At 43.8% G+C, this 144,179-nt stretch overlaps 1 protein-coding gene across 2 annotated transcripts; it reads right to left on the bottom strand.

Annotated features, from left to right (window-relative positions):
* Positions 1 to 50,505: 50,505 nt before the first annotated feature.
* On the bottom strand, positions 50,506 to 139,268 carry LOC147436388 (putative potassium transporter 12). Of its 2 annotated transcripts, none has more exons than XM_086489297.1 (9): positions 138,819 to 139,268; positions 137,352 to 137,589; positions 136,654 to 136,902; positions 128,695 to 128,745; positions 128,342 to 128,602; positions 94,171 to 94,223; positions 70,691 to 70,805; positions 70,264 to 70,518; positions 50,506 to 51,841 (listed from the first exon to the last, which is right to left on the bottom strand). In XM_086489297.1, the coding sequence occupies exons 1-9, from the start codon at positions 139,062 to 139,064 to the stop codon at positions 50,769 to 50,771; spliced, it is 2,541 nt and encodes an 846-aa protein (XP_086345423.1). In that variant the 5' UTR covers positions 139,065 to 139,268; the 3' UTR covers positions 50,506 to 50,768. The 2 variants fall into 2 exon arrangements, with proteins under 2 accessions (XP_086345423.1, XP_086345424.1); XM_086489298.1 differs by having other exon boundaries at positions 128,342 to 128,581.
* Positions 139,269 to 144,179: the final 4,911 nt, after the last annotated feature.

Raw genomic sequence — 144,179 nt, 5'->3', positions numbered from 1 at the left:
ACTACTGGCATGCCAGTTTGAGTTCCCACTTCTAGTGTTCATTTCAATTGTTAGAGAATAAGACGTAGCTAAAAAGATTTTTGAGTAGATTACTTAATGGAGAGAGATAGATTTCACACACAAGAGATTATAGAGTAGAGAGAGAGAGAGAGAGAGAGAGAGAGAGAGAGAGAGAGAGAGAACACACGATATACGTGGTTCACCCAATGTGGGCTACGTCCACGGGAAAGCAGCCACTCAATGGCTTTAGCACTTCAAAAGAAGAAGTAGTTTACAAAGGGATAAAACCCTTGATAGAGCTCCCGCCTTGCTTCACTCTCACCACCTCACACTCACCTTGTTGCATCAACTTCACACTATGAAATGTGTGTAGAAATGGCCTCCTTTTATAGGCCAAAAGGGCTGCCCTCTCTAATGAGAGACAACCATGTGTAGCCGCCCTTGTGCGAATAAGTCCAAATCGGACCCTCCAATCCGCCCATGTGTGGCCGCCCTTGAGAAGCCAAGTCCGCCATTGACTTTGGCCACCGGCCACCGGCCATTGACTTCCGACCACCGGCCATCGGCCATTGACTACCGGCCACCGACCAACCGACCGATTTTTTTTTGACCACTTTCCGGCCGCCGTCTGGCCATAATATTCCAACGAAAAGGAATATTCCGGTGAAAAAAAGTCTCGGGGGCCTCCGGCCCCGAGGCCTCTAAAGTTGCCCCTGATTCTTGTCCGTGAAAATTTTGGTTTTCGGTGAGTGATTTTCCTTCACGCACGATGGCTTCTCCTCATAATGGGGGCCTTACAAATGTGCGCTTTTACCACAGAAAATTACAAGGGTAAATCAGGCTCCATACTTAACAATCTCCCACTTGGAGACTGATCTCCAAACCAAACCTGTGACTGCTTTCCATTCTGGCTTCTTATCCTTGAATGCCGATTGAAGATGAGCAAAAGCTCAACTTCTCCTTGTTGACCACCTTTGTAAACATGTCTGCAGGATTTTCACTTGTATGCACCTTTCCTAGCTTTAGTTGTCCCTCTTCCAAAAGAGTGCGTATGAAGTGATATCTCACCTCAATGTGCTTTGTCCTTGAATGAAAGGCTGAGTTCTTCGCAAGATGGATAGTGCTTTGGCTATCACTATACAAGACACAATTGTCTTGTTTGAATCCAAGCTCTTCTAAGAATCTGTGAAGCCACATAATTTCTTTGCTTGCCTCCGTCATTGCTACATACTCTGCTTCCGTGGTAGAAAGTGAAACCACTTTCTGCAGCTTTGAAGCCCAGCTTACTGCTGTGCCTCCAACCGTGAACACATAGCCAGTAGTGCTCCTTTGAGTATCTTTGTCACCTGCCATATCTGCATCAGCATACCCTTCTAGAAAAATATCAGTTCCTCCAAAATACAAAGCATTTGTTGTTGTCCCTTTTAGATACCTAAGTATCCACTTCACAGCTTGCCAATGCTCTTTACCTGGGTTGTCCATGAACCTACTCACAACTCCCATTGCATGTGCAATGTCTGGCCTTGTCCGGACCATAGCATACATTAGAGAACCTATTGCTGCAGCATATGGAACTTTAGACATATAGGCTATCTCCTCTTGTGTCTTTGGACACATATCCTTCGTTAGTTTAAAATGACCAGCCAAAGGTGTAGAAACTGGTTTTGCATTTTGCATTGCAAACCTTTCTAGTACCTTCTTGATGTAATCTTCTTGAGATAGCTTTATTGTCTTCTTCGTCCTGTCCCTTGATATTTTCATACCAAGTAACCTCTTTGCAGCACCTAAATCTTTCATTGAAAAAGATTTGGACAGCTCCTCTTTTAGGTCTTTGATGTCCTGCATGTTAGCACTTGCAATAAACATGTCATCAACATACAACATTAGGATGATGAATTTCCCATCTCCCAAATTCTTCGTGTAGACGTAGTGATCCGAGTTGCATCTTGTGAATCCATGATCCAACATCCATCGATCAAACTTCAAGTACCATTGTCTTGATGCTTGCTTTAAACCATACAAGCTCTTCTTTAATCTGCAAACCATTTTCTCCTTACCTTTTACTTCATACCCCTTTGGTTGAAGCATGTAGGTTTCCTCCTCTAAGTCACCGTGAGGGAATGCCGTATTTACATCCATTTGCTCGAGATTTAGATCATGAGCAGCCACAAGGCTTAAGACAAGCCTAATTGAGTTCATTTTTACAACAGGAGAAAATATTTCATTGAAGTCAATACCTTTCTTTTGAGAAAAACCTTTTACCACAAGCCTAGACTTGTACCTTTTCTTCCCACCTTCTTCTTCCTTCAGCTTGTACACCCATTTGTTTTGAAGTGCCTGCTTACCTTTAGGCAACTCAACCAACTCCCATGTTTGGTTGCGATGTAGTGAGTCCATCTCCACTTGCATGCTCTTCGTCCATTGTTCTTTGGATTCATGTTGCATAGCTTCTTCGTATGATTCCGGCTCTCCAGAATCTGAGATCAAGAGATGGTTGAAGGAAGGAACAAACCTTTCTAGAGGTCTACTTGCTCTTGTAGATCTTCGGGGAATAGGTTGAGGCTCCTCATTTGGTTGATGTTGTTGCACATTGTCACCGTTTGCAGTCCTTGAGTCTTCACCGTCCTCAAGCTCCATGTACTCATCACCTGTTTCTTTTGTTTGTTTTCTTTCCAAGTAATCTTTGTACATATTTTGTTCGTTAAAAATTACATCCCTACTCCTTAAGATTTTACCATCTTCAGGATTCCATAGGCGATACCCAAAGTCTCCTTCTCCATAGCCAATGAAGAAACACTTTTTGGACTTTGCATCTAGCTTTGATCTTAGGCTTCTATCTATGTGCATGAAAGCCTCACACCCAAACACTTTGAGAAATGCATAATTCACCGGTTTACCTGTCCATGCCTCTTCTGGAACTCCCCCATCCAATGCCGTTGAGGGTGACCGATTGATTAAGTACACAGACGTACTTACAGCTTCCGCCCAAAGCTCAAGCGGTAGGCCTGCATGTAGCCGCATGCTTCGTGCTCGTTCCATGATTGTCCTGTTCATCCTTTCCGAAATCCCATTTTGTTGAGGTGTCCTTGGGGTTGTCCCCTGCCTCCGAATGCCATTGCTAGCACAAAAGCTTTCAAAAGCTTGGCTGCAATATTCGCCTCCATTGTCGGATCTGAGGCATTTAACCTTGGTACCTGTTTCATTTTCCACAAAGGCTTTCCACCTTTGAAATATGGAAAATACATCGGATTTATTCTTCATGACATAAACCCATGTTTTTCTACTCGCATCGTCTATGAATGTTACATAGTATAATGAGCCACCAAGTGATGGTGTACTTGCAGGACCCCAAACATCAGAATGAACCAACTCAAGTTTTTTATTTTTTCTTTCATTTCCTGATTTTTGAAATTTTACCCTCTTTTGTTTACCATAAACACAATCTTCACAGAACTCTAAGTCCACTTCTTTCAAACCTGGTAGAAGCTTCTTTGTTTGAAGGATTTGCATTCCTTTGGCACTCATATGCCCAAGTCGGTAGTGCCACACCGCACTGTCAACTTCTGTAGTTGCTGCACAAGCTGAAGGTTGCGTGCTAACAGTACACAAGTAAAGTGTACCGACTTTTTCTCCCTTGGCAACCACCAAAGATCCCTTTGAGATCTTCCACCGTTTGTTTCCGAATGCAATGCTGTGACCTTCATCGTCCAATTGTCCTGTAGAGATCAAATTTTTGTGAAGAGAAGGAACATGCCTAACATCTTTAGGCTTCCATTCATTTCTGTTAGCAGTTTTGACAGAAACTGTACCTTTGCCGACAATCTCACAAGCTTCATCATCTCCCAAGTATACATACCCAAAATTACCTTTGGTGTAGTCTTGGAAATGTTGCTTGTGTGGTGTCGCATGGAATGAAGCCTCGGAATCTACTATCCAGGAATTAGACACATTGTCTAATGAGAGAATTAGAGCATCTTGCTCTACTTTACCTGCCACATTGGCCTCCGATGTTGGCTTGTTGTCTTGAAACTCTGTCTCCTTCTTCTTCTTGGATCAGCAATCCTTCTTGACGTGGCCCTTCTTGCCGCAGTTCCAACATTAAAGAATTGACTTTGTGCGTGACTTGCTCTGCCTTGAGCGATCACGACCCTTTTGGTTTTTGAACCTCTCCTTAGGCCTTCCTCTTGTTTCTACTGGTAGTGCAGCACTTGATGATTCTCCTGTGCTTCTCCTTCGCATTTCCTCGCTTAGGAGAACACCCACAACATCATCAAACTTAAGAGTATTTGTGCCAGAGATAGAATTACTTACAGCCATCACAAGGCTGTCCCAACTATCCGGTAGAGATGATAGTATAAGGAGAGCTCGCACTTCGTCATCGAAATTGATTTTCACTGATCGAAGTTGACTTATGTTTGTGTTAAAGTCATTTAGGTGTTCTGCAACTGAACCATTCTCTGCCATCTTTAGATTGAACAAGCGCTTCATAAGAAATACCTTATTGGATGCCGATGGTTTCTCATAGAAGTCGTCAAGTGACTTCATCAAGTCCTCCGTGGTCTTCATCTCCGAAACATTGAAGGCCACCGTTGACGCCAAGCTTAACCGGATTGTTCCCAGTGCCTTTCGATCAAGGACAATCCATGCTTCATCTGCCATTGTTGCGGGCTTCTTCACAAGACCGCCTAGTGGCAAATAGAGGTCCTTCTGGTAGAGTTAGTCTTCAATCTACATCTTCCAATGTTGGTAGGTTTTGCCGTTGAACTTCTCAATCTTGAGCTTCCCTTCCTCCGCCATAACTCCCACTCAATTCAAGGAATCCTTTCCTTGAGATAATTTAGCTACGAGCAAACCTTGCTCTAATACCAGTTGTTAGAAAATAAGACGTAGCTAAATAGATTTTTGAGTAGATTACTTAATGGAGAGAGATAGATTTCACACACAAGAGATTATAGAGTAGAGAGAGAGAGAGAGAGAGAGAGAGAGAGAGAGAGAGAGAGAGAGAGAGAGAGAGTACACACGATATACGTGGTTCACCCAATGTGGGCTACGTCCACGGGAAAGCAGCCACTCAATGGCTTTAGCACTTCAAAAGAAGAAGTAGTTTACAAAGGGATTAAACCCTTGATAGAGCTCCCGCCTTGCTTCACTCTCACCACCTCACACTCACCTTGTTGCATCAACTTCACACTATAAAATGTGTGTAGAAATGGCCTCCTTTTATAGGCCAAAAGGGCTGCCCTCTCTAATGAGAGATAGCCATGTGTAGCCGCCCTTGTGCGAATAAGTCCAAATCGGACCCTCCAATCCGCCCATGTGTGGCCGCCCTTGAGAAGACAAGTCCGCTTTTGAATTCGGCCACCAGCCATTGAATTCGGCCACCGGCCACCGGCCATTGACTTCCGACCACCGGCCATCGGCCATTGACTACCGGCCACCGGCCAACCGACCGGTTGTTTTCCGACCACTTTCCGGCCGCCGTCTGGCCATAATATTCCGGCGAAAAAAGTCTCGGGGGCCTCCGGCCCCGAGGCCTCTAAAGTTGCGCCTGATTCTTGTCCGTGAAAATTTTGGCTTCCGGTGAGTGATTTTCCTTCACGCACGATGGCTTCTCCTCATAATGGGGGCCTTACAAATGTGCGCTTTTACCACAGAAAATTACAAGGGTAAATCAGGCTCTATACTTAACATCAATTTCTAGTTCTAGTGTTCAATATCATTTCCACCTTCACTCTTGTCTTTCAGTTTGCCTTGTCTAATATGAAGTCTTGTGCTGATCTATTCTAACTCTAACTACCAGCGTGGAATAGCTGACTGAAAGTGTCCCTCGTATTCCACCATTCAAGGCCGATATGCACCTGAGACTTGTTTAGCACTCTAGATTAGATCTCAATTACCTTCTTGTTGAGACTCCATCCACTCACTCCACACTTGTCTGTTGTAAAACAAAAGTACAATTGCAATGACACACAAGGTCTCCGTGCTACATGATTCTATTCCACCACAAAAAATCCGCTTTGATCTTTGCAGAACCTTGGGCTAACCATCGTGTCAATGGGTCTCCCATTGACTATTGTACCAATGCTAGCCAATAGTCATCACTACACATGTCACAATGAACATTTAGTGAGTTTGTGCTTTTGGTTTTTGTGGGTTTTTTCTTTGGGGCGGGGGTGGGGTGTGCGTGTCCTCGATCAGAATTTAGTACATTACATCGTTTGTTGCCAATATTGTTGACTAATGAAGGCTTGCTTTTGCTCCTTTTTGTGGATTCATCACAATCCTAAGGCTTGACACTTCCTTATAATTTAGGTGCTAGCTCTCATTCACGCCATCATTATGAAGGGATATTTTTTACCATATTCGTACAGTGATGTTGATGAGCACACTTAGGACTTTAGAGGCACCTTTTTCCCACATTGGGAAGTCATCTTCTCTTTGTTGTGCATTGTAGTATGCAAATCGTTATTGGGCTAGCTTATCTATCACTGCCATATTACATCATATTGTTTGCCCTTGATCTTCTCCTTCGTATGCAAAAGCTATGTTTATGGGTTCTTGCAACCAGTGTCCTAGAAGTAAACCCTTTTAATTTTTCAAGAATTAACATCAAACAAGACAATACACACAATACTGCCAAGTTTTCCTTTGCTAATTAAGGTCTTAGTGAGCTTTGGCATGGAAAAAGATCCATGGAAACATCCTCACAAAACAAGAGCATCGAAACTTCTTATGCCATTGAATTTTTTTCTCATCACTTATTGATGACCAAACTACTTTCCACATTTCCACTAATCAAACCACTAACTAGTGTGTGTTATGGCCATATAACAATACAAATTGAATGGGTCTAGGAGGGTAGGGTTGGCCTCTTTATTTGGTGGTTTAAGGAAATGCTTAATGCTTAAGCATGCTTTGACCAAGCCTAGCGTGATGGAGGCAAAGGCCTAGGATGAGCCTAGAGAAAACAAGCTTTTTTTTTTTGTTGCTTCTTTAAATAGGAAATTTCTACCCCAAAAGTGAGATGGATAATTAATATTTATATATAAATTTTTTAATTTTGTATTGTCCTCTCTCTCTCTCTCTCTCTCTCTCTCTCTCTCTCAAATCAAGTTAGTTCCCTCTCCCAATCATTGAAAGAATATTCAACCTACCAAGTCTAGCAAAAGTTTAGATCTTTCAACATTGTAGAGATGTGCTCTCATACATATTCTCTCCCTTTGCCTTTTTCTTCTTTCTCTTCCTTTTTTTTTGCTCCTCCATCACCATTGCTAGAAAAAACCCCTATCTTGTTGTGTGCAACAACATTAACAAATGTTATATTTTCTCCCTACATTTTCTTTCTAGATACAAAAAAAAATCCAATAAAATTGAAATGTGTATTCCTAGCATTGAGTTAGCATTACCTTCCTTTCTTTCCTCCATAACCTCACTCAAATCTTGCTTGTTTGTGTTCCGTCTATGTATCTTCCCTCCATAGTCCCCAACCTCTATATGGCATGCTTGAATTAACTGCTATCATCATCAATATGCTCCATCTGTAGGAGGTTGCAAGCGTTCCATTAAGAATTGATTCCATGCTGATTTAGAGCCCTATTATTCAACCTTGTGGGTTGACGCATCCCATAGGTGTGGGGAGCTCTGAAGTTGGTAGGAGTAATGATCAAAGTGTACCCCCAACCGAGCCATAGAAGAACCAAATTGGAGTTCAAAGATCCCCTCCTCAGGAGTTTATGAAAAAGTTCTATCATTTTACAATTCATATTACATTTTAGTATGGAAGCAAAAGCATACGGGATGAAATTCTCAAGCTTGCCATATTAAGCCATGAGCCAAACTACACCGAGAGGTAACTCGTAACTAGTGCTAACCGTGAGTGTTTATGTGAATGAGCGGACTCAAAAATGATCAAGCGGAGGGTGAATATATGTGTACTTTGCTTTTGCAAGAAATATGAGAGAGAGAGAGAGAGAGAGAGAGAGAGAGAGAGAGAGAGAGAGAGAGAGAGAGAGAGAATAGTGGAGGGTGAAATAGAGTGCAAAGAGGAACACAAGAGAATATATGAGAGAACTTTTAATGTCCCAACTAAAATGAAACACACATGAAATATGAATTCATAAAAAATGAGTACATTATAACCTTAAACCAAAATTGATTTGTAAAAGCACGAAACCGTGTGTGAGATCAACTAGCCCACCTATCCACATTCTTCTACTATAGATAGAGAGAATCTCAGTTTGGTGGAGCAAGCCATACCACCTCCATTCAGTGCCACACTATGAATGAGGCCGCTTTGCCTCCCTCCATGAGTGCAAGTTCTAAAAGTGTTCCTACTGATAGTAGGGATATCAACACCAAGTGAAGAAGTTTAGGTGCCATACTTCTTTGGTGACCACATTGAGTGTTTAGATAGAGCAAAGCAAACCCCCCCTAATGCACTAGCCATGTAGGTTGTTCAGCCCCTGATACCCTAGCCATGTAGGTGAGACCTTATTCATGGACACAAAGAATTAGGTGAGACCCTCGATACACTAGCCATGTAGGTCCATGACACCTGGCACACTAGTCATGTAGGTCATCTTGTCCTCAAAGAGATTAGTAGTCATTTAGGTAGAGCCATGGAAAAATCCTTGATGCCCTATCCATGTAGGTAAGCCCTTGTTCATGGACATAAAGAACTAAGCGAGACCCATGATGCTCTAAGTATGTAGGTTCATGATCGTTGATGCACTAGTTGTGCATGACACCTTATCCTAGAAGAGATATCTCCAACATAACATAAATGTGAATTCTCATCATACAACCAACAAATGCATCAACCAAGTCTTTCCAAGGCAAACCAATCATGCAGAGCATCTACCCTTGAGCATAATCATAGACAATAAACCATATTCCATCAATCCACATGACATAAGTGAGCACTCGACTCCTCTTTGGGTTATGCACAAGATCCTACCAAAGTGCTTGAGTACATCACGTGGCTATATAAACTTAAGCATCACAAATAAATTTAGAAAAAATAATCCAAGAGCCGTACCAGCTACTATCACAACCAAAACCATAACCATAATAATACGTTAGTACTTAATCATGAAGCCATAATCATCTCTAAACATGAGTCCGATACTTGGAGTTGAGATAAAACCACTATTAGCCAATCACAACATAAATATGATTCATAAGACCAAATGTTTATGCATAAATTTTTGTTGACCAAAGAGTAAAAATATTCTCTAAAAACCAATTTAAATGCCCTTAATCAGGTGCAAATGACACACCCTTATTGCACGTCATCCTTCTTCTACACAGAGTTAGTTTTGATCGAGGGATAGAAACTCATACATACATGCACTTGACACATACACATTTTGATAAGTTACACGAGGTTCTGTACACAATATAATATCACCATATTCATAACCATGATATAAAACATCCCCATCATTTTGGGTAAGCATATACCACCATAAATTCCTTTCTATATTTAAAACACATATTTTTACTTTTGAAAATGTGCATAACACACAAGAGAGAGTGTATGAGCTCATACCAATGCATCAAGATTAGACCTATAACATTGGCTAACTCCTTATCACATTACTTCACTCATACTCGACCCGTGCCAACTTCTATAATGTAAAGAGAAAGTCATTTTATGCAAAACTGATGACTTGTGTAGGTAACCAGACATCAACAAACACCCATTTGGGAATCAAAAAAGTGGAATAAATGTACCAAAACAAGTCATTAAACATATATGAACTTTTCATCAAACTTGTGACTCCATATGGTACCCCTCTTTGGTAGCACCCTTACGTGTGTAAGTAATCTTGTAACTACATCAATTAATAGGCCCACTCATGAAATGGTAATGACTATCTAAATACATTTTGTAGCATGTTCAATCAAGGTTTTGACTTGGTTAAGTGGGCTTCTCTATCCGATGACTACATATGGTAGCCCTCCAAGGAGTCTAAGGTCCAAAATTTTTACTAAGTGCAAAAATTGACAAGCTATATATTGACCATAACTCTTACACAAGTGGAGTTTAGATATGAACCATATAAGTAAAAACACTCTAAATGGTGGGATTGATAATCCATTCAAAGGGTTTAACCTATTTCATAGCGGTTCAAGAGATATGACCAAAGGATTGGCTCTATTGCATACATGGCATTCGCGTTTTTGTGTGTTTGAGCATATATACTTCATACACATACATCAACATGCTAAACATGATTAGAAAAGTACAAATCAACAAACCCATACATGCTTCTATACATGCAAAAACACCAAACACGAGCGTACTTTGCATGCACAAAGCGGTAACAAAAGTAGAGAGAGAAGAGATGGTGGCTATGAAGTTTAGGGCTAGTTTCAATTGTCAATATGCCTTTCACATTTTTACAAAAGAGCCGTGATGATAGTTACATGGAGATTTATGCCATGGGGTCTATAATGTAGAGCATAATCACCGTGGAAGGAGAAGAAAAGTAGTAGTAGTAGGAAGGAGAGGGGGGGGGGGGGGAGAGAGAGAGAGAGAGAGAGAGAGAGAGAGAGAGAGACAAGCTCTATAATGATCACTATCTGAGAGTTACGGAGAGGTTTATGCCACGAGGTTGCCGATGTAGAGTGCAGTCTCACTGCGAAAGGAGAAGAAAAGTAGTAGAGAGTAGATAGAGATAGAGCTTCTTCTCACGTATAATGAGTGAGAGCTTGTACATAGAATATGGAGATGAGAGCTTGGTTCACCTCTGATAAGTAGTTATATAGAGTTTTTCTTTGCATGTAAGTCACCGTATGTGCCTTGAGTATGAGCATACATGCTCGTTATATTGGTTTTCGATAGGAGGAGTGAGCCCCAAACAAAAAATTGAGGGCTTCGTTTCCCCCCCAAAGCTAGCCTAAATTTGTGAAAAGTCTTCCGCTTTCTCTAAAAACAAGACCCACTTTGCTTTTGCTTTAATTAGTCAACTCTTACCCCTTGACCATCCAATTCAAAGCCTTTTTGAATCAATAAAAAGGAATCTCTCCAGCAAATACGACCATGAGTGATGTAAACCTCACTGTACCACCTTAGCATAATCACAATACTCACCATACTGTCCAACATAATTTGGTGTTGCTTTTCATAAAAGCTATTTTTGTAAAAACCCTTTAAATCTCATTGCTCAGTAGACTGTCCATTCCTTACACAGTTCGTGGTCAAAAATAATGTTTCTAGGGTTAGATGGTATTAAAAGGCATGTTGCTTTTGGAAGTGTCAAGTAGCACAAAAAGCCTGAAAAGCAAAAAAATAAAAGTTTTTTCTAAACTTGAACCACAATTTCACTCGGTTTGAGAATTAGGGAGTTACTCTATTTTTTAATTAAACATCGAAAAGCACATTTTTTTAATATAAAATTGAACCAAAGCATCATGGGAGCTACTGGTAATAGGATTTGGCCCTACTTTTTGCTAACTGCCCTGCACATAGGTTGTGTGTTTGCAACCTTAGTGGCTCACACATGGTGCACATCAAGTCCCCTCCGATCCGACACATACCAACCACAAACCTTACCTTACTTGATCACTAGTATGAAGCCCACAAGCCTTATTTCTCTCATCTCGAGTACGGGTCATGGATCACGAACTGCAGAACACCGTCCCAAATGCAAAGAAATGACTCCATTAGCTACAGGCTACAACCAGTCTTAAAAAAACGTCAAAAAGCATAAAAACAAGAAAAAGAAAAAATTTCTAGCTTTGAACCAAGTGTTTGCATGACCTAGTAGAGCCTAGAAATTGCTTCGCTTTGCATTTTATAACATTACAACATTGTACAACAAGCATTGCATATCAAAAATTATGGAAAAGAATTTATATTCATTTGGAAAACTATTTATCTTATTTTTCAAAGACACACAAAAATTGGGGATCTTAGAGAAATCCTATTGTGACTCATATATTGATTATGAGATCTATGATATGTGTAACATTTTCAGTCAGTGCAAAACATTGGTGCTCTAATGCATCAGTGCAAACATCCAAAATAGGATTAGCTCACTCTAAACTAGGCGAGCCTTGCTAAAAGTTGAAGTGATGTGTAGTTAAAATGTCTGAAGCCACATTAATGCATTTTGTGCATTGCATGCTGCAAAATTAAAAAGAGACACTTCTAAAATTTTCTCAATGAGAAATTTAAAATGACCACAGGTTGGGGTGAAACAAGCATGTTGGCTTCAACCATGCTTCAATAAATGTGTTGCGACTGCCAACAAGCACAAAAGATTCGTGAATCCATGCCAAGAAGGAAAATCAACTAGGCTTGTTGTGTAAACGTACTTTGTAATTGTGTTCTATCTTTACAATAAAGATTCGATCTTTTATTCAAATGCATGCACTCGCATGCAACATCTTCTTTGAGGAAAAACCATGTTTTCCACTTGTTGAATTGTTGTGAGTTTCAAGAGATTGCTTTTCCATAAAGATCGTGGCCCACTTTAACATTAATCTCCCTTGGAGATTAACTCTCCATCTTAAGTTTGATGAAGCTTGCAAAGAAACTTTGTGCACCCTTAGGGTGGGCACCTTAGTGTAAATGGTGGGTGCCCAAAATAAAACAATGTATGAATGTTTTGAGCTTCTCTAAGTAGCGTTGGTGGATGACTAATGGAGAGAGGACGGCCTTGCCTCCTCATTGGATGAGAATTGACATGCATGACTAACATGCTTTCTCCTACCCACATCCTCGCACTCCACAGCCTCGCACTCTCATTGAGAAGGTAAGGAGGCACCAAGACATGCTAACTTAAGGGGGGATGAGATTTAGGCAAAGAAAGTTTAAATAAGTGCCTACAATCACATGATTTTTTTTTGTGTGTTTTAATATAAAATTATATTATCCATTATATATACATAATCATACATGGTTTATATACTAGGAAAAAACAAAAATAATTAGGTGAAAGGTGAAAACAAAATAAATGGAGAAGGAAATAAACTAAAGACATATATTATATTATCCATTATACATACATAATCACGAATGGTATATATATTAAAAAAAGCTCCACTTAAATGACAAGGTGAAAGGTGCACATTATACATTATCATTTGAAAACAAAACGAAATAAAAAAATAAGAATAAAAGATATATTAAAAATTTAAACAGAAGAACTTTTTAATGATTTCATAAAAAATGATAGATTTAATAAGCACAGCTTGGCGAAGACAAAGAAAGCTCAAGGCACATAATAGAGAGTATATTACTTAGTGTGCAATGGAAAGATAAGTTAGCCCTAGAGTGATGGGTGTATATATAATGCACGTGGGAAAAAACCTTCTAGTGAGGGGAAAAATGCCCCGAAGGTCCTAAGCGTGTTCACAAAAGTCACTACCATATGTATATGGTAATAAATCCCCCTCTGGGAGTGATGCGGTGAACAAGAGCTGGCACCTAGAGTATAGAGAAGTGCAATGCCCTAAGGACATGATCAATCCACAAAGGGGAGTAAGCCCAAAGCTTTGCGGAAAGCTTCAAACTTCTCATGAGACAATGCCTTTGTGAAAATATCTGCGAGGTTGTCCTATGTTGGCACATAAGCCAAGTTGATCTCTCCTACTGAGAGCCTCTCCTTGACATAGGGGAATGCACCTCAATGTGCTTTGTGGGATCATGAAAAATTGGGTTCCTCGCAACTGCCAATGCGCTCTCGCTGTCAGTGTAGATAGTGTTGGCAATGTCTTGTCCAACACCGAAATCACTCATAAGGCATCTAAGCCATACACACTCAACCATAGCTGTGAAGACTGCCCTGTACTCAGCCTCATAGTTGGAAGTGGCCACCGTAGCTTGCTTCTTGCTCAACCATGATATACATGAGCTGCCAAGCATGAAACAAAAACTAGTTGTGGACACTCGTGTGTCAAAACAACCAGCCCAATCTGAGTCCAAAAAAGCATGTAAATCTAGTAGCAATGATCCTCCCTTGGATAAAACAAGACAAGATGTAAAGTGCCACTCAAGTAGCGAAAAATCCTCTTGACAGCCTGCCAATGCTTAGACACTGGGCTATGCATGAATCTGATAACATCTGAGACTGCAAACTGAATATCCGGCCTTGAGTTGCATACGTAAATGAGGCAGCCAATAGCAGTTTGGTAAAGAGTGACATCGACAAGATCACCAGCATCATGAAGACTCATTTTCAAACATGTTTCCATATGGGAGTGGCAATAGGTTTGCAATCATCAAGTCCAAACTTACATAGCAATGTCTCCATGTAACTTTTTTGACACAAGGCAATACCACCATCACATTGCTTGAACTGTATATCCAAGTAATGATGCAAAACCCCCAAATCTTTCATATTGAAAGTAGCATTCAAATCAGCCTTAAATTCAGCAATATGTCTCTCATTTGGTCTAGTGATCATCAAATTATCTACATAGAGAACCATAATGAGAAGTACATCACCTCATGCGACAATGTGCTTTCTGTTGGAATGTTATGAAAGCCTCGTTTGACATCGTTTGACCAAATGAGTGTTAGCTTTCTCATACCAAGCATGAGGAGATTGCGTCAACCCATACACAGCTTTCTTACATTTGTACACTTTATTCTCTTGTCTTTTGTTGACAAAACCGCGAGGCTATGTTACATAAACTTCCTCAAATATGTCACCATTCAAGAAAGCATGTACATCCCAAACAAAATGAGATGCCAATGCACATAGAAAACGTAGAATAGTCATATAACAAGTGGGAGCTAAAGTCTCTTCATAATCTATGCCTTTTTGCTGTGCAACCTTTTGCAACAAGTCAAGCTTTATAGCGATCAATCTCACCATCCGGCTTGTGTTTCAACTTGTAAACCCACTTCATACCAATGGTCTTTTTGCAAGGAGGAAAATCACATAAAGTCCATGTGTCATTTTGTATAAGTGCATCATATTTTGATTGCATGGCAGCCATCAAATTTTTTGAATTTTGTGCTTCATTAAAAGACAGAGGTTCCTCAACATCATGTAAGCTAGAGTTACGCAAAGTATGCACCAACCATTTAGGCATACCTCTAGCCTGCTCATTATCAACCCTTTCCTCATCAAGTACATCATGTACATCTGCATCACTAATAGGCCGATCTGTAACATTTTTAGAAACCCCCATAGACTGTACATTTGCCTCATTGGAATTTACATTCGAACTTCCACAACTAAAAAGAGGCAACAAAGTGTTATAAATGTCCCGTGAGCTTACATTACTATGTCTAGTACATGACAGGAAGGGATGAACAAAGTCTTCCACAAACACAACATCCCGTGAAACCAAGATACACTTTGTTTGCGGATGATACGACATGTAACCTTTGCTTTTAGCACTATAACCAAAAAAAAAACATTTGATAGCCTTATCATCCAATTTTTCCCGCTGTGTTTGTGGCGCCAAAGCATATGCCAAACAACCAAAAACACGCATGTGCTCAATAAAAGGCTTTCTATCATGCCATGCTTCATAATGAAAAATAGATTGTAAAGATTTCATAGGACACCTATTAAGTACATAAGTGGCACACATGATGGCCTCAAAGATATCTTCAAGAGCACCTCTTGTATTCATTCAAGTTAAAACGTTTCTAATTTGTGCTTGATTATCTCTCATTGTTAGCAGCAAACTAGCTCGGATAACATTTTTCAGACCTCTTAATGTAAAAACACTTGTTATTTTGATGAATTGGGAATGTTGTAACTCCTACTTTTCAGATAAATAGTGTAATTAATGAGCCTGGTCTACAAGCTTCCAGATTGTATCAACCTATCTTTAGTTAGAGCTCTTGGCTAAGGTATAAAAACCAATTTTTGTAAGTATTTTACAAGTTTTTGGATAATAGAAACACAGCGTGAGCTAACGACGCTCACTTCTCTCCTTCTCGCGCTTCCTTCTCCCTTTTCAGTTGTCACATTGCAGTGTCGTCTCTTGCGTTGCAATCGCAAGTAAGAGCTCTACACATTCATGTAAGCATTTCAAAATAATCCATAGCTTTTAGCGTCGCTGACCCGCGGCCTAATTTCATCATAAGTAGGAATTTAACCTTCAAAATTGTAAACTAAGTATAGGTGGGGTATTGGGACATCATTGTAAGCATTTAGATGCATTCTGGGTCGAAAACGACTAAGTCAAAAACTCACTGCTGTTAATAATCGTGATTTTTGCACTTGACCTAAAGTGAGATTTGAGACCATAAGCATGTGTGCTTAGGTCTTATAAACATTTCCTAGAAGTTTCGTGATGTTTGGATGTCATTTGATGCTATAACGGTTGTGATTTGTTTGCCGATGAGTGATTAGCTTTTGGTGATTTCTATTATTTGAGTGTAGCTTGAGATAGATGCGAGTTGTTTGTTGTTTTCCAAGAGATTGAAAACCTCTTGTAGCCTTTATGCACTAGTCGAGTCAGCTTCGTCCCATGGATTGACAATTATATTCGTGGTTCTCGCTATGTCTGCAATAAGATAGGAGTGAGGTTAGACACCCGTCCCACATTTGGCGCCGCTGCTTGGGATCGAAGAGACCTAAACTAGGGAAAAACACGAGCGTCTTGTGAAGTTATCCTTTAACTTCCTCTATGATCACCTAAAGTCAAAACTTTCTTTTTAAAACCTCATAGCTTAAGATTGTCGTCTTTTGCTGTGTAGAGGTAGCTTGGAAGTAGGTTGTACTTGCTAAGTACTTTTTAGGATTTTGAGAATGATTGATGGACGAGACAAGTCTTAAGATCAAGGCTCATAAAACCATAAAAAACAAGAAAACGAGTATTTGTAGACACTTTCCACAACCCCGTTGCAGTAGAACCTAGGAGTAGGGTAAGTAGAATCCTTGGTGGGATTTCAGAACATTGCTCTTTTCAAAAGAATCAATTGTGAGTTGTTTATGTGAAGTTGCAAAATTTCAGGTCTACGACTAGAAAGAGCACCAGAAGACTGTCCACCATTGAATCCAACTCGAGAGTATGCTTTAAGGACACATTCGAGGTAAAATTTCAAGAGTTTGCAAAAACTCAGATTATTTACTTTTTCTTGACATTTTAAGCCAAATTAAGTTTTGACTTGATTCAAAGGCTTAAAATAGATCATAAAAAGATTGTCCACTGAAAAAGTTGAAAAAAGTGCTCATTTTAAGCTTAAAGTAAATAATCACGATTATTTACTTTTAGCTCAAAAGTGACCAAGGTTGATACCAGAGACTCTATGCATGTGTACAAACATCTTTTGTAAAGGCCCATAGAATTTGGATCACCAAACTGACCAAAAACTTGGTAGAAACTGAATTCTGTACTGATTGTCGAGAACTTGAGTGTAAATTGAAAAAAATTTATTCAAACTCAGTGAAACTTGACTCATAGGATTATATTAATGTGTTAAACAAGTGTACATGCTGAGTTGATAAAAAAAGATGCAAAAATTTTCCAGAAGTAAATAATCGTGATTATTTACTTTTGTCCCATTTCTCAACTTTTTGACCATGGGGTAAGTGACCTATTTTTCCTCTCAGCAACACCACTTTGTTGAGGCATATAAGGCAATTTACATTGGTGTTTTATCCCAAGACTAGCCATAAATGCATAAGACATATATTCCCCCCCTCGATCAGAACGGAGGGTGTCCATAGTATATTTCAAGACATTTTCAGCCATAGCCAAAAATTGCTTGAAGCACAAAAATACTTCAGACTTAGCTTTAAGCGGATATACCCATCATTCCTTGAGTAATCATCAATGAAAGCCACAAATTACAGGTAATTTTCCAAGGACGGAGTTTGCATGGGCCCACAAACATCACTATGCACAAGCTACAACCTACATGTGGCCTTTATTGAACCATCCTTTGGAAACTTTGAACACTGCATCTTATCCAAAATACAGCCTTCACAAACATGTTTGACAAGTGCTTCAAGAGGAGGCAAAGAAGCAACCATATCAGATTTTTGCAAACGCAACAAACTGACAAAATTCAGATGCCCAAACCATGCATGCCAAAGTTTGGCATCTGAAATAGCCTTAGAATCCACAATTGCATTTGCAAAATTTTGCCCACACTTGTCATGTAAAGTGAGCTTATACAGCCCATGAAATAAAATGCCAGATACAACAATTTCATCACCCAAACTGAGATCATGTACTGTACATCTGTCATCCACAAATTTGACTACAAGACCAAGTCTAGCAAGTGCAGATACAAACAAAAGATTCTTCTTGATCCCAGGTACATACAATGCATCAACAAGTGTGAAAGAACTATCATTTGTACTAGTATGCACAATCTTTGCAACTCACTTGCCGAATAAGACGCATTGTTGGCACAAGTGACTGAATTCCCACGGGGGACATCCTCGAGAGAGGTAAACAAGTCACAATGAGAGGTAATGTTCTTTGTAGCACCACTATCAAAGTACCACACTTGAGCATCTGTAGCAAATTGACAAACATGCATCATGGACATTAGGATAGTAAGTGCACTAGGCACGCACTAGAAACTAAAAGCCCATTCTGCATCAACATCAACATCAGAATCACAGTCTCCTTTCACAGAAGACTCAACAATAGCTGCATTTGTAGTGGAACCAACCTCTTTCTTCTTAGCCTCTTTGGCCTTCAACTTAGGACACTGCTTGATCAAATGATCATTAGCTTTACAATAATGCCAACACATCTTCTTTTTGCCATTATCACCAGAATTCCTAGACGAATTGCTGCCAGCAGAAGCATTATGAACATGTGATTATCACTCGCAGAAGAACCATGAGAAGTGGCTACATTACTGTTACCACCTTTTCTTTGAGCAGCAATAAAGGCCTGCTCAATTGCATGCTCTCTAGTCCTGTTTTTTTTGGAAAGCGACTCTTGCAACAGCAATGTGCATAATGCATCAAATTTGGTAACTTCAAGATTTCCTTGCATCAGAAGTCTCCAGGTACTAGCAAAAGTCTGGTAAGAATTTGGCAGAGCATCAAGAACAGTCTGCACAAGGGAACTTTCAAAAATGACTTCACCAGCAAAAATAAGTTTCTCATTGATATCCTTGATACCAGCAAGGAAAGTTTCTATGTCATCTTCCTCATGCGTAATCTTCGACTCTAGCTCTTTACACAGCAATGAAATTTTTGCCTCATTGCGACTTGCATAAAGACCAACTAGAATATTCCAAGCCTGTTTTGAAGATTTCGCTGAACGAATGTACGGAGTAATAATGCACTTCATAGACAATGCAATCAATGCATGAACCTGCACATCTTTAACATCTCAACGAGCTTGCTCAGCCGTAGGCAAAACAACTCTAACATTAGCAATCCTTGCAGCAAGACCTGCAACATCCTCAATATTGCATGTATCCTTAGAACCAAGATGTACATCAATGCCCTGCACAATGTTCCAAACACCCTTCAACACAAGAACATGGTGCATCATATAAGAAGACATAGGGTAATTGTCCCCATCCAACCTGTCCTCAATAGCAAACATCTTGAACACATCTGTTTTGTTGTCAATCATGGTATATGATGGCGCACCTGATGTGACAACTTCCTGAAAAGAGCAGAAGCAAAGTGGGAATAGCACGTGATATATAGCACAAACCGTAGAAGACCGTAAGGGACCTGTTATGAAACAAATGGCACTAACATAATTTTTGCATAAAATGACAAAATAGCCTGTGCAGTATTGTCTGTAGTGGAAAACAGAGGCCAAAATGAGCCCGAATTTGAGCCTGGGATAGCCCAAATATGAGTAGACTAAGGTCTTTGAGCTATCCCAGGATATTTGTTGATCTGCATGAACGCTCGCCAAAGCTCACAGAAATCAGAGAAAGTGAGCAAGCGCATGGTGGAGATGCTGGTGACTAAGCCCAGGAGGACGCAACCTGCTCTGATACCAATTGTTGGAATTAGGGCTGCATGAAAACACACACAACTTGGAGAAGCCAAAGGAAGCTCAAGGCACACAACAGAGAGTATATTACTTAGTGTGCAATGTAAAGATAAGTTAGCCCTAGAGTGATGTGCGTATATACAATGCACGGGGAAAGAACCTCCTCGTGAGGGAAAAAATGCCCTGACGGTCCTAAGTGCGTTACACATCACTACCACATGTATTTGGTAACATCTTCTACACACAAAATGCATTGTGAAGAGGTCATTATCGCTCAAGGTGGTGCAAATCACGCACAAAGTAAGTTCTTGAATGTTGGAACTACGGCAAGAAGGGCCACATCAAGAAGGATTGTTGGTCTAAGAAGAAGAAGGAGTCCGAGTCTCAAGACAACAAGTCAACATCGGAGGCCAATGTGGCAGGTAAAGTAGAGCAAGATGCTCTTATTCTCTCATTAAAAAATGTGTTTAATTCTTGGATAGTAGATTCTAAGCTTCATTCCATGTGACACTGCACAAGCAACATTTCCAAGATTACACCAAAGGTAATTTTGGGTATGTATACTTGGGAGATGATGGAGCTTGTGAAATTTTCAACAAAGGTACAATTTTGTGTCAAAACTACTAATGAAAATGAATGGAAGCTTAGAGATGTTAGGCATGTTCCTTCTCTTCACAAAAAATTGATCTCTACAAGACAATTGGATGATGAAGGTCACAACATTGCATTCAAAAACAAATGTTGGAAGATCTCAAACGGAGCTTTGGTGGTTGCCAAAGGAGAGAAGGTTGGTACACTTTACTTGTGTACTATTAGCACACACTCTTCAACTTGTGCAACAACTACAGAAGTCGACAATGTGGTGTGGCACTACCGGCTTGGGTATATGAGTGCCAAAGAAATGCAAATCCTTCAATCGAAGAAGCTTCTACCAGGTTTGAAAGAAGTGGACTTAGAGTTTTGTGAAGATTGTGTTTACAGAAACCAAAAGAGGATAAAATTCCAAAAAGCAAGAATTAAAAGAAAAAATAAAAAACTTGAATAGGTTTATTCTGATGTTTGGGGTCCTGCAAGTACACTATCCCTTGATGGCTCGTTGTACTATGTAACATTCATAAATGATGCAACTAGGAAAACATGGGTTTATGTAATGAAGAATAAATCTAATGTATTTTCCATATTTCAAAGGTGGAAAACCTTCGTGGAGAATGAAGCAGGTACCAAGATTAAATGCCTCAGATCCGACAATGGAGGTGAATATTGCAGCCAAGCTTTTGAAAGATTTTGTGCTAGCAATAATGGCATTGCGAGGCAAAGAACAATCCCAAGGACACCTCAACAAAATGGCATTTCAAAAAAGGATGAACAAAATAATCATGGAGCGAACACGAAGCATGCAGCTACATGCAGGCCTACCGCTTGAGCTTTGGGTGGAAGCAGTAAGTACGTCTATGTACTTAATCAACCTGTCACCCTCAATGGCATTGTATGGGGGAGTTCTAGAAGAGGCATGGACAGGTAAACCGATGAATTACGCATTTCTCAAAGTGTTCGAGTGCGAGGCTTTTATGCACATAGATAGAAGCCTAAGGTCAAAGCTAAATGCAAAGTCCAAAAAGTGTTTCTTCATTGGCTATAGAGAAGCGGACTTTGGGTATCGCCTATGGAATCCTGAAGATGGTATAATCTTTAGAAGTAGGGATGTAATTTTTAATGCACAAAATATGTACAAAGATTACTTGGAAAGAAAACAAATAAAAGATACAGGTCATGAGTACATGGAACTCCAGGACGGTAAAGAATCAAGGAGTGCAGTGGTGACAATGTGCAACAATGCCAACCAAATGAGGAGCCTCAACCTATGCCCCAAATATCTACAAGCGCAAGTAGACCTCCAGAAAGGTTCGTTCCTTTCTTCAACCATGTTTTGGTCTCATATTCTAGAGAGCCAGTATCATATGAAGAAGCTATGCAACATGAATCCAAATAAGAATGGATGAAGAGCATGCAAGTGGAGATGGACTCATTACATCACAATAAAACATGGGAGTTGGTTGAGTTGCCTAAAGGTAAGAGGGCATTGTAGAACAAATGGGTGTACAAGCTGAAGGAAGAAGAAGGTGGGAAGAAAAGGTACAAGTCCAGGCTTGTGGTAAAAGGGTTTTCTCAAAAGAAAGGCATTGATTTCAATGAAAGATTTTCTCTTGCTGTAAAAATGAACTCAATTAGGCTTGTCCTACGTCTTGTGGCTGCTCATGACTTAAATCTCGAGCAAATGGATGTAAATACGGCGTTCCCTCATGGTGACTTACACTATAAGAGGATAGTCTATAACCACTAACATTGTCGCGAAAAAACAAAGGAAAATAGAGAGAGAAAAAATTGCGTGCACGGCAATACCGCGGCTCATAATGCGGTCGGTAGTGGTTTGAAAGTAATAATTGTAGTAATATTTGCGGTAATATACCCGCTGATATTACCATGTTTGCTACCACTGATATTACCGTGCTAATTACCGCTAAACGGCCATTCAAAAATAAAGGTGCTCATCTGGGCCACCCAAAATTGGGTGGCCCAAATGAGCACCTTTATTTTTGACCTGCATAAAACAATGAAACATCAATTGTTTTTTGAAAGAGTATACAAAAAAATCAAAGAATTGAAACTGAATTTACTTTACTTTGACAATTTAATCTGCAGAAGATCAACTATTTAAAAAAGTTACAAATAAAATGTAAATAGCTGTGTATATATAGTGCCACATTGGGACTTTACGAAACTTTAGACAAATATTTTTCTATCTAATCCTCCTTGTTCTTGTTGTCCTCCAGAGGCACGTATATTTGATCACCTTGACTCTACATAGACCCAAACCAAATCAACAGCTCAAAACAATTGATACAAAATTACTTGTTTAAACTTACCGCTTGTAGTGATCCAACAGTTGTGTCGAATTGCTCGCGAGAGATGTGGTTGTTCTTGAACAACCATCGCCAAGTATCAAACTTTGTATGGCGCTCCCGATACTTGACCATCTCTCTGGTTGGTCGAGTAAGAGTGATATTTTCCTAAGTTAGCAATAACAATAACAAATCATCAACTACAATCTTTATAATCACCGATTTATGTTATAATTTAATCAATCTTATATATTTGTCCTTCCAAGCTGCCTTGCTCTTGAGCCATAGTGCGTGGGAGTTTGCCTGGCATGAGCTTTGCGTTGTTGTCTATAGGATGAGCCCGTTGAAGTGTGATCTCTCTTTTCTTGCCATTGCCCACTCCCACTCTGGTCTGCCATGTTGCCACCGCGATAGATCCTCTGTGGATCTCTAACCTGGTTGGCTGCCATCGTTTTGAGTATAGATAAATAGTTATGGTTGTAAATGTAGCCATCGTTTTGTGTTGTGAGCAGTGTGAGAGTGCCTGCTGCTTTTGTAGAGTGCTATGAAGAAGAGCTTCTTTATTATTCTTCTTGCACAACATCTCTTCACAGTAGCTCCTTGTTCGAGGGATTATTTTTCACATTGCATGTCTGCCTCCATTCTGAGGTATGGTATCGTTAAAAGCTATCCAACTTAATGCGTATTTGGTGGGGAGAAAGAGATAGGAGAAGAGAGAGAGAGAGAGAGAGAGAGAGAGAGAGAGAGAGAGAGAGAGAGAGAGAGAGAGAGAGAGAGAGAGAGAGAGAGAGAGAGAGAGAGAGAGAGAGAGAGCCGCATGTCCAAGGCGTTAGGGTTTGTGTGCAGCTACACCATAAATTTGGCATATGCATCGCCCTCCGACTACGCCAGCTTCAAGACAGAGATCATCAGCAACGAGGATGATGGCATGTACAAACTCCCAGGCCATGCTCGATGGCTCATCTGCCGAGGTGGCTATCCTAGCATGTTAAATATTATAAGCTTCTCCTTGAATATCAAAACTCTCTATAAGGTGTAGCACTACACGCCTGTGCTACAGAGAGATTACATAGAGGAAGCTATATTAAATTTTGTTACCATATACATGTGGTAGTGATGTGTGTGAACACACTAGGACCGCCGGGCATTTTTTCCCTTTTTAGGAGGTTTTTTCCCCCGTGCATTGTATATACTCCCATCACTCTAGGGCTATCTATCTTTCCATTGCACACTAAGTAATACACTCTCTATTGTGTGCCTTGAGCTTCCTTCGTCTTCTCCAAGCTGTGTGTGTCTCTCTACAACCCTAATTCCAACAATTGGTATCAAAGCAGGTTGCGTCCTCCCGTGCTTAGTCGCCAGCTGCTCCAGTACACGCCTGCTCACTTTCTTCGATTTCAGTGAGCTTTGTCGAGCATTCGCAGGTCGACAAATATTTCGAGGAAGCTCGCAGAGCTGGGTCTGCTCAGATTTTTGATTTGGGCTCATTTCGTCCTCCGTTTCCACTACAGGCAATACTGCACAGGCTATTTCGTCATTTTGTACATAATTTCTGTCAGTGCCGTTTTTTGCATAACAGGTGCCTTATAGTCTTCTACGGTTTGTGCTATATAGCACGTGTTGTTCCCGCTCCGTTTATCCTATTTTCAGGCAGTTTTCACATCAGGTGCAACATTTACCATGGCTGACAACAACACAGATGTGTTCAAGATGTTTGCTGCTGAGGATAGGTTGGATGGGGACAACTACCAATTGTGGGCTTATATGATGCAACATGTTCTTGTGTCAAAGGGCGTTTGGAACATTGTGCAGGGCATTGATGTACGTCCTGGTTCTGAGGATGTAGGCGATGTTGAGGATGTTGCGGGTCTTGCTGCAAGGATTGCTGCTGTTAGAGTTGTTTTGCCTACAACAGAACAAGCTCGTTGGGATGTTAAGGATGCGCAGGCTCATGCATTGATTGCGTTGTCTGTGAAGCGCACCATTGTTCCTCACATACGTTCAGCAGAATCTGCAAAACAGGCTTGGGATATTCTAGCAGGTCTTTATGCAAGCCGCAATGAGGCTAAAATTGCTTTGCTGCGTAAAGAGCTGGAGTCGAAGATTATGCATGAGGAAGATGATATGGACACTTTCCTTGCTAGCATCAAGGATATCAATGAGCAGCTTATTTTTGCAGGTGAAGTCATTTTAGACAGTTCCCTTGTGCAGACTGTTCTTGATGCCTTACCAGATTCTTACCAGACTTTTGCTAGTACTTGGAGACTTATGACCCAAAGAAATCCAGAAGTTGTCGAGTTTGATGCATTATGCACATTGCTGTTGCAAGAGTCACTTTCCAGAAAAAACAAGACTAGGCAACTTGCAGTTGAACAGGCTTTTATTGCTTCTCAAAGAAAGGGTGGTAACAGTAATGCAGCCACTTGTTATGGTTCTGCTGCGAGTGGCAGAACTTCTGTTCCTAATGCTTCTGCTGGCAGCACTTCGTCTAGCAATTCTGGTGATAAGGGCAAAAAGAAGATGCGTTGCCATTATTGTAAAGCTAATGACCACTTGATCAAGTCGTGTCCTAAGTTGAAGGCCAAAGAGGCTAAGAAGAAAGAGGGTGGTTCCACTGCAAATGTTGGTTCCACTACAAATGCAGCCATTGTTGAGTCTTCTGTGAAAGGAGACTGTAATGCTGATGTTGATGCAGAATGGGCTTTTAGCCCAGAGTGCACTTACAATCCTGCTGGCCATGATGCATGCTTGTCAATTGCAGAAGATTCACATGTGTGGTATTTTGACAGTGGTGCTACAAAGCACATTACCTCACATCGTGAATTGTTTACCTCTCTCGAGTCTGTCCCTCATGGGAATTCAGTCACTTGTGCCAACAACACCTCTTATCCGGTTCAGGGAGTTGGAAAGATTGTGCTTACTACTGCAAATGGCAGTTTCTTCACACTTGTTGATGCACTTTATGTACCTGGGATCAAGAAGAATCTCTTGTCTGTATCCCCACTTGCTAGACTTGGACTTGTAGTCAAATTTCTGGATGACAGATGTACAGTTCACGATCTCAGTTTTGGTGATGAAATTGTTGCATCTGGCCTTTTGTGCCATGGGCTGTATAAGCTCATTTTGTATGACAGTGTGGACAAAATTTTGCAAATGCTGTTGCAGATTCAAGGGTTATTTCAGATGCAAAACTTTGGCATGCATGTTTTGGTCATCTGAATTTTGCCAGTTTGCTGCGTTTGCAAAAATCTGATATGGTTGCTTCTTTGCCGCCTCTTGAAGCACCTGTCAAACATGTTTGTGAAGGCTATATTTTGGGTAAGATGCAGCATTCTAAGTTTCCAAAGGATGGTTCAGTTCGGGCCACATGCAGGTTGCAGCTTGTGCATAGTGATGTTTGTCGGCCCATGCAAAATCCATCCTTGGGCAATTACCTGTACTTCGTGACTTTCACTGATGATTACTCCAGGCGTGCATGGGTATTTCCACTTAAAGCGAAGTCCGAAGTTTTTATGTGCTTCAAACAATTTTTGGCTATGGTTGAAAATGTCTCGAAATGTACTATGGGCACCCTCCGTTCCGATCAAGGGGGGGAGTATATGTCTCATGAATTTAATGAATTTCTCGCTAGTCATGGGATAAAACACCAATGTACAGTGCCTTATACACCTCAGCAAAATGGTGTTGCTGAGAGGAAAAACAAGTCACTTACGGAAATGGCATGATGTATGGTCAAAATTCAAGCTTTGCCGCATTCTTTTTGGCTTGAGGCCATCATGTGTGCCACTTATGTACTTAACAGGTGTCCTACGAAAGCTTTGCAGCCTATTACTCCATATGAAGCATGGCATGATAGAAAGCCTTCTATTGAGCACAAGCATGTTTTTGGCTGCTTGGCATATGCTTTGGTGCCACAAGTGCAGCGCAGAAAATTGGATGATAAGGCTGTCAAATGTATTTTTGTTGGTTATAGTGCTGAAAGCAAAGGTTACAGGTTGTATCATCCGCAAACAAAACGTATTGTGGTTTCACGGGATATAGTGTTTGTGGAAGATTCTGTTCAGCCCTTGCTGTCATGTACTAGAGACAATAATGTAAGCTCACATGACATTTATGACACTTTGTTGCCTCTTTTCAGTGGTGGAAATACGAATGTAAGTTCCAATGAGGCAAATGTACAGCCTATGGGGATTTCTGAAAATGTTTTAGATTAGCCTATTACTGATGCAGTTGTACATGATGTACTTGATGAGGAAAGGGCTGAAAATGAGCAGGCTAGAGGTATGCCAAAATGGCTGGTGCACACTTTGTGTGACAGTAAATTGGATGCACCTTTGTCTAGTCCTACTCGTTCAGGCTCTCGCCATGCATCTTATGCATCAGATTGTTATGCTTTGGTTGTGTCTAGCTTACATGATGTTGAGGAGCCTCTGACTTTTGATGAATCAGAATTCAGAAAATTGGATGGCTTCCATGCAATCAGAATATGATGCACTTATAGAAAATGACACATGGACTTTATGTGATTTGCCTCCTGGCAAAAAGGCCATTGGGACAAAGTGGGTTTACAAGTTGAAACGCAAGGCGGATGGTGAGATCGATCGCCATAAGGCTCGACTTGTTGCAAAGGGTTATGCACAACAAAAAGGCATTGATTATGAAGAGACTTTTGCTCCCACTTGTCGTATGACTACTGTGTGTTTTCTATGTGCATTGGCAGCTCATTTTGGTTGGGATGTACATCAATTAGACATTATTACTGCTTTCTTGAATGGTGACATATTTGAGGAAGTTTATGTAACGTAGCCTCGTGGTTTTGTCATAAAAGGACAAGAGGATAAAGTGTGCAGATGTAAGAAGGCTTTGTATGGGTTGAAGCAATCTCCTCGTGCTTGGTATGAGAAAGCTGACACTCATTTGGTTAAACGAGGATTTGGTAACAGTCCAACAGAAAGCACATTGTATGTAAAGCGTGAGGGTGATGTACTTCTCATTGTGGTTCTTTATGTCGATGATTTGCTGATCACTGGACCAAATGAGAGACATATTGCTGAATTTAAGGCTGATTTGAATGCTACTTTCAAGATGAAAGATTTGGGGCTGTTGCATCATTACTTGGGTATACAGTTTAAGCAGTGTGATGGTGGTATTGCCTTGTGTCAAAGAAGTTACATAGAGACATTGCTATGTAAGTTTGGACTTTAGGATTGCAAACCTATTCCCACTCCCATGGAAACAGGTTTGAAGTTGAGTCTACATGATGCTGGCGATCCTGCTGATGTCACTCTTTACCAAACTGCTGTTTGCTGCCTCATTTATGTATGCAACACGAGGCCGGATATTCAGTTTGCAGTCTCACAGGTTAGCAGATTTATGCATAGCCCAGGTTCTAAGCATTGGTAGACTGTCAAGAGGATTTTTCGCTACCTTAGTGGCACTTTACATCTTGGCTTGTTTTATCCCAAAGGGGGATCATTTCCGCGAGACTTACATGCTTTTTCGGACTCAGATTGGGCTGGTTGTTTTGACACGTGAGTGTCCACAAGTGGTTTTTGTTTCATGCTTGACAGTTCATGTATATCATGGTTGAGCAAGAAGCAACCTATTGTGGCCACTTTGAGTTGTGAGGCTGAGTACAGGGCAGTCTTCACAGCTACGGTTGAGTGTGTATGGCTTAGACGCCTTATGGCTGATTTGGGTGTTGGACAGGACACTTCCAACACTATCTACACTGACAGTCAGAGCGCATTGGCAGTTGCAAGGAACCCAGTTTTTCATGCTCGCACAAAGCACATTGAGGTGCATTACCACTATGTCAGGGAGAGGCTCTCAACAGGAGAGATCAGCTTGGCTTCTGTGCCAACACAGGACAACCTTGCAGATCTTTTCACAAAGGCATTGTCTCGTGAGAAGCTTGAAGCTTTCCGCAAAGCTTTGGGCTTACTCCCCTTTGTGGATTGATCCTGTCCTCAGGGCATGGCACTTCCCTTTACTCATGTGCTAGCTCTCGTTCACCGCATCACTCCAAGGGGGATTTGTTACCATATACATGTAGTAGTGATGTGTGTGAACACACTAGGACCGCCGGGGCATTTTTTCACTCTTTAGGAGGTTTTTCCCCCCGTGCATTGTATATATGCCCATCACTCTAGGGCTATCTGTCTTTCCATTGCACACTAAGTAATACACTCTCTATTGTGTGCCTTGAGATTCCTTCGTCTTCTCCAAGCTGTGTGTGTCTCTCTGGAACCCTAATTCCAACAAATTTGCATGCTTTTGGTCATCATATGAGCACATTCAGTTGCGGGCCTGACCTATACATTGATGGGGTTCAACAAAGAGGGAGAAGACTGTATGGCTGCGTTCAAGGCATGGTCACGCGAGGCTTAGTTATTAGTTATTGATAACTATGCCAACTATGCCAAGACAAAGCATTAAATGAATAACTAAGCCTGTTGCATGGTCACACGAGGCTTAGTTATTCATTCATCCTCCCAACTATTCCTTGAACTTCACAACTATGCCAAAATCGGCATAGTTACAAAGGGTAGGATTAGTAACTCATGTAATGCTCCTTTTTGCGTTTGACCAAGAACGAGGCTTAGTTATTTGTTCAAATAATTGATAACTAAGCCTCGCGTGACCATTGCCTAAGAGGGTTATACAAATTTGGAGAATTATTTAAGGCATGCAAGTGTGCAGGTGGAGGGTCTACAAATTTGTTGAGCTACCATTGCCTAGCATCCCATTTCCTAGCACTAGCCGACAACACGGGTCTGTAGCAAGTGTTAGAGGTCGCCGCAACTTGTGTATTGGTGCAAGCCATTCGGGTAAACGGGTCTATAGCAAGTGTTAAGAGTTGTATGGTGAATGTGTTGAAGGATACGACCTCATAACAACCACCAACCTACCCTAGAAACGCACTGTCTGCCATTTGGCCAACTGTCACGGCCTGTCAGGGTTGCCTCTCAAGGCCACAAAATTCTTTGCCCTCAGGTGCAAACAAAAGAGAGTGTGAAGAAGGGACATGGTTGCTGCAAGGGCTGTGGCAGTAAAAGGGCAATCATATGCAGGTAAGAGTTGCACCCTTTGGATTTCCATGTGCTAGCAGGCTACAAACTACGGGCTTCCATCTACCATTTTCTGGGAGGCCAAGGCATGTATGTGCTGCAGGTTGCGGGTTGCCATTTTTTGGCAAGGCAAGGCGTTTATGTGATGGCAAGGTGGGGAGGCATGCTTGCAAGGGAAGGAAGGTGGGGATGGGGGGGGGGGGGGGGGGGGGGGGTGATACTCAACCTCCAAGCAAAATATTCCATAGTAATAAGTTGTTTCTAAGAGTTTTCTCACCTTTAAATCTAAAATTTAGGGGCATATTTCAAAAATTCTAGGTGAGATTACACTAAACCTAGGTCTTTTTCAAGCAAAAAAGACTAGCTAGAGCTCTGGCTTGTTGTCATCATGATCTACCTATGAAAGCAACTTTTGTTCTTGATGCATTCCATCCATTTGCCTTACATACACATCTAGGAGGCACCTTTTGAGTACACAGAACCCGTGATTGGATGGCAGAAAACAAAAGTGAGCCAATGATTGCGATAATAAGATAATCAACACTATTATTTTGCATACATGGGCCTTGGGAAGAATATCTAGAGAATATCACCTTGCAAACCATGAATAATGGAGACCCGGTCACAATGCATGCAAATGTAGCATTGTACTTTGAGACCTAGGACTTGGAATCCATGACGTAAGCACTATACATGCAACCAAATTTTCAAGACATGAACTCAAAAACTTGTAGCTAGTTATTATTTAGTTGCCATTTTATGAATCTTGCTTAGTTCTTTATTTCCTTAGTGTTTGGTAGGACTCCTCTTCGTGTATAGTTTTACTCAGGTTTGGTTCCACAAAATAGACAGGACAATGCAGACATGGCTAAGAATGAAGGCAACGTCAATGGGAGTCATTATAGGGTTGTGAATTACCAAATGTGCCTTAGGGTGCACTCCCTAAATGTGCGCACACACATGTTTACGTGCAATAAATGACTTCTCTACCATTCTTTTCTCGAAATCAAGAAGTGCAACTTTGCTCTTCTTTAATGTGGATAATATAAATGCTCTCGATGCATATACAAACCACAACATGATGCTTAGGAGTCTTGATAACCTTCTCCAAGGAGGTTGCAACCATCTCACTAACGCCCTCAAACCTTTGTTGTGCATCTTTTGAAATACCATGTCTCCACTTCCGTCATTTACTAAATTACTACTAGAAATACCTATTTTAGAATGCACTAGATCCATTTGTGCATGTTGCAATGATGGAAACTTGAAACTCCATTAGTCTAAGAATAAAAAAGTCTTCCATATAGCACTACAAAGGTTCTTCATAGTAGCGACGGTAGCAGTACGACACTCAAATGTGAAAATTCAAGGCGTCGCTATGCAACAAATACTTTAGCAACGCTCATAGCGACGCCGACCTTGTAAAAAAATAATCCACGAGTGCCAAAAACTCAGATCTCAGATCTCGACGCTCTTGCAAAACAGGTATACGTGCACCTCTCTCTCTCTCTCTCTCACACACACACACACACACACACACACACACACACAAGGAGAGGAAAAAGAGCCAGGTATGCTCCTTCCCTCTCCTCCCTCATGTTCCCTTCCCCTCATACACACACACACACACACACACACACATTGTGTGTGAGGAAGGAGATCTAGGTATGCTCCTTCCCTCTCCTCCCTCCTGTTCCCTTCCCCTCACACACACACACACACACACACACACACACACACACACACACACACACACACACATTGTGTGTGTGTGTGTGTGTGTGTGAGAGAGAGAGAGAGAGAGAGAGAGAGAGAGAGAGAGAGAGAGAGAGAATGTACACACATGCATAAACAAAGAACACACACACACACATTGTGTGTGTATGTGTGTGTGTGTGTGTGAGAGAGAGAGAGAGAGAGAGAGAGAGAGAGAGAGAATGTACACACACATGCATAAACAAAGAACACATACACACACATTGTGTGTGTGTGTGTGTGAGAGAGAGAGAGAGAGAGAGAGAGAGAGAGAGAGAGAAATAAAGAAATAGAAAAAGAGAGAGAATATGAAATGAAATGTTATCTTAAACGTCTTCAAAATGTCAAAATGATTTATGAGACCAATCCGATAAACTCCTTGTGGATCTAATCTAATGTCTATGTTGTCCAAAAAAGTAGTGCATTGGTCGGTGAAGTGATTCGTCAATGTCCGTCTTTGTAAATAGATGTACTATGACTTATATATATATATATATATATATATATAATATTATATATATATATATATATATATATATATAGAGAGAGAGAGAGAGAGAGGACATAGGTTTATGATTTACTTTTTATATTTAAGTTAGAGTTTAGGTTTATATTTAATATTAGAGCTTTGGGGTTAGGTTTAGGATTTAACTCTATATTTTAGGTTTAAAGCTTAACAAGAGGCCCAACCATCTCTCTCTTTTTTGTAGAGCTTGAAGGTGTTTGAAGCTAGTTAGCTTTGGAATGTTCAAAGGGTAGACAATAACACTAGCTGCTGAAAACGTTCTCCTTCTGTTGAGCTTGAGTGATGGAAGAGGAAAGTGAAAAACTCGTGACTTTTACAAAGTATCAAGTTGGCGTGCGCGCGCGTGCGTGTGTGTGTGTGTGTGTGTGTGTGTGTGTGTGTGTGTGTGTGTGTGTGTGTGTGTGTGAGAGAGAGAGAGAGAGAGAGAGAGAGAGAGAGAGAGAGAGAGAGAGCACTCACGGTGCTGAGCAAGAATTAGAGCAGCTGAAGCGAACAATGTAGCAGGAGCAGTTTCCATTTGAAAAATCTGCATTTTTATTATGTGTATGTGCATGCATGTTTGTGTGTGTGTGTGTGTGTGTGTGTGAGAGAGAGAGAGAGAGAGAGAGAGAGAGAGAGAGATTAGTTAGATTTAAGATTAGATTTTACATTTAGTTTTTATATTAAAGTTTAGCTTCATGATTATGGTTTAAATTTAGAGTTAGGTTTATGGTTATGTTTTTCAGTAGTTTACATGTAGCTCATATGAGTTTAGGTATGTAGTTGTTTGTTGCAAGCTCACATGTGCAACCAACTCTCTCTCTTTCTCCCTCTCTTTCTCTCCGTGAATGCAGCATTAGGTTGGAAAATTTTCAACGGCATGGTACTCAGAATGGAGACAAACATGTAATCTACACAGTAATCCCTTGAATAAGGAACTGTTGTGAAGAGATGTTAAGAAAGAAGCATAATAAAGAAGCTCTTCGTCAAAGCACTCTAGAGAAGCAGGAGCACTCTCGCACTGCACACACCATAAAGCGGTGGCTTCACTTACAACCATAGCTCTTCAAGTATTTTACACTAGGGAATGGCTACAACTGAATAAGAGGCAAAGGGTTTTGTCCACTACATGCATTGTCATGTAGACGTGGATGTGTAGATTTCTCATATCCACAAATATAGGCATTGATTAATAAAGACGAGGTTATAACCCGGTGGTTCTGATCTCCGTGCACCTCTAGATTGAGGTGTGTGGGGATCAAACATGGCTAGAGAATTTGAGGTAGTTTACAGTGTGATCTATGGTTTCTTGATTGTGTGTGTGTGTGTGTGTGTGTGTGAGAGAGAGAGAGAGAGAGAGAGAGAGAGAGAGAGAGAGAGAGAGAGAGAAAGAGAGAAAGAGAGAGATAAGAGACAAAGGATGCCAATAGAATATTAAATTTATGTTCAAGTTATAAGGTTTTTACATTCATTAAAAGTAGTGACAAAGATGTGGGGCCGTCTAATTGAAACGCCTATCTCTCAACAAGGATCTTATGTCCTTGTAATCAATGCAAACATGCTGTGCGACGAACAAGACGTGTTTCTTTGCAGCATGTTGGCGAATTTGGCGAGTTTGACCCATCTATTATAGATTGAGTTGTTGCCAATTACAACTTGTCAGACTCTGACGCTGGCTAACATGCACTAATCTTACAACTCAATAGACGTGTTCGCAGGTGCTTTACTCAACCACCATATGTGAGGCCACAAGATACAACCTCTAACAGCTCGGAGGGTGATCATGTAGAGCACACTCCCAACGAGGCTATGTTTGAGCCCAAGATCGATGAAATGATTGAGATGATCATGGATTCAGAAAGGATTATCTATGATAACATGAAAAGTGAAGCCGATACACCATTGTATGGTGGAGCATTTGTGTTTAGATTGAAGGCGCTCTTGGTTCTTCTCAACATGCAGGCAAAGTTTGGATAGAGTGACACAAGCGCCATAACACTTTTCAAGTGATCTATTAAAATGTGTCTACTTCAATAAAAAACTCTAAATGTATAATATACCAAATTACTTACACAAGTGTTTGCATATTTTTGCTGTGTAGATTGTTTAAAGAGCACATACTGGCAGCTGATAATGTGATGTCAGATTCCAGAGAGGAAGCAAGAAAGATCTTACGAAACTTGGGGATGGATTGCAATTCTATTCACGCTTGTCCTAACGACTGCATTCTATTGAGAGGGGAATACATAGACATGGAGAATTGCCCGAAATGTGATTCCAAGAGATATCGAGTAGATCTCCACGGACAAAAAGTTCCGCAAAAGGTGTTGCGATACTTTCCTCTGCTGCCTTGCATCAAGCATTTTCTAGAATGTAAGTCCATGGCTGCTCTAGCATCATGACAAGAGGAGAATAGATCTTCAGACGGTGTGCTACAGATTTCTGCAGATTGCACTGCATAAAAGCATATAGATGACACATGGCCGGATTTTGCCAAGGAAGCTTGAAATTTGCACCTCGGTCTGGCTATGGATGGCGTAAATCCATTTGGTCAGAGGTCAACATCTTACAATGTATGGCCAGTTGTCATTGTCAATTACAACATTCCCCCGTGGTTGACAATCAAGAAGGGTCACCTATTTCTAAGCTTGATTGTGCCGAGGCCTCGCCAGGGCTATATAAAGTGAATACTATGGATGTGTATCTTCGTCCACTATTGGAAGAGCTGCAACAATTGTGGATTGGCATAGAAGTGGTGGATATGAGCTGACACACAAGTCGACGCAATGTTTTGACCAGAGGCATTTTGATGTGGACCATGCATGACTATCCCGGACTAACAGAATGCTCAGGTGATATATACTCAAACTCAAATACTATAAACCTTTGTTTTTCTCATGCTTATCTATTGTCATGTGTATACATGCAGGGCTCCAAACAAGCGGATACAGAGCATGCGTCACATGTGGACCTAGACTTAATGCACGTTGGGCAACCTCACTCAAGAAGAAAAGCTAAGAAGGTCATCAAGCGCATCTTCCAGAGGATCACGAGTTACACGATGATTTTTTGAGAAGTGTGCCACTGAGGATGTTTGCTTGAGCATGGTTAGAGCAGAAGGAGATGTGTGATGACGATTTTCCCCCAAGGATGAAGAGATTCTCTCTATGGTACGAGTTACCATATTGGCCCAGACTCATGATCAATCACTTGCTCGATCCAATGCACATATTCAAGAATGTGGGTAATCTACTGTGGGACCATCTCATCGTAAGAAAGATACTTTGGGAGCCATAATTGACCTTAGAAATGCACATCGTATGGATCAACCCAGACAGCATCCGATGGATCGATAAAACTCCTTAAAGCACCATGGATTTTGACAGGAGGCCAATAAGCAAAGTAAAAAAGACCATTTGATCCTTGCGAATGCCCATTGGCGTAATGCACTGGCTCCGTACAAAATTCACTAAGGAAGGGAAGCTTATTGGGTTGAAGTCACACGAGACTGGCCTAAAATGTGTCAGGTATGTTTGAAGTGAAATAGATCATAGTGAAAATTGCGTAGCATATCCATGTGTGGACTTTAATACCATTGCTAGACGTGTTTTGAAGTTTATTTTATCGGTGGCCATTGAGGGTTGTTTGTCTCCTAGTGTCCGTACCATAATCTAAAAACTAGCAAAGTTGGTGCAATGGATCTCCCAAAAGGAGATCCATGTAGATTTCATACCATCCGTCAAACATTTTCCTACTACCATGCTAACCATTCAAGTGCATCTTCTTGTTTACACAGTTGATGAGGTGGAAATAGCAGGCACAATGCATTCCAGATGGATGTTCTTTTTAGAATGTTTTATGAAAACGCTCAAGGAATATGTTGCGTGAGAAGGCACGTCCGAAGGGTAGCATGTCAGAGGGTTGGCTAGTATCAGAGTCCCTAGTTTACATTGGACAGTGGCTAGATGGATTTGATCATGCCCGAGATACGCTTTGGTGCACCATAGATGATGAGCACATATATGGGATTGTGATGTGCAATCTCGATATTGAAAAGAAAATGACGGAAGATCTAGAGGCTAAGATCAATCGATTTTGCATGCTTCACAATCGAGTAATGCAAAAGTGGATTTCACAATACGAGGATGCAAAGCAAGAGCGACAAAGGGCATGAATCGAGTGGAGATGGGAAAGACGACCACCGATGCATTATCCAGCGGGTCTTGAGAGCCTACCAACATTCATGAGCTTAAGATGGTTGCACAACCAATTGAAAAGCGCACAACAGTGTGACGAACAGGTGACTGAGGAGGAGTGGGAGTACTCGCGAGGTTGCAGCACCAAGGTATGTTTGCAATGTACGACTCGTGGATTTCTAGAGGTTTGGACGGCCACTCATAATCTTTGTTGGTTGTAGTATAAGTCATACAAAAATGCATGGTGTAAAGGCCTTGATCTACGTAGAGACATTGACGGTCAAGGGGGCATGTAGATCAAGGGCTCTCTCTATAGACATCGTTATCAAAGATCTGAGCCACTTTTCTCTATAGACATTGTTATCAAATATATGAGCCACTTTTCACATGAATTTGCATTGATCTCACTCATTCTATCTAAATCTAGACTATAATCAAGCCCTACAGATAGATTTGTGCTATTATGGTTGTAGCTATTTAAAGACGAATGAGTTTAGATTATAGCTATCATCCTGAACTCTCTATGTGAAGCATTGCATGCCAACGTGCGCTCCTACGAAGAATTCTCTCTCTCTCTCTCTCTCCCCCCCCCCCCCGCCCCAAAAGCCTAATAGTCCATGCATGCGTGCAATGAGAGGAGGAGCAACAATACTTAGCGCATAGGGGATATACTCGGAGCACGTCACTAAAGCCGTATAAGAAGAAAAAGTACGTTGTTGTATTACGTGCAGGCGATGAGGGGGCATCCAAATATGGCATTCCGCTATAGCCATTGAACACCAGCAGTGCTCACATAGAGAGTTTAGATTAGATATTCCAGAACAGCCATTTGAATATAAATTCCAATTCTTTTGGGGGAGAGAGAGAGAGAGAGAGAGAGAGAGAGAGAGAGAGAGAGAGAGAGAGAGAGAGAGAGAGAGAGAGAGAGAGAGAGGGAGAATTCTTTGTAGGAGTGCACGTTAGACATAGAGAGTTTAGCTTTAGATATTGCAAAACAACCATTTGAATTAATATTCAAATTCAATTAAAATTGAAGCACACTTTAGTCGTCACATGCTTGCATGACAGCTCGAGAATGAATAGCGAAATAGTAATAGAGGGAGCTTTTGGATGGATGGATGGATGGATGAGAGAGAGAGAGAGAGAGAGAGAGAGAGAGAGAGAGAGAGAGAGAGAGAGAGAGAGAGAGAGAGAGAGAGAGAGAGAGAGAATTAGAGAGAATTCTCTCTAGCATTCCAAGCCGACGTGGAGTGCTACAAAGAGTTCACATTAATAGTAATGGGCACTATTCTTGAATTTGCACTCTCTCTAACACCCCAAGCTAGCACAAACCGCTAGAGAGAGAGAGAGAGAGAGAGAGAGAGAGAGAGAGAGAGAGAGAGAGAGAGAGAGAGATAAGAGAGAGATAAGAGACAGAGGATACCAATAGAAGATTAAATTTATGTTCAAGTTATAAGGTTTTTACATTCATTAAAAGTAGTGACAATGATGTGGGGCCGTCCAATTGAAATGCATATCTCTCAACAAGGATCTTATGTCCTTGTAATCAATGCAAACATGCTGTGCGACGGACAAGACGTGTTTCTTTGCAGCATGTTGGCGAATTTGGCGAGTTTGACCCATCTATTATAGATTGTGTTGTTGCCAATTACAACTCGTCGGACTTTGACGCTGGCTAACATGCACTAATCTTGCAACCCAATAAACGTGTTCGCAGGCGCTTTATTCAAGCAGCATACGTGAGGCCACAAGATACAACTTCTAACAGCTCGGAGGGTGATCATGGAGAGCACACTCCCAACGAGGCTATGTTCAAATTCAATTAAAATGGAAGCACACTTTAGTCATCGCATGCTTGCATGACAGCTCGAGAATGAATAGCGAAATAGTAATAGAGGGAGCTTTTGGATGGATGGATGGATGAGAGAGAGAGAGAGAGAGAGAGAGAGAGAGAGAGAGAGAGAGAGAGAGAGTATTCTCTCTAGCATTCCAAGCCGACGTGGAGTGCTACAAAGAGTTCACATTAGTAGTAACGGGCACTATTCTTGAATTTGCACTCTCTCTAACACCCCAAGCTAGCACAAACCGCTAGAGAGAGAGAGAGAGAGAGAGAGAGAGAGAGAGAGAGAGAGAGAGAGAGAGAGAGAGAGAGAGAGAGAGATAAGAGACAGAGGATGCCAATAGAAGATTAAATTTATGTTCAAGTTATAAGGTTTTTACATTCATTAAAAGTAGTGACAATGATGTGGGGCCGTCCAATTGAAATGCCTATCTCTCAACAAGGATTTTATGTCCTTTAATCAATGCAAACATGCTGTGCGATGGACAAGACGTGTTTCTTTGCAGCATGTTGGCGAATTTGACCCATCTATTATAGATTGAGTTGTTGCCAATTACAACTCGTCGGACTCTGACGTTGGCTAACATGCACTAATCTTGCAACCTAATAGACGTGTTCGTAGGCGCTTCATTCAAGCAGCATACGTGAGGCCACAAGATATAGCTTCTAATAGCTTGGAGGGTGATCATGTAGAGCACACTCCCAATGAGGCTATGTTCAAATTCAATTAAAATTGAAGCACACTTTAGTCATCGCATGCTTGCATGACAGCTCGAGAATGAATAGCAAAATAGTAATAGAGGGAGCTTTTGGATGGATGGATGGATGAGAGAGAGAGAGAGAGAGAGAGAGAGAGAGAGAGAGAGAGAGAGAGAGAGAGAGAGAGAGAGAGAGAGAGAGAATTCTCTCTAGCATTCCAAGCCGACGTGGAGTGCTACAAAGAGTTCACATTAATAGTAACGGGCACTATTATTGAATTTTCACTCTCTCTAACACCCCAAGCTAGCACAAACCGCTAAAGAGAGAGAGAGAGAGAGAGAGAGAGAGAGAGAGAGAGAGACTAAGGCAGCATCTCAAGCATGGTGAAACGTCTTCCATCAGAGTGCAACCTTGATGAACAAGCTTCACAAGGTTTGGCTCCAGGGCTCGAGAAAATGTTTATATAGGGCCGGCCTTGGATCCTCTTCACCACTTGATGAGAAGATGTAAAGCATATTTGAGAAGGAAAATTATATATGAATTTGAACTTTTCAACTTAAAAAATTGAAATTTGAGCCGGCTTCAAATCTATCTTGCAAAAATGTGAGGCAATCATTTTTTGATTTGAACAAGTTTTGGATAAAGCGAACCTACCTTTTTTCGAGCCTTGCAAGTCGGCTCTCTTTTAAGAGCACAACCCATAATACTTGACCACGCTTATTAACAAAAAGTAGAAAAAGATGTGTTGTTTGTACTATGCCTAGTAACACCTATTTATATGAACACAAACGATCTTTTGACTTTCCAGCTTGATTCGCCTTTTGACTTTCTACTTTCATATGTCTCTTGACTTTCCACTTTCATCTATCTTTTCATTTCCCAAACTCACCCTTAACGTATACACGATATGTTTTGAAAGAATTTTTAGTTTCAGAGATTGGGGACACCTAATGGGTTATCTCAAAATCCAAAGCACATGAACTCAAAGTGTAGAAAAGTACGAAGCAAAAAGCATCAATAAAACTTCTTCAACACCTTTATCTTTTCAAGTACTAATCTCTAGTACTCTTTGTGCAAGCAAAAAGCTCTAAAAGGTATTCCTAATGGCTTCAAAAAAAGGATTCCTAATCCCTACTTAGATTTTGAGGAAAATAGTATAAAATATGAAAGAATAACCAAAAATCTCAATTTTTTATTTGTAAAACTAATGAAAAAGGTTCTAAAGATTATTTGTCCCAAAGATAGCTTTGAAATAGAGGTCCGGGGGGAAAAATATCCCCGTGTATTTTTGTCGCTACAGTCATCACAAGTGTGAAGAACCTCTTGTAGTGTAAACTTTTGTTCTCTTTGCAGCAAGCCACAACTTAGGGGTCACATGTATCTCTTTCACTTGCTTCTTCACTACCTTCGCCATGTGCATGCTATGGTTTTGTCTTCATAGGATCATCCATGAAAAAATCAAGGTGCAACCATACTTGTTGCATGGTTTTGAAGAGTATCATATTTTTTTCTATCCACCATACCAAAACGCCTCCTCACAATGAGTAGGCAATCTTTGCAAGGCTAATGTTCTCGAGGAACATCAACATCATCTATGTATGATGATCTCTTCATTCCCTACCAAAGCTTCATTGCCCATGCGGGGACTCTTTCCATTTTCCATTTGAACATCACTAATTCAAATCTGTTAAGTCTTGCATAGACTCATAGTATGTGTTTCCTTGACACATTTATATATATTTTGGCCGATGAGAACTAATAACATTGGCGTTGCCCCTCCTTTTTTGGTTCATGGTTTCCTCGTCTCCATGCAGTTTCGTCTTTTCACACATTGGGATACTTACCACCACCCCTGAACCACCTTGGCAATAAGAGTGGGACTTGTAATTTGCTACTTACCACCCTTTATAGCAAAGACCCCAAAGTGGATCGAGAGCTTATGAATCGACTTGTCAAAAATCCCAACTGCTTTGCTTATTGAATATTGGAGTTCGTGATATCTCTGACACATGCATTATAAAAGGAGATCTTTCCTCTTCCTTGTTTAGCTAGCATAGAAACTCTTAGTGAGTTACTGCTCAAAATTTGAGGCCGCTCCATGGACATTTATTGGCCTGACCAATTTTAAATAAATGTGAGAGCTGAGAGAAATACAAACTACATGGACAATAAGAATTTTTTTAAAAAAACTCACATCTTTGTGAGTTGAGGTTTGGAGCGAGCTTTTGAATGAGTTTTTTCAGACATTGCTCAATTGACCAAATCTAGACAAAAAAACTCGCTTTGAAAGCTCGCTCCAAAGACTCATTTTGGGGCGAGTTTTTTTTATCTCTCCCTCTCTCTCTCTCTCAGCCATCTTCTATCACATAAAAAGTTTTACGCTTGGCCAATGGACCCCAGAATTAGACCATCAGACCTTATATATTGAACCTACATATGGAGACACAACTAAGTATGATAATCCTAGCCAAAGGGAAGAGAAGATATCTCTTTGTATGGATGTATATTGAAATGGTTGAGCAAAAGTTATGGATGACTAAGCTTCAATATCGAAAACTAAACGGGAAGCTTTCAAGAAAGATATTTGTTCTTGTGCCGAAGAATACTTTTCCATATAGCACGTCCATGGTATCAACAAAGACAGATCACACAAAAGGTGTTTTGATAAAGAATATCAAGATGATCGAAAGTCCTTGATAAATCTAGATGCAACTACGGACAAGACAACTATCAAAGTCATTTGCATACATTGATTCAAAAGAAGAGAAGAAGATGGAAAGTAGAGCATCAATTTTTTCAAGTCCAAGAAACAACATGCGCATGTGGAAGATTTTGGAGAAACTTGAGGAACAAGCGGGGTGACACTTTTGTTAATTTGAGTCTTGTGGATATGTACACACTTTGTAGATAACTATATGAGCAATCAAATATTGGAAAGATGTCATTTTATGGTTCACTCCCATATATGTCCTCTTTTTTTACCATTGAGGATGCGTCCGACGGGTTCAAAAAGTTGACCACTTGCGTAAAGCCAGAGATCTTTAAGGTATCAATCCAAAAATTATTAAATAGACGGGAGATTTTGCACATGAGTGCATGTGTGATACGTTCACCCTTGTACTTCAACATGGTATGCCTTGTGATTGGAGTATTAATTGGATCAAGCCTTTGCATAAAGGAGGGGATGTAAAGAATGTAAATAAGTACCAAACTATAATGATTGGGTTTCTTATAAAAAAGTTATTTGGTTACATAATGGAGATGAAATTGAGTTATTGGTCTGAAGAGAATGGCAAGTGTGCAAAAGAACGAGTGGGTTTTTATCGATTCCATAGCACCATTGATCATCTTGTCACTCTTCGTGTTCTCATGGAGGAAAGTCGGTTGAAAGGCAAGCAGTTGTATTGTTGCTTTGTGGACTTTAAGAAAGCCTTTGATATAATTCCACGTAACAATTTGTGGAGAAGGATGGAAGAACTCCAAGTGCCAAGTGAGTTATGCTTGTGATTTCTCAAATCTACAAGAAGGTAATGTGTTATGTGTGCATGGGAGGAGAAATTTCAAAAAAAAATTGCAAGCACTATTGGGGCTAAACAAGGATGTCCATTGTCACCAACTCTCTTTGGTCTATGCATCGATTGATTGGAACAAATGGTACTTGACTTTATACAAAAAGAAGGCATTGAAGAGGTCACTATTTGCAATGCGGTAATCATGCTTTTGTTGTTAATGGATGATGTAGTGGTTGTAGCACACACTTTAGAGGATGCACAAAAGTTTATAATTGTCCACGAGAACTTTTGCTTGCATAGTGGGCTGATTGTGAATGAATTCAAAACAAAGGCTACGCTTGTTAAAACCATAAGGAGAAGTCATGCATTGTATATAACAATGAGACACTTAAGTTGTTGACAGCTTTAAGTCTTTGCCTTGAGGTTCTAGCCAATCACAAGTCACATGAATATGCTATGCCTTGTTTGGAAGCCGGCAAAAGAGCATACTATGCATTTGAGAATATGTTCTTGCCATATACATGTGGTAGTGATGTGTGTGAACAAACTAAGACCACCGGGGCATTTTTTTCCTATTTAGGAGGTTTTTTCCCCCGACCATTGTACATATGCCATCACTCTAGGGCTATCCATCTTTCTTGCATACTAAGTAACACACTCTTAATTGTGTGCCTTGAGCTTCCTTCGTCTTCTCCAAGTTGTGTGCGTTTCTCTGCAACCCTAATTCCAACAATTGGTATCAGAGCAAGTTACGTCCTCCCAGGCTTAGTCGCCAGTTGCTCCAGCACACGCCTGCTCACTTTCTTCGATTACAATGACGTTTGGCGAGCGTTTCCACTACAGGCAAGGCTGCACAGGCTATTTCATCATTCTATGCAGAATTTCTGTCAGTGCCGTTTTCTGCATAACAGGTGTCTCATAGTCTTCTATGGTTTGTGCTATATAGCACGTGTTGTTCCCACTCCATTTCTCCTATTTTCATGCAGTTTTCACATCAGGTGCAGAATTTACCATGGCTGACAACAACAACACAGATGTGCTCAAGATGTTTGCTGCTGAGGACAGGTTGGATGGGGACAATTACCCTATGTGGGCTTATATGATGCAACACGTTCTTGTGTCAAAGGGCGTCTGGAATATTGTGCAGGGCATTGATGTACATCCTAGTTCTAAGGATGTAGGCGATGTTGAGGATGTTGTAGGACTTGCTGCAAGGATTGCTGCTATTAGAGTTGTTTTGCCTACGACAGAACAAGCTCATTGGGATCTAAAGGATACGCAGGCTCATGCATTGATTGCGTTGTCTGTGAAGCGCACCATTGTTCCTCACATCCGTTCAGCAAAATCTGCAAAACAGGCTTGGGATATTTTGGATGGTCTTTATGCAAGCCGCAATGAGGCTAAAATTGCTTTGCTGCGTAAAGAGCTGGAGTCGAAGATTATGCATGAGGAAGATGATATGGACACTTTTCTTGCTGGTGTCAAGGATATCAATGAGCAACTTATTTCTGCAGGTGAAGTCATTTCAGACAGTTCCCTTGTGCAGACTGTTCTTGATGCCTTACCAGATTCTTACCAGACTTTTGCTAGTACTTGGAGACTTATGACCCAAGGAAATTCAGAAGTTGTCAAGTTTGATGCATTATGCACATTGCTGTTGCAAGAGTCACTTTCCACAAAAAACAGGACTAGGCAGCGTGCAGTTGAACAGGATTTTATTGCTTCTCAAAGAAGGGTGGTAACAGTAATGCAACCACTTCTTATGGTTCTGCTGCGACGAGTGGCAAAACTTCTGTTCCTAATACTTTTGGTGGCAACACTTCGTCTGGCAATTCTGGTGATAAGGGAAAAAGAAGATGCGTTGCCATTATTGTAAAGCTAATGATCACTTGATCAAGTCGTGTCCTAAGTTGAAGGCCAAAGAGGCTAAGAAGAAAGAGGGTGGTTCCACTCCAAATGTTGGTTCCACTACAAATGCAGCCATTGTTGAGTCTTCTGTGAAAGGAGACTGTAATGCTGATGTTGATGTAGAATGGGCTTTTAGCGCAGAGTGCACTTACAATCCTGCTGTCCATGATGCATGCTTGTCAGTTGCAGTAGATTCACATGTGTGGTATTTTGACAGTGGTGCTACAAAGCACATTACCTCACATCGTGAATTGTTTACCTCTCTCGAGTCTGTCCCTCATGGGAATTCAGTCACTTGTGCCAACAATGCCTCTTATCCGGTTCAGGGAGTTGGAAAGATTGTGCTTACTGTTGCAAATGGCAGTTCCTTCACACTTGTTGATGCACTTTATGTACCTGGGATCAAGAAGAATCTCTTGTCTGTATCCGCACTTGCTAGACATGGACTTGTAGTCAAATTTGTGGATGACAGATGTACAGTTCATGATCTCAGTTTTGGTGATGAAATTGTTGCATCTGGGCTTTTGTGTCGTGGGCTGTATAAGCTCACTTTGTATGACAAGTGTGGATAAAATTTTGCAAATGTTGTTGCAGATTCCAGGGTTATTTCAGATGCAAAACTTTGGCATGCACGTTTTGGTCATCTGAATTTTGCCAGTTTGCTGCGTTTGCAGAAATCTGATATGGTTGCTTCTTTACCGCCTCTTGAAGCACCTGTCAAACATGTTTGTGAAGGCTGTATTTTTGGTAAGATGCAGGGTTCTAAATTTCCAAAGGATGGTTCAGTTCGGGCCACATGCAGGTTGCAGCTTGTGCATAGTGATGTTTGTGGGCCCATGCAAACTCCGTCCTTGGGCAATTACCTGTACTTCGTGACTTTCATTGATGATTACTCCAGGCATGCTTGGGTATTTCTGCTTAAAGCGAAGTCCGAAGTTTTTATGTGCTTCAAACAATTTCTGGCTATGGCTGAAAATGTCTCGAAATGTACTATGGGCACCCTCCGTTCCGATCGAGGGGGGGAGTACATGTCTCATGAATTTAATGCATTTCTGGCTAGTCGTGGGATAAAACACCAATGTACAGTGCCTTATACACCTCAGCAAAATGGTTTTGCTGAGAGGAAAAACAGGTCACTGACGGAAATGGCACGATGTATGGTCAAAAGTCAAGCTTTGCCGCATTCTTTTTGGCTTGAGGCCATTATGTGTGCCACTTATGTACTTAACAGGTGTCCTACGAAAGCTTTGCAGTCTATTACTCCATATGAAGCATGGCATGATAGAAAACCTTCTATTGAGCACATGCGTGTTTTTCGCTGTTTGGCATATGCTTTGGTGCCACAAGTGTAGCGCAGAAAATTGGATGATAAGGCTGTCAAATGTATTTTTGTTGGTTATAGTGCTGAAAGCAAAGGTTACAGGTTGTATCATCCGCAAACAAAACGTTTTCTGGTTTCTCGGGATGTAGTGTTTGTGGAAGATTCTGTTCAGCCCTTGCTGTCATGTACTAGAGACAGTAATGTAAGCTCGCAGGACATTTATGACACTTTGTTGCCTCTTTTCAGTGGTGGAAATACGAATGTAAGTTCCAATGAGGCAAATGTACAGCCTATGGGGATTTCTGAAAATGTTTTAGATTAGCCTATTACTGATGCAGTTGTACTGAATGAGCAGGCTAGAGGTATGCCAAAATGGCTGGTGCACACTTTGTGTGACAGTAAATTGGATGCACCTTTGTCTAGTCCTACTCGTTCAGGCTCTCGCCATGCATCTTATGCATCAGATTGTTATGCTTTGGTTGTGTCTAGCTTACATGATGTTGAGGAGCCTCTGACTTTTGATGAAGCACAAAATTCAAAAAATTGGATGGCTGCCATGCAATCAGAATATGATGCACTTATAGAAAATGACACATGGAATTTATGTGATTTGCCTCCTGGCAAAAATGCCATTGGTACGAAGTGGGTTTACAAGTTGAAACGCAAGCTGGATGGTGAGATCGATCGCCATAAGGCTCGACTTGTTGCAAAGGGTTATGCACAGCAAAAAGGCATAGATTATGAAGAGACTTTTGCTCCCACTTGTCATATGACTACTGTGCGTTTTCTATGTGCATTGGCAGCTCATTTTGGTTGGGATGTACATCAATCAGACATTGTTACTCTTTTCTTGAATGGTGACATATTTGAGGAAGTTTATGTAACGTAGCCTCGCGGTTTTGTCATAAAAGGACAAGAGGACAAAGTGTGCAAATGTAACAAGGCTTTGTATGGGTTGAAGCAATCTCCTCGTGCTTGGTATGAGAAAGCTCACACTCATTTGGTTAAACGAGGCTTTCGTAACAGTCCAATAGAAAGCACATTGTATGTAAAGCGTGAGGGTGATGTACTTCTCATTGTGGTTCTTTATGTCGATGATTTGCTGATCACTGGACCAAATGAGAGACATATTGCTGAATTTAAGGCTGATTTGAATGCTACTTTCAAGATGAAAGATTTTGGGGTTGTTGCATCATTACTTGGGCATACAGTTCAAGCAGTGTGATGTGGTATTGCCTTGTGTCAAAAAGGTTACATAGAGACATTGCTATGTAAGTTTGGACTTGAGGATTGCAAACCTATGCCACTCCCATGGAAACAGGTTTGAAGTTGAGTCTACATGATGCTGGCGATCCTGCTGATGTCACTCTTTACCAAACTGCTATTGGCTACCTCATTTATGTATGCAACACGAGGCCAGATATTCAGTTTGCAGTCTCACAAGTCATCAGATTTATGCATAGCCCAGGGTCTAAGCATTGGTAGGCTGTGAACAGGATTTTCCGCTACCTTAGTGGCACTTTACATCTTGGCTTGTTTTATCCCAAGGGGGGATCATTGCCGCGAGACTTACATGCTTTTTCGAACTCAGATTTGGCTGGTTGTTTGACACGCGAGTGTCCACACAAGTGGTTTGTGTTTCATGCTTGGCAGTTCATGTATATCATGGTTGAGCAAGAAGCAACCCATTGTGGCCACTTTCAGTTGTGAGGCCGAGTACAGGGCAGTCTTCACAGCTACGGTTGAGTGTGTATGGCTCAAACGCCTTATGGCTAGTTTGGATGTTGGACAGGATACTACCAACACTATCTACAATGACAGTCAGAGCGCATTGGCAATTGCAAGGAACCTAGTTTTTCATGCTCGCACAAAGCATATTGAGGTGCATTACCACTATGTCAGGGAGAGGCTCTCAACAAGAGAGATCAGCTTGGCTTCTGTGCCAACACAGGACAACCTTGCAGATCTGTTCACAAAGGCATTGTCTCGTGGGAAGCCTTAAGCTTTCCGCAAAGCTTTGGGCATACTCCCCTTTGTGGACTGATCATTCCTCAGGGCATGGCACTTCCCTTTACTCATGTGCCAGCTCTCGTTCACCGCATCACTCCAGGGGGGATTTGTTACCAAACATGTGGTAGTGATGTGTGTGAACACACTAGGACCGCCGGGGCATTTTTTCACTCTTTAGGAGGTTTTTCCCCCCGAGCATTGTACATACGCCCATCACTCTAGGGCTATCCATCTTTCCATTGCATACCAAATAACACACTCTTAATTCTGTGCCTTGAGCTTCCTTCGTCTTCTGCAAGCTGTGTGCGTTTCTCTGCAACCCTAATTCCAATATATGTGTAATGCGGGAAACATCAAAAGTTGGGTTCTCAAGAAGTACCTTTTTGACACATTGGTGACACCGGTTCTTCTTTATGGAGCATCTCAAAGTCTACTTGGAAAGAGTTTGAGAATATCCAAAAGCATTTTCTTAAAAACTTTCTCCAAGTCAAGACATAAATACCATGTATGCTCCTACTTTTTGAGTTGGGATCTCTTCCAATTGACGTTCTAGGCATGAAAAGGGTTGTGGAGTGCATGATAAAGATGCATGAAACCTCTCATGTCGACTTCCTACAATTGCATAGGAAGCAAGCAAAAAAGTTCAAAAGACGTATAAAAGCAAGATCTTGAGCATGGGATGGATACAAAACATAAAGAAGTGGTTTGGAAAATGGGATGTATTACACTTGCTACATGACACCTCAGTAGACTCCCAACTGAATTAAGATTTTCTTAGCACTCGGAGGAATCCAATGGGTCATGCTTCATACATTACACTACCCATATTGCCTCCAACTACAAAATGATGTTTTTCACAAAAAGAGAAGACTGTCCTCACCCTTATATGCTTGAGTCTATCCCTTGTTAGCAATACGCACTATTGCAACCATTCGGATTATCTCCCACTCCCTTCGACGCAAGACAGGACACAGTGCGATGGGGCAAAGAAGAAGAGTCCAGACGATTGTGCACATTATGCTCCCTGCAAGTTCGAGTCTGAGTACCACACTACTAGAGTGCTCAGCTTTTGGTCACATCTGAACTTGCTTCCTCACATTTTTAGCCATGACTTAAGACCTACACACTTTCCTCTCCCACAGTGTGGGCTCTCCATTGCAACTTTCTCATTACAATTTTGGAGCATTGAGAATCACTCATCAGCTGCGCATGTACTACATCACATGTAACTTTGGTCCCAGAGGTCATATTTGACCTCCGAAGACAGCAATAAAATCTCTCTCTCTCTCTCTCTCTCTCTCTCTCTCTCTAGAAAAGGGTTTGTATTCTGTGTATATAAGAGACCTCGGGAGATGCTCAATGGCCTATCACCCAAAGGAATTACAAAAGAGGAGTGACGATGTCTAGGCTATATAAACATCAAGGTGGTATGTAGGATGAACGTAGAATGAACCATTGTGGGGGTGCATAATGTCATGTGATGTGATCCGTATCCCGCGGAAAAGAATGACGAGAAGAGTGACCATGGCAACAAACTCAGAGAGAGAGAGGTTTATCTCGAGCTACTTCTCAAACAATTCCCAAGACCAAGCTTTATGTGAATTGGTTGAAGGATATCATTGAGATTGGTGATAGCTTCTTCAAGTGTGTCCTCATTGCTGCACCATGGGGAGGGAAGTCCCCCAATCCTAACCTTGAGGCCAAGGGATTGTAGCCGACGCTCTTGCAAGACCATTTGTATCTTAGTGTCAATCTTCTTGGTGACATCATGTGTTGCCGAGTGAGCTTGGGTGATCTTTTCTTCAACTTGCTTCACCTTGTCGGTAGTGAGCTCTACCATAGAGTCAAATCGTGCCTCAAGTTTGCTAAGGCGAGCCTTGAGGTCACGATTTTCTTCCATAACTTTGTTTAGGGCAGCTTGGAGTTGTCCAATGCAGTCGGCTTTGCTCGGGCTAATTCGACATCAACGAAACCACTAGGGCATCTTTGCTGATGCTTTTCGAACGAGTGATTCATTGCTCCCATGATTTGAACCACCTTTGTATTGCCTGTATATTCTCTTTTATAACATTGATCACCCGCCAATACTTTGATGGACTTTGCTTGAATTGCAGCCAACCCCAAGGCCTCAGAAGATCTCCATGCTTCACAAATTTCAATATGTTGCTTTTGTTTTTCTACAAGCACTAATTTTTCGGTGTACTTTTGCAAACTCTATTCCCAATGACAAAGGCAAGAGCACTCTTTGTTCTCCAACTCTTCGTTCTCCATGACATTGTGTGGACCCCTATTGTACATGGCCTTTATTGCCAACCAATTTTCCGTCGCCTCATCTAACATGAACCCAACATAGTCTGGAGGTTCATGTCCAGATTGCTCCGTGATTGCATTGACACTCCTTTTTAAAAAAGAGAAAAAAAAGATTCATCCTCCCCATAGTTACACATAATTCATTTACATCGAGTGTCCTCATGCTGTCCAAACAGTCACACTAAACCAAACTTGGTTTCACAGGAATGTTTGATATGGAGGCCGTACGCAAAGCAAGACATTGTTGCCCATCTATCTATCCTAAACGTGTGATCAAACTGCACCCACACATTTGCAAATATCTTGTCCCTGTTTGCCTCGCGCCATTCATGATGTCCACCCTTAACGATGGCCCTTTTGAGGACATGTTAAACAGGTAGTAATTATTTTCGCCACCACCTTGACCTCGAACTCGAAATCTATTGCCATGGATTAAAAGAAACATGCAACATTGTACCGCACACTGGAGTCCCTGTTCGGTCCTCTCTTTAGAAACTATTGCTTTGAAACCCAAACATGCCCCAAAATGAAGAGCCCAATAATATTCTTCTCAAAACATACACCTAGCACCCTGGCATTGAACACTATGTAAACACCCCTGAGATTAAGAGGAATTGCATTGAGTCTAAAAATACATGGCCACGTTGCAAAAAGGGCAGTGGCATTCAACATAAAGCAGAAGATAGGGGCTCATGTCATTAAGAGGGAGATAGGGGGTCGACGCCATTCTTTTGTTAATAGAGGGATCGATGTCAAAGCTTGGTTAATACTAAGGCTGAAGCAAATCTTCATCTGGGCAAAAAGCAGCCAAAATATAGGAAAGTGTAAGGTAGAGGTATATCAAACCATGTACGTCATGCCGACTTCCATGAGATGAGTATGGGGGACACTTAAAATTTCCCCAGTGGCCCTACAGTTTCGTGATAAAAAAGCATAGAAGTAATTGATCACAAGTTTCTTGACAAACCAGGACTGCTTTTTGGCCCTGACATCTGCATGACCAAGAAGGTACACAACACCGGACTCTTTCGCATCTCGTACAGCTGCGAGTTCCATGACTGCATTGTCATCCAAATTGATGGAGCTTGGTGCACCCGATGGGAGGTCGGAAAAAGAGCTCCCAGCTGATCTGTCAATCATAGAATCTAAGCCTTGCAATACATCACTTGATAGCAAGGGTAAAGTGAGTGGGCCTAGCGAGGGCGGCCGACTTGAGAGTACGTCAGCTGATGGTTCAAAATCTTTCTCACTGTCATCTGATTCCATCCCAATACTATCACACTCTAATGCATATTCCTGCGCCTCTTTTTGGATAAAAGCTTCTAAACTCTGAAGCAGCAGCTGCTCAAAGATGTAATGGTTCTCCTTACGCACATCTTTGTAACCATATCTGGCTACACAACGAAAAAGGTGATAGTCGCGAGGGCACACACGGCGAAAAAGAAAACGCTCTGACTGAGGCACCACTGGAACTGGCACATATTTGATGCAGACAAAGATAATCGTCGAATGCATTGCTGGTAGGCTCTTCATGAAATACCCAAAGATTGCTGGAACCCCTCGGACCAGCTCGTTGTAAAGTAAACCAACACCAGGAACCCTGACCGTGCCAAGGTTTGCCCCGAGCTCTAACATATAATCAATGGAAATTCTTTGGTCGACTTCACTTTGATATTTCATCCTTGTACCATAATGCCATATATACATGATGATGAGGACAATGACAGATGAAGCCAGAGGCATCCAGCCACCCTGATGCACTTCCAGTAAAACTGCTGCCAAGTAAACGAATTCCACAGCTCCAATGACAAGCATGAATCCAAGGGCTGCCAGTAATGAAGTTTGCCAGATCATGATCATGATAAGGGTGATGAAGGCTGTTGTAACAAGCATATCCCCTAGCACGGCAACACCTGAATGCCAAAAGTACAAGTCACTGAAAAATTTTGCACCTAAAAAGGGAAAAAAACCAATCAAGGCAAATGTTCAGGCAGTCCAGTGGTGTCGATTTCAGTAAGCTCCTCATGTGACCTAAAACCTTTTTTGTTCAGCACAAAGTGCTTAAGAGGATTTTAAAAAGTCATCTCAATACCATTGTTTTGAAGCATTTACCATTTGAATCACCAGTTTCGTCCCCAGCTGGCTACCTTTCATTCAAATTATTAACCCTTCATAGTTGAAATCTTGAGGGATTCCTTGGGAGCTGCCGCTCAATCATCATTTTACTTGGGATGCACAAGACAGGTGGTTTGCAGGTGCAACCCGGAAAAAATGCAGAGAGACTGGCCATAATGCTGTGATTAAATCATAATGGTCTGAGATCTTGTGCATCTGACAGATGAATGTGGACCTCTCTTTCCCATTCCATGCTCAGTTTGAGGCTTTGAAACAAGCCAAGAGCTGAGGTATTTCATTTTGCAATGGCCTGTTTTCATATTGACAGAAGAGATGGATCTCGCAGGTGTCTTCTCAATGCTTTGTATGGCTTCTTGAATAACTGGCAATTCTGAAGATATACCGCAGCCCAACGCTTGTGTCTCCTGATGGGCATTATTTTGCGTTCCACTCTGTCTCTTTATCTCCGTGACATGATACTATGACATGATAAGCGCATGAGCATAGAGCCAAGGCCCACCCCCTCCTGTGACCAAGGGCTACTAGAAGAACCAAGATTTATATACCTTCATAAGTTCAGAATAGTCTGAACTCACTAATTATAAGAGGGGATAAAACACTCATAAAACTACAAAAGCAAGGGACACGAAAAAATACCAATCAGAAAAAAAAAAAAAACTAAATCAGTTTATTTGCTACACCAGATAAAACAAACCATTATTTATTTTAAAAAGTTTTTAGAAAAGGCATACCCAAAATAAAGTGAAGCAGCTTACTTGGCCAAAACTTGAAACAAGTACTCAACTTTAACTAAAAAGGATAAGACATCTCAAAGACTAAATCCTAGTAATTAGACTCCACACAACAACTTCTAAAGGAACGAATTCTTAAGTCCTACTAGAAATGAATACTACTACAAACCTACGAAGAAGAGGCTGAAAATAACCAAAGAAGAACAAAGATCCAAACTTGACGATATGTGACCTCAACTTCGTTGCTTGTCCAAACAGGAAGAATAAGATTATCGACTTTATCATGCATAGCTTGGACAACAGCTATGACATCCCTACTCACATCATCACTGCTACCCAAGAGTAGGTGTAGGTTTGTATATTGGTCATTCATGCTTTGAACGTACTCTATAAAACCAACGAGCTGAGTTTCTATCACCCTCCGGAGGTGATGAGCATACTCAGCCATGATAAAGGCTAGCATTTGTCAAGCTAGAGCAAAAAATACTAGAAGCGCTAGAAATCAAAACATCAAAATAGTGTGTTACTAAGTCAAACAATAAGTGGGCTTTTAAGCTCCCCACTTTTATTGAATATACTATTGATTATCTTGTACATTCCAAAGGAAGAAAAATTGAAAATAAACTTACTACAATGCAAAAATGAACGAACGTTTTTCATAATTCTTTTGAATGAGTATCCTTTCTCAACGAGTAAAGAAATAAGATGGCACGACTAAACAACAAAAGCAGATTTACTAGAACAAAGGCGAGAAAATCTAAATAGTTGAGAGCAAATGACACCGTACTAAAGATGAGAGGAGAGGGGGAAGGCAGGAATATCGATAAAAAAGAACCAACTCTCGTTTTGCATCTTCACAGAGAGCATTATTAAAGAGACTCTCGAGGTCGAGCAGAACTTATAGACTTGGTGTCTTGTATCCTGGCCTTCCATGCAGCAAACTAAAAGAGCACTTGATGGTGGCACTACTAGTTGATATCGTTGCAATTTGGTCATTAGTTATGCTGGTTGCCTTTGATTTCCGCAGTCTAATACTACAAAGGCAACCCCAGCAACATTGAGCTGCAAATCCACTTCTTGAGTGGTTGAAAAGTCGCAAGCCTCACTGTCTCATCTTTCACTTGACTAAGTAATCACTTTACCCCTTTGGTTGGAAGCACCTCACAAGAGGTCCATCCCAGGCTGAATCATATACAGTACAAGTTTCACCTCAATACGCACATATGGTCCAGACAAGGAAGCACACACCGTCTACAATGCACATCTAGAGATGTTGGTAGTAACCAAAAGAAAGGACATCTGCAAAGTGAGGACGTGGCATGACCTGGCAGAACAGAAGAGAAGAACAAGAGCCCTGACCGGAAGGGTAGACCCAGAACAGAGCTGCAAATCCACTTCTTGAGTGGTTGAAAAGTCGCAAGCCTCACTGTCTCATCTTTCACTTGACTAAGCAATCACTTTACCCCTTGGTTGGAAGCACCTCGCAAGAGGTCAAACCATCCCAGGCTGAATCATATACAGTACAAGTTTCACCTCAATGCGTATTACGCACATATGGTCCAGGCCAGTGTGCCCACAAGGAAACACACACCGTCTACAATGCACATCTAGAGATGTTGGTAGTAACCAAAAGCAAGGACATCTGCAGAGTGAGGACGTGGCATGACCTGGCAGAACAGAAGAGAAGAACAAGAGCCCCGACCGGAAGGGTAGACCCAGAACAGAGCCGAGCTTCACGTGAAATGCAGCACGATCGCAACATGATACACGGACTGCTGATGTGGCATGAGGTGCATGCTGATGTGGCACCGTATAGGTGTGATGATGTGGCAAGGATGGATGGTGGAGCTTTTCAGTCAAATTATTGAAAGCATTGGCTTTCTGGGCTCTTGGGCAACAATTTTTTTATAGCAGATGCTTTTAGGCATATTTAGTAAAAGCAGGGCCTCAGTGCATTTAAACATAAGAGGCCTTGTGGGAGCCAAACTCACTTGTTTGAAGTTGCAGAAATTGATATCCCCAGTAATTGAATACTGAGAGAGTTCTACTCAAAAACAAGTGAAATATTTGTGGGCAAAAGTAAGCATTTGGGGGCAGATTTGGGGCTGTTTGAGTTCTACTCAATTGAATACTGAGAGAGTTCTACTCCATAGTATTGACGAAATACTACTAGCGTCGTTAGTAAACAATAGTGGGTGTAGAATTAGGTGCTCTCCTTGCTCCTTGCGTGTCACGAGGACGTGGCAGCTGTTAACTATGTCACGAGGATGTGGCAACTGCTAACTTTAGTTGTTGGTTTCTTTCCAAATATTTTTGTTTTATTTTTGAGACCCTCTTTTTGAAGTAGCAAACGGTCGGACATTGTATGGCCAATGTGAATGGTAGTTTCACACGCAGATGGGAAGTGGTCAGCACTGGAATTCGTATAGTAAGAGGATGTCTAGACTCAGAGCAAGATCATGTAGGTCCCCCCGTCGCACTTAGCAAGTTGGTGGATACTAGGAAGTGAACTCAATAAAGGCATAAAGTCAAGGTGGGACTACCAACAGAAAGTATCCGACAGTTGGGCCACAGTGCACTTTTGGATGCGGTCCCAATGAGGATAGATGGTCAGATGACCAGTGGGAGCCCAACGGAATCATTTCCTAAAATTTAGGGAACTGCTATTTTGGGCCGTGAAATGTGTTCGCGTCATTACCCCCGGTATGACTAGGGGAACATTTTACAACTCTGCCGCGAAGTCAAGCGAGCAACCAGTCGGGAGATTTTTAGGCGGCAAACCCGAAACCAGAAAATGCTTGTAAATGCGCCAAGTGGCAAATTTTCATGCACTTGCCTCATGCAGAAAAATGGGTGATGTTAGCTTCACAATTCATGCCTTCAGGTGTTGACAAGCATGATGCATCCCGTTCTCTTTTGCTTTGACGACTCTCTCGTTTCATCATGGCCCAATACTGTCGCATCCTATGTGTGGCTTCTTGGCGGATCGTGGTTGAGTAATCAGGGCGGTCATGAGGGGCCTTCCCATCATTTCTTGGATTGTCCTTGACATGATCCTAAGATGAGTGAGACCATCCCATTGGACTTGAAGCTTGGTGATGGTAACCAAATCCATTGTCTACAATTATTGGCTGCCCGATAATGTGGCGATCATTTGGAGGATGTTGCTGGTGTCCAATTGCTGCTTCCACAGATGTGGGCTGCAATCCAAGCTGAAGAATCTGCCAATGCTATTGGTACAGCACAACCCCCTCTTCCAAGGTGCTCTCACCCACACCAAAATGTTGCCGTTGAATTTCCTCTCCCAACCTGCGGATGCTTCCATCCACGGGCAGCCATCCACCTTGAGTGTAGTGAGAAGGTTGCTATTTTTGAATGTCCTACTGCCACATCTGAGGCACACCAACGTGGGACAGAGTAGACAAGATCCTTGCCTTTTTGAAGGTTAGAGCACGCTGGTTGCAGCTGTTTTTGAGTGCATTCGCATCAAGCCAGGACGTAGATGTCATTGAGGCAGATGAATGTGCAAGCCATGCTTGCTTGCTTCAAGAGAAGGAGAGATGAGGGTAGATTGTTGAGCAGCATGCAAGTAGAGAGAGAGAGAGAGAGAGAGAGAGAGAGAGAGAGAGAGAGAGAGAGAGAGAGAGAGAGAGAGAGGCGCTCAGCTACAGTAGCATGCATGAAAGTAGACGGACAAACATTTCAAGAAACTGTTAAAGTGGTTGGAGCGAACGTTTCAAAAAAATAAACATAAAGCGTAGTCTCACAAGAACATCTTCAAAAGAGTGCTAAAGCACCATCATGCTGAGAGAGGCCTCATTTTGGTTTTTGTCACAGGTTAAGAGCTATGGAGTGCTTTCTTTCCTCTCATGTACAGTCTGGTGCTAGGAGTGATGCCCTGCACGCTACACACTGCTCTCTCTCTCTCCCCTACGTGCAGTTATGTGATGCCCCACAAGAGGGCTCTTCATTTGATTGATGTACATTTGTGTGGGTTCATGCTTTTGTGCTGAGGCAAGAGCCTCCTTGAGCAGGAACAGGGGTAGCTAGTTGCTACTCCAAAGCAAGCATCGGTGAGGGTCATAACCTCACCATACAGGTGCGAATTCAGCATTGTGTATGCGCAGAAAATTGACTGTTTTTCAGCCATACGGACGTCAGAACCCTTGGGAATCATGCCCCATTGGCAGAGGACAGCTAGGGGACTGTTTGGGGCTGAAAACAGGGCAAAAACCAGTAAATACAGCGAGCTGAATTTACTGTTTTTGGGGGGCTGGAATCAGAGGGTATACGCCAGTGGAAGTGAGTTCTAGCAGGGGAATTGTTTTCGCGCAAGTTTTGGGGCTGTTATGCTGCTGAAATTTGGCCAAATCAGGTAGTATCTAGAGGGATACAGTTGAAGGATTCCCAGGACTCTACTTTGTAATTTACCCTCTCAAAGAATAAAGAAATACCGAAAGGGGCGCCAATTTTGGGGCCTACAGGTTGTCGGTGTCTCCTCAGAGCATTCTAGCTTCCGAGCTGTGTGTGTGCTTAAGTGTTAATTCCCGTCACAGGTTTCCTTTGCACGTTCTCTCTGTGTGTGTCTAAAGTAAAGAATTTCGGGTGAAAGCCAACGCCTACCGCCCCATGGGCCGGTTTCAAGGTTCCGTTGCCGAGACATCAATCACTTTTTCCTCAAAGAGTGAGCCTCGGTTGTTTTGAGTAAAGACACAGAGTATAGGAACGCGAGAATACACTATGGCCGACAAAGGGAAGGACATTATGGAAGAGGGTTCCTCTTCAAAGGACAGACAGGAAATCCCTATGGTTTTCAAGATTGGCGAGAGCTCACGGTCACGTCAGTCTGTACCTCCTGTTAATGTGAATGTCCCTCCAGTAGTACAGGGTTTTATGACTGGGCAACTTGAGGATGATGCGTTCAGGACTCAGTTAGTTGCCGCGGTGAATGTCTTTTCGCAACTGGTGCAGAATCCAAGGTTTATGGAGTTCTTGCAAGCGCCACCAGTGCAACAGCAAAATAGGCAACCTACACCACGTACGGAGCTTGTTGAGGCTCAAGCCCCAAGTACTTAATGCGACTCACAGGAAAGGGAACACTCGCATATTGTGGAGTCAGGGGCTCCAAGGTTCCTCCCGTGCTTGAACAGGTGGCTGTTCCACAAGTTATGTCAGTTCAGCCTGCCACCTTTCAAAGCCCGTATGCTGTCTTGAATGGACAGGGAACTGGATACCAAGCTATGCACCCAGTTTTTCCACCACCCACGGTACATCCTGGGTATTTCGAGGGTGGATCAATGTTCCAAAGTATGGCTGGTTATGCGCCTGGAAGTCAGCCGTACATGCCAAGAACAGTGTTTGGGGGTATGCAAGGCATGATGCCAAACCCCATGTATAGTAGTATCGGCATGCAGCAAGGTTTTCAATGCAACCAAGGCCAGTTTGGGGTGCCACAGGGTCATTTTGGCACGGCTGGTTTTTCTGGACAACAGCCAGATGTCGCACCTCTGACGCAAAATGTGAATGGCCAAGATGTGCCGATCATGCCTACTACAGTGTCCAAGTTGCAAACCATTCCTTATGACAACTTGGGGGCACTAGAGAAGCCGAAATCTTACAAAGAAGGTGGTGCAGCTATAAAGTTCAGTACTTTCAGTGGCTTTGAGGATAAAGCAAAGGCTCTCACTTTCCTCCAGCAGTTGATACGCTTATGCAGGAGGGAATTTTACAGAGGCCTTGAAAGTCAGGAAAGCTGCCACTTTCTTAAAGCACAATGCACTTACATGGTGGACGACATTGTCAATGCAAGGGCAGGCACTCGCCACTTGGGTTTACTTCAAGCAAATGTTTGCATCTGCTTGGCTGTCGAATGAATTTGAAGCCGACGTCATGACAGATTGGCACCAACTTACTTCAGCTACATACGAGAGCTTGCTGGAGTACAATCGGAGGTTTTATAAAGCGCTTCTCTCAGTGACCTCCTACAAATTTGTGCCACTGACATAGCAGATAGAGAAGTACTGTTGTGGGCTGCCTAAAGGGCTTTGTGATTACTGTACCAAGAACAGAGAGGCCACCCTCACTCAGCTTATGGAAGTTGCCAACACTGGTCTTGCCTTGTTGAAAGGAGAGGATAGTGGGTTTCCGAGCAACGAGAAAGGAGGGTAGCAAAAGAAAAATTCAGCGAAGAAGCCCATTTTGAAAACGGCTCCTGAAGCGTCACAGGGGTTGAAAAAGGCCACCAAGGACAAGGATTCAGCCGGGACTTCTAGAGCGCAGGCAAAGAAACAGAAAAGGAAGCCTTTTGTGCGCAAGTCGCTCGAGGAAAAGAAGGTCCTAATGGCTGAAAACAAGTGCTTTATATGCAAGTAGCCTGGTCACTTTGCTACCAACTGCCCACAAAGGAAAAGATCAACTGACTCAGATGATAAAGAAGACCAGAAAGGCAAGAAGAGGTTTGGTGCCAGATACGCTGGGTGATAGGCCGAGTACAGATGCCAGTGAGTAATGCAGGACTTGGGGTAAAGTTAGGGATTAGATGGCACTCATCTTCTTTGATCCAGGTGCGAAAGCCAACTTTATCTCACCAGAGTTAGCTATGAAGCTCGACATCAGAGCTAAAGAGATGGGGTACACAGCACAGGCAGGGTTGGCATGTCTTGGCCACTCAGAGTGTGTTACTCCCATTATTGGAAAGCTGCGTCTGTATATTCAGTCGTATGTGGACACAAAAGTGTTCTACATCATGCCGCTGGAAGGATGTGACGCCTTGTTGGGGATCCCGTTGATGTTCCGAGTGCATGGAGTCTTGGATGCCTACAGCAAAAAGATCATTGTACAGCATAGGGGCAAAACTCACATCTTGGATGTAAAGCTAAAAGGAGAGTCAATCTCTATTGTATCTGCTTGTGCTATCACTTCTGTCATAAAGAATCATCTTTCTGTGTACTTGATTTTTGCACGTGATGTCTTAGATAGTGATCAGTCAAATTTATGTGTTAGATAAAGAAAGGTCAGCATTTTTGCAAAAGTTTAGTGACAGTTTTTCTGATTCATTACCGTCACAATTGCCGCCAGAGAGACCCGAGAAACATCAGATAGATTAGGTGCCAGGGTGTAGCCCACCAAATAGACCTCCCTACAGGGTTAGTGTGGCGCAGCAGAAAGAGATTATGGGCCAGGTTGAGGAGTTATTAGAGAAGGGGCTGATTCAGCCTAGTTCTTCATCCTTTTGCTCCCCACTGCTCCTAGTGCAAAAGAAGGATGGCTCATGGCGCATGTGTATTGATTACCTGCGTTGAATAAGAATACCAACAAGAATAGGTTTGCTATTCCTAGAATTGATGATATTCTCGATCGTTTAGAGGGTGCTGCAATTTTCAGCAAGATAGACCTTAAGAGTGGGTACCATCAAATTTGTATAAGGCCAGAGGATGTGCACAAGACCGCGTTTAGAACGACATTTGGTCTTTATGAGTTTCTAGTGATGCCATTTGGTCTAACAAATGCTCCTGGCACGTTCAACAGAATGATGGACCGGATTTTCCGCTTCCATCAGCAGTTTGTTGGAACATTCTTTGATGACATGATACGAAGTATGAAGAGGAGCATAGGCGTCACTTGACCATTGTGTTCGAAGAGCTGCGCAGTCACAGGCTACTTGTCAATCCTAAGAAAAGTGAATTCTTCCTGGAAGAGATCCACTTTCTTGGCCACATAGTCTCAAAGGATGGTGTCAGAATGGATCCCGCAAAGGTCAAAGCTATTAAGACATGGCCAGACTTGAAGACTCTGCACGATGTCAGAAGCTTCTTAGGATTCTGTTCCTACTATAGAAGGTTTATCAGGAATTTTGCAGAGAGAGCATCGCCTCTTCACGCTTTGCAAAAGAAAGAGGTCACTTTCAGATGGGCCCAAAAAGAGATTTCAGCTTTTAGTCTCTTAAAAGGAAAAGTTGACTTCAGATCTCGTAATTGTTTTGCCAGATCTCAAGAAGTCATTTGTGGTTCAGTGTGACACGTGTGGCAGTAGCATCGGAGCAGTGCTAATGCAAGATGGACAGGTAGTAGCTTATGAAAGCCGAATTTTACAAGGGCCAGAGAGGATTATGCAAGTCTATGAGAAAGAGCTCTTGGCTAGTCATTAATGCGCTTTCTAGCTGGAAGCACTACCTCTTAGGTGCTGATTTTGTTGTCCAAACAGACCATCACACCTTGCGATACTTCTTGACACAATCAAAGTTATCCGAAAAGCACATGCGATGGGCAAACATTCTTTCTATGTTCCACTTCCAGATTATGCATGTGGAAGGCAAGAAAAATATTGTGGCTGATGCGTTATCAAGAAAGCCACAAATTTCAACTGTCAATTCCTTATCATCATGAGCTAGATGACATGAAGGAGCAGTATACTGCTGATGAAGATTTTGCAAGGATCCTTAAACAGTTACAAGAGGGGCAACATCACGAGCACTACCTCCTCAAAGATGGTTTATGATGATGCATGGCAAACTTTGTGTCACTGGGCCATTGCGACATAAGGTCATGGAAGAGAGTCATGTCCCACCGTATGTAGGGCATCGTGGTATTGATGCGACAATTAAAGCGGTAGAGACATTCTTCTATTGGCCTACCTTGAGGAGATGTGGATGCCTTTGTCCGAGCATGCATAATTTGCAAAAAGGTCAAGTTTGACAGACAAAAGGCACCAGGGTTGTTACAACCACTGCCGATTCCGGATAAGCCATGGGAAAGCATTGCTATGGACTTTATCTTTGATCTTCCAAGAACGTCAACAAGGAATGATGGTATATGGACCATTATCTGCAGGTTCAACAAGCAGGCCCATTTTATCCCTGTCAGGAAGAAGATAAAATCTTATTAGATGGCACGCTTGTTCATGTACAATGTGTTTAAGTACCATGGTATGCCACAATCGATTGTCAGTGATCGTGATCCTCACATGACCAGCTTGTTCTGGAGAGGATTGTTTGAGAACATGGGCACTACGCTCAAGTTCTCGTCTTCGTTTCATCCACAAATTGATGGACAGTCAGAAGAGGCTAATTCTATTGTCTTAGATCTGCTCAAATACTATGTGTCAGATAATAAAGGCAAGTGGGAACAGTATTTGCCTATGCTTGAGTTTGCGTACAATAATACGGTGCATTTGTCAACTGGCAAAGCACTTTTGAGATTGTTGAAGACGGCAAAAAAGTTCCTCCCATTTTGCATACAAAGGACAAGATCTTTGAGGCAGATCGATATGTTGAGAACATGGATGAAATGTATAAGAAAATTAAAGTTGCCTTGGAGAAGACTCAGGCAAAATAGAAAAAGGCTGCTGATCGTCACCGTCGTGAACTGCTATTATCACCTCGTGATTGGGTTTTGTTAAGGTTCGAAAAGGCAAGGTTAAAGAAGATGAAGGGCAAGGAACGTTTGTTTCCTACGCTCAGCATGTGTTACTATGGGCCTTTTCAAGTGCTTGACAAGATCAGCGATGTGGCTTATAGGCTGAAATTACCTGATGCGTGGAAGATTCATAATGCGTTTCACGTGAGTCTTCTAAGACCCTTCGTGGGTGATGTGCCAAAAGATATGCCAGATGAGGACCAGCTGGAAGTTGAGGAACTTGATGAGATCCTGGTACCTGAGCAACTTTTGGCACATAAGGACAGAAAAGTTAAAGGACAAGTTGCAAGACGTTATTTGGTGAAGTTCAAGAACTATCCGCCTATGGATGCAAAGTGGATGGAAGAGCATGAACTGTCAGAGTCACCAAATGTATTGCAGCTTTACCTGAAGCGTTTGGGTTACAACCTAACTATGCCCCAACCCAACGTGTGCAAAGGAAGGGTAATGATAGAGCTAGTACACCAAATGTACATATGAATTCAGTGTAATAGATGGAAATCACAAAAGTATGAAGGCCTCATTAAGTCATTTGTATCTATGTGTTACAACCTTTCTTGCCGATACATGCGATGATAAAAGAGTGTTAATAGCACAAGATCATCGGTGGCGTGTATTTATGGTATGCCATCGAGGACGTTTGCGATTTCAAGAGGGGGGTATGTCACGGGGATGTGGTAGTTGTTAACCATGTCACGAGGACGTGGCAACTACTAACTTTAGTTGTTGGTTTCTTTCCAATGATTTTTGTTTTATTTTTGAGGCCCTCTTTTTGAAGTAGCAAACGGTCGGACACTGTATGGCCAATGTGAACGGTAGTTTCATCCGCAGATGGGAAGTGGTCAGCATTGAAATTCGTATAGTAAGAGGATGTCTAGGCTCAGAGCAAGATCATGTAGGTCCCCCCATCCCACTTAGCAAGTTGGTGGATACTAGGAAGTGAACTCAATAAAGGCATAAAGTCAAATTGGGACTACCGACAGTTGGGCCACATTGCACATTTGGATGTGTCCCAAAATGAGGATAGATGGTCAGATGACCAGTGGGAGCCCAACAGAATCATTTCCTAAAATTTAGGGAACTGCTATTTTGGGCCGTGAAATGTGTTCGTGTCATTACCTCCGGTATGACTAGGGGAACATTTTACAACTCTGCCGCAAAGTCAACTGAGCAACCAGTCGGGAGATTTTTAGGCGGCAAACCCGAAACTGGAAAATGCTTGTAAATGTGCCAAGTGGCAAATTTTCATGCACTTGTGTCATGCAAAAAAATGGGCGCTGAATTTCATGCTGGGAGAGGCCTCATTTTGGTTTTTGTCACAGCTTAAGAGCTATGGAGTGCTTTCTTTCCCTCTCATGTACAGTGTGATGCTAGGAGTGATGCCCTGCACGCTACACACTGCTCTCTCCCCCCCCTACATGCAGATATGTGATGCCCCACAAGAGGGCTCTTCATTTGACTGATGTACAGCTGTGTGGGTTCATGCTTTGGTGCTGAGGCAAGAGCCTCCTTGAGCAAGAACAGGGGTAGCTAGCTGCTACTCCAAAGCAGGCACCGGTGAGGGTCATAACCTCACCGTACAAGTGCGAATTCAGCGTTGTGTATGCACAGAAAATTGACTGTTTTTCAGCCATACGGACGCCAAAACCCTTGGGAATCGTGCCCCACTGGCAGAGGACAGCTAGGGGACTGTTTGGGGCTGAAAACAGGGCAAAAACCAGTAAATACAGCGAGCTGAATTTACTGTTTTTTGGCTGGAATCAGAGGGTATACGCCAGTGGAAGTGAGTTCTAGAAGGGAAATTGGTTTCGCGCAAGTTTTGGGGTTGTTATGCTGCCGAAATTTAGCCAAATCAGGTAGTATCTAGAGGGATTCCCAGGACTCTACTTTGTAATTTACCCTCTCAAAGAATAAAGAAATATCGAAAGAGACGCCAATTTTGGGGCCTACAGGTTGTCGGCGTCTGCTGGGAGCATTCTAGCTTCCGAGCCGTGTGTGTGCTTAAGTGTTAATGCCCGTCACAGGTTTCCTTTGCACGTTCTCTGTGTGTGTGTCTAAAGTAAAGAATTTCGGGTGAAAGCCAACGCCTACCGCCCCACGGGCCGGTTTCATTGCGTGCACTGGTGTTCACTCCACCTCTTCGTGATCCTCTTCTCGCATTGCGAACCCATTATCACCAAGCCGAAAGAGAGAGAGAGAGAGAGAGAGAGAGAGAGAGAGAGAGAGAGAGAGATTTTTTAATGTTTATGTGAGGCTGAAGTCAGCCATAGAAACAAGAAACGGCCCTTCCAATGTGTTGAAACGCTGAAACGGGTATGGGAGTCCAACTGAAACGTTGCAATGCCATGAAACGGAGTGAGTTCCATTCTAGAGAGAGAGCACCCTTTTTTTTCCCTCCTGCAGACAGACAGCCCATTCGGTTTCCAGATACGCTGTAGTCTAATTTGGGGGCTCAAATGGGTAGTGTTTAAAAATGTGTACATGTGTCATTTTGCCCAGAATACAATAGGTTGGATTCAATTTTTAAAAATTCTACGCTAAACTTGCAAACATACGCATTCTCTCTCCTCTTACACACACGCACACAATCAAATTTCAGCTCTCTCTCTCTCTCTCTCTCTCTCTCTCTCTCTCTCTCTCTCTCTCTCTCTCACACACACACACACACACACGCACGCGCGCACGTGTATGGCATGCCAATTCTAGACCCGTTTCTGTTTTCCAATACCCCGCATTGCCGTTGTTGTCAACGGTTTCAGTTTCCGTTGCCATTTCCTGGTAAATATGAAGCCGGCCTATGAGACAAACCAAGTATACATATGTATATGTCTTCCATCTATTGGAAAAGACAACAATCCATTTTGGTACAAAATAAAGAGAACCTTGGTGTATGATGGGATCTATGTGTGTGTGGGGGGGGAGGGGGGGGGATGGAGTTGTAGTACTAGGGATGTGTGGAGGTCTATATGCTTAGGGTAGTACAAAAATGCAGATGCATCGAGTTAGCTAGCTCCATCCTGTGCTAATAGGGGGGTCTAGGATGTGGTACATGGGAGAATCAGGAGCAAAAGCTGCTCGGGTGAACACAATTGGGTGAGCCACCATCTGGGCTCATCTCTGCTCAGGAGCTCGACGCTCTCGGGTATGGATCTCCTCGATCTGTCGGTGGTGAAGTCATGGAGCCCGACATCCGGTAACACACAGACATCGTCTGGCCCGGCTCATCTCAACCAGTTGGAGAGTCACTCTCCTCGGTGGATCTGGGAGTAGAGAAGGTGCCGTCCTCTGGAAAAAAATTGTAAGCTGTGCCTGCCTCTCCCCTACCTGTGTCTTTGTATGTGGATGCAGAAGTGTATCTCTAGCAAGGAGCGCCCCAATTAGATGATTATACAATGGGGCTAGAGTGCTGCTTCTATACTCTCTTGGAGCACCTAAAGTATCCCTCACATAAATTGCCCAACCAAGACTCCGTCTCAAATAAGTAAAATAAATACCCAAAATGACAAGATAAATAAATAGGATTGCATTGGGTATTCACTTGAGCTGCATAAACTTTAACAATACGCACCACAATGTTACCATACATATGTGGTAATGATGTGTGTGAACATACTCACGATCGCTGAGCCATTTTTTTCCTCACTAGGAGGTTTTTCCCCCGTGCATTGTATATACGCCCATCACTCTACGGCTATCTTATCTTTCATTGTGCACTAAGAAATATATACTCTCTGTTGTGTGTCTTGAGCTTCCTTCGTCTTCTCCAAACTGTGTGTGTTTCCTTGCAACCCTATTTCCAATAATTGGTATCAGAGCAGGTTGCGTCCTCCCATGCATAGTCGCCAGCATCGCCAGCACACGCCTGCTCACTTTCTCCGATTTGGGTGAGCTTTCGTGAGCATCAACAGGTCGACAAATACTTCGGAGTGCTTGTAGAGCTTCGCCTGCTCAGATTTTCGATTTGGGCTCATTTCGGCCTCCGTTTCCACTACAGGCAGTGTTGCGCAAGCAATTTCGTTATTTTGTGCAAAATTTCTTTCAATGCCGTTTTCTGCATAACAGGTCCCTTACAGTCTTCTACGGGTTGTGCTATATAGCATGTGGTGGTGAGGCTTCGTTTCTCCTCTTTTCGAAAAGTTTTTACATCAGGTGCAAGCATTCGTCATGGCTGACCTTTGTTGATGAGGATAGATTGGATGGGGACAATTACCCTATGTGGGCCTATATGATGCAACATGTCCTTATTTCAAAGGGCGTTTGGAATATTGTGTAGACCATTGATATACCGCCTGGTTCTGAGGATGTAGGCGATGTTGAGGATGTTGCAGGTTTTGGTGACTGTTGCCAGAGGTGTTTTGCCTAGGACTGAGCAAGCTTGTTGGGATGTAAGAGATAGCGCACGCTCATGTATTGATTGCGTTGTTTGTGAAGCACACTATTAATACTTGCATTCGTTCAGCAAAATCTGCAAAACAGGCTTGGGATATTCTGGCTGGTCTTTAGGCAAGTCGCAATGAGGCTAAAATTGCATTGCTGTGTAAAGAGTTGGAGTTGAAGATTATGCATGAGGAAGATGAGATGGACACTTTCCTTGCTGGTGTCAAGGATATTAATGAGCAACATATTTCTATGGGTGAAGTCATTTTGACAATTCCCTTGTGCAGTCTGTTCTTGATGCTTAGTCACATTCTTACCAAACTTTTACTAGTACTTGGAGACTTATGACCCAAGGAAATCCAGAAGTTGTCAAGTTTGATGCATTATGCACGTTACTGTTGCAAGAGTCACTTTCAAGAGAAAACACTTCTAAACAGCATGCAACTGAACACACCTTATTATGCAGCTTGTGCATAGTGATGTTTGTGGGCCTATGCAAACTCCGTCCTTGGGCAATTACCTTTACTTCGTGACTTTCATTAATGATTACTCCAGGCATTTATGGGTGTATCTGCTTAAAGCTAAGTTCGAAGTGTTTATGTGCTTCAAGTAATTTTTGGCTATGGCTGAAAATTACACTAAATGTACTATGGGCACCCTCGGTTTAAATCGAGGGAAGGAGTATATGTCTCATGAGCATTTCTAGCTAGTCATGGGATAAAACACCAATGTACAGTGTCGTATACACCTCAGCAAAATGGTGTTGCTAAAGGAAAAACAAGTCGGCTACCGAGATGGCAGGATGTAAGGTCAAGAGTCAAGCTTTGCCACATTCGTTTTGGCTTGAGGCCATCATCTGTGCTACTTATGTACTTAACAAGTGTCCTACGAAAGCTTTGCAGTCTATGACCCCATATAAAGCATGGCATGACAGAAAACCATCTATTGATCACATGCACGTTTTTGGTTGTTTGGCTTATTCTTTGGTGCAACAAACGCAATGTGAAATTGGATGATAAGGCTGTCTATGTAACGTGATGAAACACGGAAATACCACCATCACATTGCTTAAACTAAATGCCCAAGTAATGATGCAACAACCTCAAATCTTTCATCTTGAAAGTAGTATTCAAATTAGCCTTAAATTTAGTAATATGTGTCTCATTCGGACCAGTGATCAGCAAATCATCCACATATAGAACAACAATGAGAAGTACATCACCCTCACGCTTTATATACAAAGCAAGGTGGTAAGGTACGGTACGTATTCGGTACGACCTGTACGTAGTACCAAATGGATAGAGTTGTTAGGTACGTAAAATTAGTAGGTTTTTTTTTTTAAAAGCCAAAAATCTACAATACGGTCTGTACTTGATAAAAAATTCATAAGTAGTTGTTAGGTACGTAAAATTAGTAGGTTTTTTTTTTTAAAAGCCAAAAATCTACAATACGGTCTGTACTTGATAAAAAATTCATAAGTATCACTCCAAGGATGTTAGTTCACTATTCTACAAACCTGTTAGTTCACTATTCTACAAACCAAGGCAAAGCTTTCATACAAGTTCCTGATTGTGCTTGCCCTCCTATATTCACCACTGCAATGACATTCGTGTGTGTTATACATATGCAAGTTGTGTCGAAATGTCTACAAAATTAGGCGTTGGGATAAGGCTAAAAAAGGGCAAACCAAAAAATGCCTACGCAATAGGGTTTTTTTCCACACATTACCCACAGCACCGCCCCACACACACACACACACACACACACACACACACACACAAAACTGGTGATCCTGCCAATATCACTCTTTACCAAACTACTATTGGATGCCTTGCTTCGGTATGCAACACAAGGCCAAATATTCAGTTTGTAGTCTCACAGGTCAGCAGTTTATGCATAGCCCAGGGTCTAAGCATTGGCAGGCTATCAAGCGGATCTTTCGCTACTTGAGTGGCACTTTACATCTTGGGTTGTTTTATCCCAAGGGGGGATCATTGCCGCGAGATTTACATGCTTTTTCGGGCTCAAATTGGGCTGGTTGTTTTAACACGCGAGTGTCCAAAAGTGGTTTTTGTTTCATGCTCGATAGCTCATGCATATCATGGTTGAGCAAGAAGCAACCTACCGTGGCCACTTCCACTTGTGAGGCTGAGTACAAGACAGTCTTCACAACTACGGTTGAGTGTGCACTGTGAATGGCTCAAACACCTTATGGTTGATTTGGGTGTTGGACAGAACATTGTCAACATCATCTACATTGACAATCAGAGCACATTGGCAGTTGCGAGGAACCCAGTTTTTCATGCTCGCACAAAGCACATTGAGGAGCATTATCACTATGTCAGGGAGAGATTCTTAGCAGGAGAGATCACCTTAGTTTATGTGCCAGCACAGGACAACCTTGCAGATCTTTTCACAAAGGCATTGTCTCGTGAGAAGTTTGAAGCTTTTCGCAAAGCTTTGGGCTTACTCCCCTTTGTGGATTGATCATGTCCTTAGGACATGGCACTACCCTATACTCTATGTGTCAGTTCTCGTTCACCGCATCACTCCCAGGGGGAATTTGTTACCATACATATGTGGTAGTGATGTGTGTGAACACACTTAGGACCGCCGGGGCATTTTTCCTCTCACTAGGAGGTTTTTTCCCTTGTGCATTGCATATACGCCCATCACGCTAGGGCTATCGTATCTTTCATTGTGCACTAAGCAATAATACTCTCTGATGTGTGCCTTGAGCTTCCTTCGTCTTCTCTAAGCTGTGTGTATTTCCCAACAACCCTATTTCCAACACACAGAAGATAGAAAAATTTAACACAATATAAATTGGTCGCAACTTGGATGAAAACTTCACAATAAGTAGTCTAGATGTCCGCTATACGACTGAGAAATACACCTAGATGAATCCAAGAAGGAAAGCACAAGGTATAGAGGCATGGTAGTCAAGACAATATAACCATCAACGCCATCATCATCAATCAACACATAGTACTGACTACATAATAAGAGTTACAAGTTAAAAGAGCCCTTTTGGGTTATCTAGGTCAGTGTGCATTATCCATGTTCCAATCCATTGTGTGCGTCCAACATAGCCTATGAAACCAACGGTGGCCATCCTAAAATGCAGTATTCTAGCCATCTTTAGTTTTATTTCAAAACACTTACTGATACCTTCCCTAGTCCATCAACGTTTTGTAATTCGATGCAAATTCATCAAGGAAACAAACCTCAACCTGCCTTTATTCACATGGCAGTTGTAATATTACTATCCTTGCAGGTTCAACAGCATTTAGCTTTAGTGACCCAAAAGCTTAATGTTTAACACAGTACAGCAGCATGTTCAGCCCTCTGCAGCAACACTTGGTGTGGACAGCAACAAAAACATGCAGTGATTTAATTCTCTTTTGCTGCTTAATGAGCCAATTTCCTCTTAGAGGTGGTTGGCACGAAGCCTTAGCTACATTTTTTAATTCGTGGCTGGTATTTCTTGTGTAGTTGAGTTATATATTAGAGATCCTCTATATGTGATTTTACATTCCCTTCTACAGAGAAGCGTGATGCTTTTTACTTCATCTTTGGAAGATGCAGATGAAGTGTGGAGTGAAGGTCGCTTGAAGTATTCACATTGAAAGACATGTTAGGGGTAACATAAAAACTAACAACAGCCTTTTTACTTACAATAAGCATGTCCAATGCGGTATGTTGACCTCAAGCAAGCTGTCACAACCACGCACATTATCATCAGAAACACATTGACCACTGGTATGTAAATTTGGCCCATTAGCCGCTTTGATGTGTGTAATATCTTTACTCTTGGGAAACAGTCTAGTGCCAACGCCATTTTAATAACAGAAAATGTAGCCAATATTATGGACCGGCTAGCTATCATTGCTGCTGAGATGGCGAGTAAAAACATCGGCCAGAATAATGCCCCTGCAAAATAGATGCAAAAAGATCATTGCAGCAAGCGCCTAGCATGTTCTGACATCAAACACGGATAGAGAAATCCAGCCTTCTCCACACCAAGCCTAACCCTTCAGATTTCTAAAATTAAACAGCAGATTTATTGAGCAGAGAAAGACAGACAAGCAGCCATAACATTTACCCGGTATTGAGTTGAAGAAAACATTGTTTGCGCCTTGGGGATTGTCCAGCAGATAAGCAGCTTGGCCCATGTAAGAGAGCAATAGGCAAGGATAAACTAGTAAGGAAAATGATATCTGCAATCGAAAAAATCAGAAGGGGATGCTTTTTTTCAGCGATGCAGCTCAGAGCAATTCAAGCAATTTTGACTATCAAATATGGTGAAAATATTTAGAACTACTGTAAGGAAAACCTTTGATCTGCTTCCACCACATTGTAGCAAACACATCAGTCATCCAAGCAAGGCACAAACAGTATAATAACTCCATGAAATCAGAAAAAGTAGAACTTTATAAAAAGGAAAACACAAAAGCAACTTTACCAGGACATCTCTCTCGCTGCTGCTGCCCTCGCCCTCTCCTGTCTCGCTGGACCCCCACCCCCACAACCTACCCATTGCACTCAGCACCCAAGCCCACCCCACCAACCTCATGCTGAGTCCCCCAGCATGCACCCCCACCCCTCAGCCTACACACACACACACACACACACCCGAAAAAAATTCCCCACATACCCCCAACCACCCCCTCAGCCCAGCTCACACATACACATACACAGACCTGCCACCCGGTATATACCCCATGCATGCTTCCACATGCACATGCACACACAGGAGTAGTAGACTCCGATGGAGAAATCAGCCTCTCCAACTCGGAGGGACTCTCATGCAGCCCTCTCACCGTCCGCGCTGAGCCACCATTTGGCTTTCACCATCACCGAAAGAGAAAATGAGCCTAGAAGCTTGCCTCTGCTATTATAATAGCCTATAAGCCTTAACCTCTACTAAGATCCAAAGCTAGCTCCCCCAAAAGCTCAAAAGCACTAACAGTGGATGCTTAAATATCTCACGCCCAAAACCATCATGCGATCTAGCTGCCACGTCATCAGGTTGTACGGCTTGTGAAACATGCCACGTTTCCCGCAGCTAATCGCGCCTCATTTTGCAGGCTGTTGCCGCCAGGGATGGGTCCTTCATTCCTGCACAAGTCAGCCTCAGCTCATGTCCTTCGGATCTTTCAATATCATCCATTTGTGACAGATCAAGGAAGGCAAGCCATGTACTCAAGATTCTTGAGAACGTGTTGTTGGAGGAGAATCTGATTGGGACAGCAAAGGAGATTTGACAAACAACAATGTGCATGGAGGGCAATGCAACGTAGCAGGCGCTGAGCAGGAATAACATAGCTAAGGTCGTTCAAGAGATTGCCCATACGCAGCTTGAGATTCGGGGCGTTAGCAATGCTAGTAACGGAGACTAGCCTCACTTCGAAGAATGCAAAAGAGACAGCCAGAGAACACGTGGATTAGGTTAGGACAAGCCAAACAGGAGATCTCTGAGTTTGAGGAGTGAAGACGTGATTTTTCTCTTTATAGACAAGCATCTATACGAACTTTTTTTGGTAATCAGGTTTCAGGCAAGTTTTCTGAGATCACTAGTTCTAGTCCTTCCCGCTTTGGGATTCACGAGCTTCAGATACCTTGGTCTAGAAGGCGAGGAAAATTAGAGAAATAGCCACAGATTTTTACAATGACCTTCTTTCGACAAAGAAGACTTCAGAGCACAGGGAAGCTTGATGGGTAGAAGTTTAAGCCCACGTCTGCACGGGATTAGGAAAAGCATAGCGAGCAAGTGTCCAGGCATGACCGCGTGGACGAAAAAGAGGAAGAGGATGTCACGAGGACGTGGCAACTGCTAACCTTAGTTGTTGGTTTCTTTCCAATGATTTTTGTTTTGAGACCCTATTTTTGAAGTTGCAAATGGTCGGACATTGTATGGCCAATGTGAACGGTAGTTTCACCCGCAGACGGGAAGTTGGTCGGCACTGGAACTTGTATAGTAAAAGGATGTCTAGGCTCAATTCAAGATCATGTAGGTACCCCCGTCGCACTTAGCAAGTTGGTGGATACTAGGAAGTGAACTCAACAAAGACACAATGCCAAGGTGGGGTTACCAAAGGAAAGTACCTGACAGCCGGGCTACATTGCATTTTTGGATTCGGTCCCAATGGGGATAGATGGTCAGATCACCGGTGGGAGTCCAACGGAAGCATCCCCTAAAATTTAGGGAACTGCTATTTTGGACCATAAAATCTGTTCGCGTCATTACCTCCGGAATGACAAGGGGAACGTTTTAGAACTCTGCCGCAAAGTCAACTGGGCAACCGGTCGGGCGATTTTTAAGCGGCAAGCCCGAAGCAGGAAACTGTGTAAAAACGTGCCAAGTGGCACATTTTCATGAACTTTCCTCATGTAGAAGAGGGGGTGCTCGATTTGTAGCTGGGGAAGCCTCATTTGAAAAGTGTCACAGGTTAAGAGCTTTTGACTGCAAGCTTTCCCTCTCATGTACAGTGTAGTGCAAGAAGTCATGTCTTGCACACCTTACACTGCTCTCTCTCTCCCCTACATGCAGTAATGTGATGCCCCACAAGAGGGCTCTTCATTTGACTCATGTATAGCTGTGTGGTCATATGCGTTTTTGCTCAGGCAAGAGCCTCTCTGAGCAGGAACAGGAGTAGCTAACTACTGCTCCAAAAGCAGGCACCGGTGAGGGTGATAACCTCACCGTACAGGTGCGGTTTTAGTGCTGGTTATGCACAGAATTTGGACTGTTTTTCAGCCTTACGGATGCCAAAACCATGGGGAATAGTGCCCCACTGTTAGAGGATAGTTCAAGGACTGTTTAGGGCTGAAAACAGGGCAAAAACCAGTAAATACAGCGTGCTGAATCTATTGTCTTTGGGCAAACAACAGAGGTTCAATGTCGGTGGAAGTGAGTTCCAGTAGGGGAATTGGTTTCGGGCAAGTTTTGGGGCTGTTATGCCGCCGAAATTTTGCCACAACGGGTGGTATCGAGCTGGATACAAATAAAGAATTCCCAGAACTCTTCTCTCTAAAGGATTGGTTTGCAACAAAGCGTGTATTGAACTACTTAAAAGGCACTACAGATTTTGGTTTGGTCTATCGACAACAACGCCGTGTGTGTGTGCTTTAAGTGTTAATTCCCGTCGGAGGTTACCTTTGCAGAGTTCTCTCTGTGTGTTAAAGCTTAAAGTAAAGTAAAGAATTTCGGGTGAAAGCCAAAGTCTCCGAGCCACACTGAACTGCAAGTCAAATGACACATGGCAATCCACAATTCGCGACGGGATTTGCATCACAAATCGCAAGTTGATGACATGGCAGCTAGGCGCAAGCCTTTTGGCATAAATTTTGAAAGCAGTTAGCGTTTCAGCTTTTAGCAAGGGGCACAAGCTTTTGAGAACAATTGTTTTTGGGGCTTTTAGCCGTGTAGAAGCAAGAGGCCAAGTGCCTATAAAAGTGAGGCCTTGTCAAAGTTCTCGGCGTCCAGTTGGAGCTAGACTCGCACCAGCAATTGTATCTTGTAAGATCTGGGAGTGGAACTATAACCGGAAATTTATTTGTTAATTTCACACAGAGGATTGAGAAAAAAAGAGAACACAGATGCGTCCAACAACTAGACTGTCACTGCGCACACAAAGACCGACACCCTGTAGGCCCCAAAGACTAGCGCCTCTTTCGGTATTTCTTTATTGAAGACCGACAATCCGTACACTTACACCAAACTCTCACCAAGCTGTCCAAACCTGTCAAGGGCTGAAATTGCAGGTTCTTGACCCAATTTAGGCAACACGACGACGCCAAAATCTCTGTAGGTCAAAAGTACAAGTCTAGGATGCATTCCATTGCATTTTAGAAGCTTTCCGGTGAGCTGTAAGTAAATTTCAGCTTGCCGTAATTTTCCGTTTGGTCACTGACACAGGTGCCTAAACTCTTGTTTAACCACCCCAAGGCTTCGGCTTCCTTGGTGTTATCTTGCAGTTTAGGTGTGAAACCCTAAATCTGCAAATAAATGCAGCAAGCTGTAATTCTCTGTTTTGGATCGTTTTGAGCGAAGAAAACATGTCTATGCGTGTCCCAAGAGCTCCCGCACGCAATGGAACACTTCCACTTTGATTTGGACAAGTCTTCACACGAGAAAACTCCCTTGTTTCGCAATTCTCACGATGGAATTGTGTGTACCTGTGGCGGATTAGCTAATTAGCTAATCCGGTTCCTCTTCAAACCCACAAGACTGTACATTGTCATTTGAGAAGCCCAATTAGTGGGGCATTACCATATGTGTAAGGAGGAGAGAGATGCACGAGACCGGAATCATCGCACTACATGATACAAGGGAAGAAGGCAAGCTTTCCGTTAAAGCTTCAAACATGAAAATCCACTCACGAAAACTGAAAATGCAGCCCTCTCTCTATTGAACGACCCGAGCTGGGAAGAGAGCTTTTCGATTGTGTGTTGGCCTACTGGTTGCTCTCCTACTAACATGTGTCCACTACGCCCCTTATGGTTCGGTTTTCTAACCCCTCCCAACTTATAAAGTTGTCAGTGACTTGCCGAGTGGCCCAAATTCCATGTAGGTGCACAAAAGATTCCATACTCATCAAAATTCAATGCTAACTAGCTCGACCAATCCTTGACTGACCGACATAGATTTCCAACGTGAGAAACCCGTTTGGCTGCAATTGTTTCCCACTAGCCATACAATGTCCACTTGCACCATATTTAAAGATATCAACGTAGCAGCCAGCAGGTGCCGATGTGGCACAGATCGTAGGAACAAGCTAACGTGGCAACATAGAGATTGCGTTGACATGGTCAACATACGCTAAAGATGCTTTTCTAGCGTCGATTTGTAGATATGATTTTTGAGTGCTTTCCAGCACCAAGTAAAGTCATCAAATGATTTATGTGCTTATGCCCCTTGTGAGAATAACTGCTATGCTTTAAGTTGCTTTTGGGCATTTCGTGAACAGTGCCTATAGAAGTGAGGCCACAATACCACCAATCTCACATTTATGACTGTGTGGATGACTCACATGGAGAGTGTGTAACAAACTTGAACACTCCAAGTCAAGATTCTACCGCGACACAGTAGAGATTCACTTCAAAACAGTTCACAATTCACACTTGATTCGACACGGCCCGGCGGAGTTCCGTGCCTAGAGATATTGGCCCCAAAGACTGGCGTCCCTTTCGGTATTTCTTTTTGTATTAATCTGTGTTCAAAGCACAAGAGTGGGAGGGTGCTCACTCTCAGACTCTGCGTCTAGATGCTTTGAGATGTGAGGGCCCTGCCCACTTATTTATAAGTTACAAGGGATGCCCAAGGACAGAGCCCCAAAAGCAGTAATCCAAAAGCTTCTAAAAATATAGCAGTTTATCCTCAAAGCCTTGCTAAAATTAAAGCAATAGGCTTCAAAAGCAGTTCAACGCAAATCTGGGATCTCCGTACAGTAGCGTAAAAAGCGAAAATCCGTACACTCTGCCACGTAAGCACTCAGCAAAAATCACGCCAAAAAATCCGGGTCTGCCACGTCAGCACTGTTTCCGCGTTCTGTTGGCCTGTATACAGCTTGCTGTGATTGTGTCCGGGCATGCAACATCACCAATTTGTGACATACCCCCCTCTTGAAAGCATTGTGATCACCCTTGATTGCGCCTGCAAAACAGACAGAGGCCATAAACTGTCTTAGCAGACACTGACTGTTAGTACCGATGCACTAGGAAAACACCTCTAGCACATGTACCAATCAACATTCACATCACACGACATCACATGACAAATCACATTCGAAATTCATTTGAATCTCAGACCATGATTAATCGGCAACGTAGTTAGCAATCGCATCTAGATCCAGTCGGGACCTCTCAGATGCCCGATTAACTAATCCTTATTGCAATCATGTCAATAGATATTTATCAGACCGAAATGCTGCAGTCATTTTGTCTATCAGTTCTTGCACTTAAACAAGTCACGTACAAATCAATATCATATTATCGGGAATTCCAAATCTTAAAGTCATACAGTAGAATACTGTCAGCTCACAGTATCCCTGAAACCCAATAGGGACATCAATGACTCTATTATCAAAAATTGGGGCAATCTGTTGACAAAGGGGTGGAGCGACTCCCCTCTTGTGCAAGTTCTAGGAGTAGACTATGCTACACCGAATGCTTCAGGGTAAAGGTTCACAATCTAAGGAGTATCCGCCAGGTCCTCCTCCTCCATCCACTTCGCATCCAATGCGGAATAGTTCTTGAATTTAACCAAGAACCACCTTATCGCTTTACCTTTTATCTTTCTATCTTTATGTGCCAATATCTGTTCTGGAACGAGTATCTTCTCGCTTTCCTCCACTTCGGGTTGCTCATCTGGCTCCCCATCATTGGGCACATCGCCTTTAAAAGGCTTCAAGAGACTCACATGAAAAGCATTGCAGCTTCAGTATAAAGCAGACATCATCTATCTTTTCGGTTATCTGGACAGGTCCATAGTATCTCATGCTAAGCTTTAGAAAAAGCCGCTCCTTTCTCTTTTTCTTTCTCAGGCGTGCCTTCTCAAAATGTAAGAGCACCCAATCGTTCTCCTTTAATTTCAAATCGCGACGATGTGTAAAGGCCAAACGTCGTTCTAAAAGCAGTCTTGTGCACATCCTCTGATCTAATGCGGATCTGATGGTACCCACTCTTTAGATCTAATAGCAGAAGCTGATACAGTGGGAATAGACTCCCCTTGAAGCTTTACATCCAGAATGTGAGTCTTTCCCCTGCTCTGTACAGTGATCTTTTTGTTGTAGGCATCCATGATTCCCTGTACACGAAATAACCAAGGAATATTTAACAACACATCACATCCGTCCAGTGGCATGATGTAAAATTCTTCAGCATCTACATAGGACTGGATATGTAGACGCAACTTTCCAATGATGGGTGTCACAGCCTCTGTATGGCCAGGACATTGCTATATACCCCATCTCTTCAGGTCTGATTCCCAACTTCGAAGCCAATTCTGGGGAAATAAAGTTGGCTTTGGCCCCTGGGTCAAAGAAGATAAGCACTGTTTGATCCCTGACCTTTCCCCATGCCCTGCAAAGTTCACTTGCATCTGAATTTGGCTTGTCGCCCACCATATCTGGGACTAGACCAGCCATGGGCTTCTTTCCTTTCTTGTCTTCCTTGCCATCAGAAGTAGATGGCCTTTTCTTTGTAGGACAATTGTAAGCAATGTGGCCAGGCTGCTCACATATAAAGCATTTGTTCTCTGTCCTAAGGACCTTCTTTTGCTCTTCTGAGTTGCGAGGAAAACGTCTTTTCCATTTCTTTGCTGGTCCCTTTTCTGATTCAGCCGTAGCTTTATCTTTCCCTGCGTTGGCTGACTCCTGAGTCCCTTTAGGAGCCGCATTGGGAACGTGCTTCTTGGCTGAATTTTTCTTGCCTAATCCTGCCTTGACGCCAGTGTTAAATTCACAATCTTCTCCCTTGAGCAAACCATTGCCAGTGTTTGCTACCTCAATGAGCTGCGTCAAAGTAGTGACTTTTGTCTTCATACAGTACTTTCTCAATCCTTTAGGTAGGCCACAACAGTATTTTTCAATCTGTTTTGTCAATGGCACAAACCTATAGGAAGTTACTGGACGTAGAGCTTTCCAAAACTTCCGATTGTAATCATCCAGATTTCTGCAAGTGGCAGCATTAAGCTGGTGCCATTCTGTCATGACATCTGCTTCAAAGTCATCAGATAACCATGCTGCTGCAAAAATCTGCTTGAAGTAAATCCATGTGGACGGAGCTTGCCCTTGAAGCAATAAAGTTGTCCACCATTGTCCCGCATTCCCTGTCAAGGAAGTGGCTGCCTTGCGGACCTTTGAAGCCTCTGTAAAGTTTCCCCCTGCATAGGGCTTGTCAAACTGCTGGAGGAATGAGAGAGCCTTCTTCCTGTCATCAAACCGTATAAAGGTCGTAAAAGACACACCTTTGCCACCTTCTTTGTACATAGTTGGCCTCTCCAGCGGCGTTAAATTATCATATGGAAGTGACTGAAACATGGGAACACTATTAGGGTTCATCTGTGTTCCTTGGCCGCTATTAACTTGACCTGGAAATGCCATATTTGGTTGCTGATTTGTAATTCCAGCCATACCAAAATTTGCCTGTGGCATCCCAAATTGGCCTCGAGTGCTTTGAAACCCTGGTAGCATGCCCGTGACACCATACATGGGGTTAGGCATCATCGTTTCAGCACCCCCAAACACTGTTCCTGGCGTGTAAAACTGATTTCCAGGTGCATGACCAACCATGCTCTGGAATACCGATCCACCTCCAAAATAGCCACGGTGTACTGAAGGTGGTGGGAAGACCTGTTGCATAGCCTGTAGGTTGCTTCCCTGCCCATTAGAACCACCTATAGGCTGCTGAAAGGTGGCGGGTGGAACTGGTACAGCTTGAAAGACTGGCATCTCAGCCACCTGTTCTTGCACCTTAGGTACAGGTTGTGGAGACTGCATGTTCTCCGTCATCTGATCTGGCTTTATCTTCTTCCTGACAGGAATAAAATGAGCCTGTTTGCTGAATCTGCAAATAATGGTCCAAATACCATCGTTTCCTGTCTGCGTTCTCGGAAGATCAAAGATAAAATCCATAGCAATACTTTCCCATGGTTTATCTGGAATAGATAGTGGTTGCAATAACCCTGGTGCCTTTTGCCTGTCAAACTTGACCTTTTGGCATCTTAGGCATTCTCGCACAAAGGCATCCACATCCCTTCTCAATGTAGGACACTAGAAGAATGTCTCAACCGCTTTAACTGTAGCATCGATACCACGATGCCCTGCATACGGTGGGACATGACTCTCTTCCATAACTTTGCGTCGCAATGGCTTTGTGACACACAATCTGCCATGCATTATCATGAACCCGTCTTTAAGAAGATAGTGTTCATGACGTTGTCCATCCATTAGCTGCTCGAAGACCCTTGCAAAATCTTCATCATTTGCATACTGTTCTCTCATATCATCAAGTTCATGATGATAAGGAATTGACACAGCTGAAATTTGTGGCTTCATTGACAAGGCATCAGCCACAACGTTCTTCTTGCCTTCCACATGCACAATCTGAAAATGGAACATGGACAAGATATTTGCCCATCGCATATGCTTCTCAGATAACTTTGTCTGTGTCAAGAAGTATCGCAAGGTCTGATGGTCCGTTTGGACAACAAAGTCTGCACCTAGCAGGTAGTGTTTCCAACTTAAGAGCGCATGAATCACAACCAGTAACTCTTTCTCATAGACCTGCATGGTCATCTCTGGCCCTTGTAAAATTCTGCTCTCATAGGCTACTACCCTGCCATCTTGCATTAGCACTGCACCAATGCTACTACCGCAGGCATCACACTGGACCACAAATGACTTCCTAAGATCTGGCAACACAATGACTGGATCTGAAGTCATCTTTTACTTTAAGAGATTAAAAGCTGAAATCTCTTTCTGTGTCCATCTAAAGGCGACTGCATTCTTTTGAAGAGCATGTAAAGGTGAAGCAATCTCAGCGAAATTTCGGATAAACCTTCTGTAATAGGAGCATAATCCCAAAAAGCTTCGGACATCATGCACCGTCTTCAAATTTGGCCATGACTTGATCGCTTCAACTTTTGCAGGATCCATTCTGACACCATCCTTTGAGACTGTGTCCCAGAAAGTGTATCTCTTCCAGAAAAAACTCACTTTTCTTTGCATTGATGAGCGGTTATGACTGCGTAGCTCTTTGAACACAATGGCCAAGTGATGTCTATGCTCCTCTTCATTCTTTGAGTAGACTATCATGTCATCAAAGAATGTACCAACAAACTGCTGGTGTGGACGGAAAATTCTGTCCATCATCCTATTGAACGTAGCAGGAGCATTTGTGAGACCATAGGGCATCACTAAAAATTCGTAAAGGCCAAACGTCATTCTAAAAGCAGTCTTGTGCACATCCTCTGATCTAATGCGGATCTAATGGTACCCACTCTTTCGATCTATCCTGCTAAACATAGCTGCTGCTTCTAGTTTGTCCATAATATCATCAATTCTAGGTATAGGGAACCTATTCTTGATGGTATTCTTGTTCAGTGCATGCTAGTCGATGCACATACGCCATGAGCCATCCTTTTTCTGCACCAACAACACTGGAGAACAGAATGGAGATGAACTGGGCTGAATCAGCCCCTTTTCTAACAGCTCCTGTACTTGGCCCATTATCTCTTTCTGCTGAGCCGCACTAACCCTGTATGGAGGCTTATTTGGTGGGCTATTGCCCGGCACCAAATCTATCGCATGGTCCTCGGGTCTCTCTGGCGGTAATTGAGACGGTAATGAATCGGAAAAACAGTCACTATACTGTTGTAAAAACATTGAACTTTCTTTATCTAGCATAGATAAATTTGATTCATCACAATCTGACACTTCACGTGCAAAAGCCAAGTACGCAGAAAGATGCTTTTTCATTACAAAAGTAATAGCAGAAGCTGATACAGTAGGAATAGACTCCCCTTTAAGCTTTACATCCAGAATGTGAGTCTTTCCCCTCCTCTGTACAGTGATCTTTTTGTTGTAGGCATCCATGATTCCCTATACACGAAACAACCAAGGAATACCTAACAACACATCACATCCGTCCAGTGGCATGATGTAAAATTCTTCAGCATCTACATAGGACTGGATATGTAGACGCAACTTTCCAATGATGGGTGTCACAGCCTCTGTATGGCCAGGACATGCCAAACCTGCCTCTGCTTTATACCCCATCTCTTCAGGTCTGATTCCCAACTTTGAAGCCAATTCTGGGGAAATAAAGTTGGCTTTGGCACCTGGATCAAAGAAGATAAGCACTGTTTGATCCCCGACCTTTCCCCATGCTCTGCAAAGCTCACTTGCATCTGAATTTGTCTTGTCGCCCACCATATCTGGCACTAGACTAGCCATGGGCTTCTTTCCTTTGTTGCCTTCCTTGTCATCAGAATCAGCTGGCCTTTTCTTTGTAGGACAATTGTAAGCAATGTGGCCAGGCTGCTCACATATAAAGCATTTGTTCTCTGTCCTAAGGACCTTCTTTTGCTCTTCTGACTTGCGAGGAAAACGTCTTTTCCATTTCTTTGCTGGTCCTTTTTCTGATTCAGTCGTAGCTCTGACTTTCCCTGCGTTGGCTGACTCCTGAGTCCCTTTAGGAGCCTCCTTGGGAACGTGCTTCTTGGCTGAATTTTTCTTGCCCGATCCTACCTTGACGCCAGTGTTAAATTCACAATCTTCTCCCTTGAGCAAACCATTCCCAGTGTTTGCTACCTCGATGAGCTGCGTCAAAGTAGTGACTTTTGTCTTCGTGCAGTATTTTCTCAATCCTTTGGGTAGGCCACAACAGTATTTTTCAATCTGTTCTGTCAATGGCACAAACCTATAGGAAGTTACTGGACGTAGAGCTTTCCAAAACTTCCGATTGTAATCATCCAGATTTCTGCAACTGGCAGCATTTAGCTGGTGCCATTCTGTCATGACATCTGCTTCAAAGTCATCAGATAACCATGCTGCTGCAAAAATCTGCTTGAAGTAAATCCATGTGGACGGAGCTTGCCCTTGAAGCAATAAAGTTGTCCACCATTGTCCCGCATTCCCTGTCAAGAAAGTGGCTGCCTTGCGGACCTTTGAAGCCTCTGTAAAGTTTCCCCCTGCATAGGCTTTGTCAAACAGCTAGAGGAATGAGAGGGCCTTCTTCCTGTCATCAAACCCTGTAAAGGTCGTGAAAGTCACACCTTTGCCACCTTCTCTGTACGGAGTTGGCTTCTCCAACGGCGTTAAATTGTCATATGGAAGAGACTGAAACATGGGAACACTATTAGGGTTCATCTGTGTTCCTTGGCCGCTATTAACTTGACCTGGAAATGCCATATTTGGCTGCTGATTTGTAATTCCAGCCATACCAAAATTTGCTTGTGGCATCCCAAATTGGCCCTGAGTGCTCTGAAACCCTGGTTGCATACCCATGACACTGTACATGGGGTTAGGCATCATCGTTTGAGCACCCCCGAACACTGTTCCTGGCGTGTAAAACTGATTTCCAGGTGCATGACCAGCCATGCTCTGGAATACCGATCCACCTCCAAAATAGCCAGGGTGTACTGAAGGTGGTGGGAAGACTTGTTGCATAGCCTGTAGGTTGCTTCCCTGCCCATTAGAACCAGCTATAGGCTGCTGAAAGGTGGCGGGCTGAACTCGTACAGCTTGAAAGACTGGCATCTCAGCCACCTGTTCTTGCACCTTAGGCATAGGTTGTGGAGACTGCATGTTCTCCGTCAAGTGTACAGGTGTTTCCATTGACTGTGCGGTATGAATCACCTGTGCTCGAGCCTTAACAGGCTTTTGAATATGATCCAGTGACCCAACTTGCTGAGACGGAACAGGAGGTTGCAGAAAGGCTAAAAACCTTGGATTCTGCATTACTTGTGTGAACATAGCCACAGCAGTAGCCAACTGGGTCCTGAATATATCGTCATCTGTCTGTGGTGGTCTTGAGGACTCACCCACTTCATGTGTCTGTTGACCCTGTGAAGAGGAAACCTCTTCAGTCACATCATCTGGTCTGTCAGCCATAATTGCAATTCCCTGTGTCTGGTCTATGATCCCCTGTGTCTTCAAGCCCAAAACTGACCAAGGCTCACTTCTATGGGAAAAAGTGATTTAATCCCGTCGATGGAACCATGAAACAAGCCTGTTCAATCCAAAAAGGGTGGTAGACTTTACTTCAAACCTTGATTTAGCTTTCACCCATTATTAGTCGTCTATTATACCTGCGCTATAGTGACACAAGAGAGGGGAATGGGATACAGATGCTAGAATGCACCTGTATGAGAAGACCGACACCAGATTGGCCCCTAACTTAGGCGCCCCTTTCGGTATTTCTTTATTGTTTAAAAGAGGGAATAAATGCTGTGGATCCCTACGAGCTGCCCCGCACAACCTTGGCTGAATTTCAATTGTTCAGGCCTGATTCTGGCAGCATAACTGTACTAGGACCCTTCACAGTCAGTATTCCCACGCATTGACTGACTTTCCCGATGCATACGGGTACTTTCCAAAACCTGGCGAGAATCTGCAGCACGCTGAATTCTCTGTTTTCAGCCCTGAAAATACGCCAGATCACCTGTACAGCGGTCCCCTTGCGTCCCCGAACCTCCTGGGGGTATTAGGGTCCGTTTAGGGCCAAAACCCTAAACCTGCAAAAATACACAGCAGGCTGTAATTTACTGTTTCGGGCTCCGTTTCGCGTGCCGGTCGCATCCGTAGCAAGTCCTCGAGGTCCCGCACCTGTAGGGCTACTTGCCCTTTGAATCGGACGAGATTTATGGCGTGAAACCTCTCCGAATTCACCTGTACCTGCGGGGGATTAGCCGCTAGCTAGTCCAGTACCTGTGCAAGAGGCTCTTGCCTCGGCAATCGCGCATGAACCCACACAATTGTACATTGGTCAAATGAAAAACCCACTAGTGGGGCATAACATACTGCCAAAGGGGAGAGAGAGGGCAGTGCGTAGCGTGCAAGGCATCACTCTTGGCACCGCACTGTGCATAAGTGGGAAAGCAAGCACTCCATAGCTCTTAACTTGTGACAAATTCTGAAAATCAGCCTCCTCTCTCATTTTAGGCACCCCCTCCTCTGGCCAGAAGTGGCAGAAGGCTCACAGAGTGACACCTCGCACAGTTTCTGATTTTGGCCAACTGGGCTAAAAATATCTCAACTGGTGCGTCAGTTGACTTGACAACAAAGTAATAAAATGTTCCTCTTGTGATTCCGGAGCTAATGACGCAAACACATTTTCAGGTCCCAAAATAGCAGTTCCCTAAATTTTAGGAGATGCTGCCATTGTATCTTTCTAGGTCATCCGACCCTCTTTGTACACTGCGGCCACATCCAGAACTGAAATGTAGCCTCTGTAGCAAAGGATTCCACTTTGGCTAGTCAATGACCCCACTTGGCTAACCATAGTCCTTGTCCAACCTTAGTGCTCTCTTGCCCTGCCCTCAGGCCTGGACTCCCTCTGGACAGTTCCACACTAGCTATGCAATGCAGGGCAGTTAGATTTCCCGAGGGGTGTTTCCAAAAAGTGAAAGTAAATAGATAATAAGAAAGAAATCAACAAAAAGGATAGATAGTAGTCACACGCTGGTGACAGTTCGCCCATTGGCAGCTGCTGTCTACCGCCTAGCCTCCGCTCCACGCCCTCCCCCTTCCTCCCCAAATCCCCCCTCGCTCACTCCATTTCTGTCGCGCCCACCCTTTTTGCTTGTGGGCTGATTTTTAAGCCTATTGGTAATCGCCTTCGCCCCCTTTCCCTTGCCACCCGCTAGCCTTACTTATCCTGCTTATCAGGCCACGCTAGCACATTCGGCGTGCCTGGTCCAGCGGGAATTGCCCCTTGCATCATCGTTTCTCCGCCTTTTCTCCACAGCAGCAGACACAGATGGAGGCTCACGCTCCGCCACAAAGTAACTCCAATGAAGTCCCCTCGCCCGATCCCGCTGAGCCCACCATTCAACCTGCTCTTTCACAGAGAGAGCAAGCGAGCCTAGCCGCAGAGGTAGAGCGTCTGCAGGCGACTTCTGTCATCTGCAAGATTTCGGCACCAGACCTAGCAGAGGAGAGCTGCGTGATCTTCTCCAGGCCCACCTTCTCGCAGAGGTGGGCAAGATCATGGTCGTTCAGATCCTCGGACGCGGCTACTATCAAATCGAGTTTGAGACCTCCGAGATGGCGTCCAAGGTCATCGCCATGAGCCCCTTGACCATCGGAGTCGTTTGAGCCCACTTTTGGCAGTGGAGACATGGTTTTGACCCTGCTTCAGATGTTCTGGTAGAGGAGGCAGATATTCCCATCTCCGTCTACTTTCCTGGTTTGCGGAGGGAGTACTTACCACTTTTGTCTAGGATAGGCTCAACAATTGGGACTGTCCTGGAGACACCTCACACGGCAGCCTCAGTAGCTGCCAAGGCGGCCGGTATTATCTCAGTTCGCGTTCTGGTTACGGACACACACACTTTCCCGAAGGTCAACCTTCTTCCTCGGGTGAGTGGGGGTTGGTTTAGACACAGCGTGGAGTATTCGGGCCTCCCGAATCAGTGCTTCATTTGTCGACAGATGGGCCATCTTGCGAAGGCCTATCCACGGAGGAGGCCCCGACCTACACCACAGGCCAAGCCCCAGTCTCCAAGCAGCAGCAGGCAGAGACAAAGAGCACACGGGCAGAGTCACCCTCCGCGCCTGGGGCTCCAGCGGAGGAGGGATGGCAGCAGGTTCGTGGTCGACGCAGGCAGGGGCCACAACGATAGCCTGACACTCAGAGTGGTGCTCAGGCGCCTGCCCAGCAACAGTGGGTTCCCACAAGAACCGGTTCGGTCCTCTTAAGCAGGACGAGATCCCTGCTTCAGCCTCCACCTCAGCTTCACCCTCAACAGCCCCCCGCGCCTCCTGCTCCCTCCGCCTCTCCTCCTCGGCCCCCTACCTTTACCGATCCCCCTGGCCCCTCTTCTCCCCTCTCTCCCCCTGCTCCTTCACCCCCCCCCCCCCCCCCCCCCCCCCCCCCTCCTCCCGCTCCAGTCCCACAGTCGACCCAGGGGGCAGGGCCATCTCCACCTGCTAGGAGATCTCTTGGCAGCACCTTTGCCACGAGTCGCTTAGCGAGAGAGGGACAGCCTTTCTTTGCGACCCCCTCTACAGGTACAGACGTCTCCCTTTGCAACAGTCCCTCGTGGTCTGACGAGCTTCGACATTCAGCGCCGATGGGACTTCTTTGCCTACGACTTTACACGCTTTCTCGACGACTCCTCATCAGACCTTGAGGCAGCCTGCTTTAGGGTTCATGTTCTGTTCCTTGCAGCTAGGGGGATAGAGGCCTTGGACTCAGCGGTTGGCTTCTCTTTTCCCCTTTGCGGCAGGGACCAGACTAAGTGGACTCTCGACTCAGTGTTGGAGTGGCTACATACACAGGCCCTAGAGTTCTCTCACCACATGGGAGACCTAGGAGTTAGGGACATGCTTCAAACTCTGTGGCCATTGGCCAAGTTTGTTGTGACCCCTCCAGATGCAGCAGGATGTAGACACATAGTGGTTCACTTCTTTGCTGATACGCAGTGCTCGCCATGCTATGTACACATTCATGAGGACTCCTAGACAGAGGAGGTTGCTTTACGTACGGCTCGGTCTACTTGGGCTTGGGCCAGGCACTCTTTACAGTCACGCCTATCTAGAGGACGCGAAGATGCGGATTACTCCCCATGCAAGCCAGCCTCGAAGATAGCACATTTAGCTGCTGCGACAGCAACTGTTCTCTCTCGTTCCCCATGAGGATCGTCTCATGGAACGTGCAGGGATTAGATGGCCCCCGTTTCAGTGTCAGAGGGGCCGACGGCGTCAGGAGCTTCAGTGTTGCCTTGTGGAAGGAGAGATTGATCTCCTTATGCTACAGGAGCATCACCTGAGTGAGAGCCGCATTAGACGATGTGGTCAGCTCTAGCGTGGACGATATGATACTTTTTGGAAGCTACTTTTGTACCTGGAGGCATCCAGGGTGGGGTATGTATGACTATTGCGGATTCTTTGCAGCAGGCCATTGTGGGCAAACGGATTATTGTGCCAGGCAGGGCTCAGTGGATCATTATGCAGGTTCAGGGTTGCCTTGTGGGCTTCGTGAACATATATGCGTCCAATGTGGCGAGTGCACGAGCAGAGTTTTGGTCACAGATTGTTGAGTCTCTCCCGTAGGCAGAGCAGTGGTGCATAGGGGGTGACTTCAACATGTTGGAGGACCCTTCTGACAGGATTGGTGGTAGCCATGCTACTGTGCATGGAGTTGAGCTGGCAGCTTGGGAGAGGTCCTGTATGACTCTGAGGGTTTCGGATGTGTGGCAGCACTCTAGCTTTGTGAGGCCCCCAAACAGCCTGGCCTTCTCTCGTTCGGACCGCAGAGTAGGAGGAGTGAATCTATCACGGATAGATCGCTTGTACACTAGTGACCATTTATGTGACTTGGGTGGGATAGTTGGCATTCTAGCAGGGACTTCCTTCTCGGACCATGCACTAGTGATTCCCACAATGGCAGATAGGCAGAGGAGGGGGAGCACGATGCTTCGCTTCCCTGAGAGGGTCTTGCTGGACTCTGCACTTAGAGAGCGAGTAGAGGCTCTTTGGACAGAGAACTTGGACATACAGGATTCTCATGCTGACACAGTGGCCTCAGTACTAGCTCAGCTTAGTCGTTTCTTTCTCCAAGAGTCTTTAGCTCGCCTGGCTGCAGCGAGAGGAGAGGAGCAGCGTCTCAGACGGGGCATTGCTTCCTTGCAGAGGATGCAGGAGTAGCATCCATACAGTCCTTGGTTGGAGGAGCACTTACAGCAGGCTCACTAGGAGCTTGTTAGCACAGAGGAGCGGTGCCATGAGTTTGCTTTCCAGCGACAGGCATCTTAGTGAACACAGGTGGGTGACTGGTGCTTTCTTCGAGGCAGTGGGAGCTCGACATACGCATGCCAAGGTCAGTCAATTGAGGAGGCCTGACGGGTCAGTTGCTTCTTAGCCATAGGACATGCGTGCAGTTGCTACTAACTTTTACCGTGAGGTAGTGACTGCAGAGGCTCAATCAGAGTGTCAGGATGCATGCAAGGAGCAGGTGTGGCCACAGATGCCTTGCCTTGTGACTAAGGAGATGCGTCAGAGCTTGAGCTGCCACTTCAGCTTGAGGAGTTGCACACGGCTCTTAGTGCACTCCCCCGTGGTAGTTGTCTAGGTGAAAATGGCTTGACTTCCAGTTTTTTCTTGAAGTATTGGGACTTGCTTCGCCCAAATCTCTGTAGTGCTTTTCAGTACATCTTGCACACAGGAGAGATGCCTGACAGCATGAGTGATGGTCTGATCTATCTCATTCCCAAGGAGGGTGGCTCCTTGGATGAGATTCGACAGTGGCGCCCATTCACCATCCTCAACTCAGTCTACAAAATTCTTGCCAAGGTTCTGAGTTTAAGGATCCAGCCACTTCTAGAGAGCCTTATACATGGGACTCAGACAAGATTTGTCAAGGAGCGCAGTATCCTTGACAACATCTTTACTTTTTGGGAGGCTTCTGCCCTAGCGCGGCTCCATGGTGAGGATCTGGTGATTCTTCTTCTCGATTTTGAGAAGGCCTACGACAAAGTTGATTGGGACTTTCTGGAGGGCACTCTACGCAGGATGGGCTTCTCAAATGCTTGGATCAGAGGGGTGTCAGCTTTGTACAGACGGGCACACAGTCAAGTACTTTTGTCAGGAGGTAGAAGTGATTGTTTCATGCTCACACGTTCGGTCAGACAGGGCTGCCCTCTTGCCCCCTTCCTCTTTCTGTTCTATGTTGAGGCGATGAGCAGGTTTTTGGTGTCGCAGCAAGTTGGTTTACGGGGCTTAGCACTCCCTATTCGGGGAGATGAGCTACTGGACGCTGAGTTTGCTGACGACTCAGCCTTGTACTTGGATGGCCAGGAGTCCAACCTTCACAGGTGTGAGCAGGCTCTTGAGACCTTCTGTTGTGCATCTGGCGCATTGATCAACTGGAGAAAGACAGTGGCTTTCTCGATTGGTAGTGCTCCTGTGCCCAATTGGATGCCAGGTGAGGGTTTCAGGTGGATTCCCCCAGGGACTGCAGTTCGGTACTTGGGCTGTCAGGTTGGTTTGGACTTGTCTCCCGAGCAGCAGATTGCTTCCCTCCTCCTGTCTGTCAGGAGGAAGTTGTTACATTGGAGCTCCACACGACTTTCTTTGGCTGGCAGAGTTGTAGTGGCCAACCAGGTGTTGTTGGCTAATATGTGGTACATCACTTCTTACTGGATCTTCTCAAGTTCTTGTATCAGCCAGGTAGAGAGGTTGATCAGGAACTTCCTTTGGTCAAGGCATGACACTCAAATAGCCCCGGACCAAAGTGGCTTGGCAGGTCATCACTCTTCCATGTTCACAGGGAGGGCTTGGGATCATAGACCCAGCACAGCAGAGCAGAGCCCTTCTTGGGAAGCTCATCGTCCGAGGACTTCTTCTAGGTGAGGAGCCCTGGAAGGAGTTCTTACTACAATGGCTTCGTGCTAGGGTGCCTCAAGCAGGAGGCCCTTGGCAACCTTCGACCAGATGGATCTTCACAGAGATGCGCAAAGTTGGTTTGAGCAGGAGACTCGAGGACCGCTTCGCTGTAGGTTTGCTTCGATCTTGAGAGCGTTTGCGGCGAGGCCTGGAGCAGCGGCAGCCTACTTACAAGGAGGAGCGCCTGCGACAGCCCCTTGTTTGGAACCCCATGGTTAGCACTCAAAGAGGCCACTTGGTTGGTAGTCGGCCTCATGTTTCCTAGGGTCCCATGGCAGCGGGTCCAGCACGCTCTTTAGGTGACTGGTTACAGTTTTTAGGCTTGTCAACGGAGCTGCAAGGCTTTCAGCTACAGGGCATGAGAGGGGTGTAGAGCATGTGCCAGGACACCTCAGAGGCAGTACCAATTGAGTGGCTAACACCTCTGGAGCAGCAACGCCCAGATGGATGGGAGCCTTCACGCAATTGGAGGTTCTCATCTCAATTCGGGCTTGCTCAGAGACTGTTCCCTCCCTTTTTTTCGAGTTACAAGGTGGGGGACGCTTATAGCAAGTTGCAATAGACGCCCCGCAGGTGGCAGAGTGTTGTTTTCAGAGGATCCGAGTGGTGGGTATCTATGGGAGGACTTGTGTCATCGATCCCGACCCAACTGCTCTTGAGACTGGACTTAGGAGACTGTGGGCTTGGTAGTGATGTCCACTGGCATGAGTACAGTGGGATCCTGGAGAGTGGCTTTGGAGGGACCCTTTCTCTTCTGCAAACCACCCAGGTGTCCCTTTCTTTTAGTACATTGTTCGACTCGGACATCACATACTGGCAGCACACAGAGAGGCTCGCCCTACTGCAGCACCTAATTGGCAAGAGGAGGGTCTCACACCTAAGTTCTTGGCAGCTTTTTGGGAGAGGTTGTGGGACTCCAGACAGCTGAGGCGAGTCACTTTGTTTCAGTGGCTGGTCGTGCACAGAGCTACAGCAGTTGGGAGCTGGCTTGTGCATAGTGGTCTCTCGACCGCATGCGCAGCAGCTTGTGACCATCTTGTGGAGAGTCAGTCTCACTGTCTTTGGGACTATCTCTTGGCACAGCAGGTGTGGCTTCGTGTTCTTTGGTTGATGTCTGCTCTCTCCATGGCTCCGCAGTACACTTGGGGGGCACCTGCTTGGTCCACTCTCACGGGCCCGACACTTTAGTTTGAGCTATCTTCCACCAGCAGGATGATAGTGATGCAGGGGGGGGGCGACTTACACTCCAGCCTGCCACAAAGCTTACTCCACAGGAGTGGTGCAGTGAGAGAGAGGAGTGCTAGGAGCTCATCAGTGGCCTGACACTCTGGTTCATCTGGCGGGCCCGCTGCTTCCGCATCTTTGAGGCTCGCCCGGTACCACCAGCGGAGACTATTCGCGATCTTTGGTTAGAGCTGATCCACACTCTTAGAGGACAGCTCGAGAGACTTCAGGGCAGCTTCGACTGCATGCGGGAGCACAGAGAGGCCTTCCTTTGACTTTGGCGTCCTGGGCCGTTTTTAACCATGGTTTAGGGTGTACTCAAATGGCACTACCGTCCACCTCTATGGCTTTTCCCTCCTCCCATTTCTTGATTTAGCCTCATTGTACATATGCTGTATTTTCATTAGGAGAGTCTCCCCATCATGGTTGTTGTAGCCCTCTCTCGAAGAGGTGGCTGTAGCCCTATGGGCAGTTTCATTAACTAATATAAGCATCTTATTCTTGGAAACAAAAAAAGTGGGGAGCCGGAGATTCAAAAAGCAGCAAAAACCTAGCGTCCCCTTTCTCCCTCTCTTTTTAGCAGAAGGGAAAAACGATCTCTCTCTACCTTGGGCCTTTTTAGACATTCTCGCTGAAAAGACCCCCTCTATTCCTGCCGACTGCCAAAGGCTATAAACGCTGACTCTCACTCACAAGCATCGGAAAAGATGGTGCTCTAGCTCGGCCCATGCTGCTGCAGATTTTAGCCGCCAAGATGACGTCGTCGATGAATCCCATGGCTGCCCCAAGAGCACCAAATGTCGCCAGAACCAAGTAGGCAGGTTCCTTCACGAAGAAGTGCCTACGGAGAGTTTTTTTATCGCGACAAGCTGCTTTTTTTCTCTGTTTCCAGCCCATAGACATCGTAGACGGGGCTGATTTACGACAAGGAACCTGAAAGCACACCTCTTTTATGTGTACGATTGGAAGAAAGTGTTCTTTGCGTAAAGATCTCTTCTAAGAAATTACTTTTCAAGAACCGAGTTGCGTTCGGAGTTTCGTTTCAAGTTGCCTTTGTGAAAAGATCCGAGTTTCGTTCTGAGTTGCGTTTCGAGTTGCCTTTGTGAAAAGATCTGCAAGGTTATCATGGGCTGGCACATAGGCCAAGCTAATCTCTCCTGCTAAGAGTCTCTCCCTGACATAGTGGTAATGCACCTGTGGTAATGCACCTCAATGTGCTTTGAGCGAGCATGAAAAACTGGGTTCCTCGCAACTGCCAATGCGCTTTGACTGTCAGTGTACATGATGTTGGCAGTGTCCTGTCCAACACCCAAATCAGCCATAAGGCGTTTGAACTTTGAGCCATACACACTCAACCGTAGTTGTGAATACTGCCCTATACTCAACCTAACAATTGAAGTGGACACATTAGGCTGCTCCTTGCTCAACCATGATATGCATAAGTTGTCGAGCATGAAACAGAAACCACTTGTGGACACTCGCATGTCAAAACAACCAACCCAATTTGAGTCCGAAAAAGCATGTAAATCTCGCGGCAATGATCCCCCCTTGGGATGAAACAACCCAAGATGTAAAGTGCCACTCAAGTAGCAAAAAATCCACTTGACAGCCTTCCAATGCTTAGCCCTGGGCTATGCATAAATCTGCTAACCTCTAGGACTGCAAACTGAATATATGGCCTTGTGTTGTATACACAAATAAGGCATCCAACAACAGTTTGGTAAAGAGTAACATCGGCAAGATCACCAGCATCATGAAGACTCGGTGGATATCGACTTAGTGTGGCTAGGAAAGATATAAAGCCATATTTTAAGTGGAAATACATAGCCAAGATGACTGCAATAGGGGGTAGTATAGTTTTTTTTAAAACCATAAACACATAGATAAGTACCAATGTGTGTGTGTGTGTGTGCGCGCGCGCGCTTGTGTTGATCCCCCTTTAGTTTTAATGCCTTTAGGTCCCCTGGGACCCATCGGATGGGGTCCCATAAGTTGGTAGGACTTCTCCTCTCTTCTACCGCTTCTTCTTAGGATTTAGGCCCCTCGGCCGGGATCTGCAGGTTGGCTCCATTCTTCAGTGGCTTGACACATCAGCAGTTTGTGACAGGGGCTGGTCGTTCCCGCTCACTGTGTGTCTTGTTTCATTCCAAATTTTTCTTTGGAGTATACAAGTGCTTGTGCTCTTAGTGTCCAACCCAGTAACACCATGTGGAATGATGGTCCTCACATTCTTGCTTAAGCTTGTACATACACTTAAAAGGACACTATGACAGCCTAAAGGGAAGCTCACACAAGGTTGAGAAATGGCGCAATGCATTCATTAGTTCGTGGCAACTAAGACCTTTCTTCACAGTGGCACTCCAGACCTCTTATTTGGCCTTTCCCCTCCCTCTCTTTCTTTGAGGTACAATGGAAATTTGAAAGATGCGTTGTGTATCGTACCTGGGTCTTTATGAACCATAAAGACCCAAGTACAATGCATAAAGAACCAACTATCCACCTTAACCACTAGGTTACGATCCCATTGGCATTATTTGATGAAGCCATTGTATATCTTGTGTATTTTACTATGGGAGATTCGTAACTCTTTGTGCTGTTTTCCCTCATGCTAGGGGTGATGTAGCCCCTTTGGCAATTTTGAAAACTACTAGAAGTATATCTTCTTCTTTTTTTAACGAAAATCCACAAAAACCTACAAAAGAAATTTTTGAAACATAGGATAAAATGTACAAAGATAGTAGTTTTGTAAAATTGAAATGAATCTGGACAAAAAAGGCAGTTACAGAAGCAAGGAAGAAAAATAGGCAAAGCAAAAGCTTCTTTAATTGAAAACAAACTAAAAATCTTAAATCAGGACCTAAGTGTTTTGACTACAAAAAGAAACTACAAACTAATAAGGTTTTCCATGTCATAAGCAGCCTAATGAAGATACAAGGAGGAGAATTAGGTAAACAAGTTTCTTTTGCCAACTGAGCACAACTTTATATTCTTCAACCATGAGGACACTGACTCAAAATGCATCACCTTGATAGGTTTATGCATATATACACAAGTATATACAACAAAACACATACAATGTATACATTGCACAACAAACCATAAAGAGTCCCTAAAACACTTGCACAAAAGGCACAATGAGGAGAATGCAAACAAGGATAGGAAGCAGATTCAAATTTGACTTATGTTACACCCCACGACATATTTTAATGTTAAAAGAAAGAGCTGATTTCAAATGCTTTGCAAATACCTGAATAGACTGTGCTGGAAGATCACCGAAATCGGCGAACATTACTTCCCCTCCTGCATGCATCGGCACAGGTTTTGAGCGCAAATAAAGGCATCTCAATACACAGTAGTACTAGCAAAGATTGGATAACTCAACTCCCCATTGTAATCTATTTTCAGTGGCGATAAAATGGTGTACCTATGCCTTATATGGGACAGAGATGGGAAGATTGCAAGCCCCTGGAAGTAACTCGGCTCGACCATTGGTGTAAAAGAGGGATGCTGAGGCCTCAGAATTCACAATGCATCAAGGTAGGACAGGGGCCGGAAGTAGTTTAGTGGGGGTCTTGATACAGCTTTTTATGCATGCAAAGAACTTTGTACTTATACCACTCACCCAACCGACTACATGCCTTTTGCACCAATAGAGATCTAAGGTGAATCTTAAAAGACTAAAACTACAGATTTCACACATCAGCTGCTTGGGTGAGGAGAACTGTGTACCACTTCACTTTTAATAAAGTGCGTTTGGAGTCTGTCAGCAGACAGTATGTATAACTGGGACTACCATCAAAGGTACCCGTTCACTTTTAATAAGAGTGTATGGAGTCTGTCAGACAGTATATATAATTGGGGACTACCATCAAAGGGCCACAATACTCTTGGCAAGAGATAGGAAAGACTCGATTGGCACGATCATATGCAGCACTTGATACATTAGAGAAGCAGTGTGCACATATACTATTTCACGAGAATCATACCAAAGTATGAGTTTTTGGTACTATAATTACCCACACAATCCTGACTGGGGCAGCTATTTAAGGACCGTGTGTTGCCATACAAGGACATAGCCACTAGCAGAGCATCATGGGCCAAACAGCGAGTAATATGTTGTATGTAAGCACATGGGGAGACAACTAGTCATAATGATATCATATGTGAAGAGGGCCAAGACCTGGACTCCACGACCCCAGCTGCAATCTAGGGAGGGTTTGGTTGTATATGTGCACCTGTGCCAATTGTATAGAATCTAGTGAATGTGATGTGCAACGAAAGTGATTTAAGGTGGTAACTCAAGATGAGTGCTCAGTATGTACACAAGTTCCTTTTAGTTCATGAGAGAGATGTGCAAAGACTATGAGAGAGAAGAGAGAGATATTGTGAGTGAAGGTTCTGTGAGTGATGAGAGAGAGAGAGAGAGAGAGAGAGGACTAACACAGCATGGGGTCCTAAACGCCTCTCCAAGGGCCCCCCTCTCTATTGCTAGAGAGGTATTTGCTTTAGATTGCACAAATGCTAATACAATGGTCCTAGATGTTGAGATTTTGATGGGATCATGCGGTAGGTGCTTGGATCTACAAGGCTAAGGGCTCAAAACTGAAAATGCTAGGCTTTTGGGACTGAATCTGCAAATTGAGGAGGCTATGGGCTGATATGCTACTACAGATGTCAAGGGTATTGATGGTGGATGACGATGATGATGTTGAACACTCATAACCATGGCTGATGTGCTGTGCGTTGGCTGGGAACTGAAAACGCTGGCCGATTTGATAGGCTAGGGCTGAAATCTGTTGTCATTGGAGGATCTGCTATGCGGGGCTGAATTCCGCTAACGCTACGATATCTTGGAACATGGCTGAAATCTGCAAGTGCTGAGTGGAGGTGGAAACGCCAGGGTTGTTAAGGAATATAAAAATGCTAGGCATGTTAAGGAGGAGAGGATATTGTACTGGCTTCTGATGATCAATAGAGTTCCCCAGGGGTCCATTATATAGGTATTGCAAGGCTAGGTCAAGCAAAGCCATATAAAACCCCACAACTTCTATAAAATGCTGCTATATGTCACTTACTAATAATTTAATAACTCACTTATAAGCAGTAGTTCATATGCGGATACCTACCTAGGTCGGGTACAATGGATTGTAAAAAGAGCACTCCCAAATGCCTACACCTAGCAGACACTAGCGGTGCTCATGTGCAATCAGAGGGTATGCAACTAATCTAAAATGCCTAGACATGCATGTCCTGCATACAAGCTCACAAAGGTGCCAAAACACTTCCTAGGTTGTCCTAAACCCTAGAAGTAGGAGTTAGCTTGTCAACATGCACATGGGGTTAAATGTACATGTGGCATGCCCCCCTTTTCAAGGTGAGGTACTAATACTGAGGTGCATAGCTTCCTTGTAGTCTGCCAACAACTCCAAGTAGTTTGTGAACAAATCTTTGTTGCCCCACATTGCAACCTGGGTTCCACAATACTTGAACTTCAAAAAGGACTTCAATCCTTGCTTCTTTGAGCTAGGCCAAAACCGTTGCAATAAAAACTGCTCCTACTCCAATGTCTTCTGCTTCGTCTACTTCAAGAATCTCCTTTGAGGGATCTCTATGAAACAACTCCAACCAAGAAACATGGAAAATGTTGTGCATTGACCATGAGTTAGGCAACCACAATTTCATAGAGACATCATTTTTCTTTTTAATAACTGGAAATGGACCATGTTTCCTAAAAGACTGTGAATGCAATATAGATGAAAAATTTAAAGAAGTGCTAAACTTTTCTAAAAGTGCTTGCCAACCATGTAACCTAAACTAACTTTTCTACCTAAAATAATCGACTCTGGCAAACCACAAAGGGAATATCCATGCTTGATAGACAAACGTACTAAATCTTGTGCTCTGATTGTGTCCTGCCAAGGAATGAGCATGCAAACTTATTGACACAATTCACAATGGTGAAACATTGTGTATACCTTGAATGCAAACTTTCTACCTTTTCAAAAGTGGTCTTCATGCTTCTGTGCCCATCCGTGAGTGAATCATCCGAGAACCTGACCAACTTACTGAAGCTGACCGAGGGGCTTAAAACCTAAGAGCTGAAGAAGAAACTCCAACTTGCAGAAGATGGCCGAGGGGCCTAAAAACCTCCACTGAAGACCAAAGGGGTTGGGATTAGCTAACTTGTAGACCTTGGCTGAGGAGCCTAAACCCTTAAAAGAGCTACCAAAAGACCAATTTGCGTAAAGAATGATGACGTGGCAACCCAACCTGCAATTTGCAGAATCTCATGATGGGACACTGCTATACGAACAGCTTGCATTTTGCGTTGGCGGCCTCATGGGTATGCGCTTTTTAGACCAGATGCTTTCGATTGTCTTGTTTTCATGTAATAGCTTTTGGATAGGCGAAGGGCCTTTAAATATGCTTTGTGGGCTCTCTCTCTGGCATTCTACTAGGTGGAGAAGCAAAGCAGAGTTCCCAAGGCTAACCTTAATCTTGCACATCATTTCCCAAGGCTAACCTTAATCTTCCACATAATTTGCCTCTTCTGACTGCCCATCTGTTTGAGGATGAAATGACAAAGAGAATTTGAGCATGGTGCCTATATTCTCAAACAAGCCTCTCCAGAACAAACTTGTCATGCGTGGATCACGGTCGCTAACAATAGACTGTGGCATGCCATGATACTTGAAAATATTGCTCATAAACAAGCGTGCCATCTGATCTGGCTTTATCTTCTTCCTGACATGAATAAAATGAGCCTGTTTGCTGAATCTGCAAATAATGGTCCAAATACCATCGTTTCCTGTCTGCGTTCTCGGAAGATCAAAGATAAAATCCATAGCAATACTTTCCCATGGTTTATCTGGAATAGGTAGTGGTTGCAATAACCCTGGTGCCTTTTGCCTGTCAAACTTGCCCTTTTGGCATATTAGGCATTCTCGCACAAAGGCATCCACATCCCTTCTCAATGTAGGCCAATAGAAGAATGTCTCAACCGCTTTAACTGTAGCATCGATACCACGATGCCCTGCATACAGTGGGACATGACTCTCTTCCATAACTTTGCGTCGCAATGGCTTTGTGACACACAATCTGCCATGCATCATCATGAACCCGTCTTTAAGAAGATAGTGTTCATGACGTTGTCCATCCATTAGCTGCTCGAAGACCCTTGCAAAATCTTCATCATTTGCATATTGTTCTCTCATGTCATCAAGTTCATGATGATAAGGAATTGACACAGCTGAAATTTGTGGCTTCCTTGACAAGGCATCAGCCACAACGTTCTTCTTGCCTTCCACATGCACAATCTGAAAATGGAACATGGACAAGATATTTGCCCATCGCATATGCTTCTCAGATAACTTTGTCTGTGTCAAGAAGTATCGCAAGGTCTGATGGTCCGTTTGGACAACAAAGTCTGCACCTAGCAGGTAGTGTTTCCAACTTAAGAGCGCATGAATCACAGCCAGTAACTCTTTCTCATAGACCTGCATGGTCATCTCTGGCCCTTGTAAAATTCTGCTCTCATAGGCTACTACCCTGCCATCTTGCATTAGCACTGCACCAATGCTACTACCGCAGGCATCACACTGGACCACAAATGACTTCCTAAGATCTGGCAACACAATGACTGGATCTGAAGTCATCTTTTACTTTAAGAGATTAAAAGCTGAAATCTCTTTCTGTGTCCATCTAAAGGTGACTGCCTTCTTTTGAAGAGCATGTAAAGGTGAAGCAATCTCAGCGAAATTTCGGATAAACCTTCTGTACGAGGAGCATAATCCCAAAAAGCTTCGGACATCATGCACCGTCTTCAAATTTGGCCATGACTTGATCGCTTCAACTTTTGCAGGATCCATTCTGACACCATCCTTTGAGACAATGTGTCCCAGAAAGTGAATCTCTTCCAGAAAAAACTCACTTTTCTTTGCATTGATGAGCGGTTATGACTGCGTAGCTCTATGAACACAATGGCCAAGTGATGCCTATCCTCCTCTTCATTCTTTGAGAAGACTATCATGTCATCAAAGAATGTACCAACAAACTGCTGGTGTGGACGGAAAATTCTGTCCATCATCCTATTGAACGTAGCAGGAGCATTTGTGAGACCAAAGGGCATCACTAAAAATTCGTAAAGGCCAAACGTCGTTCTAAGAGCAGTCTTGTGCACATCCTCTGATCTAATGCGGATCTAATGGTACCCACTCTTTAGATCTATCCTGCTAAACATAGCTGCTCCTTCTAATTTGTCCATAATATCATCAATTCTAGGTATAGGGAACCTATTCTTCATGGTATTCTTGTTCAGTGCACGGTAGTCGATGCACATATGCCATGAGCCATCCTTTTTCTGCACCAACAACACTGGAGAACAGAATGGAGATGAACTGGGCTGAATCAGCCCCTTTTCTAACAGCTCCAGTACTTGGCCCATTATCTCTTTCTGCTGAGCCGCACTAACCCTGTACGGAGGCTTATTTGGTGGGCTACTGCCTGGCACCAAATCTATCGCATGGTCCTCGGGTCTCTCTGGCGGTAATTGAGACGGTAATGAATCGGAAAAACAGTCACTATACTGTTGTAAAAACATTGACCTTTCTTTATCTAGCATAGATAAATTTGATTCATCACAATCTGACACTTCACGTGCAAAAACCAAGTACGCAGAAAGATGCTTTTTCATTACAAAAGTAATAGCAGAAGCTGATAGAGTAGGAATAGACTCCCCTTTAAGCTTTACATCCAGAATGTGAGTCTTTCCCCTGCTCTGTACAGTGATCTTTTTGTTGTAGGCATCCATGATTCCCTATACACGAAACAACCAAGGAATACCTAACAACACATCACATCCGTTCAGTGGCATGATGTAAAATTCTTCAGCATCTACATAGGACTGGATATGTAGACGCAACTTTCCAATGATGGGTGTCACAGCCTCTGTATGGCCAGGACATGCCAAACCTGCCTTTGCTGTATACCCCATCTCTTCAGGTCTGATTCCCAACTTTGAAGCCAATTCTGGGGAAATAAAGTTGGCTTTGGCACTTGGATCAAAGAAGATAAGCACTGTTTGATCCCCAACCTTTCCCCATGCTCTGCAAAGCTCACTTGCATCTGAATTTGGCTTGTCGCCCACCATATCTGGCACTAGACCAGCCATGGGCTTCTTTCCTTTCTTGTCTTCCTTGTCATCAGAATCAGCTGGCCTTTTCTTTGTAGGACAATTGTAAGCAATGTGGCCAGGCTGCTCACATATAAAGCATTTGTTCTCTGTCCTAAGGACCTTCTTTTGCTCTTCTGACTTGCGAGGAAAACGTCTTTTCCATTTCTTTGCTGGTCCTTTTTTTGATTCAGCCGTAGCTTTGACTTTCCCTGCGTTGGCTGACTCCTGAGTCCCTTTAGGAGCCTCCTTGGGAACGTGCTTCTTGGCTGAATTTTTCTTGCCTGATCCTGCCTTGACGCCAGTGTTAAATTCACAATCTTCTCCCTTGAGCAAACCATTCCCAGTGTTTGCTACCTCGATGAGCTGCGTCAAAGTAGTGACTTTTGTCTTCGTGCAGTATTTTCTCAATCCTTTGGGTAGGCCACATCAGTATTTTTCAATCTGTTCTGTCAATGGCACAAACCTATAGGAAGTTACTGGAAGTAGAGCTTTCCAAAACTTCCGATTGTAATCATCCAGATTTCTGCAAGTGGCAGCATTTTGCTGGTGCCATTCTTTCATGACATCTGCTTCAAAGTCATCAGATAACCATGCTGCTGCAAAAATCTGCTTGAAGTAAATCCATGTGGACAGAGCTTGCCCTTGAAGCAATAAAGTTGTCCACCATTGTCCCGCATTCCCTGTCAAGAAAGTGGCTGCCTTGCGGACCTTTGAAGCCTCTGTAAAGTTTCTCCCTGCATAGGCCTTGTCAAACTGCTGGAGGAATGAGAGAGCCTTCTTCCTGTCATCAAACCCTGTAAAGGTCGTGAAAGTCACACCTTTGCCACCTTCTCTGTACGGAGTTGGCCTCTCCAACGGCGTTAAATTGTCATATGGAAGTGACTGAAACATGGGAACACTATTAGGATTCATCTGTGTTCCTTGGCCGCTATTAACTTGACCTGGAAACGCTATATTTGGCTGTTGATTTGTAATTCCAGCCATACCAAAATTTCCTTGTGGCATCCCAAATTGGCCCTGAGTGCTCTGAAACCCTGGTTGCATACCCATGACATTGTACATGGGGTTAGGCATCATCGTTTGAGCACCCCCGAACACTGTTCCTGACCAGCCATGCTCTGGAATACCGATCCACCTCCAAAATAGCCAGGGTGTACTGAAGGTGGTGGGAAGACTTGTTGCATAGCCTGTAGGTTGCTTCCCTGCCCATTAGAACCAGCTATAGGCTGTTGAAAGGTGGCGGGCTGAACTGGTACAGCTTGAAAGACTGGCATCTCAGCCACCTGTTCTTGCACCTTAGGCATAGGTTGTGGAGACTGCATGTTCTCCGTCAAGTGTACAGGTGTTTCCATTGACTGTGCGGTATGAATCACCTGTGCTCGAGCCTTAACAGGCTTTTGAATATGATCCAGTGACCCAACTTGCTGAGACGGAACAGGAGGTTGCAGAAAGGCTAAAAACCTTGGATTCTGCATTACTTGTGTGAACATAGCCACAGCAGTAGCCAACTGGGTCCTGAATATATCGTCATCTGTCTATGGTGGTCTTGAGGACTCACCCACTTCATGTGTCTGTTGACCCTGTGAAGAGGAAACCTCTTCAGTCACATCATCTGGTCTGTCAGCCATAATTGCAATTCCCTGTGTCTGGTCTATGATCCCCTGTGTCTTCAAGCCCAAAACTGACCAAGGCTCACTTCTATGGGAAAAAGTGATTTAATCCCGTCGATGGAACCATGAAACAAGCCTGTTCAATCCAAAAAGGGTGGTAGACTTTACTTCAAACCTTGATTTAGCTTTCACCCATTATAAGTCGTCTATTATACCTGCGCTATAGTGACACAAGAGAGGGGAATGGGATACAGATGCTAGAATGCACCTGTATGAGAAGACCGACACCAGATTGGCCCCTAACTTAGGCGCCCCTTTCGGTATTTCTTTATTGTTTAAAAGAGGGAATAAATGTTGTGGATCCCTACGAGCTGCCCCGCACAACCTTGGCTGAATTTCAATTGTTCAGGCCTGATTTCGGCAGCATAACTGTACTAGGACCCTTCACAGTCAGTATTCCCACGCATTGACTGACTTTCCCGATGCATACGGGTACTTTCCAAAACCTGGCGAGAATCTGCAGCACGCTGAATTCTCTGTTTTCAGCCCTGAAAATACGCCAGATCACCTGTACAGCGGTCCCCTTGCGTCCCCGAACCTCCTGGGGGTATTAGGGTCCGTTTAGGGCCAAAACCCTAAACCTGCAAAAATACACAGCAGGCTGTAATTTACTGTTTCGGGCTCCGTTTTGCGTGCCGGTCGCATCCGTAGCAAGTCCTCGAGCTCTCGCACCTGTAGGGCTACTTGCCCTTTGAATCGGACGAGATTTATGGCGTGAAACCTCTCCGAATTCACCTGTACCTGCGGGGGATTAGCCGCTAGCTAATCCAATACTTGTGCAAGAGGCTCTTGCCTCGGCAATCGCGCATGAACCCACACAACTGTACATTGGTCAAATGAAAAACCCACTAGAGGGGCATAACATACTGCCAAATGGGAGAGAGAGGGCAATGCGTAGCGTGCAGGGCATCACTCCTGGCACTGCACTGTGCATAAGAGGGAAAGCAAGCACTCCATAGCTCTTAACCTGTGACAAAAACTGAAAATGAGGCTCTCCCCCTCGTAAATTCAGCGCCTCTTCTTGTTGCATGAGGCAAGTGCACCAGAAGGTGCCACTTGGCACATTTATAAGCATTTTCCCGTTTCGGGGTTGCCGTCTAAAAATATCCCAACCGGTTGCCCAGTTGACTTCACGGCAGAGTAAGAAAATGTTCCCCTTGTCATTCCGGAGGTAATGACGTCAACACATTTTCAGGTCCCAAAATAGCAGTTCCCTAAATTTTAGGAGATGCTGCCATTGTATCTTTCTAGGTCATCCGACCCTCTTTGTACACTACGGCCACATCCAGAACTGAAATGTAGCCTCTATAGCAAAGGATTCCACTTTGGCTAGTCAATGACCCCACTTGGCTAACCATAGTCCTTGTCCAACCTTAGTGCTCTCTTGCCCTGAGGCCTGGACTCCCTCTGGACAGTTCCACACTAGCTATGCAATGCAGGGCAGTTAGATTTCCCGAGGGGTGTTTCCAAAAAGTGAAAGTAAATAGATAATAAAAAAGAAATCAACAAAAAGGATAGATAGTAGTCACACGCTGGTGACATGTACTTCCTCTTAGTGAGGGAGTAGGAGCAAAGGAAGGCATGAGCCTCTGAAGGAGAAAAGCGCTCTGAGGAATTAGAGCCAGATCAACCCAAGGGTTTCGTACCCGAATTTGGGAAGTAGATCCATGGATTCAAGAGTGGTAGACTCTCAAGATGTGATCCGGAAGTTGAAATTCCCAAGGGAAGTACTTCATGTCCGGGAATGCAAAGTTATTCTGCAGGGAGAGGACTTTGGGAACAGACTCGGAAAAGAGTTGCAGGGATGCTATGCCCTGAGTCAGGAAAGGACTTCATGTTCGGGAAAGCAAAGTTATTCTGTAGGAAGAGGACTTTGGGAACAAAGTTGGAAAAGAGTTGCAGGGATGCTATGCCCTGAGTCTGGAAGGTGAGATCCAGAGGCGAGAACCTTGGTTCTCGAGGATTTGGAATAAGAAACAGAAGTTCCTTGGAATAGGGTTTCGCCCTAGGAATAGGAAGCCGAGGCTTCCAAGAACCATCAAGTCTTATTCTAGAACGAACGTGGTAATACGTTCGGTTCAAGTGCTTGTATAGACTTCTCCTCAATAATAAAGATACTATTGGGGAGGGGGGGGGACCAAGCGATCTTTTGGTCCCCAGTACTGAGTCGATCTTCTCACTCTCTATCTCTATCTATTTCTCTATGTATCCTCTGGCTTCAGTATTAAGTGATAAATTCTATTTATCCGAATATATTTTATATTGCTATGCGCTCCCGTTTGTGACAGTGGTATCAGAGCATGGTCTCCTCTCTTTCTCTGTAAAGGAGGACGACTCTGGGAAGATACGGGAAGAAGCCATGACAAGCCAAGAGAGAAGTAAGCAGGTGGAACCCTAAGCCCTGGTGGAAAAGCTTGCAGAGTTGGGAATTTTTTTTCTCTCTGCAAAAGTCGACACAAGACTTTGGATTCTCTGAGAAGGCGACAAGAGCATCATGCTCAAGAACCTAGAGAATCCAAGGAGCAGAATGCTCAAGATCCTTCAGAATCGAGAAAATATCCCTGAACATCAATCCAAAACCATAGCCAAGAAGTCCCGTCATTCCTAGAAGGATATGAAGGTCTCTAGACCTAGGAACACTCGAGTCAAGTTTGATACTTTTTGACGGAAGGGAAGATGCCCCGAAAGCTACCACTTTAATTCGACAGTTTGAAGTTGCCTTTGCAAATGGCAATTTCTCAGAAGCGTCAAAGGTGAGACATGTGACCAAACACCTCAAGGGGAATTGCAAGTACTTGGTGGTATACCAAACAAGGAACTAACAATAAGACTTGGATTCAATTCAAGGCTAAATTTTCCGACAAAATTTTTTTCCTCTATGCTTTGAGAAAGGCATCCAAGAAGATTGGGAACGGTTTGCCCAATAGGAACACAAGTGAGTCTAAGCAAGTAGTGGTTCACTCTTGCCAAGGTAGCTCCACTCTTGATCCTTTCTGAGAAAGGATTTAACGAAGGACTTTTGCCCGAATTTTGTAGATGCATCTACAAGATACTTTGCAGCAGATGGTGGAGTCAGCAATAAAAGCTGAAAGTGTACACCTTAGTGTACATAGAATTTAATCCCCGCATTGGGACGAGAACAATTGAACACAGAAACATCAAATTTTTGTTCTCTCTCCTCGAAATACGTTCCTATCTGGAGAAAGTTTGGAGTAAGAGAATTCAATCTAACTCCTAAGTTTTTGAATAGAACACCCTCAAACTTTAAGTGAGAGAGCGGGTCTTTGATCAAAGTTAAATCTTTGAGAAACTCATCAATTGCGTCATGCTTATGCACGAGATATGCATGTGTCTAACCGAGACTAATCACTCTCCAGTATTTATGAGAGTAGGATCAAGTTGGAACATTGTTCTATGAGCTGAACTCGTTTGCTAAACCATTTGGAATGTGAGGTGCAGCGGAAGTGAATGTTGAACTTTGCTCAAGATGAGTGCTCCGAACTGTGCTTATGGGTTCCTTTTACTTACGGAAGGGAGAGCCTTCCGCTCCTTTAGTGAGAGAGTGCAAATGATCACAAACAAAGTGAATGACACTGTGAATGAAGGTGCTGAGACTGAGAGAGAGAGAGAGAGAGAGAGAGAGAGAGAGAGAGAGAGAGAGAGAGAAGAGAATACGACACCAGAATGTTGTTAAACCCTCCTCCAAGGGCCCCTCTCTTGAAGGCGAGAGAAGTCTATGCTATTGATTGCACAAATTTGGTACAAAAGTGCTGATGCAAGTTTCTGATGCTATGATGCAATGATGATCCAAGTCGGAGACGACGAGGACGACGACGATGCTGATGACGACTGGCTGAAAACGTTATCTTCAATGGCTGAATTCGCTGATGTGTCTGGCTTGAAAAACGCTGCTGTTCTGGCTGAATATCACTGCTGAAAAACGTTGGTACAACACGTCTGAAAACACTACTGCAAGAGGCTGATTTTGTCTGCTGTAAACGCCGGTACAACTGCAGTACAAACGCTAGTGCAGACCTGCTGAAAACGCTGGCGCTGAACGCTGATGGTACTTGTTGAAAAACGCCAGGCCTTACTGAGGGTTCTTGCTTGAGGAGAAATGCTAGAGGGCCTACTGCAAGAAGTTGCCTGTGCTCTCTTAGTTTCTTTTGCTCTACTAAGTGACTGCCAAGTTTTAACTTAGCAAATTTTTCCTACCCAATTTCCCAACAGAGTCACTTATTAATAATAAGTGAAAATGGCTAAAATAGGGAAAATGGGTTCTATACCCTGTAAAATGCTCATGATGGCTACTGACTATAATGTTGATGATCATGCTATGTGCAACCAGAGGATATGCAACTACTCTAAGTGCCTAGACATGCACGGCCTGCGCACAGGCTCACAAAGGTGCCAAAACACTTCCTAAGATGACCTGAACCCTGGACTTGAAGTAGCTTGTCCACATGCACATAGGATAAGATGTGCACGTGACATCCCCTCCTTCTTAAAGTGAAGTAATGGTACCGAGAACCATGGCTTCCTTGTAGTCTGCCAACAACTCTGGGTAATCTTTGAAAAACTGTTCGTCGACCCACACTGCTTCGTGGGTTCCTCAATCCTTGAACTTCAAAAAGTATTGTCTGACTTGCTTCTTTGAACCATGGCAAAACCGATGCAACAACACTTGCTCCGGCTCCATGACTTCTGCTTTATCGATGATCGCCGGCTCTTCTTCTTCAGAAATGTCCTACAGAGGTGTTCCCTGAAACACTTTCAACCAAGAAACATGGAAAACGTTGTGCATTGACCATGAGTTAGGCAATTGCAATTTCATAGAAACCTCATTTATCTTTTTAATGACACGAAATGGACCACATTTTGAAAGACAACTTTAGACACTTCTTTCCAACTTGCTTAAGACGTTGCTTCATGATTCTTAAATACACCCAATCCCCTTCCTTGATAGAAACATCCTGACGATGCTTGTTGGCCTGCCGTGAGTAAGACTCCTGAGCCTTGCTTAGCTGAAGCTTCACACTCTCAGAAATCTCATCCAACGATTGACTTTCAGCATTGGCATCAGGCATTGGCATCAGGCATTGGACTGATCGAGCGAGTCAAAAGTAACTGGAACGAACGTCCAAAAGCTGCCCCATACAAAGTTCAACCAATGGCAGAAGAAAAAGAGTCATTCAAAATAGCTTGAACCAATGGGAGATAGAGCTCCCAATGAGACTGCTGATCATGCACATATAACTTTAAAACATCAAAAGCCAACTGATTGTAAATCTCTGTCTGACCATCTCACTATGGTTTAAAAGCCGATGAAAAATTCACTTAGTGCCAAAATTTTCAAAGAATGCGCGCCAAAAATTGGACGTGAACTTAACATCCCTATCTCAAACAATCAACTTTGGCAAATCACAAAAAGGGTACTAATGCTTTATGAACAACCGTGCTACATCTTGCGCAGTGACTGTGGCCTTACAAGGAATCAACATGCAAAACTTACTGAAACGGTTAACAATTGTCAAACATTGAGTGTTCCTTGAATGCTCTAGGTGGAAGGTTAGTCACAAAATCCATGGAAATATCTTGAAAAGGTCCATCGGGAATAGGCAACGGAAGCAAGAGGCCTTGATGTTTAGCTCGAGGAGCTTTTACCTTTTGACAAATATTATATTGTGTGACATAACGTAACACATCTTATCGCATTTTAGGCCAATAAAAGAATCTTTTTATTTTTTCCAAAGTGGTGTTCATTCCCCTGTGTCCACCCGTGAGAGAGTCATGTGCATCGTGCAATACGCTTGTCCTAAGAGAGGGCAACACACATAGACGGTGGCGAAAATATAACAAACCATCACGAATGAAATAGTTGCTAGGTCCTTGGGAAGCAAGAGTCTGCAACCATTGCTTACCAAACTCGGAATCTGCGTACTGGTTCTTCTTGCTGTCGAAAGACACACCCTGAAGAGAAACTGTGGATCTTGACTCAAGAGCCAGGAACTGTCCTGTGCAACTTAATGCATCTGCAACAGGGTTAGCTTTTCCAAGCACATACTCAATCAGACCTCCAAATAGCTCAAAAAATTGTGACCATCGTGCTTTGCGATCACTCCAATATGCACTAGGCATAGACTGGAGCCACTTGAGGGCTTGGTGATCTATGCAAACAGTGAACTCTCTACCATACATAAAATGCTTCCAATGCTTAAGAGAGTGAATGACAGACAAAAGTTCTTTATCATAAACTGAATAAGTTTTTCTGCACTATTAAGCTTCCGACTAAGGAATGCAACTGGGCGGCCATGCTGCTGAAGCACAGCACCTATGTCGACATTGCTCGCATCCGTCCATACCTCAAAGGGATCATTCCAAGAGGCAAGGATAAGACACGGCGCTTCTTTCACCGCAACCTTGAGAGCTGCGAAAGCCTCAATGGCTACCTCGAGCAAATCCACGCGTTGTCGACGAGTCTTTAACCCTTTTAAAACATCTGTCATGGGGGTCCGGCAATGCGTGCAAAATTCTCTATGTGCGAACTATATGCTTGAGATAAACCAAGAAAAGAACGCACATCATATGCAATTTTGGGCAAATCCCAATTATGTACATGATCCACCTTCGCGGGATCTAGCTTGATGCTTTCTGCAGAAATGATATAACCCAGATAAGTAACTTCATTAAGAAAAAACTCAGATTTCTTAGTTGATATGTACAGCTGAGACTCATCCAAACAATTCATGTTGTTCCAATGATACAGAAAAAATGAGAATATCATGAAGAAAGATGAACACACATACACAAACCATATCACCAAAACGGCCTACCATGAGACGGTTAAATGTACCCACACAGCACCTATCAATCCAAAAGGCATGACTACATATTCCCATTGCCCTCGCTCTGTGCGAAAAGCGGTCTTGAAGATGTCGCCCTTGAATACCCTTACCTTATGGTATCCACTTTTGAGATCAACTTTACTGAAAACCTTTGCCCCATTGAGCCTATCGAGGATATACTCAATGCGAGGCATCGAAAACTTGTTCTTGACGGTCATCTTGTTCAATGCCCTGTAATCAACACACAAATGAGACGAACCATCCTTCTTGCGGACAAACAAAATAGGAGCAACAAAAGGACTTACACTTGGACGCATGAATCCTTTGGCCACCAACTCCGTGAGTTGCCGCTCTAACTCTTCTTCCTGAGTCTTGTTCAAACAGTAGGGAGCCTTACTAACACGCTGTACCTCCGTGAGCTCGATGCCATGGTCCTCCGGCCGCGCGGATGGGAGACGAGGTGGAAGATCATCCTGTAAAAAGAGATGCTTAAACTTGGTAAACAAAGGTGAATACCTGTCTGGAGCGTGAATGCTCTGGGTAACTGGAGCAGCATAGATGAATGCCCCTTGTGCTCCTAGTCGTAATTCACGCTTTGTCAGCACATGAGAAATGAGAGGCAAAGAATGCAGACCCTCCTCAGCACGAATAATCATGGAAGAGTCACTTTTGGGATTTAATATGAGAGCATTGTCCTCCCAATCAGTGAGAGGGTTATGCTCACGAAACCATCTAAAGCCCAAAAGCATATCACATCCTGAAAGAGGAGACACGACAAATTTCCTACGGAAGGCAGCTTGTTGAACTGTAAACAACACATCAATGCACTCTTGCGTGATGAGAGAGTCCATACCGGAAGCGAAGCAAGACACCTCGAGAGGAGATGTCTGACTAACCTCTAGGCGGGCTCTCTCTACAAGAGAGACACTAATCACATCATGCATACTGCCTGGATCAAACAATATGACAAAACGCTGACCCTTCACATGACCATAACACTTCATGAGAGACTCATCAATGTGTGTGTCAGAAACATGTGAAGACTCAGATTGATTCATTACAGTGCTTGTGGTAGATGTGGGTTCTTTGGATTCTTTAGGTGGGGTTGTCTTAGGACAAGCCTTCTTAATGTGACCCTTGACATGACATTCATAACATCTACCTTCCTTAGCATAAATCACTTGTTCTTCAACCGTTATGTATCCTCCTATAATTCCTTGTGCGGCTTTTTCATCCGGGGTTAGCTTAGGTTTTGCAGGTGCTTTAGCTTAACCCTTGGATTCATTTTGAGAGTTCTTTTCAAAGAATTAGAGATTGTACTGTAAGTACAATGGTAAGAACAATCGTAAGAACCACAGTAATGAAGCCCCTAAGTTGACACCTAATGAAAAATCTGCTCAAGGATTAGTCGTAGGATGGTTAAGTCTTGAAGAAAGGACCGAGTATGGAAAAGAAGGAAGTTGTTTTAAGTGTCACACTAAAGGTCACATGAAAAGAGATTATCATAAGGAATCACCTAAGAAAGAACCCACAGAACCGTCATGTCACGTGACACATCCAACCCTATGTGTCCGTGGACAAGCTACAACACGACAAGGGTTCAGTCAAGTCCAGTCAGTCTAGATTAGAGTGTGAGTCTATTCGTAGACCGTGCATGCCCAATCACTTAGTGTAGATACATATCCTCTGGTTGCACACCACATGATCGTCAGTATTCCCATCAGAATCCATCAGATTCCATCAGGGGAATTTTCCAGTGCATTTAGCCTATTTTACCTATTTTTGACATTTTCCACTTATTAACTTAAGTGACTTTCCAACAAAAGTAGGTATGGCAATTTTGCTAAGAAAATATATAAGCAAACCCAAGTTAACACTAAATGGCAGAAGAGGCAGCAGGAGCTCCACGCTCAACAGGCAACTTCTCAGCAGAACCCCCAGGAGACCTAGCGTTTTTGGAGCAGAAGCCTAAAGCTAGTGTTTTGGGATTAGATCGGCCTTGGCGTGTTGGTGCACAGCGGATCAGCCCCGGCGCCATCGCTACACAGCAGATCAACCTAGCATTTTTGCATTTGCAGAACCACAGCGACAGAAAAACCAATTTCAGCCCCTAGCGTTTTTGATTTGCAGCACAACCTCAGCGTTTTTGCAGATCATCGCGACGGCAAGTCAAGGAACATCAGCGTTTTCAGTTTTCAGCCTTTAGACATCGCAAATCAAGTCCCGAACCTTGCAGATCTCACCTTCCCGCAACAGTTCCTCGCCGCACGGTCAGTTTTCGCGAAGTTTGCAGTTTCAGCCCGGAAAACGCAGATTTCAGCATCTGCGTTTTCAGCGTGTCGTCGTTGCATCGTCACCATCGACATCATCACCGACATAGAGTCAGAATTCAGCAGATAAAGATTTGCAGATTTCAGCCCTTGGCATTTTCAGATTTCAGCCCCGTCCTCATCGTCGTCGACATCGTCGGCAAGTCCAAGCATTGTAGAGATTGTGCAATCAAACGTAGACCACTCTCGCCGACGAGAGTGGGGCGGGCCTTCCAAGGAGGGTTTTACAACGTCTCTAGTGTCATATCTCTCTTCTCTCTCTATCTCTCAGTCTCATACACTTGCTTCACAGTGTCCATTCACTTTGTTTGTGATCATAGCACTCTCTCATTAAGAACGGAAGGCTCTACCTTCCATAAGAACAAAAGGAACCTTGAGCACAGTTCGGAGCACTCATCTTGAGCATAGCGCAAACATTCATTCCGCTGTACCTAACATTGGTATCAGAGCTTTGGCAGTGTTCTGTATCACTCAAGGAAAGAACCACAAGAATCACAAGAATTTTTTTTGCTTGTTGAGGTCGGACGAACCCAAGTTCGCTTGGGCGTGTCGATTCCTAATCGTGTTTTTGAAGAGTGACAGGAATCCCACGAAAGAAGGGCTTGTCCAGCCTCCCCTTGTGTCTCTTTTCACTCATTGAAAGCGGACCGTGCACTTAGCGCCGGCCAATCGACGTGAGGTGCGAAAAAGCAACCTTGGTGTGAGCGCAAGGCCGCCAAGGGGTGCGCCCGCAGAAAGGAGTAGAGCTCGGGTGAAGAGAAGATCCTTCTCAAACGCGGTTTGCAAGCGAAAGAAAACCTCAAGAATCTCAAGACCCTCAAGAATCCAAAGAACCCAAGACCATCAAAAACCCAAGTTCCTCGTCAACTTAAGAACCCAAGACCTCAAGAACCCACAAGAACTCACGACTTCAGAATGGTCATCACTCGAAGCGGAATGGATGCTTCGCTTGGAGGTGATGAGCATGAGAGAGGCGAAGAAGAATTTTCCCCACCAGGAGGTTTTTCCGACCCTCCTCCTTCCTACGTCAAGTCTACGTCAAGGATTGCACTAACTCCTATGGAGGCTTTTGACAAGAGGATGATGGACAGGAAGTTAGAAAGCGAAGAAAGAATCGCAGCCATCGAGCGTAAGTACCAAGAAAGAATGGCAGCCATAGCACGTGAGAGTGAGCAAGCACGCTTGGAAGCCAAAGCAAGAGAAGCAGAATTTGATCGAGAGAACAAAGCAAGATAAGCAAAATTGGATCGTGAGAACAAAGCCCTCAAAGAACAGAGCGACCGACACAACAAAGAGTTCTGGCGACTCTTTTCTCAAGTTCAGGCACAGATGCAAGAGATTTGGGGAAAGGAGACTCTCTCAGTCTCTTCTTCTCCAAATCATGACACACAGGATTTGCATGATGATGAGAAGCATGATGAATTGAATGATAATGATTTGCATGATGATTTGAATGACAATGATAAGCATGATGATTTGGATGCCAATGATTTGGATGACAATGACAAGCATGATGATTTGCATGATCAAGATGTGATTTCTCACGAGCATGATGAGTTGCATGAAGATGATGTGATTGTTCACAAGGATGATGTGTTAGTTGATGCTTTTTCTAGCGAAGCTAACCTCATTGCAAATTTGATCAATCATGAAGGATCGATCTTGGCTCTCGAGCCTAGGTCCAAAGAACCACGTCACGAAGCACCGATCGTGGCTCTCGAGCCTAGGTTTCAAGAACCCTCACAGGAAGTATTATGTGTTCGCATGATTGATACGCACGCATTGTTCGAGTATTTCATTCGTGATCGTTTCTTGTATTTTAGTCAGCGTCTTTATGTGATCCCTTTTATTAGGTATTGTATGTTGAGCACGTTTCTCTCATGGATGAGCACGAATGTATGCGGATTTCTCATGAAAAGCCGAAAAGTATGTATGTATGGAAGTCACATTCCATGTCTCTTCCTTGGCATGACACATTCGTAGAACAAGCACATGAAAGTATGAGCACCAAGCATGGGCGTTTCCGTTGTGAATTGCCACAGTTGATTGCTCTAGCTCATAAGAGAAAGATTCAATCTCATTGTTTGCATGTGTTTGATGAACGGTTTGTCACTCCGTCTCTATGTTCATCTACATTGCATACACAATCTTTAGAGAAGACAAGATTTTTTCCACTCACTTTACATGGAATAGGTCTGTTCATGGTTTTGTGTTGGAAGTGGTTTCAGGAATTTTCAGCCATGGAGATTCTTGAAGAAGAAAGAAGCAGGAATCTAGACGAAGTTGAAGCATTGAAGGAGCCACAGAAGACTATGTCGTTTTCAGCACAGCCCAAAGAAGCAAGCATTGCAGACCTTTATGAAGTTCAAGTACCGCACGACCCACACATCAGAGTGGCTAGCGAAGAGTCCCTTCCAAGATTCCGGATGCTATTGGCGATCTCCCTCGACGCCATACGGTTCGGTACCAATACCTCACTTTAAAAAGAAGGGATGTCACGTGACACATCTAACCCTATGTGTCCGTGGACAAGCTACAGCACGACAAGGGTTCAGTCAAGTCCAGTCAGTCTAGATTAGAAGTGATCTGGCACTTTTGTGAGTCTATTCGTCGACCGTGCATGCCCAGTCACTTAGTGTAGATGCATATTCTCTAGTTGCACACAGCATGATCATCAGTATTCCCATCAGAATCCATCAGATTCCATCAAGGGAATTTTCCAGTGCATTTAGCCTATTTTATCTATTTTTGACATTTTTCACTTATTAATTTAAGTGACTTTCCAACAAAAGTAGGTAGGGCAATTTTACTAAGAAAATATATAAGCAAACCCAAGTTAACACTAAATAGCAGAAGAGGCAGCAGGAGCTCCACGCTCAACAAGCAACTTCTCAACAGAACCCCCTGGAGACCTAGCGTTTTTGGAGCAGAAGCCTAAAGCTAGCATTTTGGGATCAGATCAGCCCTGGCGTGTTGGTGCACAGCAGATCAGCCCCGGCGCCATCGCTACACAGCAGATCAACCTAGCGTTTTTGCATTTGCAGAACCACGACGACAGAAAGACCAATTTCAGCCCCTAGCCTTTTTGATTTGCAGCACAACCTCAGCGTTTTTGCAGATCATCGCGACGGCAAGTCAAGGAACATAGCGTTTTCAGTTTTCAGCCTTTAGACATCGCAGATCAAGTCCCGAACCTCGCAGATCCCACCTTCCCGCAGCAGTTTGCCGCACGGTTAGTTTTCACAAAGTTTGCACTTTCAGCCCAGAAAACGCAGATTTCAGCATCTGCGTTTTCAGCGCGTCGTCGTTGCATCGTCGCCATCGACATCGTCACCGACATAGAGTCAGAATTCAGCAGATAAAGATTTGCAGATTTCAGCCCTTAGCATTTTCAAATTTCAGCCCGTCTCATCGACATCCTCATCGTCTTTGACATCGTCAGCAAGTCCAAGCATTGTAGAGATTGTGCAATCATAAGTAGACAACTCTCGCGACAAGAGTGGGGCCTTCGGAGGAGGGTTTTACAACGTCTCTGGTGTCGTATCTCTCTTCTCTCTCTATCTCTCAGTCTCATACACTTGCACGCACAGTGTCCATTCACTTTGTTTGTGATCATAGCACTCTCTCATTAAGAACGGAAGGCTCTACCTTCCATAAGAACAAAAGGAACCTTGAGCACAGTTCGGAGCACTCATCTTGAGCAAAGCGCAAACGTTCATTCCGTTGCACCTAACACGTCCGTTAGTGTCATAAATGAATAAAGTAATGTGTCTAAGTTTCTAATGATCATCTTCATGAATCTCTCATCAATTGTTATGGTCATGTGAACGGTGAGCACATTGTGATCTTGTTTGATTCGGGCAATATGCATGATGTGATTAGTGATTCTCTTGTAAAGAATGCACACTTAGTAGCTATTCTAGCGGATCCCATTGCGGTTTTTGGATTTGTTCCTGCCATGTACTCTTCAATCACGCATGAATACCCTAGTGTGCGAGTCTCAATTCAGCATGTAGTCATAAGTTTGTTGTGTCTTATCTCTTTGGTTGTGATATGATTTAGGCATTGAGTGGTTTCGTGAGCTTGATTCACAAGTCAATTAAATAACTAGTATGCTCAATTGGAAAACTAGTAGCTATGCCAGAGGATCCCATTGCCTTTTTTGGATTTGCTCCTGCCATGTACTCTTCAATCAGGCTACCCTAGTGTGCGAGTCTCAACTCAGCATGTAGCTTTTCGTCATTATTTTGTCGTGTCTCATCTCTTTGGTTGTAATATGAAGTGGGTTCGTGAGCTTGGTTCACAAGATAATTGGAAAACTAGTACGCTCGCTCTCTCTTTCGAGTGTGCGTCTCCCGTGGTCACTCGCGATAAACAAGGCATTCCTTTTTTTCCAGTAATCTCTCTCTCATGTTTTGAGAGGGGCAAAGACAAACAATCGAGTTGCATTTCTCACTACCAAGTTAAACACTTAAGAAAAGAATCGGTCAGTGTTTGGTAAGGGACCTATTCATTCTCTAAATAGTGAGAAGCGTTTTTTGCATGGTAGAGTCGATATAGAACATCAAGCCCTCAAGTGGCTCTAGTCTATGCCTAGTGCACCTTGGAGTCACTGGCAAGCTAGATGGTTCCGGTCGATGGAGCAATATGGTGGTTTGATTGATTATGTTCCTAGTAAAGCTAACCTAATTGTAGATGTGTTCGGTCGCAAAGGACAGACCTTGACTCGAGTCGAGGTCCATAGTAGCCATTCAAGAAGTATGTTTTGATAGTATGAATTTGCCACCTCAACAATTTGTGACACCAAAGTGTAATAACATTTGTCAAGACATATACAAACCATTTATGTCAGAGGGTTCCAAACTGGAAACTACATGACGGACTTGCCCAGACATGCAAGTTTTGCGAGCAATCTAACAAACTTGCTGGAACTAATTTCCTTAGACTTTGTAGACAAAAACAAGACATAGTAGTAGCTTGTCCACGTGGCACATAGAGACATGTACACGACAAGATCCATAGGGACAACGTTTGACTACTAGTTACACCTTTTTATTTGTCTCGGGAGTGATTTCAAGGAGCAGCAAGAAGTAGCCTATAGTTGCCTTATCATCCACAAAGGCCGAGTATCCGGCTTTTGCCATGCTACATGTGAATTAGTGTGGTTACGTAGGTTGCTTTTGGAGATTGGTTTTTTGATTTATTCAGACAATCAAAGTTGCATAGTTGTTGCTCTTAGACTTACACCACTCTACTGCTTCACAGGTCTAGGGCATACTTGTACGGCTAGTGTGCCTCCGGGCTGGCCACCCTTTGCATATGCATTTAGACTGCATCGTTCGGTAGCCCACTTCTGGGCCGACCACCCACCTTGTCCGGCCGCCCTCAGATTTCATTTATTTCGTGTTCGGTCGTGGGGGATTTTTCTAGGCTTTGCCCTACCTCCCCTTGGGCACCTATTTATGGGGTTAGGGGAGTACCCACTTCCATCATCTGGTGAAGAGGGGGCGATCAACCCTCCATGACTACCATGAGCAGAAGACCCAAACAATGATCAAATGTGATCTCTGTGTGATGAGAGATATGGAAGTGAGTACCCCCCGGGCACTATAATTAGGTGTCCAAGGGGAGGTAGGGCAAGGCCTGATAAAAATCGCCACTATCGAGCAGAAAAATGATAAATAGAAAATATGAGGGCGCCCGGACAAAAGCGGCCGGCCCCAAATTCGGGCGATCGGAGCAGGAGTAACCTAGACTATGAGTGGCCAGCCTAGAGACATACTAGCCGTACATGTATGCCCTAGACCTGTGAAGCAGCAGAGTAATGTAAATCTAACACCCCCTCTCAGCACCTGATGTGAGCGATCCGCATGAAGCCGAAGATGTGAGGCAAATGATGAAGATGTTTGCTGCGATGTCCACTGAAGGACAATACTCCGACGAACTCCACGAGTGTAGCAGCAGTCTGGGGTGTCCCGACCGCCAAGAGATCTCCATGGTAAAGTGTCGTCACGAGCAATGAAGCAAACTGCTGTACTCCGCCCATACAAGGTGAAGATACTGCATGAAGGTCTTAAACTGAGTGTACAAAAACAACTCCTTGTAGTAAAAGAAGTGCTAATAGACATGCAAGTGTCTTGCCCAATAGGATTTGTGGTGTCTGTAGTCAAACAGTCTAGAGAAAATGGGGAAGCCCACGAACCGTCATGAGAATGACCAGAAGCCTGTCAATGCATGAACGTATAACCGAGTGTGGCCAGGTGGCTAAGCTGTGTAAAACTCCAGGAAGGCCGGATGTAGCAATTTGCAGACTAAGCATTCTGCACTGTAGAAGCTACCGTTAGCTGCAGCAGTCACCGAGAGACTGCACGGACCACCACCAGATGGTGTCCTTTCAGTAGGTAGGGTAATCCAAGATGAGGGGAAAGCCAGACTCAACAGTCTACGATGTGAAGGGCCTCTGAGAAGAAGTGTGGGTCAGACCAAGCTGTCTGCACCGTAATCATCCTGTATAAAGAAGCGAAGCCAGAATGAGCAGTCTGCACTGTGAAGATCCTCTAAGAAAGGGAAAGGTCAAACCAAGAAGTCTGTGCTGTCTGGCTAGTATCATAGTTAACAGGAACGGGAAACCGGAACGGGGAACGCGGAACGACAACTGCCACAAAATGCCATTCCCTGTTACCGGTACTCACGTTTGAAACACGGAACGGGGATTCAGAATGGGAACCTATAATGGGAACGGGGAATGGAGACCTGAAAACGACCATTCCTTGTTACTATGGCCTGTATCTCCTACCTCCAATCCTCCGGTGTCAACCAAAACAGAATCTGCGCCAACAACGCCAGCAAACCGCATCTCAGTGTGGCTCTCAATGTGAATGAGCTGGGAGTGGCCTACTGATCAGGTCGGGGGATAAGTCTGTTGTAAGGTTACGGAGGGTGAGTGTAAGCAACTCTGAAGGTAGCAATCCAAATGATCAGGAGTGTAGAAGGGCAACTGCTCTACCATCCAAGTCAAGCTCCGGGTGACTCCGAATGTAGTCGCGGATGCCTGATCTCCCGCGTCTTGCGGGTAAACTCTCCGAGAGAGTCTAAAGTATTGAAGTCCCACTCCAGTTTGTAGATCCAAGCAATGAACCTGTCCAAGAAGAGATCCAAGATCCTCTCTCTAAGTCCATGTAGATACTCTTGTGTAAGCAAGTGATCTGGCGTGTCGAGGTCAAGTGGTAAGTGTTTGTCCACCCAAGATGGTGGTGTCTTCTCTGGGAATGTCGGAATCACATATGCCATGAGCATGGCCATATCTCATGTGAACTCCTCTCATGAGTGCATAGGTGTGTCCATAGCAAACCACAAGTCACCACCCCCTCTGGAGTGCGCAACCGCCGAAGATGGCTGGAATGAATGGATCTCCCAAGGATCATACGCCCATAGATGATCAAGCCGATATCGATGATAACGTGTACTGCAGCAGTCTCACTGAGAGACTGCATGAACCACCACCAGATGGTGTCCTTGCAGGAGGTAACTTCATCCTCTGTCGAGAAACACAAGCCATGTGGCTACTGACCACCCAAATACGCAACTGCAAGACGTTGCTGTCCAGCGATTTTCAGCGTGCTCGTACGCTCCCGACAAGGTCCGGAGCGGTGCAGAGGGTGTAGGGAAGGGTGGTGAATAATAGTCCATTAGATTAGGTTTTCCAGTTTGAAACCCTCTTGCATAAATGGTTTGTTTACGCGTTTTGACAGATGTTACTACACTACGGTGGGCATCTGGCATGTCAAGCATGTAGTTCTAGGTTAGAGGAATCTGACGTGCAAGACTGCGCGTCGATTGGATTCCCCGGTGGGCGGATGTGCGACAATTGCACCCAGATTTGGACCCCCTGGACTTATTTTTAATTCATTTTTACGATTTATTTGTTGGAAATCCTGGTGGACAATTGCCCTACAAGGCCTTAATAATTACTTTAAGGCCCATTCCCCACCTATAAAGCAAATCATCTGCCAGCACATGGAGCAAGGAGGAGGAAGCGCCCAATTCAGCCAGCGTTTTAGCAAAGGAGCAACCAGCGTTTTTGCAGAGTTCAGCCAGCAGCCCGCGTTTCCGAAATTCAGCCCCATCGCCGGCAATTCTCGGCCCTACTAGCCAGCGTTTTGGTTTTCAGTCCAAGCGCTGCAGCAGCAGCAGATCAGCCCCTGCGTTTTCCAGTTTTCAGCCCATCCCTCGCCGGGTGTGCAAGAGATCCGTAGCGGTTCCCATTGACAGATGCGGTCCGGTACTTCGGCAGCCATTGATCCCTCCTCTTGGCAAATTCCCTCGCCGAAATCGAGTGCTCCATTGCTGTCCATCATCGGCCTCATCGCGATCTGCGTTTTCAGCCCATCATCCTTCTCACATCGGAAGTGCAAATCAGCCCGTGGTGGTCATCCGCAATTCCCACATCGAGAAGGATCCAAGGTGCATCAAATCAGCCCCGGAGGTGCCTCCTCTTGAGGAGTTACCGCAGCAACATTCCCTAATCAAGTCGGTCGAGTCTACATTGAGGTATTGCATTGTGTATACATTCCATTTACGCAATCTAAAGCAAATACCACATCGGTAACGGTGTGGGGGGCCCTTGAGAGGGTTGGTTGGGACCCCATCAGGTGTCGCTCTCTTCTTCTCTCTCTTTCTCTCTCCCTTTACACATCTCTATTGCATTCTCTCAACCCCTCTGTTCAGGGGAACATAAAAGGAACATTCATTGAAGTACAAAATATTCACTAACGCAAGGAAAGAAGGAAAGGATTTTGTGGAAGTGTAAAACTAGATCTTCACCATTTTAATTCCGCTGCACCTGACACTTGACGGCTAAGAAGTGTGAGAACCCCCTCCTCAACACGCTGCAACGCTCCCGTACCGACCGGTGGTATACAGGCACGCTGAAATCTCTATTACAGCAGCGTTTTCAGCACCCTTTGCAGCGTTTTTTGGGCGGACAGCAGGCTGAATTTTTACCCTTTGTGCGGTTGATCACTCCCTTGCTCGTCAGGACACCATCTGGTGGTTGTCTCAACGGTTATTTTGGACTCCTATAGCATTGGAGACGGTACATTCATCGGCAACTTGCGATCTTACCGATCTACCTCTAGGACTACTCTTTGAGCACGTGACATGTCAACTCCGAAGCAGAAGGGACAACAACAACAGTCCCAAAAGGGGGCCACCACGTCTTCGACGACTAAGGCCACTTCCACTTCTGCGACTACAGCGGCATCTTCCAATGCAACATCCAACAATTATGCCCTCACCCAGTTTGCTGAGGAGAAAAAGTTGGATTTAAATTTTACACAACTATTATGTGTGGAGGACACGAGCCCGCGCAATAATTGCCTACCATGGACTCTAGGAATGGTTCAATGATTTCACCCATTCGGCTACACAGCCTTCCCTTCCCACCGCCACTCAAGCCCAGATCGACGAGTGGGTGGATCGAGACATACGAGTCTTCACCTTTCTTATGATGAAACTCTTGGACCGCATCACGAAGGAAGTTTCCAAAGAGGAGCATGCACATCCATTGTGGAGACAGATTCTTGACCAGTTTGAGGAGACCTCGTTTGCCAGACAGATCACACTTGAACGGAAGTTGTACAACCTCCAGTTCAAGGATTTCAACTCACTCGATGGGTTGACCCGCCGCATGCGCAAACTTTGGGACGACCTTGCCTCTGTCGAAGGAGACATCACCTCGGCACGCATGGCTGGCCTCTTACTATTCAAGCTTTCCCCACCCTTTAATCCCTACTTCAGAGCTTGCTCACATCCGAACGTACCTCTTTTCCCACCTGGGACAAGATTTTCCCGTTCTTCAAACAGATCGAGGGGCACTCCGCATTCAGAGCTAGAGGTGTTGTTGATGCAGAAGGAGCTTTGACAGCTCAAGGAGGCAACAAGAAAGGTAAAGGTAAGAAGAAGAAGAAGAACAAGGACATTGAATGTTACCACTGCCACAAAAAAGGACACACAGAATCAGAACGCAGAAAAAAGAAGCGAGACGAGGCCAACAAGGAGAAACAGACAGCCTCGACAACAGTTGCAGCCTCTCACGAAACGACGGGGGCCGCTCTAGTGCGACGACGGACCACGCTCTTGCTACATCGCAGTTAGGTACTTGGGTTTTTGACAGTGAAGCCACCACTCACATGACTCCCCAACAGTCTTGGTTTAGCTCTCTCAACGAGACTCACGGGCAGACCGTCACTATGGGTGACAACCATGAGATTCCAGTGTTTCCTCTTTCGTTCTACCTCAGACCTAAAGTTCAGTTCAGTGGAGGCGTTTTACGTTCGGAACATGGCCTTCAACCTCCTCTCTATGTCGAGTTTGGACTCTCAGGGAGCTGACATACACTTTGGGTGTGGCACAGTGACCATTTTTTATTCTACGACAGGTACTATCCTTGCACGCGGTGAGCGTGATCGTTCTCTATACCACCTCACTGCTCTTCTATCTCGGACCACAGAGTCTTCTTCTCTATGGCATGCACGATTTGGACATCTATGCTATCAGCAACTTCAGCAAGCTGCTAGGACCTCTATGGTGGAGGGTTTACTAGCGATACGCTCCTCATCAGGCGTATGTGAGGCTTGCCAGATGGGCAAGGTTGCCTTTCCAAAGAAGGCATCCAACAGAGCTTCGACACCACTCGCACTGGTTCACACTGATTGTCACAAAGTGATGACGTGGCGGACAGCAGAAACCCTAATTTCTGCCAGAAACCCTAAAATTCCTGCAAACCCTAATTTCTCACGAAAACCCTAATTTCCGGAAATCGCGGAGACTATCAAGTCTTGTTCTTGTAATCAAGTCTTGCCTTTTAAGTCAAGCTTTGTAATCAAGTTTGTTAATCAAGTCTTGTAATGAAGACTAAGTGTTGCAATCAAGTTTCAAGCTCTTGTATATTGTGAGTGCCTCCTCTCGCTCTCTTCTAGCTCGAGACACGCCCATAACAACTGGCAGAGTGCCATTGGTTAGCCCGTGAGGCTAGGAGTGTGCAAGGTCACCTCGAGGAGGTGAGGCCGGGTGGTATGGGACGCTCTGCCTTACAGATGCACGCCTATGTTCTCGGGCCCTAGCCCGAGCACGGGGGAGCTGTCGGATGGTGGCTATGGTCAGGTGCTTCGTTTGACGCATATCCATAGGCGGTCCACATAGCCGGGAGATTCATCCCACGTGTTCCTTTCAAGGTATCAAAGCCAGCTTGACTACCAGTCGGACCTTGTGCACACCTATTAAGCCTTGGTCAATTAGGGCTAATTGTTCAAAATGCAACTTTTGACAAAAGTTGAATATCTTTATCCTCTTCTTCTCATATGTAATTGTAGGGGTGACATTTTTCACACAGTTTTTACTAATTTTTCAAGAAGAAAATCACAATTTTAATAATTTTAGTCAAGATACATAAGCTTGTGATGTGATCTCTCTGATTTTGTAGAATTGTGTTAAAAAACAATGATTTGGTGCGTAATTTTCCTAGTTATCCAAATCATTGAAACTGGTTTTTACACAAATCTCAAAAAAAATTATTGATTCTCCTCGTCTCCTTGTTGATGCAGAGAGAAAGACAAAGAAGAGAGAGAATGTCACTTTTCTCTAACCATTAATAGAAAAAGAGTCAGCGTACTCTATAGTGTGTGTAAAAACACGCATGGAACAAAAAAAATTGTATGCACACATTGTTGTGTAGCACTGTGTAACACACACACACACACACACACACACACAGAGCCAGCACAGTTGTAGAGAGAGAACAGGGAGGAGAGAGAAACAGCCAGCATGGCTGTAGAGAGAGAACGGAAAAGAGAGACAACTATCGAGTGTGTTGCGAGCGCTTGACACAGGGGCTATTGGCGCGGAGATCTGAAACCCACGTGCCTTGATTACTCTCCAACGTTGGAAGCTTCCTTCAGGTTACAATAATTTCTTGGCTGGGTAAGTTACCTTTAAGTTTTTATTAATTAATTAAACCTATGGCCAAACATTTTAAAAATTGGCTATTTAAAGTGTGAAACCTATCTTTTGTTTAAAAAGGCACTCTAGAGAGCTCATTTTTGAGAAAATCCTCTCCAAGAGCTTCACTTTCACCCATTATTTCTATAAATAATGGGTTTGCAATACCAATTGTCATCACTTTGGAAATTTCAGCCTTTTTTGAAGCAACCCTATTGGTTTAGTAAAACCGAAGAAAGGGGTTAAATAAGCTAAGTGTCAAGAAAAAGTATCTGCTCCCGCCTAATAGATCGACTCCATGGAACGTTATACTTTACGAAGATAGACCTACAATCAAGCTATCATCAAATACGAATCAATCTAGAAGGTGTTCCTAAAACGGGTTTCCATACACATTATGGTCACAATGAATTTTTGGTCTTACCTTTTGGTCTTAACTGATAGACGAAATGACTGCAGCATTTTGGTCTGATTGATCTCGAATAGACATGGTTGCAATAGGGGTTAGTCAATCGGACATCGATGAGGTCCCAATTGGACCTAGATGTGATTGCTAGCTAATGTCCTGTGATGTCTGGTGATGTCTTGTGATGTCGTGTGATGTGACTGTCGATTTTGTACATGTGCTAGATGTGTGTTCCTGGTACGTAGGTACTAACAGTCAGTGTCTGCTAAGACGGTTTATGGCTTTTGTCCGTTTTGCAGGCGTAATCGCGGTCGATTACAATGATTTCAAGAGGGGGGTATGTCACAAAGTGATGACGTGGCGGACAGCAGAAACCCTAATTTCTGCCAAAAACCCTAAAATTCCTGCAAACCCTAATTTCTAGCAAAAACCCTAATTTCCGGAAATCGCAGAGACTTTTTTTTTTTTTTTTAATGAAATGATGAGCGACGCGAATTTTGCTTTTTTTTTATATAAAAAAAGAAAAGACTCTCTAAAGAGAGAGAGAGGACTACTGCTTTTGATTTTAAAAGCTTTTGGGGCTCTGCTTTTGGGCATTCCTTGTAGCTTTAAATAAGTGGTGAGGGCCTCACTTCTCAGAGCATCTGGACGCAGAGTCTGAGAGTGAAACCCTAACCGCTCTCTTGTACTTTGATGATTGATTAATACAAAAAGAAATACTGAAAGGGACGCCAGTCTTTGGGGCCAATATCTCTAGGCACGGAACTCCGCCGGGCCAGTGTAAATCTATTGTGATCTGTGAATTGTTTTGAAGTGGTTATTTGGTGCTGTCGCGATTGATTTTTGACTTGGAGTGTCCAAGTTTGTTACACTGATCTATGTGGCCCAATGAGCACTCCTGGCTCATAGTTTTTGCTTGTGCTTGTGGATGATTTCAGCAGGTACACTTGGGCTTCGTTCCTAAAGCTCAAGTCGGAGGCTTTCAGTTTCATTCGAAATTGGAAGAAGATGGTTGAAAAGGAGGACTTGCACGTCAAATGTATTCGCTCAGACAGAGGATGAGTTCACCTCGAAGGACTTTGCATAGTGTTTCATTGCCGACTTGAGAGGTGAATGAATGGCCACCTGCCATCCTGAATGGATCTTGTCAAGTGGGTGGTCTCTTCAGAAACTTTGCATATTGCAGATCCTTGGCGTACTTGAGAATCTTGTGGCACAAATGTCAACCTGCCGCTAATGTAGGGATTCCTTCTTGTCGAGGTCACTTGGTGGAAGAGGACCTTACTCTACTCCCGATTCTTCAAAAAGAGGCCGACTCCCACTAGAACCTCCGTTGATCTCTTCACTTGTGTGAATGGATGGAACAGTTCCCTCATTGCCAGATTCACTACTTGAATCCATGTGTGTTGCAAAAAAAGGGATCGGATCATTTGTAGAAGAAGAATCGTCTAAGCTCTGATACCGCTGAAATAGACTTGGACACTCCAAGCCAAAGATCTACTGCAACACGAGAGAGAGAGAGAGAGAGAGAGAGAGAGAGAGAGAGAGAGAGAGAGAGAGAGAAAGAAAGAAAGAAAGAAAGAAAGAAAGATTTTTAACGTCTATGTCAGGCCGAAATCGGCCTATGAGACAAATCAAATGTACATGGTGTGTATGTCATCCGTCTATCGGAAAGACAAATGAAACAAAACTGATACAAAACTGAACTGAATGTAGGTAGTGGAGTATCTGAGGAGGGATGGAGCTCTATCTCTAGGGGTATATGCATGTCTATATGCTCAAGGTAGTACAATCATGAGAATGCATCAAGCTATCTAGCTCCATCCTGTACTAATGGGGGGATGTAAGATGTGGTACATGGGCGGTTCTGGTGCCAAGGCTACCCGGATGAAAGCTGTCGGGTCGGCCCTCATCTGAGCCACTCGCTCCTCAGTGGCACGGCGCTCCCGGCTCGGATCTCCTCGATCTGTCGGTGGTGGGAGCTCGCACCCCTGTAGCCTGTGACTCGTGGTCGTCGTCTAGCTCGGCTCACCTCCGCCTGTGGGAGTGTCACTTCCCTCTGAGTGTCTGGTGAGGGAGGGGCGGCAATCCTCTGAAAGAAGTCTGTGAGCTGCGACTGTCTCCCCTCTGTCTGTGTAGCTGTGTGTGGCTGTAGTAGTGTGTCCCGATGGCTCTGTATCTCTAGTAAGAAACGTCCGAGCTGTCTCTGATCTCAAGAGTCCATGATCTCTCGGAGAGTGGGCTGTCCTCTGAATAAGGCCTCATACCTGCCTCTGATCTCAGTGTATGCTCTGCATCTACATACAAAGTGCTCCTCACTCTCCACCTCCTCTGTGCAGGCTCTGCAGACTCGCTCCTCCCTGGGAACACCAGTATGTCTCCCGATCTCAATCTCTAACCTGTGTGAAGCCACTCTCAGCTGACCAATCGCCACCCGTGAGCTATGTGGCATATATGTGTCCATGTAGCGTGGTCTCTGTATGAACCCCCCAGACAATATGGTGAGAAACTGGTCTCTGTAATCTGACATCCTCGTCCCCAAGCCAGGTGACTCCCAGACTCTCCTAGTGTATAGCTGCCACAGATCCCGTCTCAATACCAAGTTCCTCTCACTGCGAGAGAGGTGAACATATGGTGAGTGGGGGTCGTACTGGAATGGTGGTAGGCTCTCCATGTCAAGACCGTGTCCCTCAAACCATGCTCTGACCTGTGAGTACCATGCTCTCTCATGCCCACTCTCTGATAGTTGTATAGCTGCCTCAAATGCTCTACGACTCGGTACGACATAGTTCCGCGCCTAGGTGCATTGGCCCCAAAGAATGGCACCCCTTCTTGGTATTTCTTTATGATTATGCTTCGCAAAGTACAATGTCCGAGGGTCCTCCTTCTCTTGGTGCTCCCAAGCTAATATGAGGAGTAATGAGGCCCTAGACACACTTATAAAGGCCCTAGGCCAAACTCAATAGCATTACATGAAAAGCTTCACTTCAAAAAGTTGTAGGACCAAAAGCTGGCGCTCCAACAAGCCTAGCGCAAATCGCCGAATTCCGTACTATCTACCACATCAGCAGCGCAAATCGCATAACGTCTGTACAGCCTGCCACATCAGCACCTCCACGCAATTTTTGAGTCTCCTTATTTTAATCGGGTTTAGGCTCCTCGGCCAAGCTCTGATAAGTTGATAGGGTTAGGTTTTTAGCCCTAACCCCCTTTGGACCACTTGGCGAAATTGTGTAAGTTTGGCGCAACTGCTTCTTTTCACTAGGGTTTAGGCCCCTCAACCGGCTTCTGTCCTTTAGGCCATGCCACGTCATCAATTTGTGACAAAAAGGTCACCTTAATAATGAACTGACAGTGGGTCCTCACCTACCCCTTAGCCAACTAGTGGTTATCTGCTTATATCGAGCAAAACAATCAGAATCAAATACTCTAACAATTGATGTAGACATGTTCCAGCATAGGCCTGCAACGACAGCACTGCTGCAGCTGCTCGCGGGCTAGTTTGACACTAACAGTTCCCCAAACACACTGCGCCCTACCTCACTTCGGCCTTGCCTCACTTCACTGCTAATGGCTGCTATACTCATTGCCACTAGCCTTTGAGGGAAAAAACGCTGACTTCTAATCAATGCAGATTGCAATGCGTTACAAAAATTGTTGTCTGCCAAGTCAAGGTTAAAGTTGCCACATGAAGAGTTCACAAGGGTCTTTTTCCCCCCTTCAAAACACAACAAAGCAGAGGCAATCCAATCCTCTGTCACTCGTGAGAATTAGGTGGGTCTCCCAGCCTCAGCTTTTTCCACATTGACTCCTCTTCACCATGACCAAGCACCATCGACACAAAATATCATGTTTGAGTAACACACCGCCAAAGCATACACATGAGATACACTCGATCACAGACATGCACGGCATAGTGTTGGCTACTATGGTTTTGTATTGCACACTAGACATATGTTGTAGTAAGCTTGTGAGATACCTATTTTATTTCTACCTTGCACTGTGTGTACTTGAGGTGTTTCTTATCGAACATAGTTTTTCGGTCCTCTAATTGTAGTTGTAGTTGTGTTGGACTTTGTATTTTTACCATGAGCTACACGGGCTTGAGGCGTTTCTCATTGTTTCTGTTCCATTGTGTTTCTCATTGCTTTTCTTCCAGACTTCTACTAAAATCTCCGAGCATCGATCTAATAGATAGCCCTCTTCTACATCTAATACCCAATTGAACGAGTCTACAAGACTTCTACTAAAATCTCCAAGCATCGTTTCTAATAGATAGCCCTCTTCTGCATCTAATACCCATTTGAACGAGTCTACAAGACTATTAAGGCCAAGATTTTTTTGATTAAAATTATGGCTTCCATTTGACTCCTTTGGGGCTATCCCTTGCCTGTCAGGAGTGGGGGAAGCTAGGTAATGCAGAGGTTCGCAAAGGAAAGGGAGGTAGCAGCAAAAGTTTGAACTCTCGTCCATGTAGCAAGGATCTGCAGCAAAAGTTTTAACTCTTGTCAATGTAGCAAGGATCTGCATCTCTTCAAAAGTCATTTCCATATTTTAAACCTTAGCTATGTCCATCTTGTTTCCATATGTTGCTCATTTCATGTGCCTTAGACTCAGCAGAGGGGTGCATGATAACAGAGTAGAGTCACTCATCATAAACTAGCAAGAAAGAGAAACACTAGTGGGAAACCTTACACAGTCTTTTATGCTCTGGTTTCACAGAGCCCCTGTAGATATACCCCCCCAGAAAAAATCAACCTAAACATTCTGAAACTCAGCGAGACTGGCAGAGAGAAACCCAAAGCTTCCTTACAGATTGACCCACTCTCTTATCACTTGGAAAACTCTGACACGTTTGTTCAATGAGCTGACTGCTTTCATACCTCTACATGAAAACCAAGCCTTTTGAGAGCCAGCCACACTTCTACAATCAAGATACACGAACCTCAAAAACGCTTGAGGAGCTTTGTTGTGTCACCCAAACCATGAAAGCCTTACCTGTAATGCAAAGAGCAAGTCCTCCTAGTGCATGCCATGCCTTTCCTCTCCTTCTTCTGAAAAACCTGTAGATATACATTGGATTGAAGGCCTTGAAAATTGCTGAATCGTACTTGATAATGTTGGATATTCCAATTGCAGCAATTGCAGCAAACCACAAGCACATCACTGGTGCAAATACAAGGGCAACCTTGCCAGTGCCAAAGCCTTGGATACTAAAAAGCACCACCAAAAGAGCAACTGCAACTCCAACAACAACATCTGCAGAAAATTAAGAGTCTTACAATGACTATTACAACCACAAAAGACTCTGCACACACAGCAAAGATCAAAGAATAGCAATCTCAGCTTACCCTCTGACAAAGAGGGGATTGCCACCCTGAGGCCACTTACTGCAGATGTCACTGTCGTCAACAAGTCCTTGAGTCAGATCAGACAACAAACCAATATACCTTCATTTTTAAAAAGACAAGAGACCCAACCCTCAGAAAAAAACGCACAGCCACAAAAACATATGATTGAGAAAACAAAATCCAAGTATATTTGATACAATAAACTCCTATAACAGCAGTAAACTGCACAAACGGTGCACTTATCTGACAAAGCAGAGGCCAACTGCTACAATAACCAAGATCTAAAGGGAGCTTTTAACTGTCTTGGTTTGAACAGAGGAAAAAGCAGCTGCAGAAACTGTTCAATCGGTATTACAGGTACCAAACAATAAAGTGCTTTCTACAATAGTAACAAATAATGAAGTGCTTTTCTAGAAGCATAAACTTGAAAGAAAAATGTGGCACTAGGTACTGGCAGTTTCAGGAGGGGATCGAGGGTGGCTTCTCTACCACGATCTACGTTCATTTCGCCCTTTTCAGAAGCTAGATTATCAAAGACTTTGACCATTCAAGATAATTGGCCGAGTGAATTCAGTCACATATCATCTCCACTTCCCACAGTCTATGCAGATTCATCCGATCTTCCATGTCTCAGTGTTGGAGCCTTGTCATTGGTCCAAAGTTCGCGAGTACCATCAACATCCATCAAGCCTTGCCGCCATACCAAGAAGCAAAACCACTCCTCCTGGAACTCGTCGCTAGAGGAGGGCGTAATGTCATGGATGCTTGAGACTCAATGTTCTTGAGTTTCCTACAAAAAAGCACTAGAAGATTCTAGAAGAATGGTGTGGAAGATTCTAAAAGATTGAGAAAAGTGTTGGAGGTTCTAGAAGATGGGCTACATCATCACTTGTCATCATCTGCATTATCACTAGAAGGTTCTAGAAACATCTAGAAGAATCTAGAAGAATCCATTAGGTTTTAGAAGATTCTAAAAGATTCTAGAAGCATCTATTAGATTCTAGAAGGATCTAAAAGTATCAAGAAGATTCTAGAAGTAGCTATAAGAATCTGACAAGTTCTAGAAGCTTGAAAAAGAATCTAGAAGGTCCTACAAAATTCTAGAAGCTTGGAAGATTCTTAACCTCCTTAAGCTTGAGGAAGAACCTTAACCTCCTTAAACTTGAGGAAGAGCCTAAAAGGTTCTTAGCCTCCCTAAGCTTGAGGAAGAACCTAGAAGATTCTTAACCTCCTTAAGCTTTAGTATAAATAGAGAGAAGCCCCTCAGTCTTCTCAACACCATTTGTGAGGCCCATGCAAGGTTAGTCCTCTTCTAGTTCTTGTCTTGTTATCAAGTCTTGTTCTTGTAATCAAGTCTTGCCTTTTAAGTCAAGCTTTGTAATCAAGTTTGTTAATCAAGTCTTGTAATGAAGACTAAGTGTTGCAATCAAGTTTCAAGCTCTTGTATATTGTGAGTGCCTCCTCTCGCTCTCTTCTAGCTCGAGACACGCCCATAACAACTGGCAGAGTGCCATTGGTTAGCCCGTGAGGCTAGGAGTGTGCAAGGTCACCTCGAGGAGGTGAGGCCGGGTGGTATGGGACGCTCTGCCTTACAGATGCACGCCTATGTTCTCGGGCCCTAGCCCGAGCACGGGGGAGCTGTCGGATGGTGGCTATGGTCAGGTGCTTCGTTTGACGCATATCCATAGGCGGTCCACATAGCTGGGAGATTCATCCCACGTGTTCCTTTCAAGGTATCAAAGCCAGCTTGACTACCAGTCGGACCTTGTGCACACCTATTAAGCCTTGGTCAATTAGGGCTAACTGTTCAAAATGCAACTTTTGACAAAAGTTGAATATCTTTATCCTCTTCTTCTCATATGTAATTGTAGGGGTGACATTTTTCACACAGTTTTTACTAATTTTTCAAGAAGAAAATCACAATTTTAATAATTTTAGTCAAGATACATAAGCTTGTGATGTGATCTCTCTGATTTTGTAGAATTGTGTTAAAAAACAATGATTTGGTGCGTAATTTTCCTAGTTATCCAAATCATTGAAACTGGTTTTTACACAAATCTCAAAAAAATTATTGATTCTCCTTGTCTCCTTGTTGATGCAGAGAGAAAGACAAAGAAGAGAGAGAATGTCACTTTTCTCTAACCATTAATAGAAAAAGAGTCAGCGTACTCTATAGTGTGTGTAAAAACATGCATGGAACAAAAAAAATTGTATGCACATTGTTGTGTAGCACTGTGTAACACACACACACACACACACACACACACACACACACATACACACACAGAGCCAGCACAGTTGTAGAGAGAGAACAGGGAGGAGAGAGAAACAGCCAGCATGGCTGCAGAGAGAGAACGGAAAAGAGAGACAACTATCGAGTGTGTTGCGAGCGCTTGACACAGGGGCTATTGGCGCGGAGATCTGAAACCCACATGCCTTGATTACTCTCCAACATTGGAAGCTTCCTTCAGGTTACAATAATTTCTTGGCTGGGTAAGTTACCTTTAAGTTTTTATTAATTAATTAAACCTATGGCCAAACATTTTAAAAATTGGCTATTTAAAGTGTGAAACCTATCTTTTGTTTAAAAAGGCACTCCAAAGAGCTCATTTTTTAGAAAATCCTCTCCAAGAGCTTCACTTTCACCCATTATTTCTATAAATAATGGGTTTGCAATACCAATTGTCATCACTTTGGAAATTTCAGCCTTTTTTGAAGCAACCCTATTGGTTTAGTAAAACCGAAGAAAGGGGTTAAATAAGCTAAGTGTCAAGAAAAAGTATCTGCTCCCGCCTAATAGATCGACTCCATGGATCGTTATACTTTACGAAGATAGACCTATTACCTTTTGGTTTGACCAATGCTCCTGCTACGTTTCAGTAGATAATGAACGATCTGTTGAGACCGTTTCTCAGAAACTTCACCGTTGTATTTCTCGATGACATCTTATTTTACAGCTAGAGTATCTTGCGCCTATACGTGTTGTTCTCGAGGTAGCTTAGCTTTATGCCAAAACCAAGAAAGAGATTCTTTATCTGGGTCGTAATATTACTCGCAACGGAATTCGCGTTGACCCTGATAAGCTAGATAAAGTGCAAAATTGGCCCACTCTGAAGAATGTACACCAAGTAAAGTCCTTTTTAGGCTTTACATGATTTTTTCATTAATTTATCAACGTTTAATCTAATGTTGTTGCTCCGCTTACGCAACTTTTGAAAGGAGGGGTGAAAGGACCGAAGACTTCGGGGCCTCACCGTAAAAGTAATCCTCTTGTTGTCTCGAATGAGCGTCTCGATGAGAGCTTTAAGACATTAAAGCACTTGGTGACTACTGCACCAATATTGCATATTGTGGATCCTAGCAAGCCATCTGTAGTTGAAACGGATGCTAGTGATTATGCCCTTGGTGCGATTTAGTATCAAGATGAACGTCCTCTTGCGTTTGAAAGTAACAAACTTTCTGACACTAAAATGTGTTATCCAACGTACGAAAAAGAGCTTTATGCCATGGTCCATGCTTTGAAAAAGTGGAGGCATTATTTGTACGTCCCTACCTGTCACAAGACGGGCACCACGCGCCAATAGAAAAAGAGCAGACTGAACAGACTTTAGCACTTCAATAACAACTGAATTGAAAGAGAGAGAGCACACGCGACACGGGGTGGCGGAATTCCACCCCAGAGAGTATTAGCCCCAAACCTTGGCACCGCTTTCGGTATTTCTTTATATTGCATCAACACAGTATAAGCCGGTACTCCATCCTCTGCACCTTCATCCAGAAGCATGCAAGAGAATGAGCCCTAGCCTCATATTTAAAGGCCCTAGGCCCAAAAGCAATTCACATGAAAACTATTCCAACTCAAAAACAATTGGTCCAAAAACAGGAGCTCAAAAGCTGCCAACGTAAATCACGAAAACCTGTACAGTCTGCCACGTCATCAGTCAGTGCAAATTGCGGAGATCCGTACAATCTGCCACATCATCATGTCAGCGCAAATTGCGGAGATCCGTACAGTCTACCACGTCAGCATGGCAGCGCAAGACTCAGAATTCCGTACAGGATGCCACGTCATCAGTCAACGTGAATTGCAGGATTTTGTACATCTGTTGCTTCTCCTTCTTCACTTAGGGTTTAGATCCCTCGGCTCCGTTCTTTAGTGGCTTGACACGTCAGCAATTTGTGACACTACCCTTTTGCATGGACAAAAGAATCAAACATTGGAAGACATGTTGAGGGTTTATGTCTCTCACAAGCAATCTAATTGGGAACGGTACCTTCCACTATTAGAGTTTGCCTATAATAGTAGCAAGCATTCAGCTACTGGATTTAGCCCATTCATGCTGATGTATGGATTTAAGACTAAATCACCTATTTCTTTTGGCTTAGAGAAAGTCAAAGACTGCAAAGCTCGTGATTTCTTGTATGATATGCAAGAAATACTCAAATCGGCTAAGGCAAGTATAAGGATAGCTCGGGATCGCGTTACTACTTATGCTAATCAAAAGAGATCTCCAAGGACTCTAGATGTGGGACAATGGATCTATCGAACGATACCCAAGGATTCCAAGACCATGCGAACTGGAAAGTATTTCAGCTAGATTTTGTGGTCCATTCTTGATCACAAAGAAAATTGGCTCTTCCTTCGGATGTTAGAGCACATCCAGTGTTTCATGTCACGCGCCTTAAAGAAAAATTAGGTCAAGCAGACACAGTTGAGCCTATTGAGGAAAATGTATGGAAGATATTCAAACTGAGTATATTCCTCGAAAACCAGATTTTATGGTCCATTCTTGATCACAAAGAAAATTGGCTCTTCCTTCGGATGTTAGTGCACATCCAGTGTTTCATGTCAGGCGCCTTAGAGAAAAATTAGGTCAAGCTGACATTGTTGAGCCTATTGAGGAAAATGTATGGGAAGATATTCAAACTCACTATATTCCTCGAGAACCAAAGGCTGCGTTAGATCACCGTACCTATCATTCGCATCGATGTGCTTATGATCAGTACAAATGGAAGGGTCAATCTGAAACGTTTGCTGCTTGCTACTTGGGAATCGGTTAGAGCTTTGAAAGCTTAGTATCCCCACTTCATTGATGAAAACATCACTGGTTTTTAAGGGAGAAAGTATGTTATGTCCCGCGTATAGGAGAGGGGTTTTAGTCTATTGACACCATCAGATGGGTGTCAAGTGTCCAAGCAAATGTAGTGTGAATCCGGCCAATGTAGCCGGTCACTTTTTTAAAAGGAGGCCAAGGCCTCATTTGTAGTTATCGACGCCCACTGCCAGAGTGGGAGTGGTTAGCCCATGAGACTAGGTGTGCGCGAGGTCACCTCGAGGAGGTGAGGCCGGGTGGTATGGGACGCTTGGTCTTACGGGTGCAGGCCTACGTCCTCATATGCTGGCTCCAACACGAGGGAGCTGTTGGATGGTAGCTATGGTCGGGTGGTTCATCGGACGCATGTCAATAGGCGGTCCATGTAGCCAGAAGATCCTTCCCACGCATTCGTTCCACTCCTATTTCTAGGGTTTAGGACAGCCTAGGAAGTGTTCTGACACGCTTGTGAGCCTTACACACGACATGCATGTCCAAGCACTTTAGATTAGTTGCATACCCTCTAATTACACATGAGCATAAACGGTGTCTGCTATGTGTAGGCATTGGGGAGTGTTCCCATACGGTTGCATTAGTACCCAGCCTAGGTATTTATATGCATGTGAAGCACCTCTTATAAATGAGTTTATTAACTCATTAATTAGTGACATTTTTAGAAATCGTGGGATTTTTATTGGCATTGCCCGACCCAGCTTTAATCCCATATATAAATGACCCTAAGGGTCACTTCTCAAGTATGTCAGTACCCTCAGTACCAGTACCAAGTACCCACAGTACCTCAACATCCATGGCATTTTTGCACCATCAGCCCAAGTACCTGATCATCCCTTCAGTTTTCAGCCCATTTCCACCATCCTCATCAGCACCCTTGACATCAGCCATAGCAGATCAGCCAATGTTTTCAGTTTTCAGTTTTCAGCCCATCACCAACATCGGCCACAGTAGATTAGCCCATAGCCTCGTCGCAGTTGCAGTCCCGTCAATTACCCCAGCATTTTCAGTTTTAAGCCTCTAGCCTCACCGATCCAAGCATCTACAGCAAGATTCCATCAGCATCTCAGCAGATCCCGTTAGTTACCCTTACATTTTGCATTTGCTGCCTTTAGTCTTGTAGATCCAAGCATCGGTAGCAAGATCCCATCAGCATCTCAACATATAGGACCATTGTATCAGCATTTATGCAATCTAAAGCAAATATCTCTCTAGCGATAGAGAGGGGGGCCCTTGGAGGGGGGTTGGGACCCCATCTAGTGTTAGTCTCCTCTCTCTCTCTCTCTCTCTCTCTCTCTCTCTCTCTCTCTCTCTCTCTCTCGGAACCTTCGCTCAGTAGCAATCTCTCTTCTCTCTCTAGTCTTTGCACATCTCACGAAGTAAAAGGAACTCTCTCATGAAGTACAAGGAACCTGAGGACACACTGAGCACTCATCTTGAGCATTCACCATCAATCACTTCCACTGCACATTACACGGGCCCAACAGATTTGGTATTGGAAAGGGATCACCGACAATTTCTTCACGAATTTCTGGACTCGGCTCTAGGCTAGACACCATAGTTGCGGGGTATGGCCATTTTCAAGTCTCCATTCCCCGTTCCCATTCCGAATCCCCATTCTGTGTTCCAGAGTCCAGACGTGAGTATCTATAACAGGGGATGGCATTTCATGCCCGTTGCCGTTTCTCTTTCCCTGTTCCAATTTCCCACTCCAGGTAGCTATGATAGACACCAAGCTCTGTGCATTACCGTTTTTCAATGGCTAGTAGCAATGGGGTCTAGCTTGCATATGGTGGACAACCCTCAGCTTGCCCTAGGTGTGAACATCTTCGAGAGACTTAGCGGAATTGCCTTAGAGACTGCCCTCGGGCTCAGCAGAGGTGGCTCAGGATATTTCTAGTGATGGCATGCCCCTTGCCAAAGATAGACTCACCTGGGGGCAGTTGCATGGTCAGCATGTTCAGGGGTTGCCCTTGGATTCAAGGCAGAGTATGACAACCTCGTGGCAGGTCGACCTCAGCAATGCCAGATGTGTGATTTCTCAGCAGTAGCTTGGACACAGGAGAGAAACCTCATATGGGAGCTGATCAGTAGTAGCCTTAGCCAGTGGTTTGTACCAAGGGCCCACTACTTTAGAGTGTTCGAGGGCAGACCTGGTCCTCGAGCAATGATAGTACGTGTTTTTTTGTTGGAGCTCATACACACGCTCTGAGATCCGTACGACACGATTCAAAGCAGCTCTGAAAATGCAGAGCCAGCGCCAGGCTTTCATAGAGCTATGGCGGCCAAGGCCTTTCTTCATGGGTGGGCCAGGGCATTCAGTGGCGTTATCGGCCACCTTTGTGGCTCTTCCCTCCTCCCATTTTGTGAATTAGCCATTCTATATCTATTGTTGAGCTTGAGAGAGTCTCCCCTCTCTTAATAGGGGAGTGGTAGCCCTATGGGCAGTTTCAGAAAACTAATAGAAGGATCTTTTCCATGAAAAAAAAGGGACTTCCTTCCCACAAGAATAATCAAATACCTTGATTATGCCCAAAGTATTATCAAATGCCAATCAAACGTCAATAACACATGAGTCAAGTGCCACCCTGATTTGTTAACATTCTACAAGCAGTTCTTAGGACTGAAATCTAAAATGACGATGGAGTATTAATACAGAGCATTTGTAAGCAAAACACACCAGCACCTTCAATATCGACATGCACGCATATCACAAACTTACAGAACTTGTGCACATACTCAATGGCATTTCTAGCTGTCTACACACAGCATGCTCATTGTAAGAGAACCATACTCTATTCCAAAGAAAAAACTTTGCCTGCATAAAGTCACTGAGAGAGAATTAAGAGAAAACCTGAAATGCAAGGAGTGAGTATGCCGTTACTTATGACTAAGCTGACGCCCAAAAGAGCCATCACAAGTAGTGCAGTTTTTAAATAGATATTCTTTTCCAGCCTCTCTTTCATCCTCAAAGCCCTCGCAAGTCTTTGAGATGGGAGCTGAATTTTGAAGTTTGAAAGCTCATCATCTGCCTGTTGCCTGTTCGGTATAAGATTCACCTTTGCATACTGACAAATTAAAGAATAAAGAGAAAACGAGCCACCTGCAGTCATACCAAATTGCTTAAAATCTATCAAACAGCTGAACAAAAACTCTGAAAAACCCCTATATACAGTGAATAATTCATGTGCGAACTCCAACACCAACATTTTAAAGGCATATGAAGAACATGACTGCAAAATTTGCACAATAATGTAATTTTCATCTTAAGAGATTGAATGCATCAGCAAACATAGGAGCTTTCATTCATGCCAAGCCAATCACACTCTGACTACATAGACCACTTAACTTCTCAACACTCCTATGGAAAATCATAAGACTTAATTCCTACAATACCAGGTACACTCTAATCAGAAGAAAGGGGACCTCATTACAGTTCTGTCGAAAAACCAATATAAAGTAAAGAAGAAGCCTTACTTCCAACTTGAAACTTACTAAATTATGTGGTAAAAACAAACAATAATAGCTCAAGGAGTTCCGCCGGCTAGTGACCTTTCAAATCATCCTCCCTGTCGTTTGCACGGAGCACAACCAGAACATACTTTATGAGAGGGATAAGAGTAATTGTATAAATGACTATTGAAACAGCCCCCAAGATATCCGGGGCTCCCTCAATCTCAAATCCATTAAAGGCACTGCTGTAGACATATAATGGACTGGTTCCCATGTCACTATATACTAAGCCAATTGTCTGGAAGACCATGTACATTGCATATGCGAAGGTCTGCTCCTGTACACAAAAACCACAGCATCACAAACAAATCAGTTTTTTTATCCAGATCATGCACCCTGAATTCTCTTATACAATGTTAATCATGAGCTTTATATTTTGCTGACACCACAACATGTTCGTATTCCCTCAAAGGCCAGAAAAAATCTAGACTTATGAAATATGATAAGAGCTAAAACACTTGCACAAAAAGATTCAATTTAAACCAGGTAGAAGAGTAGTTTCAATTTCATTTTATGAAAATCCCTTTAAAATGCTCCAAAACACTTTAAACGAATCCTCACAGAAGGTCCTGCAAACACACAATGGGTTAGGCATGCACATGCTCACACACCACATCTCTATGATTCAGGCTGCGAGTCGCGACCAGACCGCACCAACATGTACTAATGGTCGGAGGCAGCATGCTATTTCCAACAGGTGGCGAATCATAAAAAGGAATTGTGTATGGTTGCAAAAATGATTTTACCCAAACACTACCTCGCACACACCTGACTTCTTGTCCTCGTTGCTGAGCACTGTGTGCCAGATGACTTTGTATCTCTCCCTAACTCTGACTGTTGCTCGCTCTGACCCATAGCCATCTCTGTAAATATGTTGTGTATCTCTACACTCGGCAATAGGACTCAAGCTCTAGGCCAACCAAACTGGCTTAGTAATTCTTGTGATACTCTTTCAAAAGATTTCCCACCATATTGCCTCTTAAACAGCCATTTGGCCTGCCTATAATCACAATCTCTGAGAGCATATCATTTCCTCCCAATCATAATTAATACTCTCTACAAACTCCATGGAGGGAGCCCAGAGCCACGGTCACCTGAATGGAAGGGAATAATTACTCAACTTGTATCGAGAAGAGAAAGGGCTTGCAAAAAAATGATGCAAACTAGTGAAGCCTAAAGTCTGCTAGTAACCTAAGAAAAGCTAACACTGAATGATTCAATCGAAACAAGACCACATTAGCCACATGCATTTCTTCTCAAACCATTACATTGAATTGCAACCTAATACGCAAAACATAGGTTAAACACTCTGCAAATTTCAAAACCTCTCAAGCTTCATCGCTCATTGCCACCATCTCTTGCATTACTCATGAGCATGCAAGCATCCAAGCTATCCTTTTGCATGCAGGATGTATAACAAATTGTTCACATGTGGACCTGGATCACCAGATTCACAGCGCAGCAAATACAGCATTTGTTTAACTGAAAGAAATTGAGGAGGAAGACCTTGGCGGGCAGATGCGGCAATCCAGCAAGTAGCACGGATTCAACATCCAGAGAATCTATCCGGGGTACAGCCCTTCTCAGCCTTGGTCTGCATTCACCCTCTGACGAGAATCTAGGTGCATCACTCGCACTCGAAGAACGCCTTCCATCGCTACCACTAACAAAAGACCCTCTCTCCTCATCAGCGAGCTCGGGAAGGCTGGGCAGAGGACTGTATGACGAGCCACTGTGATGACGTTCGTCCATGGCAAAATCGACCAGCAAGGCCAAGCTTCGAATTGGAAGAAACGGATGTGGTCTTCTGGAAGAAAAGCCAGGGAGCGCGAGTGTCCAGGCTAGCGAAAAGGAGGATGGAGTGGAACACTTGAGCGGACTTTGGCGGCTGTAGAGAAATTCGAGTGACAGATACACGAGAGGACGTCAGGAGACAAGTGTGTACCTTATGGCCATGAGGCTGTTTGCTAGGAGGCTGTGTGTGTGTGTGTTAAGTTTATAGTTCACATTGTCGCGGATTAAAAATTATTATTTAAAAAAATTAGGAGGCTGTTGGGGGGGGGGGGGTTGGGGGGGGGGGGGGGGGGGGGGGGGGGGGGGGGGGGAGAAAACTATACATATATCATGTATTTACAATTGTACATTGTTGTACATTACATCCTCCAGGGGCAACCGTGGGAACCACCTCCCGAATAGGGGAGGAGAATATACCCAAGAGAAGGCAACACGTGAGTCTCGAACCCTCAACCTTGGGGTTACATCGCAAAGGTCTCGTCAACTAAGCTATGCTTCTTCGGTATCCTGGATAAATTTACACTTGGTTCACGCTTTGTTCACATTAAGTTCACACCAAATTTGTGCTGTGGAAACCCTCCCAAGCTCACACTTAGTTCACATCGAGTTCACACCAAATTTAGTGTGGTGCACATACCTCTCGAGTTCACACCTAGTTCAAAAGTGATCGCACGGCCCGAATTGCACCCGTCTCGCGACTCCTAATGTGGCCCATTGATCCTACCTCCCTAGGGGTGTATCAATTAGTGATGAGGCTAGCTAAGTCGTTCGGCCAAAAAGTGCAAGGCTAGCCCACGCTCTTTTGTCTTTATCTGATTAACGGTCGCCTCGCCCGAGATGGACCCCCCCCTTTTCATCCCGTTCGGGTGAGAGAGAAGACATTCGCAATGCTAATGACGTACATCTTCCCTTCTTGAGGCATTTTTTTCATTGTTTGAAGGGCAAAATTTTTCACGAGTTTGTCATTGGAAGGTCTTGTCTACAAATGGTCCTTTTATAAGGAAGGAAAGTAAAATAGGGTAACTACCAATGGAAGGGGAGTACACTAAGTTTCCCATCTAATTTAGAGAACACACACATGCTATATGTTGAAAATGGAAAAGTACTGTGTAAGATAGAATTGTTTTCCATTCTTCATGTATCTCCAAAACTGCACTGGAGAATGTTTTGATGTACACAAATGATTGTAATAGAAATTCACCAATATTGCTCACCAAATGCACAAACTTCTTTTATTCTTCACCAAACGCGTTGCCTCATTGCAAAAATATACTTGTAATTTTGCGATATTTGTCACATTAGAAGGGCAAAATGAAATTGTGCCATTCCATAGGGAACAGTACTATTTCCCAGTGCGTGTCTTTTGAAAGAATAGGGGGCCCTTCAAATCCTAACATTGATTCGCAAGCAGGGGAAAGCTCTTGAGTAGCACTGCAGCCTTTGCCATGGTAGCTTTAGCATCTACAATGCTCGTTTTTTGGGCTTTTGGAATCTACAACAGTGCAGCAGCCTGAAAGTGAACAAGTCTTTTGCATATGTGCAACTCCACAATTTCAATGACCATCATTCATGGAATTGATCGGTTGAACTAGCCCATGTTAAGTATGGAGCCTGATTTACCCTTGTAATTTTCTATGGTAAAAGCGCACATTTGTAAGGCCCCCATTATGAGGAGAAGCCATCGTGCGTGAAGGAAAATCACTCACCGCAAACCAAAATTTTCACGGACAAGAATCAGGGGCAACTTTAAAGGCCTCGGGGACGGAGGCCCCCGAGACTTTTTTTCCGCCAGAATATTCTTTTTCGCCGGAATATTATGGGCGGACGGCGGCCGGAAAGTGGTCGGAAAACAACCGGTCGGTTGGCCGGTGGCCGGTAGTCAATGGCCGATGGTCGGAAGTCAATGACCGGTGGCCGGAAGTCAATGGCCGGTGGTCGGTGGCCGAATTCAAAAGCGGACTTGTCTTCTCAAGGGCGGCCACACATGGGCGGATTGGAGGGTCCGATTTGGACTTATTCGCACAAGGGCGGCTACACATGGCTGTCTCTCATAAGAGAGGGCAGCCCTTTTGGCCTATAAAAGGAGGCCATTTATACACACATTTCATAGTGTGAAGTTGATGCAACAAGGTGAGTGTGAGGTGGTGAGAGTGAAGCAAGGCGGGAGCTCCATTAAGGGTATAATCCCTTTGTAAACTACTTCTTGTTTTGAAGTACTAAAGCCATTGAGTGGCTGCTTTCCCGTGGACGTAGCCCACATTGGGTGAACCACGTATATCGTGTGTACTCTCTCTCTCTCTCTCTCTCTCTCTCTCTCTCTCTCTCTCTACTCTATAATCTCGTGTATATAAATCTGTCTCTCTCCATTAAGTAATCTACTCAATTATCTATTTAGCTACGTCTTATTTCCTAACAACTGGTATCAGAGCAAGGTTTTCTCGTAGCTAAATTATCTCAAGGAAAGGATTCCTTGAATTGAGCGGGAGTTATGGCGGAGGAAGGGAAGCTCAAGATTGAGAAGTTCAACGGAAAAAACTACCAACATTGGAAGATGCACATTGAAGACCATCTCTACCAGAAGGACCTCTATTTGCCACTAGGCGGTCTTGCGAAGAAGCCCGCAACAATGGCAGATGAAGCATGGATTGTCCTTGATCGAAAGGCACTGGGAACAATCCGGTTAAGCTTGGCGTCAACAGTGGCCTTCAATGTTTCGGAGATGAAGACCACGGAGGACTTGATGAAGTCACTTGACGACTTCTACGAGGAACCATCGGCATCCAATAAGGTATTTCTTATGAAGCGCTTGTTCAATCTAAAGATGGCAGAGAATGGTTCAGTTGCAGAACACCTAAATGACTTTAACACAAACATAAGTCAACTTCGATCAGTGAAAATCAATTTCGATGACGAAGTGCGAGCTCTCCTTATACTATCATCTCTACCGGATAGTTGGGACAGCCTTGTGATGGCTGTAAGTAATTCTATCTCTGGCACAAATACTCTTAAGCTTGATGATGTTGTGGGTGTTCTCCTAAGCGAGGAAATGCGAAGGAGAAGCACAGGAGAATCATCAAGTGCTGCACTATCAGTGGAAACAAGAGGAAGGCTTAAGGAGAGGTTCAAAAACCAAAAGGGTCGTGATCGCTCAAGGCGGAGCAAGTCACGCACAAAGTCGGTTCTTGAATGTTGGAATTGCGGCAAGAAGGGCCACGTCAAGAAGGATTGCTGGTCCAAGAAGAAGAAGGAGACTGAGTCTCAAGACAACAAGTCAACATTGGAGGCCAATGTGGCAGGTAAAGTAGAGCAAGATGCTCTAATTCTCTCATTAGACAATGTGTCTAATTCCTGGATAGTAGATTCCGGGGCTTCATTCCATGCGACACCACACAAGCAACATTTCCAAGAATACACCAAAGGTAATTTTGGGTATGTATACTTGGGAGATGATGAAGCTTGTGAGATTGTCGGCAAAGGTACAGTTTCTGTCAAAACTGCTAACGGAAATGAATGGAAGCTTAAAGATGTTAGGCATGTTCCTTCTCTTCGCAAAAATTTGATCTCTACAGGACAATTGGACGATGAAGGTCACAACATTGCATTTGGAAACAAACGGTGGAAGATCTCAAAGGGATCTTTGGTGGTTGCCAAGGGTGAAAAAGTCGGTACACTTTACTTGTGTACTGTTAACACGCAACCTTCAGCTTGTGCAGCAACTACAGAAGTTGACAGTGCGGTGTGGCACTACCGACTTGGGCATATGAGTGCCAAAGGAATGCAAATCCTTCAAACAAAGAAGCTTCTACCAGGTTTGAAAGAAGTGGACTTAGAGTTCTGTGAAGATTGTGTTTATGGTAAACAAAAGAGGGTAAATTTTCAAAAATCAAGAAATGAAAGAAAAAATAAAAAACTTGAGTTGGTTCATTCTGATGTTTGGGGTCCTGCAAGTACACCATCACTTGGTGGCTCATTGTACTATGTAACATTCATAGACGATGCGACTAGAAAAACATGGGTTTATGTCATGAAGAATAAACCGATGTATTTTCCATATTTCAAAGGTGGAAAGCCTTTGTGGAGAATGAAACAGGTACCAAGGTTAAATGCCTCAGATCCGACAATGGAGGCGAATATTGCAGCCAAGCTTTTGAAAGCTTTTGTGCTAGCAATGGCATTCGGAGGCAAAGGACAACCCCAAGGACACCTCAACAAAATGGGATTTCGGAAAGGATGAACAGGACAATCATGGAACGAGCGCGAAGCATGCGGCTACATGCAGGCCTACCGCTTGAGCTTTGGGCGGAAGCTGTAAGTACATCTGTGTACTTAATCAATCGGTCACCCTCAACGGCATTGGATGGGGGAGTTCCAGAAGAGGCATGGACAGGTAAACCGGTGAATTATGCATTTCTCAAAGAGTTTGGGTGTGAGGCTTTCATGCACATAGATAGAAGCCTAAGATCAAAGTTAGATGCAAAGTCCAAAAAGTGTTTCTTCATTGGCTATGGAGAAGGAGACTTTGGGTATCGCCTATGGAATCCTGAAGATGGTAAAATCTTAAGGAGTAGGGATGTAATTTTTAACGAACAAAATATGTACAAAGATTACTTGGAAAGAAAACAAACAAAAGAAACAGGTGATGAGTACATGGAGCTTGAGGACGGTGAAGACTCAACGACTGCAAACGGTGACAATGTGCAACAACGTCAACCAAATGAGGAGCCTCAACCTATTCCCCGAAGATCTACAAGAGCAAGTAGACCTCCAGAAAGGTTTGTTCCTTCCTTCAACCATCTCTTGATCTCAGATTCTGGAGAGCCGGAATCATATGAAGAAGCTATGCAACATGAATCCAAAGAAGAATGGACGAAGAGCATGCAAGTGGAGATGGACTCACTACATCGCAACCAAACATGGGAGTTGGTTGAGTTGCCTAAAGGTAAGCGGGCACTTCAAAACAAATGGGTGTACAAGCTAAAGGAAGAAGAAGGTGGGAAGAAAAGATACAAGTCTAGGCTTGTGGTAAAACGTTTTTCTCAAAAGAAAGGTATTGACTTCAATGAAATATTTTCT

Source organism: Adiantum capillus-veneris, chromosome 18 (assembly GCF_014529385.1).
Source record: "Adiantum capillus-veneris isolate H3 chromosome 18, ASM1452938v2, whole genome shotgun sequence".
NCBI classification, from domain to species: domain Eukaryota; kingdom Viridiplantae; phylum Streptophyta; class Polypodiopsida; order Polypodiales; family Pteridaceae; genus Adiantum; species Adiantum capillus-veneris.
This window is presented reverse-complemented; position numbering and strand designations above follow the sequence as displayed.

Excerpts from the sequence above, each read along its gene's own strand:
- LOC147436388 (XM_086489297.1), bottom strand. The coding sequence starts at position 139,064 with ATGGACGAACGTCATCACAGTGGCTCGTCATACAGTCCTCTGCCCAGC. Across the intron at positions 128,746-136,653 it reads ACTCACTCCTTGCATTTCAG|TGACATCTGCAGTAAGTGGC; the intron begins GTTTTCTCTTAA and ends TGTTGACGACAG. Across the intron at positions 51,842-70,263 it reads CCGCATTGGACATGCTTATT|GTGTTGCCGTGCTAGGGGAT; the intron begins GTAAGTAAAAAG and ends TTTGGCATTCAG.